This window comes from Xyrauchen texanus, chromosome 11 (genome assembly GCF_025860055.1).
Source record: "Xyrauchen texanus isolate HMW12.3.18 chromosome 11, RBS_HiC_50CHRs, whole genome shotgun sequence".
Classification (NCBI taxonomy): Eukaryota; Metazoa; Chordata; class Actinopteri; order Cypriniformes; family Catostomidae; genus Xyrauchen; species Xyrauchen texanus.
This window is the reverse complement of record NC_068286.1, coordinates 34,438,404-34,574,618: the sequence shown is the minus strand read 5'-3', so window position 1 is coordinate 34,574,618 and position 136,215 is coordinate 34,438,404. Positions and strand designations below refer to the sequence as shown.

General features: G+C 40.1%; 3 protein-coding genes across 4 annotated transcripts; 1 reads left to right on the top strand and 2 right to left on the bottom strand.

Annotated features, from left to right (window-relative positions):
* Positions 1-6,867: 6,867 nt before the first annotated feature.
* On the bottom strand, positions 6,868-24,213 carry LOC127651432 (RNA demethylase ALKBH5-like). Of its 2 annotated transcripts, none has more exons than XM_052137252.1 (5): positions 23,910-24,213; positions 18,233-18,982; positions 12,597-12,677; positions 12,352-12,477; positions 6,868-8,623 (listed from the first exon to the last, which is right to left on the bottom strand). In XM_052137252.1, the coding sequence occupies exons 2-5, from the start codon at positions 18,907-18,909 to the stop codon at positions 8,431-8,433; spliced, it is 1,077 nt and encodes a 358-aa protein (XP_051993212.1). In that variant the 5' UTR covers positions 18,910-18,982; positions 23,910-24,213; the 3' UTR covers positions 6,868-8,430. The 2 variants fall into 2 exon arrangements, with proteins under 2 accessions (XP_051993212.1, XP_051993213.1); XM_052137253.1 differs by having other exon boundaries at positions 24,043-24,213.
* A 10,900-nt stretch (positions 24,214-35,113) lies between these two features.
* Positions 35,114-40,470, top strand: LOC127651434 (synaptogyrin-3-like). Its single transcript, XM_052137256.1, has 4 exons — positions 35,114-35,242; positions 37,251-37,485; positions 37,818-37,963; positions 39,589-40,470. Exons 1-4 carry the CDS (start codon positions 35,141-35,143, stop codon positions 39,805-39,807), a joined length of 702 nt encoding a protein of 233 aa, XP_051993216.1. The 5' UTR covers positions 35,114-35,140; the 3' UTR covers positions 39,808-40,470.
* Positions 40,471-42,238: 1,768 nt separating this feature from the next.
* On the bottom strand, positions 42,239-130,428 carry LOC127651351 (voltage-dependent T-type calcium channel subunit alpha-1H-like). The gene is made up of 31 exons (XM_052137126.1): positions 130,321-130,428; positions 123,713-123,846; positions 122,006-122,103; positions 120,415-120,574; positions 115,166-115,478; positions 113,750-113,842; positions 109,079-109,721; positions 106,761-107,110; positions 103,096-103,247; positions 102,494-102,679; positions 99,067-99,184; positions 96,366-96,521; positions 93,568-93,652; positions 93,032-93,213; positions 83,397-83,732; positions 80,907-81,007; positions 79,925-80,048; positions 78,646-78,714; positions 76,922-77,106; positions 75,990-76,116; positions 74,573-74,698; positions 73,188-73,277; positions 66,634-66,826; positions 60,383-60,534; positions 60,142-60,251; positions 59,880-60,013; positions 58,661-58,731; positions 56,175-56,253; positions 52,541-52,662; positions 50,685-50,981; positions 42,239-46,749 (listed from the first exon to the last, which is right to left on the bottom strand). The coding sequence occupies exons 1-31, from the start codon at positions 130,411-130,413 to the stop codon at positions 45,739-45,741; spliced, it is 6,090 nt and encodes a 2,029-aa protein (XP_051993086.1). The 5' UTR covers positions 130,414-130,428; the 3' UTR covers positions 42,239-45,738.
* Positions 130,429-136,215: the final 5,787 nt, after the last annotated feature.

Here is a 136,215-nt window from a genome sequence, read left to right as displayed (position 1 = left end):
AGAGCAGAGATAGACCTCTTTGCGTCCAAAGAGAACTCTCACTGCCCAATATTTTTCTCGAAAAGCGAGGACGCGCTGGCCCAGGACTGGCCCAGACGCCCGCTTTACGCCTTCCCTCCCATCTTGCTATTGCCACAGGTAATGCAGAGGATCAGGGAAACGCGTCACTCGGTGCTCCTCATAGCCCCGCGTTGGGAGAATCAGACATGGTTCCCGGAGCTTATGCAGCTGTCACTGACAGCGCCGTGGCCCATCCCAGTGAGAGCAGATCTCCTCTCTCAAGCTCGCGGCACAATCTGGCATCCCCACCCAAAGCGCTGGGCGCTGCATGCGTGGGTGATCAACGACTACCCGTCGCTCTGCCAGAAGGAGTAATAAACACCATCATACACGCTAGAGCCCCTTCCACGAGAAGACTCTATGCGTCAAAATGGTCTGTGTTCTCAAAATGGTGCACCGACAGAGACCTGGACCCGCGGACATGTGGGGTGTCGTCGCTGCTCGTATTTCTACAAGAGCTGCTGGATAAGGGCAGATCCCCATCCACGCTCAAAGTGTATGTGGCGGCCGTTGCGGCGTTCGCTGAACCCCTGCACGGCCAGTCATGGGGTAAAAACGAGCTGGTCATCCGCTTCCTCAGGGGAGCTAGAAGGATGAACCCCCCGCGCCCCCCATCGGTTCCTATCTGGGATCTTTCTATAGTTCTCGAAACTATGAAAGCCCCCCCTTTCGAACCACTTCAATCCGTGGATTTGAAATACCACTCAAAACCATTTTTCTGACTGCCCTGTCATCAGTCAAACGTGTGGGAGGCCTTCACGTGCTGTCTGTCAGCGCTGCGTGTCTTGAGTTTGGACCAAGTGACTCCAAGGTCATTTTAAAGCCTAGATACGGCTATGTTCCCAAGGTGATCGGTACTCCTTTCAGAGCACAGGTCATTTCCCTATCGGCGCTGCCAGCACCCGATAGCGAACGTGACGCCAATCTCCTTTGCCCGGTCAGAGCACTGAGATTGTATACTGCACGCTCCGCTGCTTTCAGACGCTCTGAGCAGCTTTTCGTTTCGTTCGGAGGGCGCACCAAAGGTCTCGCCGCCTCGAAACAGACACTATCTAGATGGATAGTGGACGCTATTGCTGCTGCATACGCGTCAAAAGACCTGCCATGCCCGTTGGGCATTAGGGCTCACTCCACTAGAGGCATGGCATCCTCGTGGGCATGGTCGAGCGGGATTTCCATTCACGACATATGTGTGGCAGCGGGATGGACTTCCCCCTCCACCTTTGTCAGATTTTACAATATGGAAGTGCCCGCTCTGCAGGCACAACTACTAGCGGTTTAATACGCTACAGCTCCCCTGTTGAGCTGCACTGATGGGACACATTCCACACAGACCGGCACCGCCGCTCTGTCGTTCCCTTCCCACTATGTGCTTATGTATTACACAATCAATGACCCGCATTCTTGCCGGCCAAATATTATTTCCCCACTCATAAGGGCTCCCCGGTCCCCCTTAATTCCCTGGGGCTCATACAGTGGATGCTTGGCGCGACGGCGTTGACAATGGGTTCCCGTAGCGTAAGCTAGCTTACGCAATACGAGAGAACCTCTCGTGAAGAGAACGTATCGGTTACCTAACGTAACCTCGGTTCTCTCTAGATGAGGGAACGAATATTGCGTAGCCGGCCGTGCTCGTGCCACGAGCGACTTTTCGCTTGTCAATGAAAACCAGGGTTCCAGCCTACGAACTACGCTTATATGCACTCTAGTCACGCCCATTTTGGCGGGCTTTGATGCAGTGAGCGCGCGGACGCCTCTCATTGGATGCGAGTTCGCCCAAGCTCGTCTATAGGCTGCAGCAGTTGCCACAGAGCAACCTATGACCTCGCTAGCTAGCCCGCTCAAGGTCTGCAGCTGCCGCACTGCGTTGACAATGGATACAAAAATTAAGGATAATTTTTTGGCTTCAATATCTCAGAAAAGATGAATCTTTCCCGTAGCGTAAGCTAGCTTACGCAATACTCGTTCCCTCATCTAGAGAGAACCGAGGTTACGTTAGGTAACCGATACGTTTTCGTTGCACAGAATGTCTGCTAACGTTAGCACTTGGTCCTCCAGTCCCGCCCGCGCCAAAATCCGGTGTAAACTTTGACGGTGGACTTGATTCCATCGAGTGCACCGAGGGAACAGCATCAGTAATCAGCCTCACGTGGTCCTTACTCCGAAATCCCATCCGAGACTCTCCAGGTCGATAATTCTCCGGAGTGAAATGTGCGCCACAAACGACCGAGTGTGTGGTAACAGACGCAGCAGTTTAGTCTGCTCTCTTCACCTGCACAAAACGCACCCAATACCGAAAAGCCTTGTTTTTCCTAGAAGGAAAATGATGGACACGATGTCCTGACAGGCTGGAATTCGTGCAACCAGCACAAACACAATAATTTACCATTATGGCTTCTCTAAAACTCGATCTAAAACTCTCCATGGCCGTGGGAAGAGGTTTTAAGTTGGGGGTGCTGTAGTGGGAGGTGCATTTTTTTTGCGTCAGGTGGACACCTCTTAATAATAGTCTAATAAAGTAAACTCACACCAATAAGAACCAAACATATTTATCTTGTAACCAGACTCCGTTGCACACAGCCAGACACATACAAATAGCCAAGACAGTTAAACATGTCCAAAAGGTTGTTGCGCACAGGCAGCGGACAAGAACATATTCACAACAAAAGCAGATATTTATATTTTTAACAGCACATATATATTATTTAAACTTCCTCTCTGTCAGTGCGCAGACACACACTCACAGAACACAGCTAATGAGAATAATTCAGCCTATGCATAATTAAAACGGTCCACAGGCTGAAAGCGCACACGAAAATATCCAAATATAGGCACATTTTCACTTTTTCAAAAGCCGAATTTGCACAGCACACAATAATATAACCAAATACATTTTTGCAGCAAAATTATCAGTGTGAAATTAATGCGTAATTTATGTGACGTTAACCTGCTCATCGTAAGCTCATAATAAACCAAACGCTTTACCTTGAGCAGGGAGCCCGTTACATTACTCCAAATGTAGCTTGGCGCTCAGGAGTTGAGTATATAAAGTCTCTCATGAGGGAATGGATGTCCAAAGCGTTCAAAATATCTGTGTGGACATTCATTAGGGACAAGTGTGTGAGTCTCTTCTGTGTCATGGTGGACCTTAACCATGTTTTTAATCGGCACAAGTTGGAAAATGATCGCTCGGATGAGGCTACTGATATAGGCAAACACAGACACAATTGTATGAGCTTTTCAGCCTCAGTAAACAGAGTTCTCGTTTGAGGATGGAGCTTAGATAGGCACTGTGCTACATTGAGATTCTCTAATGTCTACTAGGAAAAACAAAGTTAGATGGCTGGAAAGGCTCCTCAAATGCAGCTAGCGTGCTAAATCCACCACCGCGAGCGGCGGGCTCATGAGGGTCATTACCGCAGGTCTCTGAGGCAAAACTAGCAGGCCTACTAGGTGCTGCTGGTGAAGAGCTGGTCGGTGTCGGGATGCTTTCCTGTATTCTCTGGACTTCCGTTGTGCTCTTTTTAGAAGCTGGTGAACAAAAGAAATCCAAAATTCGTTTCTGTGCCATTATGATATCTAGATACCTTCACTGTTGCAACGGTTGCAACGTGATGTCAGTTGACATTGACAATGATGCTTTGCGTTATTTTAATTATTAATAATTGTTTAGTTTTGCTCAAAACTTCCTCATGCTTAAAACTTCTTAGGTTAATAACAACCAGGAGCATTTAAAATATTTTTTAATATGTTTATTTATTTATTTTTTGCATCTGTCAGAGAGTGCTGTAATGTCTACATTTTCCAACGGGGGGTGCTGCAGCACATGCAGCACCCCTACTTCCCACGGCCCTGTGTCTCTCACTACTGCTCTAACTAACACCCAACAATGAGAGAGCTGACCGCGAGCTCTTTTATTTGCCTCGCCCAACGTCATATGACGCGTTGCTATAGAGATTGCTAAAACGTGACCAAATGGGTGGCAACGTCATCAGAACGCAAAGGATTATGGGTATGTTTGGCCCATTTACATGGGCTGGCATCGCATAGCAGGCTGTTCTGGCATGAAAATAATAAAAAATTAGCGTGAAAAACAGAATATAATCCTACAAAATGTAGCGGTCTAAAGAAAACATTGTCGGACCATACCGCCTAAAACTAAATCCTAATGCAAAGACGAGGTATGACGAGAAAATAAAGGGAATCAAAGGACTGGATCCTTATGAGCATAGTGACTGGTCAGGGGACATCAACCTGTTGCCCAACTTCCAGCACCCATATATATACCCACAGACATGTGCATGTATGCACTAACACTTAATATCATGTAGTCGTATATATATATATATATATATATACACACGACTACATGATATTAAGTGTTTAAAAATCATTACATGTGAGAAGTGACATTACAAAATCTTTTGAAAAAAAAAAAAAACATATTTACATATTAGATGTGAGCATGGTGTATAATTCTAACACGACGGCTTCACAACAATACTTGGACACATATTGGTCAAAGCACAGCACTCCCAAACCAAAATTACATCCAGCTAAGTCTTATCCTCCACCTCTCAAGGCACCCCAAATCCCATACGTATTGTGTCATTTAATATGTTAAACTTAGAGCGCATACACCCGATCACTCGCTCCACGTGGATCCTGACATGAGCTAACTTCCTGGTCTGTGGCCCCTGGTGAAGGCAGGTATTTTCAGTGTAACACCCACAAGGGCAACACTTTCTTTAATATCAGTGCCCGGCGATGGGGGTGGATTCACGGGACCTTCCATCTCAGTTGCAGGTGTAGTGTTGTCTGACAGTAACAATAAAAATAAATTGTGTCATATCACAACCTTTAATCCAAAGTAATCCAGATTAGATATACACAGGGGGCAACATATATTGTATTATTTTACTATTTACCTGGGTATAAAGGTGCTGCATTATCCAACTCAGCCTCAGGACCAGTGTGGTCAGTGCCTGGCGATGGGGGTTGATTCATGTGAGCTTCCAACTCAGCCTCAGGACCAGTGTAGTCAGTGCCTGGCGATGCTGTTGTTGTGACCTCGTCGCTCTTCTCCTAAACCGCTTGAACCGGTCTGTGTTCGTAGGTTTGACCTCAGTATGGCCGAGGTACAGAGAAGGGGCCCAGTCAGGATCACACTCCAACATTTCATAGGCAGGTTTGCCTGCAAACAGTCACCAAATAAATTGCTATGTAGCCTAGATGTACAACATTTTCTAGCAATTTCATGCTAGTTAACATTGGCCTAACGTCAAATCTAATGGTCTGGTTAAATCAAACAAAACACGCTGGTTATTTGCCCACAACATAACATTTACAGAGAGTAATTGTAACTTACCTTTGTGAAAATGCTTTGAACACACCATCATGTGTGGTGGAGTATTATCGAAGGTAATCTTGGGCCTCCTTACTGCTGCTATCCATGCCATTCGTCGCCTTTTTGTCACCTCTGAAACGTGGCTTGTACTATTATTTTTCCACGCTGGAAAACGATAAAAGGATTTTCCGTTCTTAAGCTTTATGCCACTTCTATCGTGAGAACGAATATTGCAGTTTATAACACAGCAGGTAGACGGCATCTTGAACACTGCGTTCTTCCCTCCATGCAATCAAGTCTGGCGCCTTCTGTTTGTGCCGCGGATTCCCAAAATGCTTTGCGTTCACCACTGGTAATACGTCACGATGACGTCACATTAGCAATCTCTATAGCGGGAAAGGCGTATTCCAGAGCCTAACACATTTTCATCAAAATCTCTACATCAAATGAGATTTCATTAGTAATTTCTACATATGTGTTTTTAAAAGACCTCTGCAGACAATATAAAGTATTAATTCAGTTATAAATTCAACCTGCATGTTACTCTTTAAGCTGCTTTTTTTTTTTTTTTTTCATTATCGGCTAGAAAGTAATCTCCTGCCATCTAGTTGACAGTTCAACTTGAACACATAACCAGTTAAGACATCCATTGGGTTAATTGCACCATTTACACTTATTTAATTAATCTCTAACGGATGTTATGGGTGGTAGCAAAGTTGCTAGACATGCATTTGTTTATTGCGGGACGTTTTTGCCCTAAAGCAAATGTCTAAATAAAAGTGCCTTTACGAAAAGACAACGCCTCACATTTAATAAGGCAGATACACTACAAGCTCATTCGACAGCATTTGTGGCATAATATTAATAAAAATAAAAATAAACGTTTCCGTTAAAAATTGTGAGGATATTACAATTGAAGTCAATGGGGTACATTTTTGGAGGGGTTAATTGCAGAAATATGAAACATTTAATTTGATAAAAGCACGTACATTAATTCTTCTATTAAAACTAATTTGTTATTTGAGATGTAAACTTGTTTAAAATCGTCGTTTACTGCGTTATACATCGCCATGGCAACACAGTTTTAAACTTGGATATAACTTTACACAGAAAAGGTTAAGCGATTTTAATTAAAATTATGTTAACACATATTGTTGAAGTATTGTGGCTATACTTTTGAAAGAGTGAGTATTTCCACGTTTATGGACTGGTCACCATTCACTTCCATTGTAAGTGCAATCGTAACCTCGGAATTGTATTTTAAAAAATTATGAAAAGGAGCGACAAGTCAAAATAATATTTTGTGCTAATCAACATTTTTGCCATAAATGCTGTCAATTGAGCGTAAATTGTATTGAATCTGGAATACTCTGTTAATAAACCCTTCATTTGGATATTTTGGGTAAATTGTCCAATATGTTAATATGATAGAGTGGCACAGATACCGAACCACACTAAAATCCTTTTATTTATTTTTAATCTTAAGTAGACAGTGCATAATTTATGAATATCAGATGGGAAGATAAAACTTGTATTGAGTATTGACTGAGAATTTAAAGATCTTCATATCCCATATAAATAGGCAAAACAATTGCAAACTGAAATTAAACATTGGGTGACATGTTTAGTTAAAGGGCTAGTTACAAAACAATACAACAGATGTGGAGAAACTCCCAAAATTCCTAAAACAAAAACATTCAATAAAGTGAGATCAGATCATCTCTCTTTTAATCTTTTTTGCAGTCTCTTTAACCAAACTTTTCCCCCAGGACTGTCCATCTTAAATACAAAAATATTTATTTCATTAAAGTGAATGTCATTTAAACTGCAGATTATATGTATAATTATGTGAATAGAAAAAATGCTGCATGTTGTCAGATACATTGTCTTATAAACCCATTAGCTCATTGAAAACTGGAAAAACACGATCTAAATTTACTTCATTTCAACTTTCAACCAAAATACAGGTTTTAAAATAACAGCTCTCATGTTTGCATTCATTCTTTTAACATTGTTTCCTGCAGAAATAAAGATCCTAAAATCAACAATTACCATGCCAATTCTAATCATTCTTATGTTTTTCATCAAATCGGTTTAAATTGTTTAGCTACGAAAAACTGAACCTTTTTAAGCAACAAACCTTGGATGTAAGAAGCAGATAAAGAAAAAACATTCAAATAACTACACAACTAATTCTCCCATTTGAGTTAGAAATATTGTGTGTCATATCAAATTTGATTCTTTGCTCTAGGTTTCACTTCCTCTTCAAGATGTCAGTAAAAGTAAGGATCCACTGTATGCACAGTGTACGCATTGAGGCGAATGCATGGAGAAGCCACTGTACTCCATTTAAATGCATGTTTATTAATTTAATACAATGCAAATTAACTTTAATTGCATTTTACTTTGCCTCTTGCTTTTGATTGCATGGCTTCTAAAGTTTGCAACTAGTGCTGCCTAAAAGTGGTTTGCTGGCCTGCACCAGAAAGCTACTAATAGGTTATGCACTGAATAACAGAACTCAACCAACTCTTACAGCAACAATTTTGATTCAAAAGAGCAGTTCATAAACATATCTTTGAGAAAATCAACCAATTGACACCAGTTTTATTTAATAATGTTAATTGAGTGAGCATTGTGCTTGAAACCAACATGTTAAGTCAGAGAAACCTAAAATCATTTGGGAGTGCATTGATTTTAAAGTAAACTTTTCCTATAAGAATGGGCTATTAGTGAATTGTGATTGAACTCCACTAGTCGGTTTAGATGTCTTTTATTCCATACAGTTCTTTAAACACACAACAAAATATAGTGGATCTTTAAGTAGCATTTTTTGACATGTCTGAATAGATAGATCAAGCCTCTTAATAAGTAAAGCAAAATGTCCTGCAGCCTCCATCTACTGTCTTTGAGACCCACACTGGAAGCATTTTTTTTAACTGTTCACTCCATTTGCTTTCAATCCCCATAAGCAACCTTAAATGTGTCAAAGGGATCACCATTGAGTTCTGACTATGAGTGTCTCAGTGACGTCTCACTTTGACTCGCCGTGCAGGGGTGTGGTCCTGTGTGTGATGCGAGTGTGTGTAGCGCGAGCCTGGATCTCCCTCTTCAGCTCTCCTCCAGGAGTTTTCAGAACCGGTGTCACAGTGACGTCTCTGTCGTGAGGATAGGGTACGCCTCTGCAGCTCTTTGTCCATCTCTAGTACACGAGGCCTAAGAAAGAGGAATTATTCATATTAATTTAATCTGTGTTAATATCAGGGGTTTATTCCATACAATAGAGGTGTTGCTAAAATAAAATTTGAAATATTCAGCTGTGATTTCAATATGAAGGCCATCATGGGGGAGAACTAAGTTACTGATATGACTGGAGTCTTCCTTTCATGCGAGCGTACATCATTTTAAACATCTGTCAAAAGTACCATTCATTAGAGGTTGACTGAAAGTGGATTTAGCTGAAACCAATAACTAAGGTGGTGAAAAATGCTGATAACGTATTAATCGGAACATAGATTTTTCTTACATTAATATAAATCAATTTTAAAAACTAAAGTCTTTCCTCTAGAATTAGAGACTACATTTAAATTAATAAAATCCCAGATGCAGTTTGTTTATCCCAATAATAACCAGACAAATTAGATCTGCTGCATAAAATGGGACTTAAAAACAAGCAAGACCACAGAGGAAACCAGAGGAATAATATATAATTTACATTTACATACACACTGGCGGCCAAAAGTTTGGAATAAAGTACAGATTTTGCTGTTTCGGAAGGAAATTGGTACTTTAATTAATCAAAGTGGCATTCAACTTATCAAAGTACAGTCAGAACATAACTGATGTTAAAAAAATATATATATATATTTTTGATAAAATCTAAACATGTCCCATTTCCAGCAGCCATCATTCCAACACCTTATCCTTGATTAATCAAGCTAAATTGCTAATTTGGTACTAGAAAATCACTTTGACATTATATCAAACCCAGTTGAAAGCTATTTGGTTTGTTAAATGAAGCTTAACATTGTCGTTGTGTTTGTTTTTGAGTTGCCACAGTATTCAATAGACTGACATGTCATAAGTTCAATGGATAATTGGAAAAGAGTGTTATGGATCTTAAGCCCAATGAGCTTTTGTGTGATCAGCTAGACTGTAAAGTGTGTGAGAAGTGCCTGACAAGACAGCCACATCTATGTCAAGTGTTACAGGAATCGCAAGGAAAAATGTCACCCTAGTATATGGACAAACTGACAGATAGAATGCGAAGTATCTTCAAAGCTGTTATTGCTGCATGTGGAGTTTTTGATGAGAACTCTTTGTATTTCAAGATGTTCTGAATTTATTTACATTTTTTTCAAATTGTAATAGTAATTTTTCACATTATGATCTGATGAATGCCACTTTGGTGAATAAATGTACCAATTATATGTGCATGCATGCATGCATGCATGCATGCATGCATGCATGCATACATACATACATACACACACACACACACACACACACACACACACACACACACACACACACACACACACACACACACACACACACACACACACACACACACACACACACACACACACACACACACACACACACACACACACACACACACACACACACACACACACACACACACGCTGTCGATTTAACGCGTTATTCAGTGCGATTAATTTTACCAAAAAAATAAATAAATCAATCAAAAAAAAATTCACGCAATTAAATCGCAATGTCCCCGGGCCATAATAAGGAAGATTCCTGAGAAATGCAAGCTTGTAGTACCACCTGTTTACTCTAGAGGGCAGTAAGTGAAATTTCAGCTGTATGAGCAACGCACAGTTTATACAGTGAAGAAAACACTTCAGTAGGCAGACCACCACAAACACGCGTTGCGTTCTTGCATTCAAAACACTTGGATCGGAAATGCGAACTAAGGGATCTCAAGATGTGTTTAAAGATTGAGTATTAAACTATATTTAACTTGAAACAGTGACCTAAACATTTTATGTTTATGACGCAACGCACCAGAGACGCTACACAAGCATGTCTGATGCAGGGTGTGGCTGGATTGTGATGGTGCCAAATTTGGAAATTACCCCATAAATATTTTATCACAAATCAAATAAATTTCCTTCAAACTTATTTATAAGTACTACCTCACTAATTATTTTCTTGTAGAGAGATTTAATTGTGATGTCGACATTTTGTGGTCTTCAGGCAAAACATTTTTTTTATTTATTTTGGAGTTGTCCCTACTCGACTTGTTTTTGGTCTGATTTCTGCAAATTGTTAGAGATCATATCATTCCCAGCTTTCAACTTGGTTTTGAAAAGGTTTTATTCGTTTTTTTATAGCTATGACATGTTTCATTATTTGATTAATATTCTGCTTTTGTTGGCAACGTTTAGTATTCATAAATGTAAGTATGGTGGTTATGAACCATTAGTTTTAATTTTTAATTCAGAGGTTCAGCAATACCTAAGAACAATTTCCAATTTGAGTAACAAGAAAGCTGTAAAGTGTATTGAAATACAAAAATTTTATATTTTTATTTAAACTATTTATTTTCCTTTTTGTTGTTGTTTGTTATTAATTTGATTAAAACACACACACACCTAATATTGTGTAGGTCCCCCTCATGCCACAAAAGCAGTGCCAGCTAGCATTTTAGAAAAGCATTCAGAGATGATATTCTTCTCACCACAGTTGTTCAGAGCGGTAATACGAATTACCGTATTTATTTTGTCAGTTCGAACCAATCTAGACATTCTCTGTTGACTGCTCTCATCAACAAGGCGTTTCCATCCACAGAACTGCCCCTCACTGGATGTTTTTTGTTTCTGGCACCACCAACTGAGGCCAAACAGTTCAATATTCATTTAATCAGACCAGAGAATCTTGTTTCTCAAAGTCTGATAGTCTTTAGGTGCTTTTTTTGCTAATTACAAGCGGGCTTTCATGCATCTTGCACAGAGAAGATGCTTCCGTCTGGCCACTCAGTCATAAAGCCCAGATCAGTGGAGTGTTGCAGTGATGGTTGTCCTTCTGCAAGTTTCTCCCATCTCCACACATGAGCTTTAGAGTTCAACCAGGGTGAGCATTGGGCTCTTGGTCACCTCCCTTACCAAAGCCCCTCTCCCCTAATTGCTCAGTTTGCCTGGGCGGCCAGCTCTAGAAAGAGTCATGGTTGTTCCAAACTTCTTCCATTTAAGAATTAAGGAGGCCACTGTGCTCTTGGGAAACTTCAATGCAGCCAAACATTTTTTTGTAGCCTTCCCCAGATCTGTGCATAGACACAATCTTGTCTCTGAGCTCTACAGGCAGTTCCTTTGATCTCATGGCTTGGTTTTTGCTCTGATATGCATTTTCAGCTGTGAGACCTTATATAGACGGTTGTGTGCCTTTCCAAATCAAGTCCAATCAATTGAATTTGCCACAGGAGGACTCCAATCAAAGTGTAGAAACATCTCAAAGCTGATCCAGAGAAATGGGATGCACCTATACTTGACTTAAGCTAAATTTCAAGTGTTATGGCAAAGGGTCTGAATACGTATGTCATGGTGATAATTAAGTTTTTTCTTTTTAATAATTTGCAAAGTTATAAATCTGGTTTTTGCTTTGCCATTATTGGGTATGGAGTGTAGATTGATGTGAGAAAAAAAAAAAAATAATAATTTTAGCATAAGGGTGCAACAACAAAATGCAAAAAAAAAATAAAAATAAAAAAAAAAACACGAAGGGGTCTGAATATTTTATGTATGCACTGTGTGTGTGTATATATGTGTATATAAACTATCTGCTAGTTTTTTTGCTGATAGTAAAAAGTAACTATTGGCACTGATTTATTCGTCTACCCCTACTATTCATTTAACTTTTTTAAATGACTTGACACATTTAACAAAGGCATCTTGATGTGGTGCGACAGCCTTTAAAAGTACCTGTGTGCAGCATCGGGGTCAGCCTTGCGATGTGAGCGTTTGGCTTTGAGTACGTGGCGTCTCTCAGAAGGAGGCATGGAAGGGCTTAGTGAATTTGTGTCCAAGCGAGGGGCATCCTGTCTTGTTCTACAATAAAATACAACAAAACACTATAAAAGCAGATTATAACAGATGTACACCCCCAGAATACCACATTATTTCACACCTTTCAAGAGCAACTCTTATTCAAAACAAGAACAACTCACTTTCTCAGAATGATGACAGCTCTTCTCTCTTTGATATCCTGTGGGCGGATGCAGTGTGTGATGTCATCAGCCGCGTAGCCACTGAAAGAGAATCAAAGCAGTGGTGAGCACAAGCGTACATTCACTCTTTAAACCTCCTATTGTCATTGGGTCTTTTTTTGACTCGGGGCAGGTAAAGATTACTTTATAAATACAGCATAAATTTTGGTACTGGAACCAAATGTTGACTTTCAAGATCATGAAAACAAACAAAAAATGTATTTCTTTAAAACTAATTGTTCCGTTCCATTGTCTTAACAGGTCAATTTTAACTGTATGGAGGGAACCAGTTCTAGATGTTATATAGATGATGTGGACTTTCTAAATGTTATACAGCTTTAAATAGTTTTTTGTACATCTTTGAATCAAATTTTGTATAAAATATTGAGAAATGTTTAATCTATATTGAGAAATATTTTCTCAAATTTAACTGCCTAGCTCCACATTGTTCTCTAGCTTCCCCACCTGCTCCACTGGGTATTGCATCTTTCTCACAAATTGCAGACTTTCCTCTCAAACGGGGTTTGTGCACACAAACACTAGTGTATTTTTTATTTTTTAATAAATACCCGTTTTCGAACAGGTAAATAAGTCCACTAACATGATTTTATATGATAAGGTACAATGGGGCTAAAAGTCCCCCAATGGTAAAATAACTATTAGATACAATTTTCTCTTAAAACATTTGATGGCAGAAAGAACTATTACGGCACCTTTCTACACCCCTGTAACACTTCAACAAATTGTTTGACACAGTGGGTAGGAATGGATTTGTTGCAATGTATGTGCAAAGTGAGCCCATTTTGACTGCTGGAAAAGGAAATAGACATTAATTTGTGAAAAAGTACTAACATTTTAACTCTAAAAAGTACACTTCATTTTCTACTAGCAGAATAAATTAGAAATTGTAGTGATAAGGGCCTAGTTAAGATATAAAAAAACAAAATGCCAAAAGTGATTGAAATAAATGTAAATTACATTTTTAACTAATTATTATTTTAGTCTTTAAAATGATGTTACTCTATTAATATTCAGTATAAATATTTTCCCCTTTTATTATACACTTTAGAACCACAATATTGTAGTTTACAAATCATTGTTTACTAATTAAGAATTTTTGCATTTTTAAATTTTTCTTCACCCAATATCTATCAGAAATGACCCAAAGTACAAAAGGAGCGTGCCGTTTCTTTAGACCATAGAAGGGATAACTACATTTAATTAATAAAAAGTACCATGTCATTTTTTATGATTGTTTGTACAATGTACTGGTAATACGGTTTTTGAACACTACCATGATGGAATATTATGGTATTCCTTTAAGTACCATGTATGTTACATGCTATGCTTTTGGACATGGTACAATGGTAACTGAATGTTTTTTGAACACTACTGTGATGTTAATATGGCATTCTGTGAAGTATTATTTATATGGCATGGTATTACCATTATGGTAGTATCTAGAAACACTGCATTACCACCACAGTAATATTGTACCTTGATATCATGGGACTTTTTGGACACTACCTTGATGGTAATACCATGGTTTTCTATGAATGTAAATGCTACTATGTTTTATAAATATGGTAAAATCACAAAGTACAATATAACGACATACATCAAGGTACCATATTACAATGGTGCCATGGTAATACCATCATATATCATACAGCGCCATGGCAAGGAGAAGAAAAAAATTAATAAATCAACGTATCATGGTAATACAATTACTTAACCAGGACATGACCACAATGTTTTTTTTTTATTATTATTAAAAAATGTATACAAAGCTGAATTGTGTAGTCATTTCGGCTTTCATTATAGAGAAGGCACAAAAGAGATTGACAAAAGTCATTTGGTGTGTAAAATGTGCAATGCCAACGTCAAATATTCAGGGAACACAACAAATCTGAGAGCGCACGTAACGAGGCACCATACTGATGTACAGCTAACAGAACAACAGCAGCAAACAGCTAACGTTAAAAGAGTGGATCCCCTTCAACAGACTCTAAATCAAGTTCACATATCAAAGTTACCACCGACCTCAATGCGTGCAACCAAAAAAACTAAATCAATACTTTATTTCATTTGCAAAGATATGCGGCCTCTCAGTGTTGTACAGAATGAAGGCTTCCTTAATATGGTGAAAATACTGGAGCCTCGCTACACAATACCATCCCGACAACACATCACGGACATCGCTGTGCCCAACTTGTACAAGGAGGTAAAAAATTCTTGGACATCAAGAGTCACTGAATCATTTGTAACTATAACAGCGCATCACATAATGAATGAGTGGAATCTGGTCTCGCATGTGGTACAGACAAGAGCGATGCACGAGAGCCACACAGGGGATAACACTGCAGAATTACTAAAGGAGGCCATTACTGAATGGGGTTTGGAAGAGAAAGATCCCGTGATTGTAACAGACAATGCATCCAATATGAATGTCGTGGCTGGACTTGCAGACATGACCCACATACGATGTTTTGCCCCTGAATCTCGCCTCGCAGAGAGCACTGAAACTGCCAGCAGTAGAACGAATACTTACCAGGATCAGATGTGTTACAAGATTTTTCAGACGTAGCACCACAACCAGCCACCAGCTAAAACACAAACAAGACCTGCTCCAGTTACCAAAACACAGGTTATCACAGACATTGTCACAAGGTGGAATAGCTCTTATGACATGATAGAAAGATTTTTAGAACAACCACCAGCCATCTATGCAGCACTACTTTCAACAGAGGTCAGAAAGAGTGAAAAGGATGTGTTCACACTGAACGAGGCTGACATCACATGTGCTGAGGAAGTGCTCAAGGCATTGAAGCCAATGAAGGATGCCACATTGGTAATGTAAGAGAGCATGCCCACCCTTTGTCATTGCACCACTTTATTCCAAGCTTGCCATGAGCACAGAAGAAAGCCTGGATGATACAAAGACAGTGAAGGACATCAAGGCTGCTATAGCACAAGATCTGGGAAAGAGATATGCCAATAAGAGGGAGACACTGTGCATGGCATCAGCTCTTGATCTACCCTTTCTCTCTGAAATGGAGATCAAAGAGACCTACTCCAAAATGACTGATGTTGTGGTGGCTGCCATAAAGAAGCAACAGAATGTAAATGAATACATTAATAATTTAGGCTGTTTTTATTCCATACATTAAATTTTTGAAGTGGATCTGATCAGTTAATAATAAAAAATAAAAAAAAATACAAATGTTCATTGATGTTAATTTAGTTTTAATAGTTGTACTTTCATAATTATTTACAAAATAAAAATATGCTATAGGATGAATTTGCTCTCAGATTATGTATTGAAATAGTTAATGACAATTTACTGCAACAAAATAATATATGATTTGATACTTTGACGTTTTTCAGCAGCAAGAATAGGTATACTGTCCGGTAGAGGAGACTGACCAGTCAAAGCATGTTGATGATCACCTACCTAACTACGAGGATGGCCCTGCCTCCTCCTGCCTGCTGCCCATGAAGAGACCAAGGAGATCATGTGCATTGGCTGACTTGCTTGGAACGGTATTTGCTACTTCTAAAGACTACATCTGCACATGATGCTGCTGCAGCTGAGATTAAGAGGTTTAGAGAAGAAAAACCTTTGCCACTCCCAGAAAACCACTCAGTTGGTGGAAAGAACATGAACAGGAGTACCCTGAGCTATCCAGACTAGCAAAGCATTTCCTGTGCATTCCTGGCACAAGCGTCTCAGTGGAGCGTTTTCTCCACCACAGGAGACATTGTTACTGCACATAGAAGTGCCCTGAAATCTGAGCATGTTGACCAGCTTATCTTCCTCCAGAAACACATTGACATTAAAAAATAAAGACTGACATAAATACAAACAAACTGAAAAACCTGTGAAATCAAAGTTAAAAGGATCTGAGAACATCTGTATTTATTTTATGGTTTACATTTGTGTTCTTTAGGAATCCTGCAAGCATTTTATTTTTCATTGATATTAGGCAGATTTAATTATTTTGATCAGATCACAACAAAGTTATGATGTTTTATTTTTCTACTGTAAACTGTTACACTGTGAACCTTTAAAACAGGATATCAAAATATATACAGTCTGTTAATAACTGTTTAATTTTATAAATTTTTTTTAAATTTAATTTAACTAAAGAATCCTGCAAGCACTTTATATTTTCTCATTTACTCAGATTGCACAAGAAGTAGTTCCATGACACTGAATGTTTCAGGGACTGATGCAGATCCCATTGTGTTCTGGTGAAATAACATAAAAATGTTGGTCAGGTTTTAAAATGGTGGTGTGTTCTTTATGACAGCTTTCCTAAAATTAGATCCTATTCCAAAAATAAGAAATATTGCGATATATCGCCTTGCTTACAGTATCGCGACATCGCATCGCAACCCCTGTAACTTGATATGTATTGTATCGACAGATTCTTGCCGATACACAGCCCTAGTTGTGATGCAATCACATCAATACTGAATTGTGTCAACATATTTATAATGTACAGTATATTTTATAAACAGCTACTGTCATCATCCACCAAATTTAGCTAACAGCTATTGATAAAACTTGCTAACTAGCTAACACCAACATAGGCTATCTTATAAATGCAGTCAATGTATCATGAAAGAAAAGTTATTACTACAGTCTTGCACAGCCAGACCTATATCCACACTTTGTTTTAGCCCTGTTCCAGCACTGGCAAGTCAAATATAATATACAGTCTCAAAGTTTGTGGTAAAACAATAATAACTGTCATTTTAATTATGCCAACTCATCTGTCAGCATGATGCCGGTGGATCACGTTCAGTCTCTTTGCATGTTACGTCACTGTTTTGGTCGATGCTCGCTCGCATCCCTGTGGAGCATGTGCCCGAGCAACAGGTCGATGTCTGCAGTTCACTTAACGGCCACAGGTGTCATTAATAACAAGGGTTCCTGAATCTTACATACTGCACCTTTAAATACATGTTAAGCATAACTGACAGCATTTGTGTCAAATTATTTAACTCATATATATATATATATATGCAATTACAGTAAGGCACTTACAATAAAAGAGAATGGGCCCAGTCCATGAACGTTTAAATATACAGTTTCAATAGCCACAATAAGTAAACATGATTTTAGTGATCAAGTCAGTGATTCATCAACATTACAGAGTTTACCAGATTACAGCATTTCCTAACATCTCGTCGTCATGACAACGAAGATGCAATTTTGGATATAACTTTACCCAGATACGGTAATGTGGCAGGGCGGGGCCGGGTCGTGATCCTACGCACCCGGTCCCGTATTAGGCTAATCAAGCCTCTGAGGTTAGGCACAGGTTAGTAGGCAATTTTATGTAGATTAAATCATGATAACACGTTTAATGTTCGCATCTAGTGGCTAAACTTTTAAAACAGTGTGTATTTTAATGTTTATATGGCCCCATTCACTTACATTGTACAGTAAGTTGCTTCCTGTAACTTTTTCTGACAAATAATTGTTGTAATCTATTTTATGCCACAAATGCTGTAGATTGAGTTTATAACTTGTATTGAACCCGGGACATTTCTTTAAATGTCTATATAAAATGAGTGAGTATACACACCTGAGTATGGTGACACTGCCGCGCCTCACGGGCAGGTGAAGCACCGGCTCGGACACGCGGATGGGCTTGAACTGGAACTTGCAGCCGAAACAGAGCGCACTGTCACTAAAGAATGATACGGTCACGATGGGCCGCGCAAAGATGTGAATGGGATCCACGTGGGACACGATGCACCCCCCAGGCTGGTAGTCATTGATAACGGCGCTATTAACGAAGCCCTCTGGTATGACACCATGCGAGACGAGCTGATCGATCACCATCTCATGCACCCAGTCCGGGATCTCATCCACCTCGCCTTTGGAGTACAAGCGCTCCTGCCCAGGACCGCGCTTCTCCAGCTGCGAGCCATAAGTGTAGCCCTCCCCGAAGAAGTATTTGTTTCGCAGGGGTGCCCGGTCCACTGTGTGCTCCCGGTAGAGCCCCTTGTCTGCTTTGGCAACCACTTCGTCGATCTTTGCCTCAATCCGAGCACAATCCTCCGCTGTGAAGATACATGCCTGCTTTATTCCACTCTTCACTTTGCGGGCCTCCTCTTCTCGCCACTCCTCGTAGTTGCCGCTCTCGCCATCATCTGACTCGTGGTGTTTGCGCTTCTCACCATTGCTGTGCTCGAATACTTTTTCCTTGTGTGGTGTCATCGACTTTAGCTTCTCCCGCAGATCTGTAAAACCGGCCATTTTTTAAGACCCAAGTCCCAAATTTGCTGTCAGATGTTCTTATTACCGCGTGATGTCATCAGATGCATAGCCACTAAAAGAAAAATTAAATTCATTTAAATTTAACATGGTATTTTCATATTCTTTAGACATAGTATCATGGTAATACTATTTATTTTTGATGATAATACAACCAGAGCCGGCCCAAGGCATAAGCGAACTAAGTGGCTGCTTAGGGCCCCGGTGGCCACCAGGGGGCCCCCAAGAGCACTTTTTTTTTTTTTTTTGTGATTATACTGTCAATGGACAATGGTAATTATACAAAAACGCAATATTAAATGCAATATTATGTTAACGGGCTGCAGGATGCAAGCACGTTCAGACAGCAAAACAGCAATGTCACAAAAAAGGACATATCCCGTGGTGCAAAGAAAAGGAAAACGAAGAAAACAGAGGAAGAGAAAAAACAGCACGATAAAGGTATGTTAAGTAGCTAGGCTAAGTTATGAGCTAACATTAGCTGGCTAGTTAGTTAACATAGCCTATGTAGCATATCTTCTTTTTTAGGAAAGTTTGATTAATCATCCGTAAATAGCCTTGACATCTTAATATATTATAGTACAACATATTACTTAGCAAGTTTAGATTAAAGTTTTTGTCTTCTGTGTAAAAATAGCTTTCCTGGGTATATATTTTTGTAATAAAAATAAGCTCTAAGTTCTATAAACTTGGTACTGATAACAACTTAACATTATTTACATTAGTCTACCATTTTGGGGTCGATGATTTTTCAACAATCCCAGATCATTATATTTATATGGATAAACCATGCCTTTGTTTTTGACAGACAGTTGCATTACCTTCTAATATGACATCTAACATGGCTAGCTTTTATTATTATTTTCATCTTTCATCAGGTCCATCCTCTGCAGGCGAGGAGCACTTCCCAGCATGTACATCCACTGATGTTGTCATCTATCCTGTCTGACTCAGAAAGGACTGATCTGTAAGCAGAGGGTCACTGCCTATAAAGGAAAACTTCACATTCCCTGAAAAACCTGATGGCCGAAGCTTCCACTACACCTACAGAAAGTTCATTAATGGGGAAATAATGTAAGAGGAGCTGCTAGCTTATTCAAAAAGAAATGATACTGTCTACAGCTTCTGCTGCAAATTGTTCTCTATTAAGTACACAAAACTGGTGACAGAGGGATAACAAGATTGGGTAAATATAGGTGTGCTACTGTTACATTTAAAACCGTAGAAGGGTAAAATCATGCCAGGCAGACATTGGTATGTTGTAAGCAACACAGCTACAACTAATAACACTTATAAGGGGTGTGTTAGATTTATAGTGTGCGAATAATCAAGCATTGACAATATTCAATCATATTGGCGGCACCGAGGGGCCCCCAAATCAAATTCTGCTTAGGGCCCCATAAAGGCTTGGGCCGGCCCTGAATACAACTATACACTTTAAGAACCATGGAAATACCATGGTAAATAGGGATGTGCAAGAGTGATCGATTAATCGATATCTGTAACATCTTCTGCCTTTGTGTACAATTACAATATACTGAGCATACATACATTTATGTTTGACATTCGTTGGACATTCAGTTTCAAAACCATTAAACTTTCTGCGCATTTCATGTTTTGAGCCCAACATAACATACATAAACAACCGTCCTTTGCATAGCATAAGGCTTAAATAAAAAAATTAGCCATATCAATAAAACAATTTAACTATATAACGTTATAACATCACACTAGTATTGTCACTAGACCAAAATGTCAATAGTCGGGAGTAATATCAGTGAAATTTCACAGATCTCTATACCAATTTCAGAATCACAGCATAAATATGCTAATATGACAATGTGCTGTTGAACACACCTGTTTAGCCTATTAAAAGTTACATTTAACATTAATAATAAATTAAAAGAAATGCATATTTCCTTTGTGTTTCTCATTCAAGAACGCATTGGTTAAGTGTTTAGTGCCCTACTGACATCTGTTTTAATCTTTACCAAATTATGTTTTCCTTTGTTATTATTATTATTTTCCAGAACTCAGTGTTTTAGAGTTTAATTTAATATCATCATCAAAATGGTGTCTAATTGTTTAATTCTTTAATCTTTTAACAAGTGAAAATTGAACTTTTCAACACGTTATTGCATTTTTTGCCAAACTTTTATTCAACAGCAGTCTTGCCTGTGTGATATATTGCTTTATTATTCTTATCATTATTACAGTGAATATTACATTTTAAAAGACAGTTGTAATATATTTCTGTCACAATGTCTTCAATTTCAGGGCTCTAGCTTATCTGAAATGTGCTTTTATTATGACAAGTATTTTTTAAGCCTGAATCTTCACTTTCCGGATAAACAGTTTGCATCACTTTTAAGTCATGTCTGAAATCTAATCTCTTTAAAATGGCCTTTGAGCCTGACAAATGAAATGTTGGACACAGTTTTAAGGTATTTATATTTGTGTTTTAGATTACTGGTGTTTGTGTATATGGTCATTTTTAAATGTTATTTTTTTTACATTTTATTACTGTGAAGAACTTTGGTCAACTCTGTTGTTTTAAATGCTTTATAAAGTTGAGTGATTAAAGCGCAAATGCTGTGATTTAATTATATACGTATATAGTTTGCATATGCTACGTGGTTCACAGTAGATAAGTGCTCTGCTCTGTCATCTGATACATCATGTCGTGAATGATTCTCATCTCATCTCAATGGCTGTGGAGTTTTCGATGGATGAGCGGTCGGAATTATACAAAGTATGCAGCTCTCCCACACTAACAGATGGCAGCCTTTAGCAGTTTAATAAATCACACTAGGACATGTAACAATTTTAATTTGATTAATTGCCCATATCAGTGTAAGGAGTAGCAGAACACGCACTAAAAATTAGCATTTTAAAGCAGTTGTGTGTGTCATACTGCGCGCTGCTACCGGATGGAATCAGTGCTCAGTACTACCGGTACAGCAGAAACACTGATATCATTACATCTTTTTTATTTTAGTATCGACTTGATACCAAAGTACTGGTACTTTAGAAAACACTTCACGCTAATAGGGAAATGCTCAGGGCCAAAGCACTCAAAATTAAATATATCAATACCCTACAAATGTAGTTTTGTCATGTGCCATATCAATGGCATTGGACCCATAGGGTCAAAACACCATTATTGTTAAATAATGTCCAAAACTAGAGCTGCATTTAAATAATTAACTTTTTGTTATTTATCCCATTCATAGCACAAGACTCCATTTGGGGAATATACATATTATAAATGTTATAATACATTTAGAAATTTAAATGAATGCAATACGCCAAAAGTTCAGGGACCGTTTGAGCTAAAGATGTCAAACCAACTTCAGTAAACTCCGAATATTATTCTATATATAGCACAAGGCTTATTTTTGGGAGTTTCTATTTGGTATTTTATATAATATTTAATCAATATAAATATATAAACTCAGGGACCATTTGACCTAAAGATGTCAAACCAACTTCAGTGAACTCAAAACATTAATACCTACATAGCACAAGGCTAATTTGTAAAATTTTTTATTTGTTTTTTTTTTATATAAAATTTTAATCCAAATAAATCAATTAAACATGGACGTTAACACTACATGTTTTTTTACTACTCACCATTCTTTCGTACCTTCTACAAATCAGTAAAACGTTTGACAACTTAGGTTAAACGGTCTTGAAGTTAAATGGATTTAAATATATTCTATAATATAAATATTATATAAAAAAAGTACCAAAAGAATATTCCCAAAATAAGCCTTGTGATATATAAAGAATAATATTCTGAGTTTACTGAAGTTGGTTTGACATCTTTAGTTCAAATGTTCTTGGAGTTTAATTGAATTATATGGATTAAAAATTCTATACAAAGAATATCAAATAAAAACTCCCAAAAATAAGCTGCGTGCTATGTAGGTTGTTTAGGTATATCTAAGTTAGTTTGGGCTCAAAACAAAAATTGTGCATTGAGATTAATGTTATGAAGCCGAATGTCCAACGTATGACATAAATAAAACTAACTTTACAGCAGTTTAAAACATTTATGAAGCCATCTTTCAAAGATTACATGTTTCAAAGATTCTTTTTACATGTTTTGTTGCTTTAAACTCGGGTGTAAGATAATCATTTTGACATTCTCTACAGAATATTGAACTACTCAGTAAATCATTATCCGTGGCAGTTAGTATTTTGGCTTTCTCGACCCCAAGCACGTTACCAAAAAAAACACAATGTTTAGGAGTGTGTTGTTAACCTCGTGGTATAAAAGTAACAGAGACTATTTAGCAGAGACTGGTCACTTCTATTTAAATAAATGGGAGAAATTGGAACGCCCAACCATGAAGCTAAATTACCTTAAAAGAGCCAATCACGTTTAAGATACAGACATCGCCTGTCAATCAAATCGTTACCGCGCATGCGCATTAGATACACAAGCCGAGAAAATTCCGTGTTTTAGCGTAATACGAGGTGAATAAGCACAATGTATGATTCCGATATTATACAAATTTATTGAAATATGTTCTTGATCGTTATCTTAACCAACATTTTTGGAGATTTCTGTGTCCTAGCCCATTCAAGTAGATAGGAGCTACACAGGCATGACTGGAAAGAGCCTCCCGATAGCTTTCCAAAGATGGCGACAGTGGACTGACTTGCTAAAAAGACTTTGATAGAAAATCAAACAGTACTATGGTAGAAATCAAGCTAATCAAATCAAGCATATTGCCATGATAAAAAGCTGTTTTTGGAATACATTTTCAATATACAAAAATAAAATTTGCGGTCAAATGCTACTTTTAAGCTGAATTAACTTCAGCTCACCATGTACAGAAGGTTCGGTCACTCAAGTGCGTGCGTGACCGAAAACACGCCGCGCTTCTCGTGCTCTGTCGGCCATAGTTACCTTTGCGACAAACGGTCAAAATTAAACGAAAATAAAAATCGTACTGCTTAATTTAGCAACTGACCTGAATAAATTCGTAACGCAACGTTTCAAGTCGGCTGTCAATCACGGGCGGCGGCGTTCCCTGCAGTTCAGTCCATAACATTAGCAAGTAGCACAGCTACGCCACTCCGAGCTTCCAATACACACAGTCTTACATCAGCATATTGTTGGATTCACAAGCCTTTAGGGGATTGCATCAGATGCGTTGATCAGTCTATTTCCATATATCCCATTAACGACGATTAAACGGCAACAAGATTGCAATGAGCCGTGGAAAGAAATAAACTCGTGTGTTTCCAAAACTGGTGTACTACAGAACTGCACATGCGCATAATGTCTTGAGCTTGGGCACGAGGGTCTGGACCAGTGACAGACGGAAAAAGCTCCTCAGCTATAAATGGCATTTTTAGTTTAGTAAAATTGTGACGATTACATTTACGTTGTTTTATATGTATGTTAAAGAGGACCAAAGCACTCAAAATTAAATAATTAAATATATAAATAAATACCCTACAAATGTAGTTTTGTCATAAGGCATATCAATGGCATTGGACCCATGGGGTCAAAACACCATTATTGTTAAATAATGTCCAAAACTAGAGCTGCATTAAAATAATTATCTTTTCATTATTTAAATTTATATTTCCAAATGATGCTTTTAATAATAATAATAATAATAAAAATAATAATAGACCATTTAAAGTGTGCATATAGATCATTATTAAAGTGCACAAGCCAAGGTACAATCTGTACTATTCCTTTTCTATGAATTTCTTGTCTGGACTAATTTTTTCTTTTAACTGCCCAGAGCTGAGTTTACAAGAATATATACCTTGGCCCAAGAGTTATCCATTTGCTGTATTTAACCTTACCTTTCTCAAACCTTTTATGGGTTTTCATTAATTAGATCTAAAGATCTTAGAATTGGAGATAGCATAGAAGTAATATTCATATTTCAGTTTCATGATAAAAATTCAACGTAATGACTCTAGGTTCCATGTGTTATCTGAGAGCTAAATATACAAAGTTTAACAGTTAATAAATATTTCTTTACTCTGTAAACTACCATTTAATTCTGTCAAGCTGCGAGAATGTGCGAGTGAAAACTGTGACAAAGATTATACAGTATTTATTTGATTCTCTCCTGAGTAACATGTCATGCTAAACTGTGTGTGCAACAACTGTGAGTGTGCATATATATATATATATATATATATATATATATATATATATATATATATATATATATCAGGTGAAACTCGAAAAATTAGAATATCGTGCAAAAGTTCATTAATTTCAGTAATTCAACTTAAAAGGTGAAACTAATATATTATATAGACTCATTACAAGCAAAGTAAGATATTTCAAGCCTTTATTTGATATAATTTTGATGATTATGGCTTACAGCTTATGACAACCCCAAATTCAGAATCTCAGAAAATTAGAATATTACATGAAATCAATATAAAAAGGATTTTAAACACAGAAATGTCGGCCCTCTGAAAAGTATAATCATGCATATGTACTCAGTACTTGGTTTGGGCCCCTTTTGCATTAATTACTGCCTCAATGCGGCGTGGCATGGATGCTATCAGCCTGTGGCACTGCTGAGGTGTTATGGAAGACCAAGATGCTTCAATAGCGGCCTTCAGCTCTTCTGCATTGTTTGGTCTCATGTCTCTCATCTTTCTCTTAGCAATGCCCCATAGATTCTCTATGGGGTTCAGGTCAGGCGAGTTTGCTGGCCAATCAAGCACAGTAATACCATGGTCATTGAACCAGGTTTTGGTACTTTTGGCAGTGTGGGCAGGTGCCAAGTCCTGCTGGAAAATGAAGTCAGCATCTCCATAAAGCTTGTCTGCTGAAGGAAGCATGAAGTGCTCTAAAATGTCCCAGTAGACGGCTGTGTTGACTCTGGACTTAATAAAGCACAGTGGACCAACACCAGCCAATGACATGGCTCCCCAAACCAACACAGACTGTGGAAACATCACACTGGACTTCAAGCATCTTGGATTGTGTGCCTCTCCATTCTTCCTCCAGACTCTGGGACCTTGGTTTCCAAATGAGATGCAAAATTTGCTCTCATCAGAAAAGAGGACTTTGGACCACTGAGCAACAGACCAGTTCTTTTTTTCTTTAGCCCAGGTAAGACGTTTGACATTTTAAGCCCATGTCCAGGACCCGTCTGTGTGTGGTGGCTCTTGATGCAGTAACTCCAGCCTCAGTCCACTCCTTGTGAAGCTCCCCCACACATTTGAATGGCCTTTTCCTGACAATCCTCTCCAGGCTACGGTCATCCCTGCTGCTTGTGCACCTTTTTCTTCCACACTTTTCCCTTCCATTTAACTTTTTATTAATGTGCTTTGATACAGCACTTCGAGAACATCCAACTTCTTTTGCAATTACCTTTTGAGGCTTTCCCTCCTTGTGGAGGGTGTCAATGATGGTTTTCTGCACAACTGTCAGGTCAGCAGTCTTCCCCATGATTGTGAATTCAACTGAACCAGACTGAGAGACCATTTAAAGGCTCAGGAACCCTTTGCAGGTGTTTAGCTGATTAGAGTGTGACACTTTGAGCCTACAATACTGAACCTTTTCACAATATTCAATTTTTCTGAGATTCTGAATTTGGGGTTTTCATAAGCTGTAAGCCATAATCATCAAAATTATATCAAATAAAGGCTTGAAATATCTTACTTTGCTTGTAATGAGTCTATATAATATATTAGTTTCACCTTTTAAGTTGAATTACTGAAATTAATGAACTTTTGCACGATATTCTAATTTTTCGAGTTTCACCTGTATATAAACAGCTCTGGAAAAAATTAAGGATCGGTGATTATCTGGGAGTGCTTCAGCAAGGCTGAAATCGGGCAGATACTTATTTGTGAAGGACGCATAAATCAAGCCACATACAAGGTTATCCTGGAAGAAAACTTGCTTCCTTCTGCTATGACAATGTTCCCCAACTCTGAGGATTAGTTTTTCTAGCAGGACAATGCTCCATGCCACACAGCCAGGTCAATCAAGGTGTGGATGGAGGACCACTGGATAAAGACCCTGTCATGGCCAACTTAATTTTAAGACCTGAACCCCATTGAAAACCTCTGGAATGTGATCAAGAGGAAGATGGATACCACAGGCCATCAAACTAAGCCGAGTGGCATAAAGTCATCCAACAGCAATGTGAAAGAATGCTAGAGAGCATGCCAAGATGGATGAAAGCTGTGATTGAAAATCAATGTTATTCCTCCAAATATTGATTTATGTACTCTTAAACTTTAGTATTTTGTTATATATATATATATATATATATATATATATATATATATATATATATATATATATATATATATATTTACTGAATATACACAGTCAATACTTATAATTTAATTTTAATAATAAATATATTGTTTATTATCAAAACATATTTAACTTCATTACTTTCATATCTTTCTAAGAGCAATTTTGTATGACATGAGTTGATGCACAAAAGAAAGGTAATTACAATCCATATATATTTTAAATATCTTATTAATCCAGTAAAAAATAATGCTTTTCATTCATTGTAATTAATTTAAGGGATTCTTGCAACTGGGTCTCCATTTAAAGGCATTGTTCACTATACAAATGTAAACAAATACATAAAAATTTGTACAAATGTTAAATTAAGAGGTCTGGTTTAGTTATGAGACAATCAATTGTTGGATACCTTATTTAATAAACGTACTATGTATCTGTATGAGGGTTTGTGACAGCATGGTAATTTCACTAGGTGGCACCGTCAGCCTCTTCTCTTGTAAAGAGAGCATGTTCTCAACGTGCATGGCAATAACCCGACAAAGCTCCAGACACTACAAACAACATCATAGTGTTACAACACAGTAAATCCTTTATTTATATTAACCAAGCATGTTTTCGTCATGTGGTGAGTGTGTGTTACCTGTTCCAGCTGCAACTGTGTGACTCTGTGGTTGGTTAACTCTCCTATAAGGATATCCACATAAGGGTAACTGGATCCAGTGCTGGGCTGCTGTGTGTAAGCTGACTGAACCAGCTTTAGTTGGAACGTCACCAGCACCTCCTGACAATTGAAAATCAATTTGGAAAACTGGAAACATTACCCTTGGAACTTTTAATTTTGGAATTTCAATGATATAAGAATATATTTTTGATCCCAATGAATAAATACAATTTGTAATGAATCAGCATTTTTGTTAATTACTAGGTGTTCATGATAACTGATTTTTTTTTTGGTATTCTGTATATTGATTTACTGATGAATCAGCCAGGTCTTATTTAGTGTAGTTATGTGTGGAGATGTGGGTGTGGCCGAGCGACGTCTGTGGACCGGTAAGGATTGACACCTGTGGGAATTTAACTCTAACAGCTGTTTTGTGTTACAGTGAGAGCTGGAGAAGGATATAAGGGCATATTAGTGTGTGTGTGAGTGCACGCATTTGCAATAAAATAATTAAGAGGACTGTTCACCTGGCTCCCACTTCCTCCTCTATAAGAGAGAAAGGGAACTTTTACATTATGTTTGATTTGTATAATGTAGGTATATCTTTTGTCAGAATTCTGGAGGCATGCTTGAGTAAGTGTTTGTGGAGATTATACACACATGAGTGTCTTTGTGCAAGAAGTGCAGTCCATTTTGTTTGACAGCAAGGATGCATTGCACAGAGATGACACTGTTGCTACTACACTGAATGTAAAGAAGGATGGTCCAAACATGGGAAACCCACAAACCAATCCTGAAGAACACACACACTTTTAGAAATACCATTCAACAAACTTAAAGATCATGACAATGATGAATTGTAAATTAGAGATTTTGTCATGTGACTGGTAAAGGACTTGTGAGAATAAAGTACCCAGGAAATGGGATCTGGTCTGTTGAGAGTTCAGGTTTTGGATGGCATGTACATGTTGGGAAACCAGTGGCATCCATTAATGGTGGTCCAGTCTGCCAAAGATCTCAGCTGGGATGTATTCTGTCAACTCATGACTATAGAGATAAAGAGAATCAATAGGCTGAAATGGAATATACGTGAAAAGGCTTTTTAACCAGAAACATCCACAAGGGCAATGTTGTGCTAAGAGGTTGTTCTTTCATAGCAAGAGAAATGTTATCAGTAATTTTTCAATCAGCTTTCAAGTACTTTGTACCACTTTGTTTCAGATGTTTTTTGTAAAATACATTTCTTAAGAGAAATAAAATAATATTTAATGGAGACACAACTCAGTCGAAGGGCAGTCGAAGAGCTTTACCCTGACTGGTCTCCCCCAGAGTAACCGTCTCGCCTCGATGAATGGTTCCAGCAGTCCGGGCGCTGTCAAACGGCAGCATTCTGCACATTTCTTCCCCGAAGTTCATAATGGACATTCACGGACATCTCTTCCTGAATTTTACCGGCGAGGTGTCATGCTGGGGCAAGTGACGCGCAGTGCCTAAAGCCGTCGGCTGTATTTCTAGCCTTAAAGTATTTTCAGTCAGAAATATCAAACTGTCATGTCCTGGTTCGCTCAGACAACATGACAGTTGTGGCATATATAAACCGCCAAGGCAGAATTCAGGAGACTTCACCCTCAAACTGTATTGAGGATTTGGGAAATATCTGGCAAAGCAGAAATCAATCTATTTGCCTCAATGGAGAATACTCACTGTCCCCTCTGGTACTCGAAGTCCCAGGCAGAAAGGGATGACCACGGATGCTTCCAACACAGGTTGGGGGGCGGTGTGCAATAGACACCCAACTTTTGGCACCTGGACAGGTGTGAGGAGGGCATGGCACATCAACTGCTTAGAGCTATTGGCTGTAATTCTAGCCTTAAAGGCTTTCAGTCAGAAATAGTGAGCTGTCATGCCCTGGTTTGCTCAGTCAACATGACAGTTGTGGTATATATAAAGAGCCAAGGCAGAATTCATTCACCGCCACTGTCGAGAACGACGCATCACCCCCTCCTATGGAGTGAGCATCATCTCTCCCTGAGAGTGACATATGTCCCAGGATGCCTGAATTACGATGCACATCTACTGTCACGCTAAGGGGTGATACCGGGCGAATGGAGACTTCATCCTCAAACTATACTGAGGATTTGGGAAATATACAGAAAGCAGAAATCAATCTATTTGCCTCAGTGGAGAATGCCCACTATCCCCTCTGTTATTTCAAAGTCCCAAGCCCTGCTGGGAAGGGATGCAATGGCACACAAATGGCCGGTGAAAAACAAATATGTGTTTCCTCCAGTATGCCTGATCCACTCTGCCATATGCAAAGTCTGAGAGGACAAGGAAACGGTTGTATTAGCTGCACCGAAATGGCCAACCAGACATGGTTTCCAGAAATGATGGAGATGCTGTACAGCTCACAATACCACTAGGCACTATTTGGCATCCCCAGCCCCAGCTGTGGAACCTGCATGTATGGCCCCTGAATGGAGTGCACTAAACGCACCAGAACTGACATGTTCAGTCATGAACACCATTTTACAAGCCAGAGCACAGTCCACTAGATGCCTCTATGAACTAAAATGGATGATTGGTGTCTCTCACACAGCAAGGACCCGGTAAACTGCCCCATACATGACATTTTTATATTTCTTCAAGAGCGATTAGACACAGGACTCACCCCGCCAACGCTCAAAGTGTATGTGACAACTAGATCTGCGTATCACACACTTGAAACCGGCGCCTCTATAGGCAAGCATGATTTAATCATAAAGTTGATTTAATCATAAAGTTCCTTAAAGGAGCAAGACGATTAATTTTTTGGCTATTTACCCAAGGTTTACCACACCCTTCAAAGCGCAGGTGGTTCATCTTCAGGCCTTCTTCCCTCCTCCATTTAATTCAGATGAGGAAAAATCATTGCATTTGTTATGCCCTGTGCGGGCACCAGATGCATACATTGAGCATACTTGCCAGTTCAGACTGTCTGATCAGATCTTGTATGCTATGGAGCACGTGCAAAAGGGATGTCCATCTCCAAGCAAAGACTTTCACACTGGATTGCTGATGCAATTACCCTGGCTTATGAATCGCAGGGTCAGACTTGCCCAATTGGTGTTAAAGCACACTCAACTAGAGGCATGGCCTCCTCATGGACGAATGGTGTCCTTACAAGACATATATTTTGCAGCAAGATGGTCCTCGCAAAACACGTTCGCAAGGTTTTACAACCTAGATGTAACATCTCTTTCTTCACAAGTCCTCTCTGTGAGCACTTGCTATTTATTGGCCATATACATATATATATATACTTATTTGCCCTTTTTAAGTACGGGCTCCGCATCATTTACACAACCACCTGCATTCAGGCTGTAATAATTCCATAAATCACAAGCACTTCATTATAAATAAACTCCCTTCCCGGCCACGTTCATAAGGAGTAATTCATACTATATGGCTATAGCTCATATATTTATTATGAGTGCTCTCCTCCTGGTCATCATGAGGATCACTCACTGCGGCATACACATGTCGGTCGCCATCCCATAAGACTGCGCCGCCATGTTTCCTCTCTAGGAAGTTATGTCATGTAGTGCGGCGTGATGGGATTCTGTTCCCCATATGCGTTAGTAAACGCAATGTCGAGTGGACTGAAGTCGTAAGGGAACGTCTCGGTTATTTACGTAACCTCGGTTCCCTGAGACGAAGGGAACGAGACATTGCGAAAGCTAGCTGCACCACAAGACTCAGAGTTCTTGAGGCACGAGCAATGCGCTCCTTGTTCTCAGTCAGAAATTCTGAGGACATGGTGTCTGTGTACCTGTTTTATAGTGGTCAGTTTGAGCCGAAACGAGCGGTCAGTTTCGCGCCAAAACAGGCTGGGCTCAAAGACCATAGCCAATATTTGAATATTGCCGTTATAGTAGTGAGGTTTCAAATAGGTTGTGTATGAAGGCACTCCCCATATGCATTAGTAAACGTAATGTCTCCTTCCCTTCGTCTCAGGGAACTGAGGTTACATACGTAACCGATATGTTTTCTTAATTTAAGGGATTCTTGCAACTGGGTCTCCATTTAAAGGCATAGTTCACCCAAAAAATGTTATTCTCTCGACGTTAGTCATGTCATCCTAGATGTGTGTGACTTTCTTTCTTCTGCAAAACACAAATTAAGATTTTTAGAAGAATATCTCAGTTTTGTAGCACCATACAATGCAAGTTAATTGTGACCAGAATCTTGAAATTCCAAAATGCACATAAAGTCAGCATAAAAGTAATCCATACGACTCCAGTGATTAAACCCATGTCTTCAGAAGTCATTTGATATGTGTGCATAAGAAAAATATTCAAAATTCAAGTCCTTTATGTACTAGAAATCTCCATTTTCACTTTGTATTTATTTTGTTTTTGGCAATTCGCATTCTTTGTGCATAACACCACCTCCTGGGCAGGGAGGAGAATAGTAAAGAAGGACTTTCTCACCCACACCAATCATATAACTTCTGAAGACATGGATTTAATCACTAGAGTTGTATGGATTACTTTTATGCTGCATGTATGTGCTTTTTGAGCTTTAAAGTTCTGGCCACCATTCATTTGCTTTGAATGAACCATCAGACTTGAGATATTCTTCTAAAAATCTTCATTTGTGTTCTGCAGAAGAAGGAAAGTCATACACATCTGGGATGGCATGAGGATGAATAAAAGAAGAGAGAATTTTCATTTTGTGGTGAACTATCCCTTTAATTTAATTGGTGTCTTTCTAGGAGAAACAATTAAGATATTAGAGAGATATCAATTGTGAATTTTATTTCAAAGGAGTTGATAAACCTCTCAGTATGCTCAGTTTCTTGAGATTTGCATGTAGTTTGCTTGTATATTGAAATGTATGTCAAATCTATAGTTGATAGGTCATACAAAGATGATAACAAAACAAAAACAAATAAGGAAATATACATGCTGTGTAGAGAATGTATTTGGCTCTGTGTTGAAGAGCAACAAGTTTGGCAAACTGGTTGAACTGCTGTTCACTGATCTTTCCCTGAGGCACCAGATTCAACAGACGAGTAGTCAAGTAGTCTGGTAGAACTTGTGAATTCACACATAAATCTAAAGTAATTATAGATGAAGGTACATTTTAATTAGTGTGTTTTAATGTAATACAATTGCTAAAATGTTCTATAAAACTGTCACACAAGTGCTTCATTAAAGCTCCAGTACGGAATTTTGTGCTCTCTAGCGACATATGTGGTTAAAACCTAAAATTGCATGCAATTTGCAAAAGAGCACTTTATGTGAGTTGTGTTTTGGCACTGCTGTTTGAGCCTCCTTGGACATCGTGTGCTCATGACTTGGAGATATTCAGAATCAGAAACATTTGTTCTATTTTCATGTTGATATTATGCTATTCTATTAAACATTTAAAACCAAACCATTACTTGCTTTGATAAATATAAACAATACTTGTATTTACATATATTTAATGAACGAATTTTACACTTATACCGCTATTTTCACTCAAAGCACTTTTACATAGAGAACAGATGACTCTCCTCAATCACTACCTGTTATTATATAATTATATATAATATATGCATTATATAATTATATGTTATATCTACTATTTATGTTAGTATTGCACTACACTTATCAATTTAAGAGTTTAAACTTGCGATATGGCTGATATGAGTTCAATGGAAGACTTGACTACTTTTGATTACACTGTACTGTCTCAAGTACCTCGCAAGTAAAACCGCAATACTACAAAAGTATATCTAGCACAAGATTTTGTTGTTATTGTGATTGTACACAAATAAAAGTAGACCCTTTATAGTTTCTAATGATGTCTTACACTTATCTGTATACCCAAATATGATGGAGTATTTTAAGTTGTTTCTGCTGTAATGACGAAAATATCTAGCAGGACGCGCCGGCGCTTAGTCAGAAAATATTAACTTAAGTTATCAAAACTGTGAAAACCAAATAAAACATCTTTATAAAGCAAAGAAAAACGAGTTAAAATAGAGGTACGTTCAAACAAACAAACAACATTTTCGCCAAAATACTTCAGGGGCAGATTCATCTACAGCATTACAGAAGGAGCAAAGTGAATCTATTTCAAGGAGAATGTATCTGAAAAAAAGATTGACTGGGTAAAATGGTGTAACAGTTTAAAGGACAACTCCTTAACCTTGTTGTTAATTAAATATTTGTGAGGTAAAGACCATACGACCTGGGACAGACATGCTTGTGTCGCGTCTCGGGTGTGTTGCGTCATAAAAGTAAAATGTTTAGGTCACTGTATCAAGTTAAATAGTTTGATACTCAATCTTTAAACACACCTTGAGATCCCTAAGTTCGCATTTGCGCTCCTTCAAGTGTTTTGAATGCAAAATCGTAACGCATGTTTATGTTGTGTGTCCACTGAAGAGTTGTTAATGTTTTGTTCACTGTTTAAACTGTGCTTTGCTCACACAGCTGAAATTTCACTTACTGCCCTCTGGAGTAAACAGGTGGTACTACAAGCTTGCATTTCTCAGGAAAGCATTGCGATTAAATTGCGTTAATCAATAAAAAGTGTTAATCGAAAACAAAAAAAGTTTACAATAAAAAAACACATAGCCTAAAGCTTATGTGATATCTTGCCACAATAAAATGTGACAGGCTGACCAAAAATTTCTTAGTAGGACAGAATTCACACAATAATAATAATAATAATAATAATAATAATAATAATAATAATAATAATAATAACAACAATAAAACTGGAGTTTAAGGAATTAAAAAAATAAAAGAATCAATAATATAATTTTAAGTTTAAAATAATAAGTTTGACAAGTTTTAAATTGCCATTTGCAAGCATCTGATGTGGTTTGTTGTTTAGCATAATGCAAGCAAATCTGTATTTTATGTAGGCCTACTGTTGGTTGCGTCATTTTGTCCTATCTTCTACTCTACACTTGAGTGTAGGCCTACAAACTCAGTATTATTTTGTTCGTAAACAAATTAGTGTTTTTGAATGAATCTTTAAAGTGAATATATCGTTCTCGTTCACTTCCATTGTTTCGGTCGTGAACGACATGGGGCATTTAATAACACAAAAAAACACATAAAAGGCATTCATTTGTTACCACCTACTAGCGCAAGGTCTGCAAAAATTTTGACTGAACGACTCTTTTTGGTGAAGACTCGACACTCTGGTCAACGGGCGCGCGCTCTCCTGTGGGTATGCGCGACAGACGCTGTGAACGCGCTCAGCCTCCCTCTTCCGCAGAGTATCACACCGCTGCTGGGAGGATGGATGGAGCGGGCTCGTTTGGAGCAGGGCGAGCCGGGTCGGCTTTCGATCTGATCGCCTTCGTCAAACAACCTCAGACTATCTTAAGAGTGCTAGCATGGGTAAGAGCAATAATATTTATGATATTTGATTAATAGAACTACTGTATGTCGTATTAGATTCCCCTTTTTTATTAGCCAATTTATTTTAACGATATAGCGTTGATTTTCTATTAGGCATCAGAAAGCTTGTTTCTAGTATTATTTATATTCATTATAACGTATTTATTGCTTTAAGGGGTCCTGTATGTATTGTAATGATTGGGTGTTGTGTTCTTTAGGTGCACGAACACGTCAGATGTTGCTGTGGTAATGACGCACGCATTGCGTGTGCGCGCAGATTACCCTTTAGTGACATCGATTGCAATATTTATTCCACCTAATGCAAACGAGACACAATAAATATATAAATATTTATATGTGTGTTGCACTTTTCTACTGTAAAATCATAATAAATTGATTTTGGGGGCTGCTTAAAAGTGTGTAAGAAGCTTTCAGAAACTTTTTCTTTCTTTCTTTCTTTCTTTCTTTCTTTCTTTCTTTCTTTCTTTCTTTCTTTCTTTCTTTCTTTCTTTCTTTCTTTCTTTCCCAATATGTCTGAATGTGTCTGAATTTGATTTGATATGTTTATGTTGGGTAGTGATTCTGGTTCTGATTCTTACAATTTATTAAGGAAAAAAAACAACACAAACATTATTAATTACAAATTAGGCCTTCTTTCACAATAGTAAGAGGCTGAATTTACATTAATTTCTGAATGACGTAAATTTGGAAATAAATTGAAAGTACATTTTTTATATTTCACTCAAATTATTATGCTGGTAATATATTGTCATTCGTTATTAAATTAAATGATTAAATAAAATCTTTTTTATTACATTGTAAAAAAACTAATAATAAAAAAAGTCTTGAAATAAAATCATCTTGAAATAAAATTTACATTGCTGTAAATTAGCTAGAAAATCTGAAAATAAATAAACAAATAAATGCTTGGACTACTGCCCTACACAGGTCATTTTACAAATAACTGTGAAAATATTTCAGTGGTCCAGACCATCCAGTCAAAACCCTTCTGGTTTTTTAATAAACCAATCAAAATTGTTAATGCATATCAGTGGATGTATATCAGAAACAGCAGCACAGTTGTTTGCATATCTGTGATTTCAATGGAAATTCTGCAGATCACAGAGTAATAGATAAGTAGAATGCCTTTACCAGCATTTGAAACTGAGTAGACAGAAGCGTAATGCTTACTCTATCAAATGTAAACGTTTTTTTTGCAGGTACTCTCGCTAAATAGAGATGTAATGTGTGAAATGGTGCAAACAAAAACTGGACCAGAACAGAACTGGATTGAAAAACAGACTGCCATCTTTTTTCTTTCTTTACTCTAAGGTGCCGGCCCAATTTAACCCCTGACTATATTTAATACAACACTAACAATAGTATTAATTTACAATCAAGATCGCAGCAGTATATGCTGAAAGGTCCCCATAGGGCTTCCAATGGAGGCTTGTTTAACATGCTAGTTCATCTAGCCCACCAATAATCACAGCAGCTGTAACTGTTTCTGTGACGACTGACTGTGATGTGATCTATACGTCAGCAGCATACAGAGTTCCATTGCCTAAAATAGCACACCACATCATGATACCTGAGCATTGCCACTGATTTACTGTTTCTCAAACACACACAAAATAGACTGCACATATTTGTGTTTCTTGGTGATCTCTCGTGTTCCGTTTGAGTGGGTGTGGTTTTGTGTGTGTAATTTATTGTATTAGTGTGAATTAGCCACATTTTCTCTCTGAGGTGCAAATGAAATTCCTTCCGAGCGTTTGCTGAAAAAGAAAGTCATAGTATTGTGCGTCATCAATAAAGAGAATTACCGTACGTAGAGCTTCCACTTATCATGTATAATATAAGAGAAGAAAAGGTGCACTTAGATACCTACAAATAATTGAAGACTTTCAAGAATTTAACATTAGGTCAGGAATGAAGCTTATAGTCCTGTTTATAGCCACTAAATGTAATTTGTGCCTTTGCTTATTTTCTCTCTGTCTATCTCTAGATCTTCTCCATGGTGGTCTTTGCCTCTATAATAAACGAGGGCTATGTGAACATGGGCAGTGAGCGACTGCACTGTGTCTTTAATAAGAATGCAGATGCATGTTACTATGGCATCACTATAGGAATCATGGCTTTCATAGCAAGTGTCTTCTTCCTGGTCCTGGACATCTACTTTCCCCAGATCAGCAGTGTCAAAGATAGAAAGCGAGCAGTGCTGTTGGAGATGGGTTTTTCAGGTAACGCACATGCATAAAAGCTATGACACGAGACACCTGTTCACCTATCTACTGTACTCTATATATATCACTTTGTGGGACTATAGCATGATGATCTCTTGTAACAGTATTAGCTTAAATATAACACTTTGGTATGTTAGAGAATGACACACACACACACACACACCCACGCATGCACGCACGCACGCACACACACACACACACACACACACACACACACACACACACACACACACACACACACACACACACACACACACACACACATAGGCTTCAGTCACATATAACAGGCTTCTTTAGTTATTTTTCACTTTCCCATTTCATCTCTTCAGGATTTTGGACATTCCTTTGGTTTGTAGGATTCTGCTTTTTGGCCAATCAGTGGAGTCACACGTCCCCTAAAGAGCTGCCATTAGAGCAGGCATCAGACGCTGCTCGAGCAGCTATTGCCTTCTCGTTCTTCTCCATCCTTACTTGGGTAAGACACCATACCTTCCTACAAAACACATGGTTATAATAACACTCGTATTTGACAGCCAATATTGGTGTTTGTGTTTCAGGCGTACTCATGTCTACTAGCAGCGAACAGGTTTAAGAACATTGTCTTTATGGAGGATAAACAGATGCTTTTGTCCAAACAGCCTAACAGCCTATCACTAGTATAGTTTTCTTATGTTACTTTAAAGTGAATACTAAAATATGCTGACAGTAGAATGTAGAGGGCACTCATATTATGAAAGCGAATGGCAATACTGTTTGTGCATGCTGTCTGTATTGAGGTGTCTACTAATAACAAATGAAATGGATGTTTAAAAGAAACACCAGAAAAATGTGTCATAAGTGCTGTTATATTCATATTTTGTATTGAATGGTACAAACGGTAAAAAAAATATATATATATATATATATATATGTATATAAACACTACCGGTCAAATGTTTTGTAACACTTACTCATTTTTTATTATATATTTTTTTTATATTTAGAATAATAGTGAAGTCATCAAAACTATGGAATAACATAAATGGAACTATGAGAATTATGTTAAGGCATTAATTATGTTAAACAAAACTGTGTTATATTTTAGCATCTTCAAATTAGTCTTTGCCTAGTATTTGCAGACATGTACTCTTGCCATTTTCTGAACCAACTTCTTGAGGTATGCTTTTTAAACAGTATTGAAGGAGTTCCCATCTATGTTGGGCACTTATTGGCTGCTTTTCTTTATTAATTGGTTCAAGTCATCAATTTAAAAATCTTAATTTTTTATTGTTACATTTTAGTTTTATAATGAAATAAAATAATTTGGTGGCACAGTTATATTTTTGTCTACAAAACAAATTTCAGATATTTAAGTCTTCAGATCAAAAAGATTTTTAATATCATGAGAAACATTCATTTCAGTCAAGTGTTTCAAAGCTTTTGACCAGTAGTGTGTGTGTGTGTATGTATGTATGTATGTAAGTATATTATACATACAAAAATAATTAATGTTTTCAAACAGGTTTTCCTAATAATTGCTACTCAGACTGATCACACAGTGAATTCGGTGACAGTAGTTCGAAAGTTCTGCTGCTGAAATCGGTCTGTGCTTACTGAAATTCAAATGACCAGTTTCAGGATAAAAAGTCCACAAGGTAGTGCCAAAAGCAAATTGTATTTTTAGTTTCTAAATGATGTAATACAGACAGGGATGCATATTTTATTTTCTCTTTCCCCTAACCAAACCCAAACCCCAGCCCTAAACCTAGCCACCAGTGGAGTAAAAATTTAATTTCAGAGTGAAAATACATTCTCCCAATCACATTTAACATTGTTTATGTGAACACGATTACTTCCTGTTTTACATAAGATCAGAACCTATTTCTGTGTGAATAAGTAGCTCCACACGAAAGGCGAACACATTTGAATTGTTTCAAAAATGTAATGGGAGATGGCGCTTGTTAGTAAGTTGGCTGAATGGGGTTGATTTCAGGATACATATCGAATTAAGTGTGTGATCATGTTGTGCTACTGTACTTGATACTTTATAAGCCTAAATGTCTTTCTCTCTAACATGTGACTAATCTGACTAACATACATAATCCTGGTTACCCTCATTAGGCGGCCCTTACCGTGAGCGCTGTTCAGCGATTCCTGCTCGGTACTGACATGACACTGTTTACTGCTGAGCATGTGGCCAGCCAAGCCCCTAAGCAGCCATACCCCTCCAATGATGTCATCGGCCAGACCACCATCCCTGTCAACGATTACCAGAGTCCTCCGCTCATTGAAACTGTAGAGACCTGCCCACCTGGTTACAAGATACCACCTGCGTTTTAATCCACAGCTAATCGGAATAGATGAATGTAGCAGTGAATAAGGACAAAGTAAAGACTGCTTTTAGCAAAATGCTTTTAGCAAAATGTATTGTGATGTATGTATCGCATTTTAGCAATGGAGTGGCGAGGGGGTAATGTTCACCTCTATAGTCTGCACTATAATTTAGAAAAAAAGTGTTAACAATGTTTCACATTAATCTGAGCAAATGTGTTTTGGAACGTTGATTGTCAAAACCCACACAAACGTTTTACATTTAGGCAACACAGAACAAATCATTGTGTCAAAATTACCATCTGTTATTTACTTAGTAATGCATATTTAATATTATATGATCTAAAGACATGACAAAACTTTAAAGGGGCACAAAGTTATTTTTGTATTTGTTTTGCTGATTGATATGACAGTGATCTTGGACTTGTACTGACACCTATCAATGTGGTAGCAGCATCATGCAATAGCTAAGGTGTTTGTTTACCAAAGCCATTGAATGCATTGAGTGTGAATGTGTGTGCTTGCTCTAATTCAGTCAAATTGCATGATATGGTAAAATGACACTGAAATCCCGTCTAAAGCATAGAGGTAATATTTATGGGTTATATTTGGTCATCAAAGTCTTTGGAGCGACATGTACATTGAGGTCCGGAATAAAGTTAAATCAGTACAGTCAACCAGACCACTTGATGCCATTATTGTGTACTGTACTTTGATACACGTATTACTGTATTATGTGCAAATGTTTAATATGCAATGGTATGTTGTGGAAGCATTTGCTGTCGACACTCGATTTCACTTTGTGTCAGTTGATTGAGAAATGTTTAAATGGGTCATGACATGCCTTTTTTTTTTTTTTTTTAACTATGTGAATATGTTCCTTGAGGTTCACCTATGATATTAGCAAAGTTTTTGCACAAAATGCAAAACCAATATATATTTGTAAAACATGATCATTTCCCGCCCTCATATTGACCCTCTATCAGAAATGCTCAGTTTTGGTGCTGCCTCTCCTTTTAGACCTGTTAGGAAACGCCCACTGTTTTGATTGGCTCTCTGCTCTTGATTGACCTTCTCTCTCCTTGTTATTTCACTGCTCACCCCTAGTGGGTGGGCTACAGAAGTGATAAGGTAAATTAGAGCTGCATCCAAAACCAAAGGTAGCTGTCTTGTTGCCTTGCTGCCCATTCAGTCAATGACTCATCAGACAGCATTTGCCTGCAAAGGTACCTCCGGAAACTGGTTTTGGACAGGCTACTGAGGCAGCATAACTTCACATCATTGCTAGGATACCAGCAACTGAATATCGCAATCTAGTATCCACTAAAGGTAACGCATCTGCTTTATTCAGTCCAACTGAACCACAATGGTTTAATAATCAAGAGCAAAATCAAGAGAGTTTTGGTGATAACAAAGTGTATATTTAATAATTACAATATTAATTTATTGCTAGAAATGGAATCAAAAGTTGGAAAAAGTGAATAGAAATGTACATTTCTACACAAATTGGCTATCAACGGCCTCTTCTTCCACCATTTGTTATTCTTCAGCTCAGTCATTGTGGATCCGCATGCAAAGGATTGTGGGATTTCATAGGCAGCAAAGGATACATCTATGCTGCCTTCAAAAATCGATCAGATGAATGATTCTCAGTAGACAGGATGTGGCATGAACATTGGATCCGGACATGCCTTGATCTCTTTCCACCTCCGTATACAGCCTCCAGAGGCAACATTTTCCTGGTTTCAGACACAGCCTAGGTGTGGAGGAGATCAGATGCAAAGTCTCCCACAGTGTGACATCACAATGTGGTGCTTGGTTATAACAAATGCTTTTTTTGCAGTAAGGAGGAAGTTTTGAGTTCTGAAACTTAGAGTATGTTTTTATAGTACAATGCCCTCTTATAAAAGATAAAAGAACATTTTACCCCTTTAAACTGAGAAACAGTCTTAGCTTTTAGGTTTAAAACCAACATGAAATGGTATTCAAAACCCATTTAAAGGTGGAGTAAGCGATTCCTGAGAAAGACTGTTTATAATTGAACTCAACAGCCAAACAAACACGCCCCCTCCCTCACTTCAATGCTCCATCAGAAGCTCTGCTTCCCAAATTCATGCACGCTGGAATAGTGTTGTGTGGATTGGTCTGATCCATTTTGTTTATTTTCACATTTACAGAGCCAGGGCTGTGTGCAAACACCAGATTTTTTTTAGCGCACACACAGAACGGATTGCTAGCGAACCGTGAAGAGTTATTCGTGGAATTTGACAAAAAGTGTACTGGATTAAAATGACTTACTCCACCTTTAATTCTATAATGTGACATATTTCATAATGAAACAGAATATTCAGCGAGAATCAAATGTTGGCATAAAAAGACAGCATTTTCTTAAATATATCCAACCAATCCAGTTTCATATGCAGCGTGCCATCACCTTTCTCATAATCCCAAACATTGTACCATAAGAGCCCTTCACAACAACTGTGAAGTTTTCAAATGTTTAGGATAAAACAGGTGAGGTGTAATGAATTTGCAGTTTATTCTCAAAGGTGAAACCCAGATTTATTACAGTGTATCCTAAATGTGCTTTATTCACTGTATGCATAATATAACTACAATGTAATATAAAAAAAATCAGGGATATATATAGTCTGGTTGACACACATGCTAATAATACCAGGTAATCACACAAAAGTTATGATTAAGCAAAAAAGCTTGCAGATTTGTGCTAAGATGATTCCAAGTGACATTTATAAGATGCCATATTCCACAAATAGGGTACAAATTGGTGGCCCATTCCTTTTTTAAGCAATAAATATACAAATACAATAGACTGTTTGACTATTACAGTAGATAGACTATAATCTAACATAAAATGAACACAGCATGAAAAGCAGTACATACAAATTAGCATCTTTCCATTCTATACACATTTTATGTATATTTTCATCAGGGCCGGATCTGATAGAAATATATCCCCCTCCCCCCAATTATACCTATTAGACATTTCATCACACTCTCACACTACATACATACAGTAACACACTTTTAAATTATTTAGCAGCCCTTGGTTTTCCAAAAAGCCTCCCATCACACTCTAATTCATGAGCAAATACATTTTCTTAATGATAGAGACATAGGGGTGTGGAGAATCATGTGTATGTGAATGAGTAAAATACAATAAATTACTTATGTTTACTGAAAGGGCTTTTCACACACATTTTTTAACCCTAGGTTAACGTAATCCTGGGTTATCTTGTTCGACGTATATCACTGTTTATATTTCAGTCTGCATAATTGAGTAGTAATTAAAACTGGGTAGTCAGGTTTTTAGATTTCACACTGTACATTTTGAAACTCTGGGTTAATGTTCTAATTGCTTGAGCCAGGGTTAAAAGAGGCCATCACAAAGAAGGAAGGAGGAAAAAAGAAAGGAAGAGAAGAAAAAATAAAAAGAGAAAAGGAGGAAGGAAAAAAGGAAGAAAAAAGAAGACAGGGAGTAAAGAATTACCCTAATAAAAAAGGTGAAAGGAATTAAAGAACGAATTAAAAAGGAGAAAGGAATTTAAGAAAGAATAAAAAGGAGAAATGTTAATCATTAATGTTTGGTTCTACATTTTCATTTAACACAGAAAATTATTTTGAATTGTCACTCAGTTTGTAAATAATCAAACAAAACGCTGTTTGCGGTAATACACATATAATGTAAGTCTATGTGGCAAAGCCTTGTGTAGGGTGTAAAAACAGAAATATAAAGCCTATATTTTTGCTAATATACAGTATAATACAGTATAATACAGGAGTTGACATTTGTTTTGTAACTTTGCACAGACGTTAGTCAGCAATTTTAACATGTGTCTTATGTGAACATGTACTGTATAATGCTTAAGTCTTTCTGTTATACTTTCAACAGTGTATGTTAACATCTATCTTGTTACCATGCCTTGACCCATAGATTTCTATTGAACTTACTGTAGACACAATATTTGTTTGATTTTACAAACTGAGGTGTTTTTGATGGAGCTTAATTTATTTTATTTTCCTCCACAGTTCCTTCATGAAGGCCAACAATGCATACTGTACTGTAAAACTCTAACCCTATAGAAAAATATTATATGCCACACTTTATATACAATAATCATTTCATTCATTCAGCTACAAAATCTGCATTATTCCCATGCATATGTTTCAGCAGATTTAAATATACTATGTAAGACATTAGGGTGTTACAAGTATGACTTTAAGGTGAATCAATTATATGACATACTGTACAGTACAGGGCAGTATGACATACATCACAACAATCTGAAGATGAAAACTACAGGACTCCTGCTATGTAAAAACACTATCTGATGAGGAATAAGTACAGTAGCCTCAAAAGGTGTTTGGATTATTTGGCTACACTTAAAATAAATGAAAGTCTTTACATTGTATAACACAATTTAAAACATTTTAATAAAGATAGTACAAACACTTGTTAAAGCTACTCTATGTAAGATTTTGTTGAAAGAAATGAACAAAATTGTATTAATGAGCAAGTGCATCAGCACTCAGTCTTCTACACTATGCATTTGCCTTACTCTGATTCACTATAGTAAGCCTATAATAATTATTTATATTTTAGAGCTGTCGGGACGGATTTGGCGGGAATTTGAAAACTTCCATCATTAATCTGTGAGTGTTTACGCCATGTCCGTAAATAAAAAAAGGAGGTCCAGAGTTACTACCGAGCATGTATATGTGCAGTAGTCAGGGCCATAGCTAGAGCGGTGACAGCTGGTAATGATTCTAGGGGCCCAAAGGTCCAGGGGGCCCACAACAAATTCAAAACCGTTTTATTTTAAAAGGAAAAGAGTCTACGAGAAGAGTCTGCAAGCAAAAAGGAAAAGCGACAGAGCCCATAATATTTAAACACGAATCAACATATGCTTGGCATTTCAGAAGTGGTTACAACTCCAAGATCTTAAAGGATTTCTCGACAGGTAAGATATTATATTGGACCGATAGTTAGCCAGCTAGCTCTCTTAGTGAGGTAGTTCTTTAAATAGCATTAGCCACTCTAATGGGGCATTTTATTAAGGATTGTGGAACTGCAGTGCTTTCAATTTCATATTTGAGAAAGGCCAATCTCTACACCAGTTACTACATTGGCCTATTTGCCAGCTAGGTAATTTATAATAGTTTCCACCATTTAACTTTATCTGATATAACTAGCAATCGTTGTCTAATGTTATTGTTGCCTAGCTTTTGTTTTTAATAAGTCAAAACATCAATGGAAGAGATATGCTGCTTACCGGCTCAGAAGACATATTTTCGGATATCAGTCTTTTTCTTCCTTTCGTTATTAATTATTATGTCTTATGTCATTAGTGATATTCACTCTGATAAGATAATCCCCTGTAACCATGGTTACACCAGTACTACTCAAACCATCACATTCATCCATGCAGAAGAGAAGAGCTAGAGCCCTGTTCACATAATTACCAAAACAGTATTCCTCCGCGAACTGCTAGAGGACAATAAGTTACATAGTGTAGATTTAAAATGATAAAACCAAAGATAAATGGTTGAAAATGAATACAAAACAATTTAGAACATTTTTGGCTTTCAAACTTTTAATGCAACGGTCTTCATATATTTTAAGTGTGACTAATGTGTCCAATAGTGCACTTTTTTTGGGCCGCAGTGAACGTCATGATTTCAACCAGGTTTTGTGATTGATTTTCATATGTACTCGGAATTCAAAGAGGATTGATATCAAATCAAACTTCACAATATTAATATGTGTAATGAATACTTATTAAAGTAAAAAAAAAAACCTAATCAATATGATCAGGCAAAAAACAGATAAGTTCCATCAGAAACACATTGCATACTTGTGATAAAACCACCTCTTCCCGTAATTAAAATGCTTTGCAAAGAGGCAGAAGTGTCTTTAAGTTAGGCATCCGAATCCTCATTTCCTGGATCCCTAGTGCTGGCCATTCGGACCAAAACCTTCTTCCTGAGTGGACTCTGAGCAACATCTCTCGTGGTTCCTACCAACCCTGATTGAGGGAATGATTGCATCGATTGGTCACTATCCGAAAGCAGTTCTGACAGACTGCTCAGAGAACTTACATCTGATTGATCAAAAGAGAATTGTGGGAGGGGCAAACGACTTGACAAAAGAGGTTGATCCTGTGGGAGGGCCTCTGAGAGTGACAGCGCATCAGGAAGATCTAACGACTCACGTGGAAGTGCAGAGTCAAACGAGGGCGTCCGTCTTCGTAGGACTGTACTGCGTTTCTGGTGGACCATTGAAGATGAAAACTCAACATCAGAGGGAGGGTTAATGGATATGCATGGTGGACTCATTTTCTTCTTCTTGGGGATAAGAGAAGGTCCAGGAAATAATGTGGATGATTTCATTGGCTGCTGTTGAAGCATTAGCTCCTCCCCATGTGTTGAGTGATGTAGAGGCATGCTGAATTTGGACAGGAGACCATTATTTTCCATGCTGTTGTACTTCTGTATTCTATGACCGCTGCTATCTTGTTGATGGACTGTCCCACTATAGAGCTGTCCTGAGTTCTGTGTATCCCCCCTCCCCACATGCTGCAAATTTGTATCATATTGAACCTCATCGTCAGGGCATTCTGAGTTCAGTAGGTTTATTTGTGCATTTGCATGCAATCGTTTGTGCGTTTTAATTGATGGTGTTCTATGTAAAGTCTGTCGACACGGTATGCTGCGTTGGCTGTACACATTATTATTTGTTCGTACACTTGCTGTCCGATTGCAAAGGGGTGGAGGGGACATTTGGGGAGAACAGGGAGCAGATCTGCCCATCAGGGGAATGCTGGGTACTTGAAGATGAAGGCTATCACTGGAGCACAGCTGACTTGGAACATGTAAGCTGTCTTTGGAGCCCAGGTGGGAGGAATCAATGGAGTCACACTTTATTGCTGCCTGCAGGTCAGAACAGTATTTCACACAATTATTTACACTAATATAGTGTATAATTACATGGCTACTTAGCAACCACTATACAACTCATCCTCATGTTGTAATGACTTGTTGTAATGACCCATATAACTTTCTTCCTGCTGTGGAATGCAAAAGGAGATGCCAGGCAGAATGAAAAAGATGTAATATGTTCTATGGCAGAAAGACAGTCATATGTCCATGTGTTTCATCATAGATGATATTTGGTAGTATATGTTGAGCTTCAATGATAAATTCCACAATGCAAAGACTGCACATGTCTATTTAAAAGCAAAGGTGCAACAATACCTGTCTACGCAGGGTTCTGCAGGCATTGCTAGTTTTTAGACCTTGATACTAGGACACTCCTTAAGGTTGCCAATACCCACTTTCAGCAGATATTGCCATTTTATGTAGAGCCATAATTTATTGATGATTCACTGCAAGGAAGGGCATATACAAATATTCGTCTAATTCAATGCTCACTAGAATGAGAGTGTCCCTCCCCCAATACCATCTGAAATCAACTAGCAATATGTGGCAGGGCGGAGGGCGGGGCCGGGTCGTGATTATACACACCCGGTCCCTTATCAGGCTAAACAAGCCTCCGAGAGCGATAAAGGCTGACTGTGGAGGATTGTGCGAGAGAGAGAGAAACCTGAAGGTGGACATTATTTAACATTGATTCCTGTTATATATATATACTGTATGTACCTGTGTTCGACGGTTACCGTCAAGTGTCTTGACAGAGAAATTAAAACTGACCTCAAGCTACTTTGCTGTCTCCTGTCTCCTCCATTCAAACCAAAGAGTGTTACAGTGGTGCCGAGAACCCGGGTTTGGAAGAGAGCGCTGCTATGGAGCCTTCACCGCTGGCCGAAGTCATCAACACCCTCATCAACATCCAGCAGATACAACACCATGCCCTCTTGGAGGTTTGCTGAGAGCAAGAACAACGCTTCCAAGCCCTGCTCCAGGCACAAGCATAGGACCGGCAGGCGCTGTGGAGCCTGATTGCCAGGGAAGAGGCTGGCGCTGCGTCCTCCTCGGAGCCCGTCCTACCACTGGCCCTCGCGAAAATGGGGCCAAGTGACGATCCGGAGGCCTTCCTCGACCTGTTCGAGAAAACTGCGGAGGTATGGAGGTGGCCTCCCGATCAGTGGGCGGCCCGCCTATTGCCCCTGCTTCCCGGGGAGGCGCAGCTGGTGGCACAACAACTTCCCGCCACCAGCCTCCTGGATTATAACCATCTCAAGAAAGCCATCCAGCAACGGATCGGTCGGACCCCGGAGCAGAGTCGGCGGCTAGTCGTTCGTTTTTGCGAAGCATCTCCGTGACGCCTGCCGGAAATGGCTGTTGGTGGGGGGAACCCTCAATATTGTGTAAGTGGTCGACATGGTGGTACTGGAGCAGTTCGTCTCCCAACATCCCTGAGGCATGTTAGAGTGGGTCCAGTGCCACCGCCCAGCCTTGTTGGATTGAGCCTTCCAGCTGGCAGAGGACTACATGGCGGCGTTCCCAGGAGGTGGCGAGGCAGTATCTTCTCTCTCTCTCTCTTTCTCTCTCTCTCCAGCCCCTATGTCTTGTGTTCCCTCCCCTTCCCCCCGTTCCCCTCACTCTCATCCAATTCCAGCTCCTGGGGGGGAGGCCCGCCCAGACCCCGACTCCGGTCCAGAGGACTTTTTCCCTTGTCTGCCCATTCAAACCCCCCTGTCTCTCTCTGCTATTCCCCCCATGTTGGCGAGCCCGCCGCCACGAGTGCGGAAGGAAGACCTGGGCCGGTCTGCTGGAGCTGCGGGGAAACCGGACACAGCCAGGAGCGGTGTCCAGTGATGGAGGTGGGGACACTGGTTCGGATACCCGACACTCCACAGGCCGCCCCCGATCGGGCAGGAATGTATTGCATACATTCATGAGGGTGAAGGGGGATGCACATCAAGCTTTGGTGGATACAGGTTGTTCTCAGACCTCGATCCACCAACCCTTGGTGCAAGGCGGGGCATTGGATACAAATAAACTGGTGAGGTGTGTGCATGGTGACATTCACAAGTATCCAGTGGTTACCGTTGAGATACGATTCAGGGGAAAAAGGCATAGAGTCAAGGCCGCGGTTAATTCATGCCTCACCCATCCAAAAATTTACTGAGGGTAATATGTGTGTGGATGGGTCCTGCAGAGTAGTGGCGTGGGGTATGATGTGCGAAACTATGGCTGGGGAGGCGGTGCCGGGGCCGTCAACATCAGCTCCGCGTCAAGATGAAGCAGACGAGGGAGTTCCCGTTCTCAGGGGCTTCCCTGAGGGGGACTTCCCTCTGGAGCAGTCGCGTGACGAGTCCATCAGGCACGCCTTCGACCAAGTGAAAGTACTGATGGTCAACAGCTCCAGCCCAGTCTTGCGCTCACATACCCGTATTATCAGAGCGGTTGTATCGAGTGACGCAGGACACTGAAACCAAAGAGCTTACAATTCAGCTGTTAGTACCGAAGAGCCATCAGGAAACACTCTTCCAGGTGGCTCACTATAATCCAATGGCCGGCCACTTAAGTCACGAAAAGTCTTTGAACCGTATAATGGCCCGTTTCTTTTGGCCGGGTATTCACGGGAACATTCGCAAGTGGTGTGCAACGTGCCGGGAATGTCAGTTGGTGAACCCACCGGCCACCCCAAAAGCGTCATTGCGCTCGCTGCCGTTGATCGAGATCCCCTTCGACAGAATTGGAATGGATCTCGTCAGGCCATTAGAGAAGGCATCGCTTTGTGTTAGTTCTGGTGGACTATGCAACGTGATATCCGGAAGCGGTGCCTCTACGCAACATCTCAGCACGCAGTGTTGCGGAGGCACTCTTCAAAATTATCTCCCGAGTGGGGATTCCAAAGGAAATCCTCACAACCCGGCCCCGCCCTCCGCCCTGCCACACAATAATAAGCAGCAAATGCAACATCATCCCATGACAACTCATAATTTTTCGTACAAGACGGTGAAATCGTCAGATATCGTACAACTTGACTCATACCTAAAGGTATGACTTTTATTCCCACAGAGACCAACCATTCAACAAACAGAATTGCAAATCGATATAATACAGGCATAACATTTTAGCTAGCCTCCTATTCAACAATTTATTACTTGTTCCATATATATTTATGCAGTACAAATGACTGATGCATGTCAAGATGCATGTAATAAGCTCCCCTTGTGGCATTCCAAAACAAATTTTTCATTCTTTCGTGGTATACAAGTTATGTTCCTATTAAAATCATGGTTCGGTTAAGGGTTTGGGTAAGGCAACACACTCTCACAGTGAAATCGTCAGGATTCATATGAATTTGTCTAATTCGTATGATATCGTGCGAATGCACTTGTTTGAATCCCTACTACTTTCACTACTGCCAATGACTTCGCTGGACCTCATTTCCATCTAAGATGCGACTTCCTTTAGTCACACACAACAGCTTCCTAACATATTTACACACTACTGATTGGTTAAGTTTAGATAAGGAGTTTGGGTAAGGGCATAATATTAATAAGCATGTCCTTAACGCCTCGTGCACAAAACTCATGCTTACTTCCGCATTAAACATCTGGGAATTTGCACGTGATGAAGCATATGAGTTTATGAAAATACATTTTTGTGACATCACACAAAATAGCCACCTCGTAAATTATTTACGACTTTTCATGAGATCAGTTTGGGTAAGGAATCAGACTTTATGGTTAGGTTTAGAATAGGGGATAAATATAAGGAAAATTCACTATAACATTGTCTGTTTATTTGTTTTCTTTTACATACATACTGGCTTTATATTTGGTATTGCTCTATGAAATATGTCTAGGGGATTGGTTTTTGGTTCAATATTCTCAAGAGTCCACATGGTCTTCTGCATGAAAGGATTGTAAATAAACAACAGAACTGATCACCTGCTCATGTGAGAGTGTCTCCAATTTCACAGCTGTGTCCTCAAGCCCAGCGGCTCCACTCATAGTGGCGGTGCTTCGTCTATGACTGCCCTGTAGCTCCTCCTGTAGCTCTGCCTCCATCTCCGCCTCCTCACGGGCATCTTTGTTGCTCTCCTCTAAATGTTTCATAAGTACTGCGACCACAACGTTAACCAGCACGAATTGAGCCACCAGCACAAAAGTCACAAAATATAGAGGTGACAAAAGCGGCAGGTAACTCAGACATTTGTCAACATTTTTACATTCCCGTAGGGTATCCTAAACACACACACACACACACACACACACACACACACACACACACACACACACACACACACACACACACACACACACACACACACAAAAACAGAAACACAAAGATTAAGTTAAATAAGTTCAGTAGCTGCTCAATTTAATAGATAAGACAAATCCTAATAATATACACTCACCTAAAGGATTATTAGGAACACCTGTTCAATTTCTCATTAATGCAATTATCTAATCAACCAGTCAAATGGCAGTTGCTTCAATGCATTTAGGGGTGTGGTCCTGGTCAAGACAATCTCCTGAACTCCAAACTGAATGTCAGAATGAGAAAGAAAGGTGATTTAAGCAATTTTGAGTATGGCATGGTTGTTGGTGCCAGACGGGCCGGTCTGAGTATTTCACAATCTGCTCAGTTACTGGGATTTTCACGCACAACCATTTCTAGGGTTTACAAAGAATGGTGTGAAAAGGGAAAAACATCCAGTATGTGGCAGTCCTGTGGGCGAAAATGCCTTGTTGATGCTAGAGGTCAGAGGAGAATGGGCCGACTGATTCAAGCTGATAGAAGAGCAACTTTGCCTGAAATAACCACTCGTTACAACCGAGGTATGCAGCAAAGCATTTGTGAAGCCACAACACGCACAACCTTGAGGCGGATGGGCTACAACAGCAGAAGACCCCACCGGGTACCACTCATCTCCACTACAAATAGGAAAAAGAGGCTACAATTTGCAAGAGCTCACCAAAATTGGACAGTTGAAGACTGGAAAAATGTTGCCTGGTCTGATGAGTCTCGATTTCTGTTGAGACATTCAGCTGGTAGAGTCAGAATTTGGTGTAAACAGAATGAGAACATGGATCCATCATGCCTTGTTACCACTGTGCAGGCTGGTGGTGGTGGTGTAATGGTGTGGGGGATGTTTTCTTGGCACACTTTAGGCCCCTTAGTGCCAATTGGGCATCGTTTAAATGCCACGGCCTACCTGAGCATTGTTTCTGACCATGTCCATCCCTTTATGGCCACCATGTACCCATCCTCTGATGGCTACTTCCAGCAGGATAATGCACCATGTCACAAAGCTCGAATCATTTCAAATTGGTTTCTTGAACATGACAATGAGTTCACTGTACTAAAATGGCCCCCACAGTCACCAGATCTCAACCCAATTGAGCATATTTGGGATGTGGTGGAACGGGAGCTACGTGCCCTGGATGTGCATCCCACAAATCTCCATCAACTGCAAGATGCTATCCTATCAATATGGGCCAACATTTCTAAAGAATGCTTTCAGCACCTTGTTGAATCAATGCCACGTAGAATTAAGGCAGTTCTGAAGGCGAAAGGGGGTCAAACACAGTATTAGTATGGTGTTCCTAATAATCCTTTAGGTGAGTGTATGTGGATAATGTAAACACTTCACAGCATATAATGGCCTCATTCGTGAAGATACATCTGCTACATGATGATGAGTTTTTGTAATTAAGTCTAATTAACATGTAAAACTAAACCTCAGTATTCCCTAATCAGGCACTGAGACCATGCAGCATGAATATTCTTAAAGAAGTACCTTCATGATCCCATTCCAGTTGTCGCCGGTGGAAACACGGAACAGAGTGAGGAATGCCATGCCGAAGTTCTGAAACGTAGCGTGTCTACTCAAACCCTCACATGGGTTCTCCTCAGTACATTCTGTTAAAAATATTAGAATTTGAAAACAATTACTTTTCATAAATACTCAAAACATCTTTTAAATATTTCTGCAAGGCAGCATCATATTGAAATTCCGAAAAGATTCTGTTTGAATAGAGTTGTGTGAAATGTACTGGTGCGAATATGTGGTAACTATCAGATTGTATGTCCACCATGATGTGATAGGCTAATTCCTTGTTCACGTATGCCTTCTTTGATGCAAGGTAAATGTTTAACAGTACCCTGACATGTCAATCAAGGGAGTGTGTGAAATATGTATGTATAGATATATATGTATATATATAGAGATGAGAAGAGATGTGAAATAGAGGAAGAACAAAAACGAAAGGTTGTGAACACAGATGATTAGTATGTAAATCGCTGTATTGTGTGTTTAAAAAAATGTATCTTTCTGTCATAATGAGAAGAGATAACACTGAAGAGCCTTTTGTTTTGTTGAGTGAACTGACGCAAAAAATCTGGAAGATTTCAGGTGTGATTGTTCACTGATGAAGATCATACAGATTGTTTGCACATGAACACTCAGAGACACTGTATACTAAGCACGAGTGTGTTTTAGTCATCGAGGGATTTATTCAGACACTGTGCAAGAATCCAGATAGCTCTTTGAGTCACCGTACACACTCAAAGGTCCTCTGGCTACGAGGGATTCAGATGGTAAGAAGACGCTGAGAGACTGAATCATATCAGCATATTGTGAAATATAATCATATTGTGAAAAGGGTATTTGAATATGGGTAATTGGTATTATTGTATTTAAAGGGTAAGATAAATATATATATATATATATATACACTCACCTAAAGGATTATTAGGAACACCATACTAATACTGTGTTCGACCCCCTTTCGCCTTCAGAACTGCCTTAATTCTACGTGGCATTGATTCAACAAGGTGCTGAAAGCATTCTTTAGAAATGTTGGCCCATATTGATAGGATAGCATCTTGCAGTTGATGGAGATTTGTGGGATGCACATCCAGGGCACGAAGCTCCTGTTCCACCACATCCCAAAGATGCTCTATTGGGTTGAGATCTGGTGACTGTGGGGGCCATTTTAGTACAGTGAACTCATTGTCATGTTCAAGAAACCATTTTAAATGATTCGAGCTTTGTGACATGGTGCATTATCCTGTTGGAAGTAGCCATCAGAGGATGGGTACATGGTGGCCATAAAGGGATGGACATGGTCAGAAACAATGCTCAGGTAGGCTGTGGCATTTAAACGATGCCCAATTGGCACTAAGGGGCCTAAAGTGTGCCAAGAAAACATCCCCACACCATTACACCACCACCACCAGCCTGCACAGTGGTAACAAGGCATGATGGATCCATGTTCTCATTCTGTTTACGCCAAATTCTGACTCTACCATCTGAATATCTCAACAGAAATCGAGACTCATCAGACCAGGCAACATTTTTCCAGTCTTCAACTGTCCAATTTTGGTGAGCTCTTGCAAATTGTAGCCTCTTTTTCCTATTTGTAGTGGAGATGAGTGGTACCCGGTGGGGTCTTCTGCTGTTGTAGCCCATCCGCCTCAAGGTTGTGCGTGTTGTGGCTTCACAAATGCTTTGCTGCATACCTCGGTTGTAACGAGTGGTTATTTCAGGCAAAGTTGCTCTTCTTTCAGCTTGAATCAGTCGGCCCATTCTCCTCTGACCTCTAGCATCAACAAGGCATTTTCGCCCACAGGACTGCCGCATACTGGATGTTTTTCCCTTTTCACACCATTCTTTGTAAACCCTAGAAATGGTTGTGCGTGAAAATCCCTGTAACTGAGCAGATTGTGAAATACTCAGACCGGCCCGTCTGGCACCAACAACCATGCCACGCTCAAAATGGCTTAAATCACCTTTCTTTCCCATTCTGACATTCAGTTTGGAGTTCAGGAGATTGTCTTGACCAGGACCATACCCCTAAATGCATTGAAGCAACTGCCATGTGATTGATTGATTTGATAATTGCATCAATGAGAAATTGAACAGGTGTTCCTAATAATCCTTTAGGTGAGTGTATATATTTAGACTGTTTGTTATTTTATTATTTTTATCTTTTTATGTAAATAAATATAATTGTTTATTATACATTTGAGTTCATGTGCATATGTCTGGGGAGTTAATAATTCTGAAGTCTGGGTTATTAGAACATAATAGTCGAGAGGCTAAAACTAAAAGAACCTGGGGCCGGTTGCATAAACATAGTCATTATCTTAAGACTGTGTCTAAGAAATAGTCTGACTAACTAAAGTCATGGAAGAAAGACCACTGCATAAAATAAGCTCACATCTATCTTTATCAAGACAGTCTAAATCGCATTGATTTGTGGGAAAAATAAGATGCTGAACAACTTAAACAAAATGGCCGACAGTACGCGATCGTCACAGTTTTCCTTTGCGGAAAATATTTGTATATTAGAGGAATACAATGCTGCTAAATCGACTTTAATGAACAAATTTAATGATTAAAATGGCAATAGCAAAAAACACAAAGCTTGGACCACAATAACGGAAAGAGTTAACAGTGTCAACCCATCTGTCTCACGATCCGTCAAAGATGTTAAAAAACGGTTTAAAAATATGGTTCAACAGGCAAAAAAGGAAATTTTTAAGCGAAAAAACCCAGCAACAGGGGGAGGACCATCTCCTAAATTGAAAAGGAGAATGGAAATGATCATTGAAATATACGGAGACGAATCTCCAATGTTTGGGGAATCCCAGGGGGGAGGGATAGCGGAGTATCCGGGCGGACGTTACCCACAGCGGGGGAAGATACAAAGTCTCATACCGCTGTCACATCAACTCCGCTTGTCCAGTCTTGTGAGTAATAATGTTTTGATGGTGATTGTTTTTGCTTAATTTTAAACACTGTAGGCTACTGCTGTTTTAGATTGAGTAACACTTATTATCTTCTAGTTGACTGCGAGGTGACACTAGTTTATTTGTTTCCATGGCAACATAGATTGTAAAGGAAAGTTAGCCAAGGGGGAACCAGTGTTACTTTTTGTCTTAAATTAGACCAGTCTATAATGTTATGCAACTGACTTAAAAATTAAATACCAGTCTTAAAGAAACAAATTAGACGACTAACTTGCAAGACTAGTCTTAAATAGATTTATGCAACCGGCCCCTGGTGCTCCTTCTGTCAAATAGGTTAGGTGCAGGGACTTACCTAACGGGAAGAAAGCGTTACACATATTTGCATAGTACATTTTGATTAGTCTTGTCTATTTAAATATGTGAAGCCACTTTTACAATGTACAGTGACTATATGTTGTTTTTTGTTTGCAGCTGACTGAAAACAAGTGTCGTGACAATGACAAAGATGGATCTGATCCTGCATTTAATTTAAACAGAACCAAAGCCTAACACTAAAACTTCTACAGAAAAACTCAAAAACGTTTCTTTTGCTGCCTGACAAAAAATAGTATTTTCATTCAAGACATGTCTGTTTTTTATATAACGACCTGATAACAATAGATGAATAGAATACTAACCAAGTTTTCCAAAGAGTTCGACTCCCAGTGCGGCATAGATGAAAAACAGCAGCATGAAGAGCAGACCCAAATTACCAACCTTGATAACAGAAAATTAGGACAATATCATCTGGAAGTATGTGGGGGATTTGTGCACTAACTCCACAATACAAATAGCAAAAGATGTAGAAACAATATACAGACGCAGACATGTTCACAAGTCCCTGAGGTGCAAGTCCAAGTCAAGTCTCAAGTCTCTGAGATGGATATTATAAATATTTTTTTGGCAATATTTCTTTATCTGCAGCTGGTTAGTTTAATAAACCCTGTATGAGGCTAATTCAATTTTGAATTATTAAAACTGACTATTTTAAGGGATTGTCTTAAGTGCAACTCGTGTCTGAGTCACAGACTCCAGTTTCCATCTCTGATACAGTGCATTCAAAAAGTATTCAGACCCCTTCATTATTTTTCACAGTTTGTTATGTTACAGCCTTATACTAAAATGCTTTAAATGTTTTTTTTTTCCACATTAATCTATATTCCATACCCCTTAATGACAAAGCAAAAGCCAGAATTTTTTTTATAACTTTGCAAATTTATTAAAAAGAAAAAACATAAATATCACATTGACATACACTAAGTATTCAGACCCTTTGCAATGACATTTGAAATTTAGCTCATGTACATCCCATTTCTCTGGATCATCTTTAAGATGTTTCTACACTTTGATTTGAGTCCACCTGTGGTAAATTCAATTGATTGAACATGATTTGGAAAGGCACACACCTGCCTATATATAAGGTCTCACAGCTGAAAATGTATATCAGTGCAAAATTCAGGCCATGAGGTCAAAGGAACTGCGATTTCCTTTACAAAAACTTTCAGCTGTATAGAAGGTTCCCAAGAGCACAGTGGCCTCCATCATTTTTAAACGGATGAAATTTGGAACAACCAGGACTCTTTCTAGAGTTGGCCACCCAGCCATATTGAGCAATCAGGGGAGAAGGGCTTTGGTAAGAGAGGTGAATGAGAACCTGATGGTCACTCTGGTTGAGCGCCAGAGATCATGTGTGGAGATGGGAGAAACTTGCAGAAGGACAACCATCACTACAACACTCCATCGATCTGGGCTTTATGGCAGAGTGGCTAGACGGAAGCCTCTCCTCAGTGCAAGACACATGAAAGCCTGCTTATAATTTGCAAAAAAAGCACCTAAAGGACTCTCAGACTGTGAGAAACAACATTCTCTGGTCTGATGAAATGAAGATTGAACTGTTTGGCCTCAATTCCAAGCATCATGTCTGGAAAAAACCAGGCACCGCTCATCACCTGCACCATCCCAACAGCGAAGCGTGGTCATGTTAGCGTCATGCTGTGGGATGTTTTTTAGCAGCAGTGACTGGGGGACTGGTCAGAGTTAAAGAAAAGCTGAACACAGCAAAATACAGAGATATCCTTAATGAAAACCAGGTCCATAGTGCTCTGGGCTGAAGGTTCACCTTCCAACAGGACAATGACCCTAAGAACACAGCCAAGACAACGAGCCACCCGAAACATGGGCTGCCATCAGGCAGGCAGTATCGCAGCATCAGGACCCACAGCAGCCGACTACATGACAGATTATTCCCCCAAGCAATCAGACTATTGAACACTTGATCTATCACGATCAATATACATCAGCACTGCACTTTAATAATCTTATATCTCACACTGGACTGTCATAATTATAATCTCCACAATACAAATACTGTATATATATTTTTTATATACTCTTTATTTTTTTTTATTGTATGTGTATTCTATATTGTGTGTATTGTTTACTGTATATTGTATATTATTATAGTGTTGTATAAGTATGTGTACATTCGATATGTAAATTGTGTTGTGTAAGTATGTTGTTTATTGTAACTGGTATATGTCTCGTCACTGTCATGACTGCTATGTTGCTCAGAACTGCACACTTTCACCAACTGTTGCACTTGTGTACATGGTAGTGTGACAATAAAGTGATTTGATTTGAAGAGTGGCAACACTGTGAATGTCCTTAAGTGGCCCAGCCAGAGCCCAGACTTGAACCTAATCAAACATCTCTGGAGAGACCTGAAAATGGCAGTCCCCATCCAACCTGACAGAGCTCGACCCTGCAGAGAAGAATGGCAGCAAATCCCCAAATCCAGGTGTGCAAAGCTTGTCACATCATACCCAAAAAGACTCGAGGCTGCTATCACTGCCAAAGGTGCTTGAACTAAGTACTAAGTGAAGGGTCTGAATACTTATGTCAATGTGATTTTATAGTTTTATCTTTTTAATAAATTTGCAAAGTTATCAAAAATCTTTTTTTTTTTTGGTTTGTCATTATGGGGTATGGAGTGTATTTTCTTTCTTTTTTTTCTTCTATTTTTTATAAAGCATTTTAACATAAGGCTGCAACATAATAAAATGTGAAAAAATGAAGGGGTCTGAATACTTTCTAAATGCTCTGTATAGTATACTAACTTACTAACCTGTGGTAAGGCTTGAACAACTGTATCCAGAAGAGATCTCATTCCTGTGGCCATCTTCAACAACTTCAACACTGAAAGAGATTTTTATAGTACACCATTCTAGTATTAAAGTACAAATTCAGACAGTGTTTCATCATTATTTGTCGACATTTCTACTGTTTGTAATGCCACACTCCAATGTCTAGTTCTTTAACTTAAATTGCCTAGATCTTTCTCTATTAATCCTCCCATACCAAATAATTTCTCTGATTCCTTCATGACTTTCTTCTTTATAGTATATGCAATACTGCAACTCTTCAGCACATACAAGTTTGCTATTGTGCTGCTTGTGTAGAGCCAATCTCGACTCTCTCGACTTCAAGTTGACTGTCTAGACCTAAAGTTAGAATCCAGCCCTGACTGTGCTCAGCAGAAGTGTGGCAGATCAAAAACATAAATGATAAGATGCAAATCTCTTTGAATTCTTGGAGCCATTTTTTTACTATCTAAAAGCAGCAAGTATGGAATCCCTGATAATACCGGCAAAAAACTCCCATAGTCCTAAATTTCTGTTTTGCACTACTCAAAAAACTTCACCTGTCACTTCTTGTCCTGATGCACCCTCAGAATGCTGTGAAAATGTTCTGAATTTCATTATAGGTAAGATTGATGCCATTCCGAGCTCGCTACGCTACATTTAAAAGTTCTGCATTTCTGTTTTTATCAAAAGTGCTGGTGAAAGTTGAAACTTCGCTCTATTGACACCTATCTTCCACGGGGTGCCACAACGTTCTTTTATGGCCCATTTTATTTTTATATATATATATGCACCCCCTGTTGTGTTTTGATTTTGTTCTTAAAACAAGTGATATTTCCAATTTCTCTTAAGCCAATGATAATCAGTTGCATCTTCCAATTGAATTTATGTTGACAATCATTCCTATAAGTCTCTTTTTGATTGCCTCAAAGACATTAATAATCGAATTCACTAAACGGTTGCGGCACTTTTTTAATGGCTCAAAAAAATCTAACTAATTACATGAAGGCAAGACAAAAGATAATGTACAATATTTTTTACAAGCGACCTATCATTATATTGTTGTGCCTTAAATGATTCTGACCTCATATTGCAGTGCAGCAGTTCCTTCATTTATTCAATTACTCAATATCTCTAAATCCCTCTTTGACATCAGCATCATTCACTTGCCCACCAGTGTGCATGTATTCATGCATTTTGTACCTCTGGCAATGCGCAGAACCCTCATGATGCGTATGATGGTTGGGTTGATTGGTAGAGAGGCATTCAGGTCGATCTCCTCTAGTGTAATTCCCATGATAGAAAGAAGGACTATGGCCAGGTCTAACTGATTCCACCTAAGAGAGAAATCACAGATATGTTCTTGAAAAGAGCTAAAAAGAGACATTTGCATTAGAGACCTACTATTAAACATATGGTGAAGAAAACATTGTTTCTTTATTGTGTCCACAAGAGGGCACCTTACCTTTCTTTGAAAAATCTCCTAAAGCCAAAGGCGACCAGTTTCAGTGCAGCCTCAATCACAAATACCAGTGTGAAAAAATAGTTACAGTACTTCAGCACCTCATCCAGATACTGAATTACACAGACACACATTAAAAAGACAGTTAGATGCACAAAGTATTAATGCATCTTCTAAGGAAATTACTCTTATGCTGTTTGTGATTAAATGATTGCAGGAGATACATGTATGTAAAATTGCAAACCTTGGGCTGTCTGTAGTGCTCCATAGACATTGTGAGTACATTAATAGCGATGATGATGGTGATGAAGAGGTCCAAATAATGACTTGTGCAGAGTGTGTGAATGTAGAGTCTTGCAGGAGAGTAGTCAGCATAGTACGGCCTCTGCTGGGCCTCTAAAACACAAACACACACACACACACACACACACACACACAAACATCCACATACAGCCACAGAGAACAATGGAACATTGTCATTAAGGTCATTCAGGTAATTTAGACACACACACACACACACACACACACACACACACACACACACACACACACACACACACACACACACACACACACACACTTGTCTTGTGTCACGGCATGGTTTTAAAAGTGTGCACTTCCCTGGAAAACATTTATATGATTTATATGTAATACAAAATAAGTAATACAATATGCCCCATATTATTATAATTTGTTTTTTTCAACAGCCATCAGAATAAAACCCCCAAAATATTTTTTTTATCCTATGTTGTTTGTTTACAACCCATCAGCTACATATATAAACAAGTTCTTCCCAAACTTACGGTACATTGGAACTTTTCACAATCCAATCAATTTCTGTGGAACATAATCGAGTCATTTGTTTCCATGAATTTCCAGATTTATTCTGAAATATATCAGAAATATCAAATATATTTATTCTCAAATATATAATGCGGATCTTGTTTCTTGTTGACCTTAAAATTGTCTAGTTTTTTAATAGTTTTATCATTGAATGCATATAATTTTATTAAATAATTCAACCTGTCATTCAAATTAACTGAAGGACAGAAGTGTACAGAGTGTGTGTACTACTTAGCATGTAATGTATAGACTACTTTGTTGTCCCTGTCAAGCACAAGCACACTGACCCAGTTCAGTTTGGCCAGTAAATTGCTAAAGTGGCAATATGTGTATGTGTGTGTGTGTGTGTATAATCACAGTTACAAAACAATCGAGTCATTGGCAGGACGTTAGAAGTGTCCGGCCGAGTGTCCCCCTCCATCCATCACTGTCCATGACCACTCAAGGTGTCTTTGAGAGGAGCTTAGTGTGTGTTTGTGTGTGTGTGTGTGTGTGTGTGTGTGTGTGAGAGAGAGAGAGAGAGAGAGAGAGAGCGAGAGAGCAAGTGAGGTTCAGAGACAGAGAGCGAAATAATGAGGTTTCAGGTGAAGTTTCCCTTACAAAAATGTACTATCATACCATGCCACTAGATGGTAATGCTGTGGTTCTTTGGGAGTGGTGGTGGCGTAGTGGCTAAAGCACAGGGCTGTTAATCAGAATGTCACAGGTTCAAACCCCACAGCCACCACCATTGTGTCCTTGAGCAAGGCACTTAACTCCAGGTTGCTCCGGGGGGATTGTCCCTGTAATAAGTGCACTGTGAGTCGCTTTGGATAAATAGCATTTGGTCTGCCAAATGCATAAATGTAAATGTCTTTAAAATATGGCACTGAATGATTACCATATAAAGATACCATGTTTGTAAAAGTGGTTCTCCAAGGTACTTAAAAAATACCATATCATTCATTACCACAAAAAACTGTCCAACCATGGTTCAGTGTCCATGATAATAATACCATGATAAGTATTGTGCTCATGACAGGCTGATGCTGCAGTCCATATGTCTACAGAATAGACTCTAGAGAATAGCGATCCACTACTAGAGGTTCTAGCCATAATTTTTAAATCAGCCGCTGTGTCTGAATATCCATACTTCTCTACTATATAGTAGGCTAAAAACAGTATTCCAATGGAGTAGTATGTCCAAATCCACAGTATTCATGAAGCAGTAAGCGAGAAATACCCTTCTGTTTCCGGTGAGATTCTGAAGTGCAGATCGACTGGACACTTAACGATTCCATAATTCCTTGGGAGCTGACGCAACATCACTTTCAAAACACTTGATTTAAAAGAACGCCGGTGAACCACAAGTTGAACGGCTCTTCTTAACTGTAAGTGCTACATATAACAAGATATGTTACTTGTTCCTTGTGCTTAAATGGTGCTTGTTGAACAAAACCAGAGCATATAATTTTTGCTGTTGTTGTACTTGTGTCACAAATTCAGGACATGGGTCAATGCCCACATCCCCGGATGAAGTATTTCAGAAATATATTCAAACTACTTGCATGAATACCGAAATAACATGCTGTTTGAGTGGCTGATAAATGTATCCTTCATCAAATACAGTACTGTGACAGACTGTTAGTACTGACAGTACACGGTTTCAGATGCAGCAAGTGTTTCTCAACTGACGGGTTGCGGCAACAGGGAAAGAACAATGCCAGGGTTCTTCCTCCATTTAAATATTTCCACGACTAAATCGAAATTTCGGGCCATTGAAGCAATCTAATGATATGCATCCTGTGTTTGGTGCTTTATACATGTTAAATAGGCTTCTCATCTGAAAATTCTTTGCGATTGAATCCTGACCAATGGCCTTCTCTAACCTACTGCTTCTAGAGCGCTCGCGTGTAAACCGAACTTCCGTAGATATCAAAGCGCAGACAACAACACTGATGCAAGGTTTTTCAAATGACACATTACCACCCTTACTAAAATTAGTCATGATTTTACAAAGATAACAGTAACTGTGGTATTTTGACCAAAATGTTTTAGCTAATAATCTATTACTGTAGGTATATTGTTATACATAATTTTTTATCACAACTGTGGCAGTTGTAGTTACTGTTTCTTTCTAAATGCGTTTTGGCTATTTTTTCATAATAAATACTATAATATATGTTTTTTTTTATTTTTTTTTATTGTTTTTGTTTATAGATAGTGACCAGATACATTGATCTAACCCCAGTAATGATATGCTTTGGTCTTAACTATGATTATGGCATTGCACTGTAAATATAAGGGCAACTAAATAAATGGCTTTACATTTTGGTCATCCAAGACTTATTCTGGACAAGACTTATTCCTTCTGTTCGGTTTTTTGTTGTTTTGTTTTTTTACGGTGTTGGGTTGCCATTAGATATCGAATGTTAAATCAGGTTCCTTTCTCTTACACATTCAAGGGTCATCACTACTCATGATCTACCACGGGAATTCACCACTGTTTGCATAACCGGAGTTTACATACCCCCCAGCGCTAACGCTAAGGAAGCGCTCTGTGAACTGTATGGGGCTATGAGCGAACTGCAGAATGCTCACCCCGACGGACAGTTTATTGTCGCCGGTGATTTCAACCATGCAAATCTCAAGACAGTGCTCCCTAAATTCCATCAGTATGTGGACTTTGCAACGAGAGGGGCGAACGCGCTTGATCTTGTTTACACAAACATCCCAGGCGCGTGACCGGCGGAGCCCCGCCCCCACCTCGGCTACTCAGACCACATCTCTGTTATGTTAATTCCAGCATACAGACCGCTAGTCAGACGCACAAAACCGCTTCAGAAGCAGGTGAAAACCTGGCCAGCAGGAGCCATCTCTGCTCTTCAGGACTGTTTTGAGTGTACTGACTGGCACATGTTCAGGGAGGCTGCAACATATGGCGATTCTACCAACTTGGAGGAATACACAGCATCAGTGACCAGCTACATCAGCAAGTGCATTGATGATGTCACTTTCTCCAAGACCATCACCACACGCTACAACCAGAAGCCGTGGATGACTGCGGAGGTGCGCACGCTGCTGAGGTCCCGAGACTCCGCCTTCAGAGCAGGCGATAAGGCAGCCCTAAGAACAGCTAGGGCCAAACTGTCACGGGCAATCAGAGAGGCAAAGCGCACACGCCCAGAGAATCCACAGTCACTTCCAGGACAGCGGTGACACGCGGCGCATGTGGCAGGGCATCCAGGCCATCACCAACTACAGGACAACATCAGTTGCCTGTGACAAAGATGCCTCCCTTCCAGATGCGCTGAACGACTTCTACGCTCGGTTTGAAGTGCAGAACGACGTGATGGCGAGGAAGTCCACCCCTCCTCCCAACGACCAGGTGCTCTGTCTTACCACGGCAGATGTGAGGAAAACTCTACGTAGAGTCAACCCACGGAAGGCTGCTGGACCAGACAACATTCCTGGCAGAGTGCTCAGAGGATGTGCAGACCAGCTAGCAGATGTTCTTACCGACATCTTCAACATCTCTCTGAGCAGATCTCATCATCCCCATGCCAAAGAAGTCTTCAGTGTCCTGCCTCAACGACTACCGTCCCGTCGCACTTACACCCATCATCATGAAGTGCTTCGAGAGGCTCGTCATGAGGCAGATTAAGACCCAGCTGCCCCCCTCACTAGACCCACTGCAGTTTGCGTATCGTTCAAACCGTTCAACGGACGATGCCATCACCACAACCCTCCATCTGGCCCTCACCCACCTAGACAATAAGGACTCATACGTTCGAATGCTGTTCATAGATTTCAGCTCAGCATTCAACACAATCATTCCCCAGCACCTGATTGGAAAGCTGAACCTGCTGGGCCTGGACACCTCCCTCTGCAACTGGATCCTGGACTTCCTGACTGGGAGACCTCAGTCAGTCCGGATCGGGAACAGCATCTCCACCACCACCACACTGAGCACTGGGGCCCCCAGGGCTGTGTGCTCAGTCCACTGCTGTTCACTCTGCTGACTCACGACTGTGCAGCAATGCACAGCTCGAATCACATCATCAAGTTCGCCGATGACACGACCGTGGTGGGTCTCATCAGCAAGAACAACGAGTCAGCATACAGAGAGGAGGTGCAGCGGCTGACGAACTGGTGTAGAGCCAACAACCTGTCCCTGAATGTTGACAAAACAAAGGAGATGGTTGTTGACTTTAGGAGAGCACAAGGTGAACACACTCCGCTGAACATCGACGGCTCCTCTGTGGAGATCGTCAAAAGCACCAAATTCCTTGGTGTTCACTTGGCGGAGAACCTCACCTGGTCCCTCAACACCAGCTCTATCACCAGGAAAGCCCAGCAGCGTCTCTACTTTCTTCGAAGGCTGAGGAAAGCACATCTCCCAACCCCCATCCTCACTACATTCTATAGAGGGACTATTGAGAGCATCCTGAGCAGCTGCATCACTGCCTGGTTTGGGACTTGCACCGTTTCGGACCGCAAAGCCCTGCAGAGGATAGTGAGGACAGCTGAGAAGATCATTGGGGTCTCTCTTCCCTCCATCAAAGACATTTACAAAAAACACTGTATCCGCAAAGCAACCAGCATTGTGGACGACCCCACACACCCTTCACACAAACTCTTCACCCTCCTCCCGTCTGGCAAGAGGTACCGAAGCATTCGGCCCTCACGGCCAGACTGTGTAACAGCTTCTTCCCCCAAGCCATCAGACTCCTCAATACTCAGAGACTGGTTTGACACACACGTGTCCTGAGTTGCACTTTAATTACTGTCACTTTATAACTGTCTGCTACCTCAATAACTGCTATGTGCATAGAACACTATCTCATAGTATGCTATGTTTACATTTTTAGAAACTGTCATCTTTTTGCACTACTGAGTACTGGTCGGCGCTGCACTGTCTATTGTCCTGTTCATTGTCAGTAATTTGTTGTACTGTCCTGTACTTTTTGCACATGTTTGCACATGCACTTTATATAGGTATATATAGGTAGTTTATATAGGTATTTTATTTCGTTGTGTTGTCTCATGTGGTCCTGTGTTTGTCCTATGTTGTTTTTATGTAGCACCATGGTCCTGGAGGAACGTTGTCTCGTTTTGCTGTGTACTGTACTAACTGTATATGGTTGAAACGACAATAAAAACCACTTGACTTGACTTGACAAAACCACAGGATTAAAGTGACATAAATGATTGAACTCCCACTTATAATTACAGTATGTCTCTCCTGTTTAATTAAATACTGGTTGCATGATTTTAAAGTCAAACAAAGTCAAAGGGCTTTGAAGAACGTGGCTGTGGAAATTAAAACTATTTTCTGTTTCTCAAGCTTTATACACACAGCTTAACGCAGGCTGTCAGATCGCTGTACTGTTGGTTTCTCATAGCAGTTCCTAGTCGACTACATTATCCAACTATTCAACAAGTTAATAATATTGAGACAAAAATTGAGACAATGAAAATTATTCCAAAAAAAGCTAATGAAAAAAAAATTATGTCACCATGCCACACAGAGACTGAAATCCATGGAACAGTTTACAGGATGTAAGGGGAATGTAGCAACAGAGATTTCCTCTCCCCGCTTAAATCGTACTGCTCTCATAATATAATATTGCCTGGTTTTGACATGCAACATCCCAAAAAACACACACTCACTCCTGCGTTTCTTCTCCATGCGTTTCTGTCTCTTCTCCTCTCTCCGTCGGGCCTCCTCTTCCTCCTGGTCTTGTCTACACTTGTGGAAGTTCTCCACCACCACACCGACAAACATGTTCAGTACGAAGAAGCTGACGATCAGCAGGAAGGAGATGAAGTACAGGAGCATCCAGGGATTATGATTCCTAATGGGCTACAAAGAGAGAAGATAGACAAAGAGAGAAAGAAGGACAGTGGAGGAAAGGTGAAGGAGATAAAAGAGAGAAACTGCTCAGATATAATACGAGATGTTGACATTGTTCAATTGAAAAGTTGTACCCTTCATAATAATCATTCACAATAATTTGCTGATTAATGTCCTTATTAGTGCAATGTGATTACAAAGTAATAACTGTAATAAAATAGCTTTTTCATTAAGCATTAGTGTAACAGATTACATTTAAAATTCTTGTAATCAGATATCACTTATTGACTTTCAGTATTTACCACTGCATTACTTGGGTTAGACACATTACTAAAAAATATTATTTACTCAGAATACACAAGCCTTTTATTTGTATTTTTCCTAAAGAGTTGCATACATGTGAACAGCATAGTTGGAATAAAGTATATTCTGAATAAAAAACACGCTTTTCAGTATTTTAGTCTTGTTCCCCTTACAAAAAGCTTCACTATGATGCTGCGCTTATGCTAAGCGCTATGGGGAACAATCCTAGTCGTGACCGAGCTGAAATAATGTGTGTTACACGTCAATGAACATTGACCGGAATTTATAGCCTCGGCTGATGTAATCATTAGATGCACCTGCGGCCAGGCTATAAATGGATACGTCACCAGGTGTCGTCTGGAACTCTTTTTTTCAGAGCGATTCTGTTTCTGTATGTTTTATAAACCCTGTCAAAACTTTCTTTCCTCTGTTAGGAGTTAGAATTGGTTAGACAGTGTGCAGTGAACATTTTTCTCTTTTCTCTACTGTTTAGAAAATATAATATATATATATATACATTTAAAAAAAAATGAAAAGAAAAAAAAGAATGACTGAAAGCCGCAAACGATGCCTGTTCCCCTGTTCTCGCTCTATAGCTGAAGAGGACACGCATCAGTTTTTGCTCTGTTTGTTTGGGGGTAAGAGCACGCTGCTCTCGCGTTGCAGCAGGGCGGGTGCGAGCACTGCGATTTGCTTTAACAGGCAAAGTGCTTCGCACTCGCCTCGCTTGCTTCCGGGAGTCAGCACTCACGAAAAAAAAAGAAAAAGATAGTTTGTGGGGCTCTTGCATGGATTTGGCTGAGGAGCAAGAGACGGGTTGATCCCTTTCTCTCGCTCTCTCCCCAAACCCAGCTGGTCCTTCACATGATCTCGAAGCGCGTTCCGACGCTTCTTCAGATCACGAGGAGAATCGCGATTCTATTCCCGCCACCGAGCTTTCCGTCCACGATAAAAAAATCTACGGAGGAATTGCTCGATGTTGTTACTCGTGCGGTTGCCAGATTGGACTGGCCACGTGAAAAAGAGACCCCCAAACCCTCCAAATTAGGGGATAGATTTTATCTTACAGTCTAAGAAAGGGAACGCCTCATGAGTCCCTTCCCTTCTTTGATAACCTCCATGAAGAGCTTTTTCGCTCATGGAGGAACCCCTAAAAAAAAAAAAAAAATATATATATATATATATATATATATATATATATATATATATATATATATATATATATGTGTGTTATATATATACCCGTGTTCACATACCCTCGACTTCATTATATTTGACTATCATGGGTGCTGAGGCACGGGGGTATTCAGTGATGCTGCCGGTCGGAGAGAGAGACGCTTGCGGGCTATCTCTCGCCAGGCTCGGCATCGTCACTTAAGAAGCCCTCTTTCCCCTCAAAGCCTTGTAGGACAACCTCCACTTTAGTGGGAAGGGCTTATCAAGCAGCAGGTCAGGCTGGTGCTGCTCTGCACACTATGCTGTTTTACAGGCGTACCAGGCTGACCTCCTGGAGGACCGGAGTGTGGGTTCTGCGCTTGACGAGCAAGCCTCAGACCCGCCTCGGTCCTGTCTGAAGGGAGGCTCAAAAGCAAAGCGTGGCGAGTCGTGCTCCTCCTCCCGGGGACTGGGGACAGTCTCGCTGCCCTCACCAGCCCCGAAGCAAGACCTCAGGACTATAATTTCTAGTAAGAGAAAACCCTGACGGTCTTGCGCCTAGATTAGGGGGTAGCTCCCCTCGGGGCGGGGCGCGTGCTTCACTTCACCCCTCCCGGTACCCCCTTGAAGCCCCTCCATTCCAGCCACCTCTTGGTGTTTCGGATTGCAGAGGCTTCCGCCAAAATTGGGTGTTTTCACTGTTCCTGCATTTTATTCAGGACACGAAACACTCGACAACCCCTCAACCAGAAGTTTTAAAATATAATACCCATCTCAGAGATCCTGGCAGCATGGAAACTTCTGCCAGATATATTCTTATAAGGGCGTCAGAATTTAATTTCAATGGCGTGTTCTCACTACCGTAAACCGGATTTCTTTTTTATGTAAAAAAACTCAATCTCCTGGTTAAAGGGGCCATGGTATGTGTTCCCCTTCCAGAGAGAGAGTTAGGTTATTACACTAAATACTTCCCGTTTCCCATGGAGGGTGAGGGGTGGCGTCTGGCTTAGATCTTAAAGCTTGATCTGCCCATGGGTGTTCAAGTCCAAGATGATGCCTGTCAAGACGGTCGTGTCTCAAGCCCTACAACTCGTTTGGCTGGTCACCATCGATCTTATGATGCACTTCTATACTTCATTTAGAAGTTCTGCCACAACATGGAAAGTTCCTGTGGTTCACTTCCGGGGGCGAAGTCTTCCAGTGTCAGGTTCTTTCACTCGGCCTAGCCCTTTTTACCCGCACATTCACAATGCATGATGTAGCACTGGCTCCTTGCGACTCCGGGGCATCTGCATTCTGAATTATGTAGACGACTGGCTGATCCCAGCGCAGTTCCAGGAAATGTCAGTTCAGCACAGGGACATCGTCTTAGCTCATCTGTTTCTGAGGCAAAACGCCAAGAAAAGCGTCCTCTCTCCCACTCAGAACACTGTCTATCGGGGCATCGTATGGAGTTCAATCACAATGCAGGCACAACTGTCTCTGGCTAGGAGTCCATTCAGATCACCCTGAGCAAAGTCAGGCTAGGTCAAGGTTGCACTGTTATCAGTATCAACAATTTCCAGGTCTCAAGGAGACTCACGTTCTTGTCAGCTGTATTTCTGATGCGTCGGATTCTCCTTAGGGCCCAGGGCAAGCTCCTGTCACTCAGGTCAGTTATATCCCTGGATGGCCGTATGTGGGAGCAGATTTACTGTCCAGACAGAAAATACCAACGGGGGAGTTAAGAAATCCACCCTAAGGTAGTAGTTGCCCAGAGTTCGCCAGCAAGGGCCTCTTACTGATAGCACCGCGCTGGCCGAACAGGGCTTAGTTCTCGGAGCTAATTTATTCCCTCGCCTTGGGCGATTCCGAACAGGAAGGATCTTCTATCTCAGGCACAGGGCAATATTTCATCCCTGCCCCGAATTGTGGAATCTTTCATGTTTGGCCCCTAAGGGTACCAACTGAGGGACACAGGGCTTTCTCCTGAGGTTATCCAGAACTTTTTAAATGCCGTGCTTTTTCCACTTTTGAACAAGTTTGGGTGAGATCTTAGGGCAGAAGAGGACCTCGTCGCCTCTATGAATAGCGCAATGTCTCCTCTACTTCTCCCTTAAATCACCCAGCCCCCTTGGGTCTGGATGTTAAGACACATACATGACCCAGAATGCGTCTGTATGCATTTCTTGCCCCGGTTTCTCTGCTCCCGGGAGTCTTGGCAATGTTCACCAGCAAGGGTCTTGCCTCCTATTAATGGCGCTGCGCTGGCCGAACAGGATATGTTTCTCGGAGTTAATACCGCTCCTCGACGGCTCGCCTTGGGCGATTCTGAACAGGGAGGACCTTCTCATCCTTGGCCCAAATTGTGAAACCTTTCATGTCTGGCCCCTAAGGGTAAATGAGGTTCACAGGGTTTTCTCTTGAGGTTATTGAGACCATTTCAAGTGCTAGGGCTCCCTCCACTCGGACCTGATCTGGGTAGATTTTACAAGGCAGAAGAGGACCTCTTCACCTCTGTTGATAGCGCAATGTCTCCTCTACTTCTCCCCGAGTCGCCCAGTCCCCCCCCCCCTCGTTTCCTTCTACTAAAGTTCATAATACAGAACCAGCTAACTACCAGTTTGCTTCAGTTCTGGATTTTCTGTAGAAAGCACTGTCAGTGGGCACTTGCCTCGCCACTGCCAGGTTCTATGTGGCCACTGCGGTTTGCCACGGCTTGGTGGGCGGGGTGCCCTCAAAGAGGCATCCTCATTATTGCCCGGGCCTACGTGGCGCGCGGTCAAGCTTCGCCAGTAGATTTTAGTGCGCACTCTACAGAGGGCTCTCCTCCTCTAAAACTTTGGCTAGAGGTCTCCCTCTGCAGCAAGTTTGTGATGCGGCAGGTTGTCCTCTCCGCACACATTCATTCGATTTTTATAGTTGGGATGTTCTGCCACTCCGGGCTCTTATGCCCTTGAGTCGACATCTCAAGCTCATGTCTGGACAAGTTTGTGATGCGGCAGGCTGGTCCTCTCCGCTCACATTCATCAGTTTTTATGACAAGTTTGTGTTGCGATAGGGTTCTCTTCGCACACATTCATCGAACTTTATGGGTTAGATGCTTTGCTACTCCGGACTATTATGTCCTTGAGTCGACATCTCAGCCCATGCCTAAACAAGTTTGTGATGCGGCAGGTTGTCCTCTCCGCACACATTCATTGGACTTTTTTAGTTTGGATGTTCTGCACGCCGGGCTCTTATGCCCTTGAGTCGACATCTCCGCTCATGCCTGAACAAGTTTGTGATGCGTCAGGCTGGTCCTCTCCGCATACATTTATAAAAATTTAATGGTTTAGATATTTATGCTACTTCGGGCTCTTATGCCCTTGAGTCAACATCTCAAGCTCATGTCTGAGACCTCTCGTGTTTTTGTGAGTACACTGCACAACCGTAGGGGTCCGGACAGCCCCCAGGACTGCTCTTCAAAAAGAAGTATCTGACGACACCTGGTGACATATACATTTATAGCCTGGCCGCAGGTGCATCTAATGATTACATCAGCCGAGGCTATAAATTCCGGTCAATGTTCATTGACGTTTTACACACATTATTTCAGCTCGGTCACAACTAGGATTGTTCCCCATAGCGCTTAGCAAAAGCACAGCATCTCGTTCCGCTTTTTTCAATGCAAGTGCTTTTATACAATTATAAGTGTCACATTTCTGTTTAAACCATCCAAATATTGGCCACATTAATTTCCATTGTCCCCACTCACTTCCATTGTCAGTGCCTCACTGTAACCTCGATTTTTCCTTTTTTTTTTTTTTTTTTTAAGAAAAGTGGTAATCAACATTATGCCACAAATGCTGTCGATTGAGCTTAACTTGTACTGAACCTGGATTATTTCTTTAATAATATTTACATTTATAGCATAAAATCTAACTAAAGCATAAATCTAACTAAATTTAGTGAGATTTAATGTTCAAACACACGTGGACATTATGGGCGCGCACACACACACACACACACACACACACACAAACACACACACACGTTGGTCTACCTATCATTATGAGAACTCTCCATAGACATAATGATTTTTATACTGTACAAACTATAGATTATATCCCCTAAACCTAACACTCACAAAAACTTTCTGCATTTTTACATTTTCAAAAAACATTGTTTAGTATATTATTATTATTTCAATTTTGGGGACACTAGAAATGTCCTCATAAACCACATTTATAGCATAATAGTAATTACAAGTTTGTATTAAAAATGTAAAAAATAGCAGTAAACCACTTAAACCTGCCCACACACACACACAGTATCAGTGTGACTTGAATTCTCCATAAATAGCAAAATGCAGAAACTGCTCAGATAAAAATAAGATTCTTTTTAAAAAACATATCACAGGAAATGTGAAAGGAGGCAAATATATAAAGGAATGGAAACATCATATTTGTCATACTACATGGAATGCAATCACCCCAAAATAGATGGGCTTTTGTAACGGACACTATGCAAACCAGTTAATGTAATGCTGTGTTATTGTCTTGGATTGAATGTACACACACGGTGTGTGTGTGTGTGTGTGTGTGTGAGAGAGAGACAGTGTGTAAGAACTCTCTGTGGAATTCAATGATTAATGCTCTGTCGCGCTTTCTCAACCTGCTCATTTTAAAGTCCACTGTATTTTCTCTCTCTGTCTCTCCTTCTTTTCTCCAGTCCAGAGCTGAATAAATTAGACATGTGCTTTACTTAAAACCCATCAGCTGCCTTTTGTGATTGTGTCACCTGAGAGCTACACAAAAGAAGGAAGATAAAGAAACAAAAATCGACACAACTGGTCTGGACAGATCCAGAGAATCTGTTTTCAAATTGTGTAAAGTTATCTGAAGAAAGGATACACACACACACACACACACACACACACACACACACACACCTGTTGGTCCACGGCCACTGCATCTAAGCCATCATACATGATGTTGACCCAGCCGTCTTTGGAAGACAGGACAAATAATGACATCAGAGCCTGTGGAAAACAAAAAAGGAACATTACACATTATAAATCTCTAACAAGTCAAAATAATACATAAACACATACAAATTAAAATCCTTTAATCATTTACTGCCATCCAAGATGTGTATGACTTTCTTTATTCTGCTTAACACAAACAAAGATTTTTTGAAGATTATCTCTAATATTCATTCAATGCAAGTGAATCGTGGCATGTATTTAACCACTGAAGTCATATGGATTACTTTTATGCTGCCTTTACTTGTTTTATTTTTGGAGCTTAAAAGTTCTGGTCACCGTTCACTTGCATGGAATGGACCAACAGAGCTGAAATGTTCTTCTAAATAAACCTTTGTGTTCAGCAGAGAAAAGAAAGTCATACACATCTGGGATGGCATGATGGTGAGTAAACGATGAGAGAATAAATTTGTTTTGGTGAACTATTCCTTTAAGCTATTGACCAGGTCCCTCCTTCAATTTAAGTACAAGGATTTTTTTGTCAAGTGAAAACCGTTAGTCCAATTGCTTAGAAAATGAATAGCCCATCAAATAATTAAGGCATAATTTATGTCCATAGAACAAATTGGTGCAAGACAAGCAATAGAAATAGCAATGCATGCCTTAGCAAACATCACTTGTAATATTAGTGACACTATCAGGGTCAACAATATAAATATCTGTAAAATCAGTAAAAACTAAGAAAATAAACAACAACAACAACAACAAAATTTTGCTCAAATGGCTAATGAAGTCAGATGATCAAACTTACAAAAAGTATCATGGTGCAGGGTTTCCCACCTTTTGACTAATGAATTCACATGATATTTCCATAACTTTTCCTTTCACTTAGACTACTGGATAAGGATTTAAAAAATATATTTATAGAGACCGCATTTATAAAGAGCAATTTCTAATGTTTTGAAATGTTTTAGAGCCGAGAACAACTTGAGAAATTTGTATTCACAATAGAAATTTCCATGACTTTTCCATAATCCATATTTTAAAACTTCCTGATATTTCCAGGTTTTCCATGACCGTGGGAAATCTGGTGGTATTACCATGGTGTTTGTAATCTACCATATAGTAATATCATGGTATTCCTTTGGAGTTACTTACAATACCATTTATATGACATGAACATGAATGTGACAATCATACAGTACCATGGTACCACTGACATAGAAGTCTGATTCATTATATCTGTTATCACCACTGTAAAATGGTAATTTTGTACAGTCAGTTTTTGCTCACTTTTGCTGCACTGGCTATTAAGGGCAAAGTGAAGAATACAAGTCATGTGTGTGTCCCACCTGACCCAGGTTATCAAAGTTGTACTTCCTGCGAACCCATCTGTAGTTCGCCTGCAGGCACTCCGATTTATTGGCGATATTTCTAGTGTCAAATCCTTCACAATGATAAAACTTCCCCTTAAAGAGCTGAGAGAAACATCTTGCACTTAGACAATACTTGAATAACTCACATGTTTATTACAAAGCAAACAACGTGGTTGAAAGCAAAACAGTCAAATGCACCACATGGATTTTCCACATCAGTAATATAAACCAGATGGAAATTGTACATGGCAAATAGAATATGGCTTTAACATATTCTGAATAAACATTGCAGACTTTTCAGAATTAGTGCCATTTTTCCAAGAAAATAATCTAAACATCCTTAAACAAGATATATTGACATAGTAAACAAAATTGCATGTGATATTAAAGCTTGTTTTCACAGAATTTATATTGAATTACATTTACTTAAGAGTAAGAAAACTGAACAGAAAAGGATTCACAATTGGCTGTACAAACTATCATTACTTTTTAATAGCCAATCTGCCTTTAGTTTATAGGCAAACCCATGCTACTTACTACTGCTAGTCAGCCATATTGGGGGAGCAGACATTCCCTTTCTAGAGAGTATTTTATTAGACAGTTGTCTTACACCCCTTCATCCAAGATGAGTTATCACTTTTAAACTTTACAAATAAAATTATAAATGAGTGCATCACTTTAAAGTTTAGTTGTTCAATTGTACATGGTTTTAAACTAAAATCGGGTGCACTCTGTACGATTTTTCCAGGCCTTTACGACTGTTGCTTGTCAGATTGTATGACTGTACTTTGGTAAAAGCCATGGAACATTATGAAGCATTATATCAGACTCTATGATACACATTGTAACCAAGACTTTAGTCCCAATTGTCCAGACTGACAGCACTAACTAGCCATTGTTGGAGAAGACACTCTTCTGCATGATGGCAACCCATAATTGGAGGCTTATGCCACGCCCACACTAATACCTTTTAATTTGTAAATGCATTGATTTAGCTGCATTTACGTCTCTCATTTACATTAGATCTTGTTTTCCTCCATCAAAAATGTAGTGTTTCAAATACGCTCTCCATTAAAGCATACTTAAAACGGAATTTTCACACGAAGATTAGCTTGGACGTGGCTTAAAATTCATCATAAAGGCAATTCTTCGGCCGTCAGCGAACAAGTCACACCAAGCAATCAAAGACTGAGGATTTTGCAGACAAAATAAATATTTTATGATCCCTAAAATTTGTCTCAGTTGGAAAAACGTGGCCAAAATAATACAGCATCAATCTGGCTTGGAATAAAAGCCAAAAAACTCAAATTTTATCTTTAAATAATTTTAGACATAACACAATCAACACAAAGTAACTAAATATGATCAAGAGTGTGTTTATGTGCATGTTTACCTGAACTCCAAGAATGCCAAAGACAATGAAGAAAGCGCAACAGATCAACACAATATTTCCAATAGGTCGAAGAGATGTGATCAGTGTTTCAACAACCAGCTTTAGTCCAGGGGCCCTGCTTATGACCCTGATAACAAAATTACACACACACACACACACACACACACACACACACACACACACACACACACACACACACACACACACACACACACACACGCATACACGCATGCACGTACACACGCATATTTAGTGTTGCATCAATATCCTTTAGCACTGATACCATTCATCGAGCACGAGGCTGGAAAAACAGGGCTCAGATTTGTGCAAAAAGTTGAAACAAGTAGATGAGATGCACACTAGTGTTAGCCTTGAACTCAATATGTCAGTCTGTTGAGTAGAATATATTTCTGCTTGAGAGCACCATGTTGTTCAATGCTGTGCCCAGCTGAACAGTTCCCTGAATATAACATAAGAGTAAATGTGATTTCAGCACCATGGACAGCAACATTAGAACGTTTAGGATTATTTCACCCAAAAATGTTTATTCTGCCATCATTTCCAAACCCTCATGTTGTTTTAAACTGATGTTATTGTTTTTTGTGACTGATTGATGGCAAACCTGGCATGATACGTTTTGAGGTGCTACATTTGAAACTGTGCAAGTGCAACAAAGCGTACGATTCATATAAGGAGTTCATCAGCCCCAGTTCTCATTAATTCTCATTAATTCAGCTCAGAGGTTCTGCTAAACAACTCCTTTTGTGCTACACGTAAGAAAAAGGAATATGGGGTTGGAACAACATTAGGTAATTTACAGAAATGTCATTTTTTGTGTGACTATCCTTTAAGAGTATAACAACAATCTTCAACAAAGGACTTCTTGTACATGTACACTGAATCCACACATACACACCTTCAAAAAGTCTTACCTCAAGGGTCTTAGTGTTCTGAGCAGACGAAGCACACGTAAGATTCCCAGGATTCTGTTCCCACCGGAGGAGGCCAGTGAGACCAGGATGTCCACTAAAGACACAAACACCAGCAGACCATCTAAAACATTCCAGCTGCTCTTCAGGTATGAGCCTGGACCAGTATACAGCCCAAGAGAAACCACCTATAATAACAACACCATATTAATCATAACCATCATCATCACTGACATGTCATCAGCTTGTGTTATTGTTAATAGTTTTATCTATCTATTTATCTATCTATCTATCTATCTATCTATCTATCTATCTATCTATCTATCTATCTATCTATCTATCTATCTATCTATCTATCTATCTATCTATCTATCTATCTATCTATCTATCTATCTATCTATCTATCTGTCTATCTGTCTGTCTATCTATCTATCTATATAAAGGTGACTGTGGACGGTGGTGAGACAGAGAGAGAAGGTTTACAGGCAGCTGTTCATCCCATGTGTGCGTTTGTGTCTTTTGGTTTCAGTTTTACATTAAAATATAATTTATCAAGACGGTTCTCGCCTCCTCCTTTCCATTGTTCACTTTACACCGTCCATCCATCCATCCATCCATCCATCCATCCATCCATCCATCCATCCATCCATCCATCCATCCATCCATCCATCCATCCATCCAACCATCCATCCATATTGTAAAGACAATTTGGAAAGTAAATAACAGATTCATTAATGTCTTTTGAAGCAAAACCCTAGGTGTGTGTAAGAAATTGAGCAATACTTAAAACTTTTTTTTTTTCCTATAAATGTTAGCATTCGGCCATTTAAGATTAAGATTCAATTTTATTGTCATTATGCAGAGTACAGGTACAGAGCCAATGAAATGCAGTTGTTTTCGCATATCCCAACTAATCTGGGGTCAGAGCGCAGGGTCAGCCATGAAACAGCGCCCCTGGAGCAGATAGGGTCAAGGGCCTTGCTCAAGGGACCAACAGTGGTATCTTGGCAGTGCTGGAGCTTGAACCCCCAACCTTTCAGTCAGTAACCCAGAGCCTTAACCGCTGAGCCACCACTGGTCTTTGACCAGTGTGAATTTATGCAGGATTCTGAGGAGGGAACTCGGTCTGAGGCATCTCCTCTATTCACCTGCATTCAAACCGTTTCAAAGAGCTCTTCTTGTTGGCTGTTCCAAGATGGCGCCGCAGTTGATGTATCCAAATCAGCCAAATGAGGCACCTACTGTATGTATGATTATCTATGCTTCTTTGTTGTACACACCACTGCGCCTCTATATTTTTCTGTATTTCACGTGTCAGTTCTTGCATGAAATTTCCGACATGCTTATGTCATGCATGGGGCAGCATGTATTCGACCCTCGTGACCGAGCTGGGCGGAAGCAAAATTTTATAGTTAAAAAATGTTTTATATATTGATTATTCCTTACACACACCTAGTGTTTTGCTTCAGAAGACATTATTTAATCCAATGGAGTTGTATGGATTACTTTTATGATGGCTATATGTGCCAACAGAGCTGAAATATTCTTAATGGTGCGTAAAATCTTAATTTGTGTTCTGAAGAAGAAGGAAAGTCATACACATCTGGGATGGCATGTGGGCGAGTAAATGATTAAAGAATTTTCATTTTTGGCTAAACTGTTCCTTTAAGTAAAAAAACCCAACTCTAATATATATTCAGTAAATAAATGTTTTATTAAATTTCTACCTTCACAGTCATCTCTGCCACAAAGATCAAAGTGAAGATGTAGTTTGACACTTTAAGAAAAATCCGTTCCTGTAAAAAAAATTAAAATGCAATTTAAAATGATAACAAATGCACCAAATCCTTTACAGACCAAAAAATAGCAGCTTTCAATGTTATTGTTGTCAAGTTTGTTAAGTTATGTAATTATTCAGCAAATGAGAAGTCAAACAATTGAAGTGCAGAGTGGTTTCACACTCACGATTTAATAAATAATGTACTTTTGGAAAAGCAGAAAGATAACATATTTTCACTGAATTAGTATGCATGATGTTACAGTTTTACAGACTAAATGTTTTGTGGTTATGAAACTGTAGAAAGATCAGTACAACTAACGTTATTCAAAAAGCACTTATAATGATTATTTATAAACATTATTATTTATTGAGCATTGGCATAATTGTATAAAGCAACTTTGATAAACTCCGGTAAAAAACTGTGTTGCTCCGTCTTTCTTACGTTCTTAAGGAAACGTGCCAATCATACAGGAAATGCCAATCTTAAAGGCATTAAGACAGACCAATACAAAAACGGAGCAAACCATTTTACAATAAACAGTGGGAAGTGCTTGACTTAGATAACATAAACATAAACTAATTTAAATATCTACTGAAATGTTTATACCTTTTAGTGTTACATTTTAATTATTCAAATTATGGCTCTTACAGTAACTGTGGGCTACAGTCTGCATTTTACCATGGTTAAGGGGTGTAAACAGTATAATTAATAATAAATCATTTTTATTTTCATTGATATATTTAATATATATAAAACATAATAATTACATTTTATTTAAATTTGAATGAATAAATGTTAACAATAAAATTAACTACATTTAAAAAAAAATAAAAAATAAGAAATTATTATTAATAATAAATATTAATGCATTTAAATTGTATTAAATAAAATGAATATATAAAATGATGTATACAAATAAATCTACCAATTAACGTAATTTAATAGTCTGTAGATGATTTTGTTGATATGTAGACTCGGACATTAATGCAGAAACAAATTGGAATTCTGCCATCACAGAGTGTGTATATTGGATATTACTATACACTGTATATCGGTATAACAGCTTTGAACGAGGCTCATCCAAACAGAGTTGGTACTATTAATTTATAATAGTAGTTTTAGTGCAGAGGCAGTATGAATATAATACAATGGTGACATGTATATCTGTGGTATGATTATAGTTTTGAGAATAGTGGAACAATAAGAGAGTAAGTATAGTGTTTACCGTGCTATCAGGCTGGATGTCAGGTCTCTCTAGAGCGATTGTGATGCAGTTGAGGAAGATGAAGAACAGGACAATATGATCAAACATCTTATAAGTGATGACCCTCTGACAGCGCACACGGAACCTGCACAGACAGAGAGGAAGGGTTGCCACTGTGTGCGTGTAGCATGAGAATTTAATCAATTCATCATTAAAGGGATAGTTTACCCAAAAAAAGAAAGGAAAAAAAAGAAAAAAACTCTCATCATTTACTCTTCCCTCATGCCATCCCAGATGCGAATGACTTCTAAAAGATCTAAAAGATTTTTAGAAGAATATTTCAGCTGTCTAGGCCATACAATGCAAGTGAATGGTTGCCAGACCCTTGAAGCTCCAAAAAGCTTTGGCCCTTATCTATCATGGCCTCCTAATAATCTCCATCCCTGAATTGGATACATCATTCTACTCTCCTCTCCACCAATAGCTGGTGTGTGGTGGGCATTCTGACGCACTATGTCTGTCGTCGTATCATCCAGGTGGATGCTGGACACTGGTGGTGGTTGAGGAGATTCCCCCATACTATGTAAAGCACTTTGAGTGCCTAGAAAAGTGCTATATAAATGAAAGGAACAATAAGGAAATAGATTAAGGAAGCATAAAAGTAATCCATTGAACTCCAGTGGATTAATCAATGTCATCTGAAGCAATCCAATACATTTTGGATGAGACCAAAAGGTAACTGCTTTTTCACTATATATCTTGACAGCATTCACTTTAGCAATTATTCACCATTCACCTGCATTGAAATGGACTTCCGAGCTAAAATATTGTTCTCAAAATCTTCTTTTGTGTTCAGCAAATGAAAGAAAGTCATACACATCTGGGATAGCATGAGGATGATTAAAGGATGGGAGAAATTTCATTTTTGGGTGAACCATTCCTTTAAATGGAATGTGTGTATGTACTGTATGTGTTTAACTATTGTGGTGTGTTGCTTACTCACTTATTATGAGGGGAAAAAAGGAAGAGTGACCAATCCTCATGATCTCTACACCACTGAGGTTTATACGGCTCCAACACTCTCTTCAGAATGACACACCAACTCTAAAAAACACAAACAATACCAGATGGAGAAAGAAAATGTAGAACATTAGTGACTGACTGATTTGAATTGAAGAGAGCATGCTGGCTTGTGTCTGATATAATGTCAATAAATGAACACTTTGTTCAAAACCTAATGATCTGCCTTGCTGTCTACTGACTACAAAGCAGCCTTCTAATGTAGCATGTGAAAATGACTGATCTGCAGGCCCAGGCAGAATCTGTGCGCACGGTATTCCAAAGAGAGCTCTGCAGATTTACTCAGAATTGCAACATCTGCAATTTACAAAAGTTACACATTCACCACCACATGCATGTTTGTTTAATAAATACATTGGCTAATTTGATGAGTCTTTCAGTTACCAACAATAGTGTAGTACTATCAGCTCCATTTAACACATTTTACTATGTTAAAATCCCCCCAAGATTCCATCTAGGCCTGCTGATCTGGAACGCTCTACATAGGCAGCAGCTCCGCACAGCACACACATAGTATATATATATATATATATATATATATATATATATATATATATATATATAGCAAACTTATACCATGGGCCTATTAAATGCTTGATTATGATTGGTTGACAGACGTTCTAAGGTGTGCAATTATTTTCCAGTAAATGCACATCTGTGAAGTAGTTCCAGGTCTTGACCGCATAATGATACCATATCACTTCGTTAAATTATTTCAGCTATTTTAAAGAACCACACAGGCTACCACAGCAAAATAACCAATAAATACAAAGACATTGGCTAAGTACATAGGATAAGAATGACAAGCAATGTTTATAATATCCTAAATGTATTTCAAGTGCCCTCGCACTCTCTCTCTCTCTCTCTCTCTCTCTCATTCGCAATTGCCTCACCCACATTCACATATGCTAACATTGACACGCATACATATGCGTACACACACGCACACACTCCAACACACACACACACACGTACACACACACACACACACACACACACACACACACACACACACACACACACACACACACACATGTTGTGTTTCCATGTTTTATGGGGACTTTCCATAGACATAATGGTTTTTATACTGTACAAACTTTATATTCTATCCCCTAAACCTAACCCTACCCCTAAACCTAACCCTCACAGAAAACTTTCTGCATTTTTACATTTTCAAAAAACATAATTTAGTATGATTTATAAGCTGTTTTCCTCATGGGGACCGACAAAATGTCCCCACAAGGTCAAAAATTTCGGGTTTTACTATCCTTATGGGGACATTTGGTCCCCACAAAGTGATAAATACACGCTCACACACACACACACACACACACACACACACACACACACACACACACACACACACACGTTAACACACACACACACGTTAACACACTCCCGCGTCTTGGTCAATAAAACAGTTTCTATATTATCTGAAATATCTGTGGGAATCACCCTCGTGCTCCCCCTCTCTTTTGCTCTCACACACACTCCCACACACGTGGACACACATACATATACGCATTATGAACAGTACTGACTCACGAACGGAAACAGAGCCGTCATATCAGCGCACACCTGCATCTCAGTTGGGTTGAAACAGTTGTTAAGGTTTACAAAGGTAAAGCTATATACAAAAATGGCGATAGTCGCAGCTGTTGAGGAGTGTGCTTTAAATTACATCTTGGCGATTTTTAAGCGATGTTAATTCTGAAGAGAGCTGCAACATATAAAGTTAATCCCACAATGATCTCTCTCAGTTTCTGAGTTTCTATCCTTCGCTCACTCACACACAAACTCACACACAATATGCACACACACATGCACAAACAAACTACCTTGTAACTCCAGTAAGTGCTGCAGTAAAGCAGTGCAAGCCTCGCCTCTGTTGCTAGATCTAAAGTGGCGTTTTCGAACTAGCAACGAAGACTCAGACTGTATTCAGAGCAAGACGCTGAATCCAGTTCCACTCACAAGAGTGTTTTAGGGACGAAAACCAGAACATTTCTTGAGATAAAACTCTGAACCATGTCTTAAGCTGTGGTAACTGTGGTATAAGCGGAATAATTTACAATGAACAAGGTATATCAGTCAGACAAATTAATTGGCAGATAGTCTATTAGGCCAGTTTGAGATGTCTTCTCAATCAATAATAAACTCCTTCTGATTTCAAATATTTTACAAATAAAAAAAATGAAAGAAAAAAATATATGTAAGTAATAATTGACTCTGGATTATTGAAAAATAATGCACACCCAAGGTGTAACGCACAGCATCATGGCTGCATTCCCTCATCAGGTGTGCATTAATTTTCAATAATTCAATGGCCCATTATATTACAATAGTGCTATTGACCAACAACTCTATTGGTGCTATTGACCAATTAAAAAAATTAGTAAAACTAGTGTACCACCTCCTCAGAGTCTTCATCCTCTACCCCTTGTGTAGATGGATCAGGGTGTGTAATGTTCGGACAGGACGGATAAGCCCCATGTAATCTGCCATTACACTCCAAATATGGGCGTGAAACTTGCAGCAGCTCTGGTAAATCAAACGACCCGAGATATGAGACTCTGCCCAGACTGCCAGTCCTGCTGGCTTTCCCATCATCTGATTGGTTGTCATCCATGCTCTCCTGTCCTGCCCCTGACAGCAGCGACTCACGCTCTCCAGACTGAGCACGTCTGATCAGACTGGGGGCATTGTCAAGACTGTTCCAACTAGAGCATCGGCTTCCCCAAAGGCTGGACTACAAAAAACACACACATGGTAGCTGATTATCATGGCATGCAACAAAAGGCATTATATGATAGAGTAATTAAAAATAAGCCACCAGAGGCCATGGTAAAATAACTAATGCACAGCATTGAGTGGCTTGTATAAAATGGTAGAAACAGCTAATGATAAAAGAACTTCAGTGCAAAAATATAGAATTTAATTGATGTGCTCACACAGTTGTGTGTGCATATTGTCTATTTTACAACAGCTTCAAAAGTGTCTTATTTTAGAGCTGGAACTATTCATTTTATAAAGTGTTTGTAATGAACAATCTACAAGTCTAATGAGATACAAATAAGGCACAATAAAGCACATAAGATAACATACAAATATATATAAAAATAAATAATGAGGTCAGTGTTGTAGGCTTTATTTGCGCTGCTGTTGTAGTTTTTGTCATCACTGTTGATTAATAGTTATGTGGTGATTTTAAGAGCTCATCTTTTACTTGATGTTTGTTGAGTATCACCATTACTGAGGTTTGTGTCTCAAGTGTTGACATCTATGTGCCTCCAAATCAAAGTATTATGTTTGTGGCCTGTGTCTTTCAACAAGAGACCATCCTGGAGCGCAAAACTGGCAGGGTTACTTGTCAGTTAAAGGGGTCATGACATGAGGAATCAAATTTTTTTTTATCTTTTGATATATAAGATATCACAGTACTATACACAAGGACTGACTCTAACAAGACATCAACGCCTATTTTTCCATCATTGCACCCTTGGCCTTCACCCAGGTGAAGAGGACAGACAGGGCCTGTCATGGGAGATTCATCCAAAGGAGACTTATACAGGACACCTTCATGTGCCTATCTGGATTTAAATGTTTTTCTACATAAACCTGCACTATCATACATCTTGCGCCACTTTTAAAAGATGTGATGTCAAGTTATTACTCTAAAAAGGAAACCCCCATACTGTTTCATCTTGCTGTTTGCTATCTTGATGTTGTGCTGCTTTGAAGGCATCCTGGACCGTTCTTGCACCCATCTGTGTTCATTTTAACTGTCATTAACTAAACTGACATTAACTAAATGGATGTCTTTGAAATTTGGTATGTGTTTCCGGCAATGTGCGGTGCAATTTAAGAGCAGTACAATCACACATTTTAAAATGCGTCTCATTCTGCTGTGGCCACTGACAGGGAGAAACACATTCAGTTGTGTGTGTAAACAAATGGAAGATGTGTGAGATGTCACTCATGTGAGGACCAGGCTCTATGTTTTGCCCTGTTGAAGCCAGTTGAAGCACCCCAACATCACCGAAGATTGTATTCCGTTTGTGTATTCAGAACATTTCAGAGTGGATTGCTTGTGAACCAGTCAAAATATGATTAGAGCTTTGCAAAGGAACTGTTATTGAAAGATGGGGCAGTTAAAACCATATTGGACCACAAAAATTTAAGAAAACAATTGAATTCATGAAGACTTCATATATCTGGATTGTTTGTTTATGGTGCTGTTTATATATTCAGTAGGGTTGTTAATTTAACGTGTTAATTCAGTGTGATTAATTTGACAAATAATAATGCGTTAAAAAAATTCACGCAATGCCCACTGACCCGTAATAAGCAAGATTCCTGAGAAACGCAAGCTTGTAGTACCACCTGTTTACTCCAGAGGGCAGTAAGTGGAATTTCAGCTGTATGAGCAATGCGCAGTTTATACAGTGAAGAAAAAGACTTCAGTAGGCAGAACAACACAAACTTGCGTTACATTCTTGCGTTCAAAACAATTGAAGGAGTGCAAATGCGAACCAAGGGATCTCAAGATGTGTTTAGATGACATGTGTTGGGTGTACATTGTGTTAACCCTGAAAAGTAGTTTTATATTGGTGTGTGGAGTTCATTTTCTTTGGATTTAGTTTCAAATATGGCTGAATTTGAGCGGCTGCACAATGCCAATCATAACAGTGGGCATTTACATTGAAGTCTTATAGGGCCAGAGACCTTGAACCCAAGCTTTTCAGACAGAGAGCCAGAGACAATTACTATATCATATTATGACTGTTTTGGTGCAAAAAACAAAAACAAAAACTATAATAACATGATAAGTGGACCTCAGGGAACATATTAAAATTATTTAAATAAAGAGCTCATCATGACCCCTTTAAAACTAGGTTCACTGCCCACACACTTTACAGAAGCAGGATCTAAAGTGAAGTTTAACATCCAATTTGAGTTCAGCTAACTAGACTAGAGATAACTAGAGTTCCCCTTCTGTCGCTCTCTCCACGTTATGTCGGAGAAGCGACACTAGGGGTCTCTCTTGAGCGCCGATATTCATCTCTGACCTATTGAAAAGGGCCAATGAGAGTTGGCAGTCAGTATCTGCATACCCCGCCCCCGCATACGGGTATTTAAGCGGGGCAAATACGGAAGTTTAGTCAGAAAATTTATTCGGAGCCGATGGTCTGTTTGCTTTCTGCTGCGAGAATACAGAAGCCTGAACGTTCCCGTTTCCCTGACGATCTGCCTGCTGTTGGATTTGACGGTGCACAACAGTGGCTTTCTCCTACTTTGCACGGTGTGCATTGTTGCCCCTGAGCGCTTCGACAGTGCAGACACACACACACACACACTGTGTATTAAAAGAGCAAATTTCCCTAAAAGAGCAAATTTCTCTAAAAGAGCAAACACAGCGGAGTTGAACGTCCTTTTCACGTTTCTTTTTCAAGATGCCCTTCCGCCCCTGTGTCGTTCCTGGATGCGGTAGAAGCCTCTCTGCTTCAGACGGCCACAGGCGCTGTCTCGTGTGTTTGGGCCGCGATCACACCGAGGCGGTGTTTGTGGATGGTTCATGTTCTCACTGCGAGAACATGACCATGACCACATTGCGGTCGCGGCTTGCTTTCAACAGAAGGCAAGCCACCCCAGCTGCACCCCGCATTGCTCCTTCTTCCCACGGGATTGAGGACGATGCTGTTGGTGCTGGGGGCGATTTGGGGGCGGCAGCGGGTGCAGTTTCGCCAGGTAGCCCCCGCGAACCTCCCGTTCCCCGACACGCTCGCTGGTCCCCATCCAAGCTCGCGGCGATAGCGGCTCGCCTCACGGCCTGGCCGTCTATCCTCCCGAGTCCGAAGCAGATGAGCTCGCCGCTGCATCGGAGAGTGTGGTGTCTGATGCTGAGGACTCCCCTGGACTGCCGCCTTCGGGCCAGCAGGCCCAGGCTGAGGCCGACGCTCAGATGTCCGACATGCTTTCCCGGGCCGCCACGAGCGTGGGGTTGGACTGGAACCCTCCGTCCTCCCCACAGCCTTCACGGTTGGATGATTGGTTCCTGGGGGCAGCACGCCGTTCGCGGCCTCGCATCCCCCCGGTCCCGTTTTTCCCGGAGGTGCATGATGAGCTGACGTCTACATGGAGAGCCCCGCTCTCCGCTCGTCTAGGTGCCACCCGCTCCACTCTCTCCACCCTCGACGGCGGAGAGCGCCACGGATACGGCACGATTCCCCAGGTCGATAGGTACCATCTATGCCCCGGTAGCCCTACCTCCTGGCGTGGTCGCCCCGTACTCCCATCCAAGCCCTGTAGGACAACATCCTCGCTCAACGCGAAGGCCTACAGTGCGGCTGGATGCGCTGCCTTCGCCCTGCATGCAATGGCCCTCCTGCAAGTCCACCAGGCCAAAGCTCTCAGAAACATGCACGGGGGTGGACCTGATCCTGATGTGCTGCAGGAACTGTGCTCAGCGGCCAATCTCGCCCTGAGAGCGACGAAGGCCACAGCGCAGGCACTCGGACAGACGATGGCCACCCTAGTGGTCCAGCAACGCCATCTTTGGCTCAACCTAGTCGAGATGCATGAGGCTGATAAGAACCACTTCCTGGACGCACCTGTCTCCCAGATTGGCCTTTTCGGCAACACCGTCAAGGACTTCGCCCAACAGTTCTCCGCGGTGAAGCAGACGGAGGCCATCAGTCACATCATGCCCCGCCGCAGACCTGCCGCTACGGGCCCCGCCCCGTCTGCCCGCCGAGGGCATCCCCCTGCGAAGAAACCAGCTCCTGCTCCGCCTCAACCCGGGCCCAGCTCTCAGCCCCAGCGTCGAAGCACCCCGCAGGCGGCGCGACGCCCCTGTCTCACGAACCCCCTCTAGGACCCGGAAGGCTCCCAAGCGTTCCTGAGACAGCCGACCCAGAGCTGAAGACGTTAGCTCCGGAGGTGGTAAGACCGCTCCATCCCCCGGTGGAGGGCCGGTAGGAGAATCCTTTGTTTTTTAATTTGCCACACCCCCTGACGGGGGCTGTGGTACCCACATTCTCAATAAAAGAGCTATTTCCTTTGCCTCTGGGTCACCTGGCCCGCAAATGCCGTTTTCACGGCAATCTGCTTTCAGATTACGACAGTCCCGGTACACCGGACGTGGCGATCCCGCCTTCCGCCTGCCCACGACTGTCCCCCGGCCGGCCGGTTCAGATGAGTCCAGAGGACGCCAGCATCAGACCTCCTCCTCAGTCACGAACCCGCCCCCTGCCGGGTGCGCGGAGCAAGGTAAGTGCTTTGAGTCTATTCTCAGCACCTCAGCCTCAGGCCGCAACGAAGCCGCCCGACGCTGCACTACCTGTTCCGCCCCGCTGCAAGGCCCCGCCGGGTACGTCCAAAATACTCGTCCCTTTGGTGCCGCTAGCGCAGAGCTGGGAAGCGTGGCTTTCGCCAATCCTGGACCTGCGAGTTTTCAATCAGGCCTTGTTAAAACTCCCGTTCAAAATGCTTACGCAGAGAAATATTCTGGCTGGCGTTCGGCATCTAGATTGGTTCGCAGCGGTAGACCTGAAGGACGCGTACTTCCACGTCTCAATTCTGCCACGACACCGACCCTTCTTACGGTTCGCGTTCGACGGCCAGGCGTTTCAGTACAAAGTCTTCCCCTTCGGCCTGTGTCTGTCCCCTCGCATCTTCACGAAGGTCGCAGAGGCGGCCCTTGCCCCGCTACGAGTAGCCGGCATCCGCATTCTCAACTACCTCGACGACTGGCTCATCCTAGCACACTCTCGAGAGTTACTATGCACACACAGAGACCAGGTGCTCCGGCACCTCAGCCGCTTGGGGTTTCAGGTCAACTGGGAAAAGAGCAAGCTCACTCCGGTTCAGAGCATCTCTTTTCTCGGGTTGGAGTTAGACTCAGTCTCAATGACAGCACGTCTCACGAGCGAGCGTGCTCAGTCGGTGCTGGACTGCCTCGCTTCCTTCAAGCCAGGCACAGTGGTCCCTCTAAAACTTTTCCAGAGGCTCCTGGGGCATATGGCGTCCTCCACGGCGGTCGCGCCGCTGGGGTTGATGCATATGAGACCACTCCAGCACTGGCTCCAGACTCGAGTCTCGAGACAAGCATGGCACCACGGCACGCATCGGGTAAGGATCACCCCCGCCTGCCTCAAAACACTCCGACCCTGGACAGACCTCTGCTTTTTACGGGCAGGAGTGCCCCTGCAGCAGGTATCCCAACGCGTTCTGGTCACAACCGACGCCTCCCGGTCCGGGTGGGGTGCCGTGTGCAGCGGGCACGCAGCAGCGGGCCGTTGGAAAGGGGCCCCGCTGCGTTGGCACATCAACTGCCTGGAGTTGCTGACCGTCCTTCTTGCTCTCAGGAAGTTCCTCCCGTTAGTTCGGGACAAACACGTCCTCGTGAGATCGGACAGCACCACAGTGGTGGCGTACATAAATCGCCAAGGCGGCGTACGCTCCCGCCACATGTCACAACTCAAGTTGACTCAAGTCGCTGCGTGCCACTCACATCCCCGGCAAGCTCAGCGTCGTAGCGGACGCACTATCACGACAACGCCTGCCCGGCGGGGAGTGGAGGCTTCACCCCCAGTCGGTCCAGCTGATTTGGGAACGGTTTGGCAAGGTCCAGGTAGACCTGTTTGCCTCCCAGGAAACCTCCCACTGCCCGCACTTGTACGCCTTAACAGAGGCTCCCCTCGGGACAGACGCGCTGGCACACAGCTGGCCCTCGGGGCTGCGCAAGTACGCATTCCCCCCAGTGAGCCTTCTTGCACCGGTGCTGTGCAAGGTCAGGGAGGACGAGGAGCAAGTCACGTTAGTGGCCCCCTACTGGCCCACTCGGACTTGGTTCTCGGAACTCAGACTTCTCGTGACAGCTCCTCCCTGGCAAATTCCAAGGACCTCCTCTCTCAGGGACAGGGCATGTTCTGGCACCCGCGCCCAGACCTCTGGAACCTCCACGTCTGGTCCCTGGACGGGATGCGGAAGAGCTAGCCGGCTTACCGGCGACCATTGTGAATACAATCAACCAAGCCAGAGCCCCCTCTACCAGGCACCTTTACACCCTAAAGTGGCGCTTGATCGCAGATTGGTATTCTTCCCGAACTGAAGACCCGCAGAGATGCGTGATCAAGTCAGTTCTCCTGACAGTGCTCCACCCTCAAGGTGTATGTTGCCACCATTGCCGCCCACCACGATCCTGTAGACGGCAAGTCTTTGGGTAAGCACGTCCTGATCCTCAGGTTCCTGAGAGGCGCCCGGAGGTTGAATCCCTCCCGGCCAGGCCTAGTTCCCTCCTGGGATCTCTCGGTAGTCTTGGCAGGACTCCAGAGACCTCCCTTCGAGCCGCTTGAATCAATTGGACTCAGGGCCCTCTCTCTTAAGACGGCCCTGCTGATCACGCTCGCCTCTATCAAGAGGGTCGGGACCTGCAAGCGTTCTCTGTCAGCGACACTTGCCTGGAGTTCGGTCCGGCAGATACGTCTGTGATCCTAAGACCGCGACCGGGCTATGTGCCCAAGGTTCCTACCACACCCTTCCGAGATCAGGTAGTGAACCTGCAAGCGCTGCCCCGGGAGGAGGCAGACCCAGCCCTTTCGTTGCTATGTCCAGTGCGCGCCCTGCGCATTTACCTGGACCGCACACAGAGCACCAGACGCTCTGAGCAGCTCTTTGTCTGCTTTGGGGGACGGCAGAAAGGGAATGCCGTCTCCAAACAGAGGCTCGCCCACTGGGTTGTCGACGCCATCACACTGGCTTATCACACCCAGGCCGTGCCCCTACCCTTGCGGGTCCGAGCTCACTCAACAAGGGGTGTTGCGTCCTCGTGGGCACTGGCCAAGGGCACCTCCCTAGCAGACATCTGTAGAGCCGCGGGTTGGGCAACACCCAACACCTTCGCAAGGTTTTACAACCTCCGCGTTGAGTCGGTTGCGTCTCGTGTTTTGTCAGGTCCGAGCCCGTAGAACTCGGTAACACGTAGACCGACAGGCCGGGTGGATCGCTTGCGCCCAGCGCCCTTTTCCTGACGTCAAGGTAAAGTAGTGCGCCTTCTTCCCAGGGCGTCCCACTCCGAGTCGGGACCCTGGTCGATTCCTCCCCAGCCCTCCGGGTCCACGGTTCAGCAGAGAAACTCGCCGACCCAGGCCACTGCGGGTACCCTGATGGCTACCCTGTACTGGTATAGGTGCTCCACAGGTAAGGCCTCCTGCACGGACTCCCCCTGTGTGTAATTCCACGGTTCTGTCCCCTTACGAGCGGACCCCCGTGTCTCCCTTAGGCAGTTACAGCTGTCCCGGTCTGTAGTAACTCCCCCCTTTCGAGGCTGGATCTACCACCGCACCATACTTTCCACACGAGCCCTAAGACGGCCGTGTGACGTGTCTACCACTTTTCCTCCCCGAGAATAAGGGCAGGTGTGGTCTCCGCAGGGTCTGGGTAAGACCCCCTTCCCTATATGCGTGTAAGGGCCCTGGCCGTGATTGCTCTATGCGAGAAACATAGAGAGAAAAGAGGCCCAGCCAGGCTGGCCCGTTCCCATGTTGGCAAACATCGCCTTGTTCCCCCCCTAGGGTAACTAGAAGGATTCCGATGTTCTTATGGGGCATTGGGGAAGGATACGTGCAGCCAGGTACAGATGATGCGCGGCACTGGATGAAATCCCTGCCCGCCTCTGTATCGGCGGTTCACGTACACGGTTCAGCGCATGGCAAGATTGGAATGGGTCCCCTAGTGTTGCTTCTCCAACACAACGTGGAGAGAGCGACAGAAGGGGAACGTTTGGTTACGTATGTAACCTCCGTTCCCCGAGGGAGGGAATGACACGTTGTGTCTTTCCTCCGCCATGTCGCTGAACCGAGCCACTGTTGTGGCCTGACCATTTCCGGCTCCTCAGAAAAATCCTGACTAAACTTCCGTATTTGCCCTGCTTAAATACCCGTATGCGGGGGCGGGGTATGCAAATACTGACTACCAACTCTCATTGGCCCTTTTCAATAGGTCAGAGGTGAATATCGGCGCTCAAGAGAGACCCCTAATGTCGCTTCTCCGACACAACTTGTCGTTCCCTCCCTCGGGGAACGGAGGTTACATACGTAACCAAACGTTTTCACAACTACATTCAATCAGTTCAGATTACTTTTTAATTTGTGAGATAAAATCAAATTCAGTCAGTTAAATAAAAAAAAAAAAACCCATGCAAAAAAACACTAATCTAATGAGCTGAATCAACCAATTTCTTTTTACCATGTACTCATTTCATATGCAAAGATAGCATTTACATACTGTAGAAGTCTTAAAGGCATAGAAGCAAAAAAGTGCTGTTTAATAAGGTCAGAGAGAGGAAGGGAAATGGTCATGAAAACTAATCTCTCACTATTTTTGGCACACACACAAAAAAAACTTGCCAATCATTATAAATGGACCTCAGGGAGAAAAATAAAATGATAAAAAAAACGTATATGCTATAATACTGTATGACTCCTTTAAACTCTATTTACCTTGCTTAGAGAATCCTTGTATTTGTGTGTGTCAGGGACACCAGAACTACTTTTAGCCCACATCTAAAAGTTGGGTGTAAGTAAAATCTTTAACCTACCTCCAATGGCTCGCATTAAACGCAAACTTTCTATAAAGGCTATATTTCACTAAAGTTTTAGCACCTCATATTATTTCAAACAGACAACAATGCCTTTAAATATTTGAGGAAATCAGACATGTGTTGATGAATCTCTACGTATCTAACATATAAAAGCAAACTTGGAGTTTGAGATTATGTCTTCTGGCAGCAGTAAGGATGAAATTATTAAATAAATTATGACAAATGTTAATTTGTGCTCACAAGTTGAGTGAAAACATAATTTAAATAACTGCTTTCAGGAGACTGAACTTGCATTTATATAGCAAAAAAGCCAATCAATGCACTATTAATATTTCCAAAGATTGAATTACTCTAATTGTTTTTGTGCAATTTTTACATTGCTGTTACATTGTTCTGTAAGGGTCTACAGGTGTAAACCAACCCCTTCAGTTGTGTTTACCACTCACCAGGGATCTCTGGTCATGGGGCTCAGTGGAGGTGTTGCTGTTCCGACGTGATTGGCTGTAGATGTGTGACACTTCAGTTCTGGTCATGGCATTGGGTTGTGTGTGTGTCATGTGAGGTGGCATGGATGCCCGGGGTTCCAGGTATCCATTAGAGATGGGCATTAACGTCTGCATTTTCAGTTCTGATCCAAATATTAACAAGAGTTTATACATCAAATAACAAAGCACACAAATAAGCACAGTTGACATTAAATCGATTTTTGGAAGTCAACATGTCCAGCACTGTGACATTCTATATTCCTTCTGAAACTATTTAGCAAATTCTTCAATCATTATTACCTCATATTAATTAAGAGACCACATGGAATATGTGTGCATTAAAAATAAATGTATAACACCACAGGACCATTTAAATTAAACTAGTGAAGGGAAAGAAAATGTTTGAATAATGTAAAAGAAATGGTGACCAGCTACATTACCATAGACACTTTCTATTACACATTCAAATAAACACAGACACACACATACACACATACCTGAGTTCAAAAGTTCTCCCAATTTTTCCTCATCACCATAATCAGACGACATGTCATCATCGCTGTCTGATCTGCTAGCATCACCCTGAGAAAGAGAAAGAGAGAGAGAGATTTGACATTTCAAGGTGGAAATCCAGAATTCATAATAATGAACGGAGATTATATTAACACATGCACACCAATACAAGGCCAGCAGTAATAAAAATCTATTTTAAACACTGCCTTCTTATTTTATGGTTAGTTATCCAATTTTGGATTTCGCTCTTGTCCTATTTCCTGTCGAGTCATTGAACTTGCCCTGCTAGGCCACTTTCATACATTACTTCCATAACGTGACGCATTTTCAAGTGAAACTGGATATTCAATAGGGGATTTATTCAAAAGCCATTTTCCACCATATTATAGGTTTTGGTAAGAAACACCTTGAAATATAAGTAATTTTTCAGCAAAAATGTTGACATCTGTTGTCAAATAAATTACGAAAAAACTATTCAATTACAGGGTATTTCCCACCAAAACCTATCATATGTCTTCCAAAGACTTGGAATATGATCCACAAGCCGCATTAACTACTTTAATGACACTTCTGAGTCTTTATTGTTTGGATTTCTATTCTGATACTTTTAAGATTTACAATGAAGCACTATCCACTGCCAATGTAGTAAAAAAAACAGGCTATTATATTAATTTAAACAATTTTATGTTCTGCAAAAGAAAGAAAGTCATATGGGTTTGGAACAACATGAGGGTAAATTATGACAAATACTGGAAAAATGGGACATTTTGGATTAGTTTTTTTTACAAATTTATTACAATTATTAGAAAGACAGTGATGGAAATAGGCAGAATGAAGCAGAGGGTTTGAATTAGAATTGCTGAAATTCAGAAGAGTAACAACTGGATAAGTATGTGTGCTCATGTATTGTTTGAGAAGGTAAAGTGTCCAGTGACTATGTGTGTGATATTACCTTGCAGAGAATAGAGAGAGAGAGAGAGAGAGAGAGAGAGAGAGAGAGAGAGAGAGAGAGAGAGAGAGAGAGAGCAAGAAAGAGAGAGAGAGATAAAAGACAGAACAACAGAAAGGTTTGAGTGAAAGCGTTTTGCTATCGAACACATCAACACACCAGCTGCAACCAGGCTCTGTGCCAATGCGTGTGCTTAACACTACAGATGAGTCTAATCTACATGAAAATTACACACATAAACCAAACATACACAGATCCACATAATCAATCTCTTTGATGTGACACAAAATAAATAAATAAAAGAAACAGGAACACGCTATTCTTCATTTCTATGTTCACTAATGGCAATCCCTTATTCAAGGCATACATAAAAGCTACAGTGCTATAATTGTGTTACAGTGCTATAATTCCAGTTCGCTGATAGCACCTTACTCTTAACATAAAATTTCTGTCTTGAAAACCCGGTTATGTGCAATTTGGATACATGTAATTCAGTTGTGTAGAGGATTTGCAGTTATGTTGGAAGCCAAGTAGAGGAAATAGTTTTAGCTGTTAGTTTAAGTAGCCCCAAGACACTTCAGTCACACTTACAAATATATGAATGCCATTGCAATAGATAACAAAATATCAAAGCAAGAGGGATTTCCTGTAAAGAAAGACAGCACATGCACTCTTTTCAAGCAAAGCATTACATAAACACAAGTGCGTTTTGTTTTAAATAATTAAACAAATAGATATACTTTTCAAAATGAAGAAAAAACAAAACAATTTTGGACACTTTTTCATTGTCAAATGTTAGTGGAACAGGTCCATAGCAGTTTATGCGAGGAAGTTCCTCTGCTAGGACATTTCCTTGGGGCCAGTTGCTTAAAAATAATTGCTAAATAATTAAAACAAAAATGGCTCTGATATTTTGTTATCTATACAATGAAATTCATACTTTTATTTTTTTAGATGGCTCAAAGGGATAGTTCACCCAAAAATGAAAATGTTCTTATCATTTACTCACCCTCATGCCATCCCAGATATGTATGACTTCCTTTCTTCTGCTGAATACAAATTAAGATTTTAGAAGAAAATCTCAGCTCTGTTGGTACTCACAATGCATGTGAATGGGTACCAAAATTTTAAGTTCCAAAATGCACATAAAGACAACATAAAAGTAATCCATAAGATTCCAGTGGTTAACTTCATATCTTCTGAAGTGATATGATAGGTGTGGGAGAAAAAAGGTTCAAATATTAAGTCCTTTTCTTTAGATTTTTGTTATTTGGGAGGGCATTTATTACTGGGCTGGGCATTACTGAATTTATGGTAAAAACTGACTTAAGTATTGATCTGTTTCTCACCCACATCTCTCATATCACTTCAGAATATATCGATTTAACTACTAGAGTCTTATAGATTACTTTAATGCTGCCATTATGAGCTTTTTTGTGCTTCAAAGTTTTGGACCCCATTGACTTGCATTGTACTGTATGGACCTAAAGAGCTGAGACATTCTTCTAAAAATCTTTGTTTGTGTTCAGCAGAAGAAATAAAGTCATACAAATCTGGGATGGCACTAGGGTGAGTAAGCGATGAGAGAATTTCTCATTTTTGGGTGTCCCAATACATTTTGGGGCCACTGTATATTGTTGCTCATGGTGGCACTCTTGCTGATTAGAATATATATATAGGTCTTGTGTCTTGTGTATATAGGTCTTGTGTCCTGCTCAATGTACAGTAAGTTAGCATACAGTGTGCTATTGAAAAGCCCTTTTTATTGAAAGTAAGTGGTATATAACGATTAAATATAAACAAGATCCCCTTGTCTGACTTCTGACCTCTTACCTCAGCCTGGAAGCCCTCTACTAAGATGGCAACCAGTAAGTTAAAGAGGACATAATTTCCAAAGGTCATCAGGGCTACAAAGTACAAAGCCGCCCAGGCAGAAGTGGAGGCCATGCCATTATACAGAACCACATTCCAGTCCTCCTGCGTCAAGATCTGTGGAGAGACACACAATAGAGACAGAGATGAGGATTGTAAGCAATTATACTGATTCCTGGATTTTTCTTAGAGGCACATTTCACAGCCATATTTCACATTTTATATTATTTATTTACACTGAGAGTATGCATCTACACTTGAATGGTTTACTTGGTTTCATTCTCAATTCGTTTTTAACTTAATATTGATGGACAAAAACAATCACTTAAATGCTGTGAATATCTTCAAATTGATTTTATTTGTATTTACATTTGACATATGTAATTTTTATATTTATATTATTTGTATTTTGGTTGTCACATGCTGTTACACCTCTATGTTTACAACATACCTTAAAGTAAACTATAGTTTTTACTTAATGACTGGTAGATTAACACTAACAGAAATGTATATAATGGTGGTGATAAATATTAACAGGAAACCAAAACAAGTAAAGGAAACTGTAGATTAAATAGTGATTATAGGTACTTTTATTATAGGAACACAAATTTCTGGCCTAAGATTGTTGATATTATTAAGAATACCTAAGAGTTACATGAAAGAATATTGATTAACTGAAGTTCAGTCATGAAAACTTTCTAAAGGATTATGTGTGTATGACATATTGATAAGATTTTGGTCTTGGAGCCCAAGATCTGCTATGCTGCTACATACTGAGTTAATATGTGGACATGCTGCTGCTGCTGCTGCATAATTAGACATTTTGCTGCAATGAGCATGTAGGACATGCTGCTGCACAAATAGACATAAAAAACAATCCCAATGTAGCAGATCTAGACAAGTGTAGCTGGGGTGGAGGTGGGTTTCAGAGAAAAAATCTTGCAGTGTGCTGCAGTCAAGCCATCTTATCTGCAAAACTGAGCAATTTAAATGTTAGACAAAGAGAGATGCAATTTGATTGGTTACCCAACAATATGTTAAGGACCAATCAGCGTACACCATGTGAGCCAATTGGCAAACAGATAACAAATTCAAAGAACCTATGAGCTTGTGTAACAAAGTTTCATGTCTGAACTTTGGTCATCTCTATAAATGTCCCTTTTAATTTTTTTTGTCTCATTAAACATTCTATTCTAAATGCAAAGAACTTAGTTTAGTTTTTTTTCCCTTCACCCCAGCATATTTCATACATATATCCTCTGAAGAACCCAAACAAACCCCTCTCTCTAGCTCTTCCATTAGACTGATTTAGACCAGATGAAAACCAGCAAGTACTGCCTGGAGTTTATATTTCTCTTACAAACACGCACACACATACACACTTCCACACAGACAGAAATAGAGATTAGGGAAATTAAAGGCTTCTGATGCCCAAGAAACCTTGACCCTGTGGTTTCCCTCAGGGCCTGAATTTAATATGGCACAATATCAGTATTTGCACAAGTGTCACCCCCGGTGACCTCATCATACTGCCCAATACTACAGGGGGAGGGCTTGATGACCTCATCATGTCTGTAATAAACTGGGTAGACTTTGATGACCTCAGCAATTTTAACTCTGACACAATTTGTAGAAGTTTGGATAATCCCAGTCTTAAAAGTGAGACTGACACACACACACACACACACGCGCGTGCGTGCGCGGGTGCGGCTATCATTATGAGGACTCTCCATTGACATAATGATTTTTATACTGTACAAACTATAGATTCTATCCCCTAAACCTAACCCTCACAAAAAAATTTCAGCATTTTTACATTTTCAACAAATCATCGTTTAGTATGTTTTTTTAAGCGGACAAACAGACAGATTTTAGAAAATAGCCTAATTGTTGTATTTATACATATAGTATATGGCTATGTTCACACAGCAGCAAAATACATTTCTCAGTACTGTTTGGAGTGATAAATCCAGTTCTGTTAATACACTATTTGGTTATGAAAGTGAATGACAACCATATTCTATAAAGTAAATACCTTAAAGGAATAGTTAATCCAAAAATAATGACAAAACATTTGGGTGATTTTTTCCTTTAATACTGACTGTGTGAACATAGCCTTTAAGGATTACTTGAATCCTGTAAATGCAATGAATTACACGTAACATTTTCTTAATCTTAATATAAATGTAAAACTTTAAAATAGCTGTTATTTCACTGAGCATTCGCTCTGCCGAGCAAGGATTTGTTAAGTTCATTTAGACAGGCAAAATACCTACAACCCCTTGCCTCAGCATTTTTGCAAAATGCTGCTGTTCCAACTTTAAGAAGTAAGCAGTTAATCAAAATGTATCTCCAAAGAATAACATATCTACCGTATTTCTGGACTTTAAACACATGCAATGTAAGTTCAGTTGAAATGTTTTTTGTTTTTTTTTTACACTGAAGTAACCAACTAACTCCTGGTGGTCAGCAACATCAAAAATTAGTTGCATAATGTTTCATCTTTCTCTGAAGAGGAACTTTACATTACTAACTAACAAATAGTTCACAAATAACTTCTACCTAATACAGTAACATCTTATGAAGTACATTCAGTCCTAAAGCATATCTGCAGAGATTTGCTTATTTAAACACATAAACTGCATGGATATATTTTGCTGACCTGAAACACAGTGACGATGGCCCAGAGGAGTGAGTCAAAGTTCTTTCTGTCTGAGACTGTGTCTCCATTCTCCAAACGCAGGGTGAACTTACATCCAAACAGATGCATTCCCAATATACTGAAACACAGAAGACAAGTGAAAGAGACTTACTACTGATATAAGTAAAAAGATACAGAATTTTGACAGACTGTATTGATCAAGGAACAAGGAGGAACATAAGCAATTCCTCGAACTTTCTCACATTATTCGAAAGACTAGACTCTGTTTATTCATTGTGTAAATACATTTCAATTTTGTATATTATTTTATTTAATTAATTAATTAATTTATTTATTTTGATTATTTCTTATCAGAATATAAGTAAATTTGCATGTCATTTATCACCTGTACATTTTAACAGGTAATATATGACAAAATAAAAACTACCTAAATTTCTTCAAATTAAAATATCATGCTTACACTAAAATGCTGATAGAGTATTTTCCATTTATGGCCATTATTATTAATATGATTATTATTATTATTATTATTATTATTATAAATGGTTGTATTTATTTATGCCCAAGTGTTTACACATGACTATCCATGATATCTAATTTCCCTAGTATCTATTCAGAAAATAAGTATGTTATCCAAAGTATATTATATACATTTTGTGCTCTATGTTTAGTAAAAATAACTAACTATTGGTAATTTACAAGCCCGAAACCACTAATTTAGGATTGGGGATAATCATTTTAAATAAACGTTTAACCAAATATTCTGTGATTACTGACGTACCCTTGTCACCATGTCATTCCAAACCCTGACATTCTTTCTACTGCAGATTTCCATACAATCTGCATGTACTGCCTCACTCAAAAGCATCCAAAACTATCATAAAAGTATTGCCTAAAGACTCGAATTCGAAGTCTTCTGAAGGCTCAATTTGTATGATAAATAGACCAACATTTAGATTGTTATTCACTCTCAAATCAAATAAAATAATTAATAAATTCTGTAAATCAAATATGTCAACACAGCGATACCATCAAACCTCATTAGTTATTGTGTTGTGACGTCAGGTCACAAGACGTGGTAGAATCACTAACTACATTTCCATCCAAGGATTTTTTGCGGGAAAAGTTTTAGTGCATCAAAATATAGCTGATGGAAATGCAAATGCAAAAATTTCACAAGCGTTGATATAATATTTTCACATTTAATTCTAGCGCATAAACTCTACCAGTTTGGAAACACTTTAAGTCGAGAAAATTGGCATTTACACAAAAATGTAGTGTCACATGACAGAATTTACCTCAATCTTTATCCTGTGTTAATCATGATGACGGTATACATGCTTGAAAGCCAATTTATTGTACGTGATAATGGATTGATCTTAACGGCATATAGATCTGATGCTGTAAACATTACCCTTCCAGGAGTGCCAACACAAATATCTCGTATCATGCACATCACCAAGTGTACGGAGAACAAATTAATGGCCACTGTTTGCAATTAATTTAATTGCTGTAGGTATCCGTTTATTTATTGTAGTTGCATTTCCAAGGCATTCAGAATAATAGACGGCAGTCATGGAATTAGCCCACAATACAAAAAACATATAATTTCTGTGCACTAAGATGTTTTAAATGAAAAATAAATACACAATACTAGGAGAAAAGCATCAGTGTACTTTTTGGAACACTAACATATAGCCCAATTCTATACAATTATTGTTATACATTTGAAAAAATGCTGGCAAAATTGATTAAATTAGGCTAAATAAATTACCAAATGAATAAAGCCTTAAATAAAATAATTAATTACCAAACTTAAAAATATATTTTTTAGATATAATTGCCTTTTCTTCCTCAAGCTTAAATTAGCCTGACCTTGTGTAATAGATGAAAAGAGTCGGCTAAATGACATTCTCAGAATGTTCTACACTTCAAGACTATAAACTCAGAAAATCCAATGCTGAGTTCACTTTCAGAAAACTAGCTTTTCAACATTTTAAAACGTTTAAATATTTTAAATCTAACCCACTTTACCTCAGATTGCATTTGCTGAGCTTCTTCAGAAAATGTAAATTGCATTATGCATTAACAAAATTAATTTTAGATGACAATCAAGTTCAGTTGGTCGTTAAAAGTTGCTGGACCATAATGCAGTTGTGATGGAGATGCTTTAGATTAGATGATTGTTCAAAATAGCCTACTGAATATCAGGCATGTCTCCTACGTAAACCCTGATATTAAACCCCATCAGTTTTTATTAATAGCTGTGTACACAGCATATACACATCAATGGATAGTCCTTATACTAAGACAGAAAGTTTCACCCACTACTTGGTGCAGGTTGCCAGCGTAAACAGGGCCATGACGATTCGCTGTCGGGTCGGAACCGATGGCAACTTACGATAGGCACAACATCAGGACCAATGTTACAGTCCTATCAGAAGGACAAATGTTCCCTTTTGATTGCATTTCCTCATCTTCTGATCTCTTTTATTTGTGAAATTAAAATGACAGTAAGCAGACTAATTTCAATAAATTGTAAGATTTCTTTTGCAATAAATCAAAACTTATGCAACAAAGTGGGTTTTTTTAGGCATGATGTCATCACGCACACCCTTTTTATCAATAAAAGGCCATTTGAATGGAAACAGGCAGAAGACAGCAAATTTCCCAAACATTTTTTATGCATTTTCACTTTGTTGATAACAAATTAGCATGTGAGGTGGATGGAAACTAGGCCAATGAGGTTTGATGTTATTGACGTGTTGAAATGTTTGATTTATTGAAGGAATATTCCGGGTTTATTACAAAATAAACTCAATCGATAGCATTTCCAGCATAATGTTGATTACAATAAAATTAATTTCAATTCGCCGCTCTTTTTCTTTAAAAAAAAAGAAAAATTGGTTACAGTACCTCACTTACAATGGAAGTGAATGGAGCCAATTTTTTGGAGGGTTTAAAGGCAAAATAGTGAAGCCTAGAAATGTATAAAATCACTTACTGTACATTAATTCTTCTCTTAAAACTGTAGTTGCTTAAAACATAATTTTTCCAGTCTCCAGAAAAGGTTAGAATGCAAATTTATCACACTAAAAATCATGCTAACACACATTTTGTTTAATGTCTTATGGCTATACTTTTGAAACAGTGAGTCTTTCCACGTTTACAGATTGGCTCCATTCACTTCTATTGTAAGTGCCTCAAGGTAACCCAGATTTTGAAATTTTTGGGGGATTTTACAGAAAATGAACATTATGCCACAAATGTTGTCAGACTGAGCTTAACTTGTATTAAACCTGTGAGAGTAAATAATGATTATGTATCCAGATTTTTTTTTTAAAAATGACACACAGATTGCATTGACAACTTTATGACACTTATGGATGCTTTAAGCTTTAAAGGGGGTAACTATCACAGGACAGACCTGAAGATGAAGATGAAGAGCATCAGCAGCATGCAGAAGGTGGCCACATTGTCCATAGTCTTCATTAACACCACCAGCTGCCTGCGCAGAGCAGGGAGGAACCGTACCAGCTTCAGAACCCTCAGCAGACGGAACGTCCGTAAAACCGAAAACCCTCCGTCCGCTTGTCCAACGATCTCCCATACACTGTACAGACCACCAGACAGAAGATTCAAAGAACACCTTGAATTAAAGCTGAAGAGCGCAGGAACATTTTCAAAACGGATTTCTGAATACGCCCCTTGTCTGCTGTTGTTTGAACTGACAGATGGTCCCGCCCCCAACTCACACCATTGGTTGAGGATCATTGTTGGGGCGGGTCTAAGCAGGTCACTCTAAACAAACACAGGAATTTTATAGTGCCACAGAGACAAAGAGTTTACAGTTTTTGAGAAAATGAACCTCTGAATGACTTGTAGATGTCTCTGCATATTAAACTGGGATAGAATTAAGTATTTTAACACTGAAAATGTGAAGTACTTCAGCTTAATGTTGATTAAAATAAAATTAATCATTTAAAAACATCAAATGCATTAAACAGAATGGAAGAGAACAGCACATACCTAATGATAACAATGATACCGTCAAATATGTTGTATGGGTTGCTGATGTAGTCGAACAGACCACAGGCTGAAAGCTTGAGGAGCATCTCCAATGCAAACAAACTAGTGAAGACAATATTACTGATCTCGAGCACATCTGTCAACTCATCCGGCTAAAGGAAAGAAAGAGAAAGCGAGGATAAAATATTCCTCTTTTCATGTAATTACACAAAATTCATGTAAATACACCTATCAGGCTGTAAAACCTCTTTTGCTTTACTATTGGAACTTTTATTTTTATGAATGTATCCTTGCCAGGTCTGTCCGGTGTAACTTTTTATACAACCACGTGAGTACAAAACTAACTGTGCAATTCAAATCAGTGTAATTTAAGTAACATTATTTAAGTTATTAATGCTGCGAAGCCCCAGTATGTCAAAAACTATCGTCCCTTTAGTGCCCCTCGCGCAGAGCTTGGACGCGTGGATTACACTTTCAAACTTGTCACGCTGACTGGCCAGGACCATCCGACTCGTCTACGCGATTCAATTCACCAGGTGTCCGCCCCGTTTCGGCGGCATCTGCCCCACATTGGTGCACGCCAAAAAGCCAGCACCATGCGCACGGAAATAGCTACCCTTTTGCAAACGGATGCAATAGAGTCTGTCCCTCCAGCCGAGACGGAGATCGGTTTCTACAGCCCGTACTTCATCATATCCAAAAAAGGAGGTGGATTGAGGCCAATCTTGGACCTGCAAGTTCTCAATCGGCTCTGCACAAACTCCCATTCAACATTCTCACACAAAAACACATTCTAACATGTGTCCGGCATCAAGATTTGTTCGCAGTGGTAGACCTGCAGGACGCGTACTTTCACGTCTCGATTTGTACCAGTACAAAGTCTTCTCCTTCGGCCTGTCCCTGTCCCCTCACGTCTTTACGAAGGTCGCAGAGGCCACCCTTGCCCCGCTAAGGGAAGTGGTCATCCGCATACTCAAATACCTCGACAACTGGCTGATCTTAGCTCACTCTAGAGAGGCACTATGCGCCCACAGGGACCAGGTGCTCAGGCACCTCGCCGTCTAGGGCTTCAGGTCACAAACGAGTACGCGCAGTCAGTGCTGAATTGCCTCTCGTCATTCAAAAATGGCAATGCGGTCCCTCTAAAAGAGTTCCAGAGGCTCCTGGGGCATATGGCATCCTCAGCCAGGGATTGAAGGTTGATGCATATAAGACCACGCAAGCACTGGCTTCAAACTAGAGTCAAGAGATGGGCATGGTGCCGTGGCACGTATCGTGTGAACTTCATCCCCATCTGCCATCAGTTATTCAACCCCTGGACAGACCTCTGTTTCCTGTGGACAGGAGTCCCCCTGCAGCAGGTGTCCAGGTGCATCGTGGTCACCACAGGTACACTATACGTGGTCACTGCTCTGGTACTCCCTCAGGTCAGAGGCAAGTCCCCTCAGGACAGATGCATTGGCACACAGCTGGCCCCGGGGGCTAAGCAAGTACGCATTTTCCCCTGTGAGCCTACTTGCACAGGTGCTGTGCAAGGGCAGGGAGGACGGGGAACAAGTCCCTTACTGGCCCACCTGGACTTGGTTCTTCGGATCTTATGCTCCTTGCGACAGCACCTCCCTGGCAAATCTCTCTGAGGAAAGACCTTCTTTCTCATGGACAGGGCACTCTCTGGCATCCGTGCCTAGACCTCTGAAACCTCCATATCTGGCCCCTGGACAGGATGCAGAAGATCTGAGTGGTCTTCCACCAGCTGTCGTAGACACCATCAACCAAGCCAGAGCTCCCTCCACCATGCAGCTTTACACCCTAAAGTGGCGCCTGTTTGCAAATTGGTGTTCTTCCCTATCTGAAGACCCGCAGAGGTGCACAGTCGAATCAGTGCTCTCATTCCTACAGAGAAAGCTGGAGGGGCGGCTGTCCCCATCCACCTTAAAGGTATATGTTTCCGCTATAACGGCCCACCATGATGCAGTGGATGGTAAGTCCCTAGGAAAGCACGACCTGATTATCAGGTTTTTAAGATGCGCCTGGAGGTTCAACCCTCACAGGCCATGCCTGTTCCCCTTGTAACGCTGACATCAAGAGGTCATAAAAGTCAAAGAACTCTGCGAGAACCAAGTCATAAAAACTCTCACACAGAAGAACATCTTCGCCTGAGTCAACACATCCTACTGAGCAAGGACAATAAAACACAAATCTCACATCTGACCTCTATCTAACCTCAGGCCAATTTAGGCACAAACATCTGCCACCCCCCCTCTACTCCTCCTTATCTACATGCAACAAAATATAATATGTGATGTATACAAATAATCTAACTAGTGGAACATGTTTGGTATCATTTAAAATGTCTCAGTGCGTCTGGTATAGTGCTCTCATTCCCAGGTTTGTAAAACTTAATGACAACAAAATTATAAGGTCTTTGCCAAATGCTTTATAATTCTGGAGGTCTGTCCCCATCCCTGCCTGTATGTTAATGATGTATGTCCCCAGGACTTCCAAACCTAATCACTCCCAAAATTCCATTGTTCATGGTTTGGGTATTTAAGGAAATGTGACACATTGCTCAGGGTTCTCTGTAGTCAGACGATCCCACACAGTTTACTGTGTGTAGTTTATATCAGGTAATGGCAATTTGAATTTCTTAGATTTTGATCAAATGTCTAAATTTGACTTATCACTGTCTAATTGGAATTGATTAATTTATTATGTTACATGTTCAATAAATTGTTACATTTGAGTTTATTCTGATTTACTCTGAAACTATTGTCTTTAGTAGATTACGTTAAGTCCTTGTTTCCGCAAATCTTCGACCAGGTTAGCAGCGGACTAAAGCCGGTTGAGTGGAGCATGGGGCACACCAATTGAGACTTTAGAGCTCCCACTAACTAATAGGCATTATTTCTAGTGTACTTAGTGTGTACAGGCTCGATAGGGAAATTCTGTTTAGTGTCGACCAAGCCTAAATAGGGTTAAGTCTAAACCTCTGGTTATTGTAATATTTTCTAGTTAAGTGTACATAGGAAACTATGGCTTGATCATATAAATCTACTTTAACTTGGGTATTGTTGGTCTATCTTTGTAAATGTAGTGGTCATGACCTCTGGGTAGAAATGTTACTCTAATTAAGTGTTTACTATCTAAGGGGACTAAACAAAGTACTTGTAGATAAAAGGGCAAGCAGAAGCAGCCATCTAATTAGTATTTAGTCAATTTCTGTTTTAATGACCAAAACTGTCATATTTGTGACCGTGAGATCCGCGTTCACGGCCGGCTCGAGACTCTCTAAGAGACAGGAATCCGAATGAACGAGCACAATATAAAATAGAGTTAAATACGATGATTCAATGTTAAATCAAATTTAATAATAATAACTAAGATTAGAATATGAATATATCCTTAGAAACTTTTATAATTGGAGTCAGATAAAATAAACGAGGATCTTAAAATGAATAATATAGTTATGCAATTGGAATTAAATAATTTAAACTGAACGCGTACGATAAGACAGAACACGCAGGAGACCTTCATCCACACTGTTGAAAGCCGCCATTGGACAAATAGGTGGACCCCCTTACACCCTCATGGGATCTCTCCGTGGTCCTTACCCCCATTATATTGTAAGGTTTGTATTTAAGTGAGTGTATTATGTATGCTTTCACCTGTTCATGGTACTCCACTCCCATGCTGAGTGTATTGATAAGGATTGCGATCATTATTCCTCTGTTGAAGTATTTGCTGTCCACAGTCCGTCTCAGCACAGTTCTGACGTAATGAAGACACATACACACACAATTCTCATTCTCAGATGCTTTTTTTTCTATGTCCTGGTTCCTTTTGCTCTGTTCTGGACTGTAATCCAGCCCCTGTTTCTCTGGGTCCGATTCACCATTGGAGTCACATTTAACACAATCACTTTCCTGGGCACAAACAGGGCAGGAAGACAGTTCAGAGGATACATGCCCTGCCTTGCTGTCCAGACACACGCTTGAGCATGTGCCTGGATACACACCTGGAAAGAAGGACAAAGATATTAAACATTACACATAAATGAAGACCACAGCTAACTGTCACATGGGTAAGTTATCACAGGGGTTAAATCTTAGTAACAAAAGTCCAATTAGACACATATGTTGGTTTCAAACAAGAGTTCCAAACGGTCTTGAATTAGAATAATATTTGTGAATTTTATCCCCTAAAACTAACATTTCAGTATTAGCATTTTAACAGATCTTGGGTAAACAGGTGAACAAAATAAATCCAAACTGGAGTTCCTCGAGACAAGGGGCAAATAATAATGGTAGATTTTAAATGAAAGGTGTAGTCTATACAATTTATAACTTACAATTTCAGTTGATATTTAGAAATTTTAACTTTTACATTTTGCAGCTTCATGACTTGTTTTATCAAAAAAGCCAAATAAATAGAAAAAGCATTCATCTATCTGATTGGTTCACATTGCAAAAATTATACAGTGCAACAATATGCCCTGCTATTGCATGCTCTCCTATTACATACAATATTGTCAAATTGCACAAGCTAGGGATTGGTTAATGTCCTGATTATGGTTTATGACACTGTAGGCACTTCTTATTATCAAGCCATCTCTGTGATTTTATAATAGTGATCGATACTGTCTCTCTCATGCAACCAGGGCACAGTCTTTCTCTACTTGCCTGTTGAGTCCCATCTGCTGTGTTCTATAATGATCTCCCACATGAAAATAACTATATTTATCGTTAGCAATATAAGTGGATAATTTAAAATTGATGACATGCTAGTTAAATACACTAACCCTAGTCAAAATAAAGTGTGAACAATATTTCTAGTTTGAATCCAAACAAATTGATTTCCTCTTCAATTTTGTGTTATGTTTGTATCCTATAAGACATTTCCCATAATGAGCCTTTAGGATTGGTTCCAAATTACAAAATAAATTGTAATAGTAATTTTGTACACATTACTCTATATTTGACTAGGGTAACCCTCATTCAAACACACTACACCAAAATAAAATGTTAAAATGTGTTTGTCCAAACCTGAAGGAGGGCAACCTGACCATATATGAATCTGTAGCTTTAAATGCAATTGAACAGGAATGTGGGTAAAAGGAGGATAACGATGCAATTAAACACAAATATGTAGCAGCAGCTATAGTTATGAACATATATTGAGAAAATACTGAAAACTGCAATGCAAGTGAACTTCACTTCAACAGGAAATTCCAGGCAAAAGTCAAAGGCACAAGACAATAATGACTAGACAGAGTGTGTGTTTGTGCAGACAGTTCTCTCAATTCAATTTGGAATTATTAGGGCATGTCAAGTATGCAATTTTTTTTTTTGCATTATCTATGTTATTAAGTCAGAACCCCAAAGACAGAATTTATTCTTAATCCACAAAGCCAAAGTATTTTAAATACAGTATGGCAGTAGGGTAAAAACACTTCAGTTTGTGCATATATATTGCAATATTTTTATGCATTTGCTATGTTCTATGTATAGTGGCCCTAAATAGCATTTGGATACTTAAGCCACACTTAAGAATGTAATTGCATTAGATAACAAAATATCAAACCAAGTGGCATTTCTTTCAAACATAATAGCACAAGCATACTTTTAGACAAAACATTTCAAGTTTGTTGGGTTTTAAATTATAATACAATAGATACATAATAAATTCAAAAATATTTGGGCACTTGCTAGTTGTCAAATTTAGTGGAACATGTCCATAGTTAATGCGATGAACTACACCTGTGGTTATTCTAAAAATTATCTTAACACCAGTTACCAGTATTTAGAATTAATTGCAAAAAAGTTCTGAAAAGCATAATTAGCATATTTTATTTGCATATGCCACACCTTTGAGATTGTGCATCTAGTGCAACCAAATTATATACATTTTTAAGTCTGGCTCAAGTGTCCATATACTTTTGGCAGCCATTGTACCATTTGTATGATTTGCATATTTGCGATCTTACCATGTTGCAACTTGTAAGTATCATGAAATCCACTGACAACTGAGATCTTCCTGCTATAGGGCCCATGATGAAAGGCTGGTGTCTTGACCCCTCCTGTAGTATGTAGATGAGAGTGCGACTTTTTGTACAGTTTGGAGGGTAAAATGGTGGGATAGTTCATACTGCGCCTTAAACCCTTTAAATTATGTAGTGCAAGTGGGAGTGATGGGTTCTTTTTAGAATTCTGAGTTTCTCTATCGAGATGAAGGGTTTTCATTTCAAAGCCATTACTGATGTAATGGTGAGGATGATGGGTAGGATGATAATGTGGCATAAAGCATTGGGACATCGTCCCATTGTCAATCCAATATCCATTAGTCCCACCTCCAGCCAGGGAGGGATTGCTGAAATTGGCCCCACCCCTTTGTCTCAGGGGACACAATTCGCTGTAGATGCGAACGGCATAACGGCAAAGTTTACGGCAGACATGAACAAGATATTTCAGCATTTCTTCATAGCAGGATCCTGGTTCGGCCTGGATGGACTCGTTACTGCGAAAACGTGCCCGCTGCTCCTGCATCAGCTGGTTCTCACGTTGTTTGGTCTCAGAGAACTGCGTTGCTATGACAACCAGGCACAGGTTGATCATGAAGAAGGAGCCTACCTGTGTAGAAATCAAAATATGAGTATGGGAGATATTAAAATCAATAGCTCAAGAAACATTTCAGTGGTCATACCATAATTTAGTTTTTCCATGACATCCACTTTTTATGTTAGATAAGTTCAAAATTAGATTTTTTATTCTATCCTCTCACTCTGATTATAGAATTAAAGGAATAGTTAATAGGATAGTTCACTTTTCATTAAATGAAAGTTCTCTCATCATTTACTCATCCCAGATGTGTGACTTTATTTCTTCTGCAGAACACAAATTAAGAATTTTAGAAGAATATCTCAGCTCTGTAGGACCATACAATGCAAATGTTTTGTAGCCAGAACTTTGAAGCTCCAAAAAGCACATAAAGTCAACATAAAAGCAATCCATATGACTCCAATGATTAAATCCATATTTTCAGGGTGTGGATGAGAAACAGATCGATATTTGAGACCTTTTTTCTATAAATCTCCACTTTCACTTCCACATTTTTCTTTTGTTTTTTGGTGATTCAAATTCTTCATGCATATCGCCACCTACTGGTCTAGACAGGAACTAAATGAATGACATGGCTCCTCTCGTTCAGCAGATCCTCATTCAAATACGAGATGACTGAGTGTGTGATTCATTTAGTTCGTGAATGAGTTTACCAGTACATTCAGTACCCTATCTGTCACTCACTCAACATTGTGTCGATGAAGTGACACTAGGGGTCACACTTGGGAGCCCGAGACACCTCTGATCTTTAATAAAAGGCCAATGAGAATTGGTGAGTGGTATTTGCAATGCCACTCCCCCGAACATACGGGTGTAAAGGAGCTGGCATTCATACCGCTAATTCAGATTTTCTCTTCGGAGCCGATGTTCACACAGCTGAATTTCCCACAACTTCCATTCACCTCTGCTGGATCCTTAAGCTGTATTACAGCAGCTTTCTCCCTCTCTGCACTAGTGCACTGCAGAGATCACCGCAGGGCGCTTCGGCAAAACAACAAACTAAAGTATATTCTAAAAGTGTATTTTCCAGATCCCAAAGAGTATATTCTAAAAGTGCAGCACACAACGAAACGTCTTTTTAAAGATGCGTCATTTTTTAAGGATGCCCTTCCGTTTTGTGTGTTATTCCTGGGTGCTGTCGTTATCTCTTGCCTTCAGATGGCCACGATCGCTGTCTTTCGTGCCTGGGCGCTGCCCACGTGGAGACATTCTACGTGGATGCGTCATGTCCTCATTGCGAGGACATGACCATGGCAACGTTGCAGTCACGTAATAAAAGCACGCCACCCAAGCGCGCCAGTGCTGCCAGCACTGAGGGCGATTTAGGGACCTCAATGGGACCACCTCCGCTGGGTAAATTCCCACTGACCTCCCATTCCCCAGGATGCTCGTTTGATCTGGTTAGGCTTCTGGATGAGTGCGTTGGCTCGTCTCAGGGTGAGTTTGACCTCTTATTCGGTCCCCACGAAGGTGATGAGCTTTCAAGCACAGCGTCGGAGAGCGGGCTTGTCCAATCAGACGCGGAAGCCTCTGCTGGGCTTCCCCCTCTGGGTGTGGTCGCCCAGTCACAGGCTGACGCGGAGATGACGTACATGCTTTCCTGGGCAGCCACAAGTGTCAGGCTACAGTGGAACCCTCACAGCGACGCCCCGCACCAGTTCCTTTCTTCCTGGAGATGCATGAGGAGCTGACAAGGTCGCGGAAGGCACCTTTCACTGCCCGGTCCCGATCTTTCAGCTCCCCCGCTCTCACTACCCTTCGATGTTGGGCCGACCAGGGGTAGCTCGGCAATGACCCCAGTGGATAAGGCACTCACGGTGCACCTATGCCCGCAGAGCACCACTACTTGGCACAGGCACTCGAAGCTCCCGCCCAGGGCCTGTAGGTTTACGTCGTCCCTGACAGCCAAGGTCTACAGTGCCGCTGGACAAGCCGCCTCCGCCCAGCATGCCATGGCTCTCTTGCAAGTACACCAAGCCTGGGCTGGGTGTGGTCTCCGTGGTGTCTTCCCCTTGAGAGTGACAACCCCCCGATGTGGTCACTGGTGGTCCCAGTCGATTGACAAATTTTCACTCTTTTTGGGAAGAAAAAGAAAAAAGAGGGAAAGGGCACGACTGGGCTAACCTGACCCGATTTTTTGGGCAGTCCACTTGTCCCCGAAGGGCCGTTCGACGTTCATAGCAGTGTTGGGGAGGTTACATGTCGGCCTGGTGCGCTGGCTACGGGGTACACATTAATCTGCCCATCTCACACTGCTGGTTCATGTAACACAGTTCAGCTAGTTGTGGCGTTTTTGTAAGGGACCCCTAGTGTCACTTCATCGACACAACGTTGAGTGAATGACAGATAGGGAACGTCCTGGTTACTTCCGTAACCTCCGTTCCCTCCTGCCACAACGCTGCACTACCCACTGAAATGGCCAGGACCTTACTCTCTCTCCTCAGCACAAAACCCGAATGAGTGGTATGCATGGCAGCTCCTTTATACCCATATGTTTGGTGGAGTGGCATGCAAATACCACTCGCCAATTCCCATTGGCCTTTTATCAAAGATCAGAGGTTTCTCGGGCTCCCAAGAGTGACCCCTAGTATCACTTCATTGACACAATGTCAATCAGGCAACGGAGGTTACAGAAGTAACCAGGACGTTAATTCATGAACAAGATGCAGTCAAACGACCGACACGACTGGTTCAGTGAAGGGCTGTTTTCCTTCAGCAGGTTAAACCTATGTATATGCTGCCTCACAGACCACACTCGAATGCTATTGACTCATGATACAGTCAGTCTTTACAGGCATGAAAAACCACCAAAGCAGTCTCACGCTTCAAACCAGAGCTCATTGGCTTAGAAAGGGAAAGACTTCAGTGAATGAGAAATACGAGTCAGTGTATGTAGGTGAATGAGTTTGATTCGTCCACTTAAAAGATTCGTTAAAAAGACAGATTCGTTCACGGACAAAACATCACTGCTACAGAGCTGTTATACTCTTCTATAAATCTTCATTCGTGTTCTGCATTAGAAAGCTATGAACATCTGGGATGGCATGATGGTGAATAAATGATGAGAAAATTTGTGTTTTTGGGCAAACTATTCCTTTAAACAGGCATTCCTTAACATTTGCTGCTGTGCTTTTAAGACTTCTATGATTAATTCACTCATTATTTGTGTGTAAAAACAGAAACAGCGCTTTGCAGTACATTTACTCACAAACTGTGGATGTCAAGTTCGATATAGTTTTATTTGCCATAATCCTTTAATAACAGGCACTTTTGAAAGCCTGCTTTACACCGTGTCCAAACTAGCCATTATCGCAACAAGCGTCAGGATATTTTGTTGATCGTGTTGCTGGACAGCCCCACTCACAGTATAATTTTATTGGTCAAAAAAATCAGCTCCACATCACTTTACATAAAGATTGTTAAATTACATTTTCGAGTTCAGTAATAACAGACTAATACATTTCTTGTTGCTGAAAACTTTTTCAAATCTTTTGGTCACATTCTGCTTGGTTATTGCAAGGTAATACATTAAAAATTATCTTCAGCACAATAAATCTCACTAATTTCTTACATTGAGATGTTTTAGAATGATATGATATGTCTGAATCAGAAAGTTGTATTGCAGCTTAGTTTTAATAAATTGAGACCGGAAAATAAGTTTTTATAGTGCAATGAACTCATATATCAAAAGATCAAGAAAGATTTATTTTCTCATGCATGACATGACCCTTTTAAAGGATTGTGAGGGGGCAAATCCAAAATACCCATATTTACAAGAAAGAAAAACTTTCATGACACTAGTCAATATGTGCTTCATCAACAGATCAACAAATTATTTATATGCACTCAATGCCAATGATCTTTCTTCAGACTTTTTATCAGTAAAACTTTGATTTACATGGCTTGCCTTTAAGAACACTGTCATCCCTGATTGATGGAAAATAATATATCCATGCAACTAGTGCAAGTAAAGAACCAGTAATACAATAAGAGGCTAAATGAGAGGAAGATAATCAGATAATTCATTAATATGCACTTACAATGATAAGAAAGATGAAATAGATGAAGTTGTAAAAGGAATGTGCATCCATAACATAGTACATGATATCCACCCATCCTTCCAAGGTGATAACCTGAAGAGAAAACAGGAACAGGACATTACCTAGCTTGATACCACCATTCGTGTAACTTTTATGTAGTGGCAATAAACAAAGGACTTAAAGGAATAGTTCATGCAAACATTTTTATTCTGTCACCATTTACTCACCCACATGTCATTCCAAATCGGAATGACATTCTTTATTCTGTTGAACACAAAAGGGAAAGCATACTGGCGACTCTTTTCCATTTAATGGACACTCAAGCACCAAAATGACAAAAGATGCAACATAAAAGTAGTTCATATGATCTGTGCATTATATTCCAAGTCTTCTGAAGCCACAAAATACTGTTGTGATTTAAGACATAAATTGAAATTGTAATTCACTGAAAATCTTGATCTGTATTGTCAGAATTAATTTAAATATGCTCCCTTAAATGCATTTGTACGAACATAAATGCAACGTCGCTTAACATTTCACTGACATGCAACAACTCGTTTAACAGAACCACATCTGATTAGAAATCTACAAAGGAGGACAAGATTTTCAGTCAATAACATCTTTTTCAGTCAGACAGACAACTTTTATGGTGCTTTTTGTCATTTTTTTATGGAGCTGACGGCCCCTGAACACCATTCACTTTTATTGCATGGAAAAGAGCAGCATCAACATTCTGCTAAACATATCCTTGTGCTTTCCAAGAAAATTAAGAAAGTTATATGGCTTTGAAACAACATAAGTGTGAGAAATATATTTTTTTTGTTGTGAACTACCTCTTTAATGTCACATAAGAAGCATGATACCACCCTGCCTAAAACATCTATGAATCAAGGTCATCTTAAGGTATAGTTCATCTCTTGCACAAAACTAGGTCATGATACTCTAAGGAATTATAAATGTTATGCTCTGGTCAATTGAATTACTCAGGAACCTGATAAATGTCCTTGCTCATTCACAATCAGATTACTCTGGAATATGATAAATATTGTAGCCCCTGAAGATTGAATTAGAATGGAACGTGATAAAACTTGATTTTCTAGGACAGGTAAGCTGGTTATTGATGTAAGGGATTCACTCTCACTGTAGCCCATGGCAACCATTCACTTTATTTTCCAACTCTGAAAGTAAGTGTCTCTCTGCACCAAAAATGATTTGTAAGGATACAAAATATCACCAGCCTGCCAAACTGAATATGTACTCAGCGAAAATCCTAATGAACAACTTGGAAAACATCTCTAACACAAATCTAAGCATTAAAATTAAAATTTTTGACCTGCCTTACTAAAATATCAATGACAATGTTGTTTGCAAAAACACAGTTTTCTCAGTAATCCTTTTGACAACACTCAAACACACCTGAAATATAGCAATCCATGCATATCCGATGTTGTCAAAGTTGATAGCCCCATTATGTGGATTGTGTTCACTTGCTTTGCAGTTATTGTAATACATGTTCCAGTTCACACAACCATGATGAGGGGATGCTTTGAAAAAATTAGCTGTGACATTTTCAACGGTGAGTTCACAATAAGCCCCTGCCACTCTGCGCTGTGGGATGTTCGAGCAGTGCAGTATTCCATTCTCCCGAGTGGTGGAGCAAATAAAGGGGACGTCATCAGATTCTTCTAATCTGTAGTATTCACTCAGATACTCTGTGACATTATACAACCTAAAGAGAGCGCAAATGGGGTTAGTGCAGAATGAGCCAGTACAGTTTCAAGATTTCAAGTGAGTATTTCAGAGGGACTGGATCCAAACCATAAAAGTTGTCTGCATTTCTAGTGTTGTATTCTTTTGAGAAAAAACAATCCCCTCTCTTGAGGCATGTGAATTTTGCCCTGCGGGTCATCTTTTTTGTGAGCACTTGTTCTGAATGTACTGGTAGATATGAAATCTATTTCACCTTTAAACTTTTGTCTTGTTTGCAGGGTTCACACTGACATTTTTTGGAGGCTTGCAAGATGAGTGCGTGGAGGAGGCTGATTTTATCTATTTAATTGGGTTATCAAAATTCCAGGGGATCTCTCTTTTTTGAATTTTACAAGAAAATGATTATAGCTGTAGTATGTAGTTTTTCAATGATAAAATACTTTGTCCTATCTCAGTTTACGTAATATACACAGTCAACTATAAATAAGACACTTATAGGTTGATTTCCTCAAAGTGCAAAGACTGTGGCTCCAACATACAGTAGTCCCATAACAACAGGTGTAGATAATAATTTGTATGAGATGGCAAAAAGAAGTTGTAGGTCCACAAATTATGTGACACACATGACAATTCATTAATGTCGCTGCATGTCATCAGCTAAGTTTGTATGGTTATGTATTCAGCCACAAATGTTTGGAATTAGGCAATGTTGCATTCACAATGCGTGTAAACGCAAACTGCTCCGTGAAAATCAAGTGACTAAACTTAGAGCGCCTCCTGAGATGGTCTGAGATCATTTATAGCATTGTCAAGGACAACACTGTTCTTGCAGTTGAAAACTATTTTCAGATGACTGAAACAGCAGAAACAGTGAGCACTCTGCATGCGCCCACCACAGAAATAACCAACCATTACGCATAAAATATCCACATTTGTCGGTTGTTGGGTGCTAATTTTAAACTCTGAACAAAAGGAAAAACACAGAATTGACTAATTTCATTAACCAGAGGTTACATCAATGGAACATGAATGGAATCAAGCAATAATATTTACAAGAAAAAGAGAGAACCACTCGCTCTTTGGCTGGAGCTTTAGCCTCAATAAACCATCTAAAACCGAACATAAACACAAAGAAACTGAAATCTGCTTAAAATGAATAATAGTTAAATGGTACGAAACAATGCAACAGTTACAGTATTACATCTAATATTTATCCTTGGACCTTTCCATGTTGTCATTATTTCCATGAGAGAAACTTCACTGTGGGAATGTGTGGCCATGGCACTTGTGTCACCCTTAGACATGTGTGGTGCTCGTTGTTACGCGTGACTCTGCGAGCGCTGAATGTCCCACGCAATTAAAAGAAATTCCACTGATCATGTAAAATAACATAACTACAAGCAACGCGACAAATTTACTGTAAGTGTTTATCTGTTCTGCTGTTGCTAATAAAATAATAGTATGAATACATCTTACCCAAGTTACAGGCTAAATCAACGTGACTGTTTTCAAACATGACTCATTTAATTTTTTCAGCAAATCATACCGCCGGCTGGAGATGACTCCTTGGCGGGCCGTTTGTGTGACACCTCTGATTTAGCCATTTAGCAGACACTTTTATCTAAAACAACTTACAAACGAGGGACATAACAAGTAATTTGTCACACAAAAATCAACAATATATCAGAGTTCTCAAGAGTAGCTGGATTAGTTTAGTTTGCTAGCGCAGAAGAAAGGAACACAAAAAGTATTTTAATATACTTTTAGTTTCATAGAACAACTTCAATGATGATAATTGAAACGATTAGGTGTGTAACGGTTCACTCATCTTACGATTCAGTTCGATTCATGATACTGAGCTCACGGTTCGGTTCGGTTTAAGATTCTTTAAACTAAGTCTGAATCAAGAAAAGTTAAGATTGAAAGTTTTGTTATTATTTATTATTTTTATTACTTTTATTATATTTAAAGACATATGTGTCATGTTTATTCTTTTGGTTCCTGTTTTTCGTGTCTTTTATTTTGAAAAGTCTAGTTCCTGGTCCTTGTCTAGTCATGTCATTATCCTGTTCCTGCTATGTTTCCTGTGTTTTGTTCTCATTGGTTCCTTTGTTTATTAGTCTTGTCTTGTTATTGGTTCATGTTTCATTGTCTTGTTATATTGTTATCAGTCTTGTCCCAGAGCCTGCACCGCCAATTTCGGCCTCACGGAGGAGGAGGAGGAGAAGGAGGAGGAGGAGGAGATGGGATTTCGTCTCTGAGTCTCAGACTGTGTTCACGACCACGGAGGTTGTTTCCGAGTCTTAGTCCTTGCCCCCAAACACAGAAGTCATTCCAGTGTCTCTGTCTACGCCAGAGTCAGCTCCAGGTCATGTCACAGCCACGCCAGAGTCAGCTCTAGGCCATGTCACAGCCACGTCTCAGCCTGCTCCATGCCATTCCACAGCCACGCCCCAGATTGCTCTATGCCATGTCACAGCCCAGCTTCAGTCTTCTCCACGCCATGTTTCAGTCGAACCCCAAACTGCTCCATCCCATGTCACAAGCAAACCTCTGCTCCACGGTCCAGGCCCACCTCCATCCCTACGACTCAACCTTAGTCCTCAGCCACATCGCCCCTCGAGCCTCTCATGCCCCCCACAGCCTCAAGACCCCCCCCAGCTCCATTTAGAACTCTGGACTTATGTAATTGTTATTCTGTTTTTGTTCATGTGTTGAGAAACCCCTTAGAGGGGGAATATGTCATGTTTATTCTGTTGTTCCATTTTTTTTGTGTCTTTTATTTTGAAAAGTCTAGTTCCTGGTCCTTGTCTAGTCATGTGATTATCCTGTTCCCGCCATGTTTCATGTGTTTTGTTCTCATTGGTTCCTTTGTTTATTAGTCTTGTCTTGTTATTGGTTCATGTTTCATTGTCTTGTTATATTGATGAACATACAGTCTATTTTAAATTAAAGCTGTATTTTTCTAAAGTAAATAAATAAAATTGTCTCATTACATCTAAATATTATTTTCAGAAATACATATTTAATGGAAGTGCATTAAATTTAAATAATGTCCCTTATTTGACATAGTATAGCATTATTATACACACAGTATTCAGAATTATATATAGTAGATTAATATGGTAATATCATTAAACCTCTAATTTAAATTTTCTCTTGCACAGTCAGAGCAGCTCACTCGGAGAAGCATCCTAATTTTAGAAAACATTTAAATAAGTGTCCTAACTTTAGGAAAGTCCCACTGGCATCCTAGCTGAAAACTGAATTATTTTTTGAAAGCCAATAGTTACAGTCACATTACAATACTATGATACTTTTCTATAGCACTGTCCGAGAATAGCAATACATTTATTAGTGATACAAAACGCAGAAAAGAAAAGTTTGATTTTGACTTTTGGAAGATCCAGATGATGTGCTGCGTGCGCTTTGATGACAAAACACTTATATAATTAAATAATTACAGACTACCACGAAGTATGATAATGCAATTATAATTTTTTTATTTCTGCAGGCTTGAAATTAAAAGTGTGTTGATTTTGTTTCTCCATTTTCCTCCATCTAATGTTTAATTCACAGCAGCCATTTGCCCATCGTTGGTTGCATGATAACTGTCATGAGAGTTGATGAAGAAGTTTCGGATTTCCTAATCATAAGATATGATTTTGTAAGATAAGATGAGATTCCTAAATCAAGATAAGAAGTTTTCTGTGTTACCTGTATTTCTCTCTCGTTTAGACTTCTGGATAAGTCACTTGTTAACTGCGAGCCTTATATAAAGGATCTGATAATAATACCGGAAATGCTTCAGGGCTATAGCGTTCTTACTCCTTTGTTATTGTATACATCCTTGAAATGGTCTATTGAACTCTATTGTAAAGTGTTACCCATAAAATATTTCAAATGAAAAGTTACAGTTTATCCAATCTTCAAACTTATGTCATGACCATGTAAATCCAGAAATCCCCCATATTTTTATTTTCAAATTTTTTGCCTGATATATGTGCAAGGACAGGAGGATAGGAAGTGATAGAACTTTGCACTTCTTTCATGCAGCAAACTTAACATACAAGAATGTTGGTAACATTAAACAGGAAGTCCAAGCATTTAGCAGTTCCACTTAAAAAAAATTAGACAACTTTACAGTTAAAATATCAAATATTTTGTTGATTACCACAAAAACACATTTTGAATAGCCACTAATTTTCTTTAAAAAATTTAAAAATCAAGGTTACAGTGAGGCACTTCAATGAAAGTGAATGGGGCCAGTTTTTAAAGGCAGAAATATGAAGCTAATAACTTTATAAAAAGCACTTACATTAATTATTATGTTATGATTTGTGTGTTATTAGAGCTAAAAAGTTGTTTAAAAATGCAATTTTTACAGTCATTTTAGGATTTTAGGGTTTGTTGACATTCCATTGTCATAGCAACAAAGTTGTAAAATTGGCTATAACTTTACTCAGAAAAGGTTTGTAAGTGATTGTATCACACTAAAAGCTTGTTAACACACATATTGTTAATGTCTTGTGGCTATACTTTTGAAAAAGTGATTATTTTAACATTCTGAAATTGGCCCCGATCACTTCCATTGTAAGTGCCTCCACTTACTGCAACCCAGATGTATTTATTTTTTTAAAGAAAAGTAAGGGCAAGTCAAAACACATTTTTGTGGTAATCAATATTATGCCACAAATACTCAGAATGTTCCTTTAAAATCTGTACAATGGTCTTAAAGCCCCCAAAAAATCATCACGTGAAGCTACAAAACTCTTTCTATAAACTGTAAAGCTATAAATGAAGCTTACTATTTACAAATTGGCTCAACAAGTACATAGGTATGTGGTTTCAAAGAATTTATTGTTGCAGCATCATTATCTGCATACATGTAGCAAATAAAATGGTAATTTATAAATTTAGTAACTTGCATTATAAAGCCCAAGTTTTGCACTTACATTCTAAAATTGTTATCCAAAAAGCATCGATTCCGAAGAAGCCCCGCCCACAGCTGGACGCCAACAATCCCAAAGATAAAGAACACAAAGAAACAAAGCAGCAAAACGTTTCCAAGCATCGGTAAAGTATCCAATAGCAATGTCACCAGGATACGCATACCTACAAGATAGAGATACATGATGTCACAAACACGTTTAAAAATACATGCAATGAAGAATCAAAGTCATCAAGGATACCTTAGACTTCTACTGGTTTTATACAAAGCTCATTAAGTACTATAGGCTAACCCTAGATAACACCTAAACCCTACCTCTAGAAGACAACTTCTTGAATTTTTGTAATTTGAACAAAAACAATTAAACTGTATTTGCCGACACTGTAACTCATTATGAATCAATTTTACAATTGTCACCAAAAGACCCAAAGAAAGGTAAATTAAAAACTATAAAAAAAACTACAGCCAAGAACAGTACATACACACACATACACCTACACATATTTGCAATGCTTTGGCTAATGCTCGTGATTTGAGACTTATCGAATTGGAAACTTAAAGGTGCAATATGTATTTTTTTCCCAATGTGTGAATGCCTTCTAACGCAACTTAAAAAAACAAGCCCTTCCCAGACTTCCTAGGTTGCCTATTAAAGCCTGTAGACTGAATTTCATGCGAAGGGAGCAGGTCTCTTTTGCCGGGAAAATCCAAAGGATGTGACGTTTATGCACACTACAGAGAGCCTTGCCTCAGTAATAGCTTCTCTTCCGCTATTCAACAGCAACAACATCAATCCAGCAAACATCCGTCTTTCAGCTCAACACCGAATCCTACACAAACTCTGAGTAAGCCAAAAAACAATAATAAATTAAAAACATGTATCTATTGAATCCCATCTGGCTAAGTGGGAACGTGATCGTGGTCGAGTGAAAACTAGAATGAACATCGGCAGGGCATATGATTCCTGGAGGGACCTTCGTTAGATTTTAGGGATCCAACCATGAAGGTAGCTGGCTTCAGTTCACTTATCGGCTACAGGTGTCAACAAGGGTTTCTGAATCTTACATACTGCACCTTTAATAGCCACAGGTTCTCACTTACTCCAACACACACACACACACACACACACACACACACACACACACACACACACACACACACACACACACACACACAAAAAGGAGTGAGCTATAAATGGTAAGTGCATCCGTGCATTTCAAGAGCTTACCATCTTGCCCTTCATTAAACAAAACAGACCCTAACTTTTGCTGTTGGACCCAATCCACGACTGTAACATACACAAGCACATTTCTAAAGGCTGATTGTGTGTGTTTTGTGCTCCATCAAGTATGAGATGTTGGACAGAATATGTGTTGACACTAAACTGCAACAATCAGCGTCAGTGGCCATGTTAATACATTATGTGTCTTGTACAGTCTTTGTGTGTGTGGATCTTTAAATACAACAGGCACATCTTTCTTCAGCACTCATCCAAATCACTTGCTTCAAATCAATATCTGGGCTGTAAAAGTGTGACACTGAAAGAGAAATAAGAAAGATGGAGGGAGAACAAAGTGAAAGAAAGCAGTACTCACTAGGAACTCTGTTGATGGCTCGTAAAGGACGGAGAACCCGTACGATTCTGATGGCTGAGAAACTAACATTATGGCCATCTAAAGAATACTCCAACATCCTGAAAAAAAATTTAAGACATAATTAGGGCTGAGCAATTTAGCAAAAAAAGTGTCTTGATATTGTTCAGCCTTTTGATGATGTTCAGTATATACAGTATCTTGATATTAGTATATCTACTCTGAAATGGCTAAAAAAGGGTGATGTTTTTTTCCAGAAGAACATTTATTTTGACCAAACTGCTAATGCGGCCCATTAAATTCAAAATGTTTAATGCAAGAACTATAATACATTATAAATTAGCTAAATATAATCAAGTAATGTTTTTGAACAATAAATATTTAATGATATTTAATGATTTTCATTTATGACCACTAATATAAAAAACTGTAATAAACAACAATATTGAACTGCTTACATATTTTACAAAAATAGTTTCATATATAAAAATGCCATGTGCAAACATATTGTAGTGATCATATTAAATCATTGAATCAAGAGTTTTGAATCAATTAATTGAACCAGACAGTGTAGACTATTCACAAAAATGATACTAATACTAACAAATGATACAAATATTAACTCTAACTCCAGTTTTTGCACCTGAGTTTTAAATAAGAGACTTGTCTTAATGCTTTGATACTTAGAAGTTGCAAAACAAGGAGGGGTCAAAAAACTAGACTAATGACATATTGTTTAGGAATCTTAATGGGCAAATATCAAAGTGCATGAATATAATTGCAATATTCACAATGCTAATTTTATAGTGCAAAATCATTATGGATATTTTGTGAATATTCATTGAATCAGCCAGTGTTTTACACAACATTAAAAAACATTCATAACACAACTGGTGGCCAGCCATGCTGGTATTTTCAGCAGAGTAGTGCTTTAGAAATGTGATGCTTTTGTCCGAAATAATGACTAACTTGTAACTTCCTTACTCACACTAGAAAACATTACTATTTTAATGAGTTAAATGAGTGATCAATCTGCACTTTAGCTTCAGTTGCAATACTTGGACAAGGGAAAAGTAGAATTAATTGTGTCAGTAATGAAGAGAAAGACGGAGATCATTGCCTGCTGATAATTGTCATTCATGAGCTTAACTGTGACACATCGACTTGACATTAGAACTGGAACTGACATTAAAATGGGAACTGACATTAAACACACACACACACACACACACACACACACACACACACACACACACACACACACACACACACACACACACACATATGTTGGTCTACCTAACATTATGAGGACTTTCCATAGACATAATGATTTTTATACTTTACAAACTATAGATTCTATCCCCTAAACCTAACCCTCACAAAAACTTTCTGCATTTTTACATTTTCAATAAAACATTGTTTAATATGTTTTTTAAGCTATTTAAATTATGGGGACACTACAAATGTCCTCATGAACCACATTTATAGCATAATACCCTTGTAATTACCAGCTTGTAACCTAAAAAAAATGTCCTCATAAACCACATAAACATGCCCACACACACACACACACACACACACACACACACACAAAACAGAGTAGCACTTAAGAGTTTAATGACTCATCGAATTCTAGGAATCACACACACTAATCTTGACTTTTAAAATCTTCTGAGCATGGCTATAGTGGTTTTGTGATTGGTCGCTCACCCAGCCATGACAATGAAGAGGTCAAGGCAGTTCCAGGTGTCGCCAAGGTAACATTTCGGTCCAAACACCCCTAAGGCCACCATTTTAACCACCATCTCCACAGCAAAGAACGCAAAGATGAAGTCATCAAATGCCTGTGGAGTGAAGGAAAAAACCGCAGGGTGCTGATTATATTATATTTATGATTATTTCTCACAAAAGAAAAAAAGTAAAGAAATATCCATCATATTTCAGCTCAAAATAAATAAATAAATAAATAAAAGAAAGGAAATGATATGTAGTGCAAAGCAAAATATTTTTGTTTATGCAATATTTTCATGACAATTAAGCACCCCCTCCAAATCACTATTAAGATTTTTTTTTATTTATTTTAATATGCTTAACTTTTCTGAGTATAACATTGTTCAAATAATCCCAAACAAAATGTAGTACCTTTGCCATTTACCAAACTAAACTGTTAAAATACTTGAATTTATTTACTTAGTTTTTAAAGTTCATAGTCCTTGTTATTTTTTAATTAAATACTCTTGATTTGGAGTGAAATATCACATTTATTCATGAGATTCTTTCACACAGTATGTACTTGAAAAAATAAAGGTTCTCTAATGGTTCTTTGAAGCCACTAAAAAATATTCCTCATATTGTATAATATTAATGGTTCTTAAGATCAGCGTACTGGTTTCTAGATTTTTCAAAACACCAATATTAGAAGGTTTTCTAGAACTAGAACAGTCTATTTTTTTGTGAAATTAAAATGTTTCTTTATGGATCTAATTAAAACTTTATGTTTGGAGTTCAACTTTTAAGTGTTTAAATACTTTAGGTATTATACATGAGTGTGTGTACTGATCATTTGCCTATCTGTGCTTGTTTATGTTTGTCTTTAAATGCTGTCTTCCCAAGGCAGTCTAAAACACACTGATGTCAGCAAGACCCAACCACAACAGCAGGAACGTAAAATCAAAGAGTCACAGAGATTAAAGTGCATACATCAATCCATGTGTGTCATGTCTTGTCCTGTCTTGTCATGTTATGTCTCACTTCTGTTCTTTCCCTCTACTCTGTCGCCCTCTGTTGTTCGTTATATGTTTCTTTCCCTCTCCTTTTCTCCGCTTCCAGCTGTTTCTCATCTCCCCTGAGTTCCTCGTTAATCCTCTACCCACCTGTTCCCTCTTTCCTCTGATTAACTCTCTATTTCTTCTCCTCGCTCTCGCTACATTCTTTGTCGGATTCTCTCCTTGTGATACTTTCTCTAGAAGCAAACTACAGTCCTGTTTATCTCTACCCAGAGTCCTGTCCTGTTGGCATCCGCTGTCACTTCTAACTGTTCACCGCTAACCATCTCCTATATTTGTGCCCAGTTACCTGACGCCACGAGAGAGTGGTAAGCTACATCTGCCCTCGACTTCGGTCGGACCGTGGGAGAGACCCGCAGCCTGTTATCGCTTCCCGCTTACCCTGTCAGCTACCCGTGGACTTACTCCAACTCTAAGGAAGCACCTGTTTGTTTCAGTTTTGTTGTCGCCCTCTCTGCGGCTGTTTGTTTGTATTCCTCCCAAGGAGAAGACTTTGTGTTTGACATTATTCCCTGAGCTTCATTAAAGACTCTGTTTTTGCTACATCGCTTTTGGGTCCTCACTTACCATCTTAACAGAAGAATCTGACCAAGATGGACCCAGCGACCCCGGCCTCGTTCCAATCAGCCCTCGAGCTCCAGGGAGCGATGTTGGGCAGGCACGAGGCAGAGCTGTCTGCTGCACGACACGCCATTGAGGGCTTGGCTGCCCAAGTCACCGAACTCTCGAGGCAGATTCTTCTCCCTCGTCCTGAGCCACCGGTCACCTCCAGGGCCCCAGAGCCTCCAGAACCCAGGATTAATAACCCGCCGTGCTATACTGGTGAGCCCTCTGAGTGCCGTGCTTTTCTCACCCAGTGTGACGTTGTTTTTTCCCTCCAGCCCACCACTTACTCCCAGAGCAGAGCCCGTATCGCCTACGTAGTTTCTCTCCTTTCTGGACGGGCTCGAGAGTGGGGAACGACCATCTGGGAGGCGGGGGCTGAATGTACTAACTGTTATCAGGATTTCAGGGAGGAGATGATACGTGTTTTTGACCGCTCTGTTTTTGGGGAGGAGGCATCCCGGGTCCTATCGTCTTTGCATCAGGGTAAGCGGTCAGTTACTGACTATTCCATTGCGTTCCGAACTCTCGCAGCCTCCTGTGACTGGAACGAGCCGGCGCTGCTCGCTCGTTTTTTGGATGGTCTCTGCACGGAGGTGAAGGAGGAGATTCTTTCCCGAGAGGTACCCTCCCGCATGGACGCCGTGATCGAGCTCGCTATTCGCCTAGAGAGGCGTTTCGATCGCTGTCGCCGAGCTCGCGACCAGGAGTCTACATTTTCCTTTGCACCCCTCTCCGCTGCACTAACTCCCTCATCCACCACCTTGGATCCTGAGCCCATGCAACTGGGGAGCATTCGCATTTCGGCTAAGGAGAAGGAGCGGAGAATCACCCACCGTCTCTGCCTCTACTGCGGGTCTGCTTCACACTTCGTGACCTCCTGCCCGGTAAAAGCCAGTGCTCGCCAGTAAGAGGAGAGCTACTGGTGAGCGCTACTACTCTGGTCTCTCCTTCGAGGTCTTGCACCACTCTTCCTGTCCATCTCCGCTGGACTGGCTCTGCTGCCACCTGCAGGGCGTTGATTGACTCTGGCGCGGAGGGCTGCTTCATGGAAGACACCTGGGCTCGGGAACATGGTATCCCCCTCATGGACTTATGTAAGCCCACGGCCCCGTTTGCCTTGGATGGTAGTTCCCTTCCCAAGATTCAGCGTGAGACGTTACCTTTGACCCTCACTGTCTCCAGTAATCACAGCGAGACCATTTATTTTTTTATTTTTCAGTCCCCTTTCGCCCCTATTGTTTTAGGCCATCCCTGGTTAGTTAAACATAATCCCTCTATTAATTGGGCTAAGAATACTATCCTTTCGTGGAATGTCTCTTGTCATGTTAAATGTTTAATATCTGCTGTTCCCCCTGTATCCTCTGTCTCTGTTTTTCAGGAGGAGCCTGGTGATTTGTTGGGGGTACCGGAGGAGTATCACGATCTGCGGATGGTGTTCTGTCGTTCCCGGGCCACTTCCCTCCCCCCCATCGTTCTTATGATTGTAGTATCGAACTTCGTCCGGGAACCACTCCCCCCCGGGGAAGACTTTACTCGTTGTCGGCTCCCGAACGTCAGGCTCTCGAGGATTATTTATCCGTAGCTCTCGATGCCAGTACTATTGTCCCCTCCTCTTCTCCCGCCGGGGCGGGGTTTTTTTTGTTCAGAAGAAGGACGGTTCCTTGCGCCCCTGCATTGATTATCGAGGGTTGAATGACATAACAGTTAAGAATTGTTACCCGCTTCCTCTTATGTCATCAGCTTTCGAGATCTGGCACGGAGCTAAGTTTTTCACCAAATTGGATCTGCGTAACGCCTACCATCTCGTTCGCAATAGGGAGGGGGACGAGTGGAAGACTGCGTTTAACACTCCGTTAGGGCACTTTGAATATCGGGTTCTTCCGTTCGGCCTCGTTAACGCCCCTGCCGTTTTTCAGGCACTAATTAATGACGTCCTGAGAGACATGCTAAACATCTTTGTGTTTGTTTATCTCGACGACATCCTGATTTTCTCTCCTTCTCTCCAAATTCATGTCCAGCATGTGCGTCGCATCCTCCAGTGCCTTTTAGAGAACCGTCTTTACGTGAAGGCTGAGAAATGCACTTTCCATGCCGCCTCTGTTAGTTTTCTCGGCTCTGTCATTTCTGCAGAGGGTATCAGAATGGATTCTGCTAAGGTCCAAGCCGTTTTGGACTGGCCCGTACCTAAGTCGCGCGTCGAGCTGCAGCGCTTTCTCGGTTTCGCCAATTTTTATCGACACTTCATCCGTAATTTCAGTCAGGTGGCCGCCCCCCTGACTGCCCTTACGTCTGTCAAGTCGTGCTTTAGTTGGTCCGTCTCCGCCCAGGGGGCTTTTGATCTCCTCAAGGACCGCTTTGCGTCCGCACCCATCCTTGTTACACCTGATATGTCCAAACAGTTCGTGGTCGAGGTTGACGCGTCAGAGGTGGGCGTAGGAGCCATCCTTTCCCAACGCTCTCGCTCGGACAGCAAGGTTCATCCTTGCGCGTACTTTTCTCATCGCCTATCGCCGTCTGAACGTAACTACGACGTGGGTAATCGCGAGCTGCTCGCCATCCGCCTAGCTCTAGGCGAATGGCGACAGTGGTTGGAGGGGGCGACCGTTCCTTTTGTCATTTGGACTGACCTAGAGTACATTCGTTCTGCCAAACGACTCAACGCGCGCCAGGCTCGTTGGGCTCTGTTTTTCGCCCGATTTGATTTCGTTATTTCCTACCGCCCTGGTTCCAAGAACACCAAGCCCGATGCCTTGTCACGTCTCTATTCCCCCGAAGTCTCCACGGACCCCGGGGGGATTCTCCCCACGGCCCGTATCATTGGGTCAACTGTCTGGGGAATAGAGAGGCAGGTCAAACGAGTGCTCGCTCTCACTCCCTCGCCGCGCACCTGTCCTAGACACCTCCTCTTCGTTCCCGCCCCTACCAGCCTGGCTGTTCTTCAGTGGGCTCACTCGGCCAAGTTGGCCGGTCACCCCGGCGTTCGGGGCACGCTCGCTTCCATTCGCCAGCATTTTTGGTGGCCCACTCGGGAACGTGACACGCGTCATTTCGTGGCGGCTTGTTCCATTTGCGCGCAGAATTCCCTTCAGAATTGACTTCACGTAAAGTCAGGGAACTCCCCTCCGGCCGGACTTCTCAGACCACTTCCCATCCCCTCTCGACCTTGGTCACACATCGCCTTAGATTTCATCACCGGTCTCCCTGCGTCGGCAGGCAATACAGTCATTCTCACTGTCATCGATCGATTTTCTAAGGCGGCCCATTTTATCCCCCTCACTAAGCTCCCCTCCGCCAGAGAGACGGCGCAAATAATCATCGAAAATATTTTCAGAATTCATGGCCTCCCCTCTGATATTGTTTACGTCCCAGTTTTGGAGGGGGTTTTGTCGCTTGATTGGGTCTTCCGTCAGTCTCTCGTCCGGCTTCCACCCTCAATCTAACGGTCAAGCCGAACGGGCCAATCAGACTGTCGGCCGCATCTTGCGCAGCCTTTCTTTCCGTAACCCCGCATCCTGGTCCGAACACCTTCCCTGGGCTGAATACGCCCATAATTCGCTTCCGTCGTCTGCCACCGGCCTGTCTCCTTTTCAGAGCAGCCTCGGGTACCAACCTCCGCTGTTCTCGTCGCAAATCGCCGACTCCAGCGTCCCTTCCGCTCAAGCATTTGTCCAACGTTGCAAGCGCACCTGGAGGGGTGTTAGATCAGCTCTCTGCCATTATAGGGACCGGACTGTGAGGGCTGCTAACAAGCGTAGAACTAAGAGCCCCAGATATTGTCGCGGCCAGAGGGTATGGCTTTCCACTCTCAACCTTCCCCTTAAGTCTGTCTCTTGTAAATTGACTCCGTGCTTCATCGGTCCGTTCCGCATCTCGCAGGTTATTAGTCCCGTTGTGGTGCGACTTCTTCTTCCCGCTATCTGCGCCGTGTCCACCCAGTTTTCCACGTCTCCTGTGTCAAGCCCGCCCTTCGCGCTCCCGCTCGTCCCTCTTCCCTTCCCGTTCGTGTTGAAGGCTCCCCTATCTACAGGGTCCGCAAGATTCTAGACATGCGCGCTCGGGGTCGTGGTCATCAGTTTCTGGTTGATTGGGAGGGTTACGGACCCGAGGAGAGAAGTTGGGTTCCCTCTCGGGACGTGTTGGACCGTTCGCTTATCGATGATTTCCTCCGTAGCCGCCAGGTCTCCTCCTCGGAAGCGCCAGGAGGCGCTCGTTGAGGGAGGGGTACTGTCATGTCTTGTCCTGTCTTGTCATGTTATGTCTCACTTCTGTTCTTTCCCTCTACTCTGTCGCCCTCTGTTGTTCGTTATATGTTTCTTTCCCTCTCCTTTTCTCCGCTTCCAGCTGTTTCTCATCTCCCCTGAGTTCCTCGTTAATCCTTTACCCACCTGTTCCCTCTTTCCTCTGATTAACTCTCTATTTCTTCTCCTCGCTCTCGCTACATTCTTTGTCGGATTCTCTCCTTGTGATACTTTCTCTAGAAGCAAACTACAGTCCTGTTTATCTCTACCCAGAGTCCTGTCCTGTTGGCATCCGCCGTCACTTCTAACTGTTCACCGCTAACCATCTCCTATATTTGTGCCCAGTTACCTGATGCCACGAGAGAGTGGTAAGCTACATCTGCCCTCGACTTCGGTCGGACCGTGGGAGAGACCCGCAGCCTGTTATCGCTTCCCGCTTATCCTGTCAGCTACCCGTGGACCTACTGCAACTCTAAGGAAGCACCTGTTTGTTTCAGTTTTGTTGTCGCCCTCTCTGCGGGCTGTTTGTTTGTATTCCTCCCAAGGAGAAGACTTTGTGTTTGACATTATTCCCTGAGCTTCATTAAAGACTCTGTTTTTGCTACATCGCTTTTGGGTCCTCACTTACCTTCTTAACAATGTGTCTATGTGTTATGTAACTGTGTTTGTGTGTGTATTTGTGTGTTACCTGCAGTATGCTGCACCTGTCAGAGTGGCACTCCAGGTCCTGGCAGGGTTGGAACATGCCAAGTGTGACGCAGTTGAGCAGAATCACCAGCATGCTGACTCGCTCAAACCACGTATGGATCCAGTTAAGGCAAACACGACTCATAAGTCAAAAGAAATATTCAGGTGAAAATTCATTAACATTCACATCAAAGCTGTAAATTGTCAGTGTTGGAAACCGATGTTTAGAAAGAGAGATTTATTTGTCTGCTGATCCTTCAAATACAAATCAATTAAAAGTATTGACTCGACAAATGTAGGTATGCTCTTTAATAATGTAATTGTCTTAATTTAAACTATTTGAATAAAATCTGTATCTCATAAATGTTACACTTAAATTTATTCATGTTTGGGTCAGCTTTAAGTGAAGTGGAGTGTCTCAAGAGTAGAGTAGGGGTAAATAGAGTAGAGTAGTGTAGATTACAATAAAATTGGGATGAACAGAGTAGAGCTGTGTTGAGTAGAATAGGAATGAACCGAGTAGAGTAAATGAGAGCAGGGTTAAATAGAAGAGTAGTGATGAATAGAGTAGAAAAGAGTACAGTAGTGTAGGATAGAGAAAAGTAGGAATGAATAGAGTAGAGTAGAGAAGGTAGAGTATGGATGAACAGAATAGTTGGGTAGGAATGAGTAGAGAAGATTAGAATAGAATAGAGAAGGGATGAGTAGAAAAGAGAACAGTACAGCAGATTAACTGAGTGGAGTAGTGAAGGGTAGAGTAGGGTAGGGATGAGTACATTAGAGTAAAGTAGGCATGACTAGAGAAGTGTAATGTAGATTAGAGTAGGGTAGGAATGAGTAGTGTAGAGTAGGCATGAATAGAGCAGAGTAGGGATTAGTAGAGTATAGAGTACGGTACAGCAGATTAGGGTTGAATCAGTATATCGTGAACACGAATTCTGCACTGGCAAGGGTGTTCATCCACTGAACATAGGGACACTTATGACTCAATGGGTGCTTCTCATTTCCTAAATTGTGCGTCCTCATTTCCTTGCTCTTCCGTCTTCAAGCCCATGACCTGAAAACTGATCAAAGTCTGCCATCATGACAGAGGAAGCTTCCCGAGGATGCTTGAGTGAGGAAACACAGGAGCTTCCTATGTGGAAGACTTTTTGGCAGAAGCAACTGATGCACGCATAAATTCCCTTCACATCTCATTACACAGTTTTAATACATGTTTCACCTTTGCGGTTTAAATAAACCATAATTGTCACATATTTTAACAGTGTATCTTGAATTATTTGGTTTTATTAGGAAAATATCAATAGATCTAGTTTTGACAACATAACGTCAAGTGCTCCGATGTAATGCAGCTCTGCAGAGACGGCGCTCTGAAGTCACACTTGACTCACAAATTTTACAAATGCATCTTGCCTCGATTCTTCCATCCTCGTTTCCTTTCCTTCCATCGTTTAACGTGCTTACACATTGAAGCACAGCTGTTATTAATCAGCACCATCGCTGTATAAGATTTGTACTTCATAGTTTTACACTTGTACTCATCATCTAACTACTAGAGACTTCAGAGGACATGATGAGGTTTCCAGTAAGGGAATGCAGTGATGCTCCCTGGTTTTTACAGTGCATTGTGGGATTTTTTTGCACTGGAACGATTTTGCCCTAAAAATGGCTGACTCCCTAATCGGTGCCCTGACTACTGAACTAGGAAGCTGATTGAGTTGCACCTTCAGAGTTGCTTACAACATGCTAGCTGTGTTCGGAATGGCATACTACCCATACTACTCTTACTATTTCTGCCATGTTTGTCTATGGCAGAAACAGTAGGAGTAGTATGGTAGTATGCCATTTCGAACTCGGCCACTGTTCACATAAGAGTGGCCAACCAACATCAAATCCAGAGATATGACAAGAGCAGCCAACCAATGTCTAACACTCAATACACTACAGAGTGGAGTAGTGTTGAGAAGACTAAGGCAGAAATGAGAAGGGTGTTCAACTCATTCCTACCCTACTCTATTTTACACTAAACAGGATAGGGACAAGTAGAGTAAAGTGGAGTAAGAATGAGTATTGTAGAGAAGAGAAGAGCAGAGAATAAAGTAAAGTAGGGATGAGTATTGCAAAGTAGTATAGAGTAAAGAATAATAGAGTATGGATGAGTATTGTAGAGTATAAAAAAGAAAAGATGATTAGAGTAAAGTAGAGTAGAGTAAAGATGAGTAGGGTAGAGTACTGTAGAACAGAGTAGAGAAGAGTGGAATAGACATGGGATGAGTAGAGTAGAGTAGAGTAGTGATGAGCAGTGTGTTTTGCAATTAAAATAAAACATCCTTTCATACATTCAGTTGCTGTTCATGACCATAAAACATAGCAGAATAAAATGCAATAAAGCATTTATTTTTGTTTTAAAACTTTGTGAATAAAAATTCACATTTCAATTTACTTATCCACACACATACCTGGAACTTTAAAGCCAAACTCAGTCCCCTGGGCAATACCATCAAATTATCTATTGCACCTCATTAATCTTAAACCTGTCACAGCAACATACCATTTATACAATCTTAATCACCACTGTACATCCTACAATTATTCTTCTTTACATCAGCACACATCATACCACCTCTATGAAATGTTTAAAATGCTTTTTTTTAACCCCCTAAAGGGTGCATACATCTGTGTCTCAGAGCAGTATTTAACTGATCAGATGGACGTGATCAGGCCCTTGATATTTCCTCAGCTCTTTGTCTTACTGAAACCCTTCTGGAACTCCAACAATCTCCCCTCTCTTCTAGAACTGGGACAATGCTAGGCTCATCAAACATTTATCCTGAGACCAAACTAATGCACATAGACAACTCAAGCCCTCGTGTTTATCCTCAAGATTGTCGTGGTCATGTTCATGCTGCTTCTGCTGATAAACATAATCATGATGATGATGATATGGAACAAAAACAGAATGAAAAGGGTGATGACAATGAAGCAGTTTTGCCACGTTTCACTTCTGGTCATCATCCATCACACACATAAACACAAACAAACAGATATGATTAAGCCCAAAGCCTAAAATGTCAAAAGAAAGCCTTGAGTCCTCTGTCATAATGCATTTGAAAAGTAGCAAATCACCCTCTTGTCAAATAAGTGAAATTAAGGATCATGTACTTATTCATTTAACAGTTCACCTTTTCGAATAAGTCCCTTGTACATGTAATTAATTGCTGCTGTTTATCACTATGTTTTCGACTCAGTTATATAATTGGGTGTTAAAGGTATGGTGCTAAAGGTAAGGGTGTTTTCTAGTTATATTAGTTGTTATTTATTATAAATGTATATGTTCAACCCTATGTAACCCTATTTGAGATATTCATTTTTTTTTGTGCCACACAATATAGTTCTGAATATTTTGAATGTGCCATATATGTACAGTATTTTTATAGCACAAAAGAAACAAAGATATATTTTCTATTATATTTAAGATGATTTTGTAAATATAACCATATTTATAATCCATATAACTTTATTTTGTGGACTCAACTATATAACTATTTTATAAGACTATTTATCTATATAATCAGAACTTCGGATTGTAAAAATGGTGGTTATGGTGGTTGAGCTGGTTTTGTAACATAGTAGCCAGTTTGTTGTTGGTCTCCAACAGTAGTCCCGTGGATTACCCGTCTAGACCAGCTTGGACCACCTAATCACCATAAAGACCAGCGTCAACCAGAGATGCAATTTGTTTTTTGTATAATGAAATTATAAAGGCGGAAACCAGGGAAAATGTAATATTTTAATATAAATTAATATATTTTTAATAATTCCCACAATTTCCACGTTCATAATGCGGGAAATTTCCGCACACTTTTTTTTCACTTTACAGTGCAGCTGCAAATTAGTAAACAAATAGAAACAGATGAACAAATCAAATCAATAAACTTGTTTTAATATCAAGCTGCACAAATAAGACTGCTCTGTCTCCCACTTTCTCTCTCGTGCAGCTTTCAGAAGTGTGAGCATGCATAGATACTGAACTTAAGATGTTACAGATGTGTAAACCTTTCCAAACCTGTTAATTCAACATGCAAACGGTGTTATAACAGTCTTATTTATCCGTAAGAAGTGACGTGATAAAACTATAATTGCTGTTAACATTGCAAGCACATAGGCCTTTCATATCTCGGTGCTCCCATATTATTCATAATGCAGCACATTTGCAAGAAAGGCAGAAATAGCAAAAATACTTTGTGTAGTGTACCAGCTGTATGATGAAGAGAGACAATTAACACCTGTTACATCTCTTATCTCCATCTCTAGTTCCATCAAGGGTCGGAAATTAACAGAGGCAAAAAAAATCCCGCTGCAATCTGATATAGTTCCAAATTAATATATCCATCAGGTTCTTCATTTGAATTTTCTCTGGATATAATTTATTTTGTGACATCCGTTGTGCAGATGTTGCTGAGTCAGTGGCAGTTGCTCGCACTATAAACGAGCACAGATGGGCACTCCACTTCTCACACTTTGCATTAGTTCGGTGTCATGCTCACGCGCAAACATTATCAAATGCTACAATTTAGTTAATAACAATATTAAAAAAAACAATATCTGGATGTGTTAAATGGCCTTGATGTTAAATAAAACGTTATTATTATACAATAATAATTTTACAGAACATTAACCTCTTCATATCTCTGATGATCATTGTTTTATTAAATTGGCTTGGAGTTGCCAAGTTTTTTTTATAAGCTCCTCATTCCAAATCTGGAAAAATTATGTTCTCTTTTGGCCCATGGTCCTCAGTCAAGATTTATATTTGGCCTTTCATAGGAAAACATCTGTGCACCTCTGAGCTAGAAACTACAGTGTGTAAAAACATTAGAAGAGCTGTTTGCAATCATTTATGCATTATACTTAAGAACAGATATTTTTCTTTAGTAATTATGAAAATGAATGGGTAAATCGAGTTAGAAATGCAAATATAAATGAATACAGCTAAACAGAAAATGGATTTGTTTTTCATCGTTATTTACTGACAAGACATCTCTGTCTCTTAAGTCACCTTTACACTGCAGAGGTGGCACAGAAGCTGCATCTAAAGTGGCATTTATGTGCATTAACACAGACTGCTTAATGATGCTCAGAGCAGGCTTACATGCATTTACACAGCAATATCAACTACATAAATAATGATATGAGATTGTTTTAAAAAAACAAAAACAGAAATATGAAACAATTCAAAATATGAAGTTATTCTTCCAAATATGAAACTAAATGAGCAGTCTTTGTATAATTTTTGGGTGAATTATCTCTTTAGCTCTGCAGTGTAAAGACACCTTTAGAGCTGGGACTTATGCATGTGCAGACAGTGTGTAATCAATGCATGTTGGCCGAGCATGTTTGCGCAGGCGCATTTGACAGGCTTATTTTTATCTTCTTGAGATGCATCTGAATCGAAACACACACATGTATGCACACACTGCGAATGCTCATTATCCTGATTACTCCAACAAACCATTATGCACAACTGTTTATACAGTTGCTTAGTAACAGTTTAGAGACTTTTGATGTGAAAAGAAGATAAAGATAGTTGAAAAAAAAAGTGAGGGTTCAGTGGGTCTCATGCACTTCAAGTCAACATATTTAAAAGGTCACTTTGTGCCTAGGTGGTAGAAAAACAATCTGAAGACAAAAATAAAGGTAATGAATGTAAAATATATTGGCAGACAAACAGGAAATAATTATTACAATTGGAATATACAGTTATAAACTGTATGTTAATATATATTAATTTACCTTTATAATGACATTCTTCAACCTCATATTCAGATATTGTACTATTCTTTGTTCCAGATATTTCAGATTAATATAATTACATAAAATTTGAATACATGATTAT

Coding starts and splice junctions, on each gene's coding strand:
- LOC127651432 (XM_052137252.1), bottom strand. CDS start 18,909: ATGGCCGGTTTTACAGATCTGCGGGAGAAGCTAAAGTCGATGACACCA. Junction 12,678..18,232: donor GGCAGTGTCACCATACTCAG/GTGTGTATACTC, acceptor ATTCTCTTTCAG/TGGCTACGCGGCTGATGACA. Junction 12,478..12,596: donor GCTGTCATCATTCTGAGAAA/GTGAGTTGTTCT, acceptor ATTTTATTGTAG/AACAAGACAGGATGCCCCTC.
- LOC127651434 (XM_052137256.1), top strand. CDS start 35,141: ATGGATGGAGCGGGCTCGTTTGGAGCAGGGCGAGCCGGGTCGGCTTTC. Junction 35,243..37,250: donor TCTTAAGAGTGCTAGCATGG/GTAAGAGCAATA, acceptor GTCTATCTCTAG/ATCTTCTCCATGGTGGTCTT. Junction 37,486..37,817: donor GTTGGAGATGGGTTTTTCAG/GTAACGCACATG, acceptor TCATCTCTTCAG/GATTTTGGACATTCCTTTGG.
- LOC127651351 (XM_052137126.1), bottom strand. CDS start 130,413: ATGCTGGTGATTCTGCTCAACTGCGTCACACTTGGCATGTTCCAACCC. Junction 120,575..122,005: donor AGCCATCAACAGAGTTCCTA/GTGAGTACTGCT, acceptor TCTATCTTGTAG/GTATGCGTATCCTGGTGACA. Junction 52,663..56,174: donor CGAACTCTTTGGAAAACTTG/GTTAGTATTCTA, acceptor TATTTTTAACAG/AATGTACTGAGGAGAACCCA.